The sequence below is a fragment of the Oratosquilla oratoria genome, chromosome 30 (assembly GCF_046742065.1).
Source record: "Oratosquilla oratoria isolate Oo_2021 chromosome 30, ASM4674206v1, whole genome shotgun sequence".
In the NCBI taxonomy this organism is placed as follows: domain Eukaryota; kingdom Metazoa; phylum Arthropoda; class Malacostraca; order Stomatopoda; family Squillidae; genus Oratosquilla; species Oratosquilla oratoria.
This window is the reverse complement of record NC_134806.1, coordinates 38814815-38936435: the sequence shown is the minus strand read 5'-3', so window position 1 is coordinate 38936435 and position 121621 is coordinate 38814815. Positions and strand designations below refer to the sequence as shown.

General features: G+C 41.8%; 2 protein-coding genes across 10 annotated transcripts in view; both read right to left on the bottom strand.

Annotated features, from left to right (window-relative positions):
* Positions 1–22022: 22022 nt before the first annotated feature.
* LOC143041083 (tudor and KH domain-containing protein homolog) lies at positions 22023–82313 on the bottom strand. The gene is made up of 10 exons (XM_076212765.1): positions 82069–82313; positions 69905–70064; positions 66149–66276; positions 60863–60983; positions 50082–50155; positions 46277–46378; positions 40206–40412; positions 38257–38495; positions 33228–33378; positions 22023–22283 (listed from the first exon to the last, which is right to left on the bottom strand). Exons 1-10 carry the CDS (start codon positions 82165–82167, stop codon positions 22197–22199), a joined length of 1368 nt encoding a protein of 455 aa, XP_076068880.1. The 5' UTR covers positions 82168–82313; the 3' UTR covers positions 22023–22196.
* A 38846-nt stretch (positions 82314–121159) lies between these two features.
* The window catches only part of CASK (peripheral plasma membrane protein CASK), a 496380-nt gene continuing 495918 nt past the window's right edge, over positions 121160–121621 (bottom strand). For all 9 annotated transcript variants that reach the window (XM_076212777.1, XM_076212770.1, XM_076212774.1 and 6 more), the window contains one exon: positions 121160–121621. This exon is cut by the window's right edge and continues 1283 nt beyond it. The gene's annotated coding sequence lies outside the window, so the exon portion shown is untranslated.

Genomic DNA, 121621 nt, shown 5'->3' with positions numbered 1-121621 from the left:
AAAAAAAAGTGCTGATCATAATACTGTACTCGGAACCAAGTTCAAACTTAGAAACCTGAGTGTAATCACCTTGGGATAGCCCCCCCCCCCCCAAAAAAAAATAATAATAAAAAATAAAAAACTGCATGAGCTCCATCTTCTTGTAAGAAATGAGAAAGCCATGATAACCATCAACACGGGGTCCTGCCCTCAACCAATTAAAATCGCCTGGCTATAGCTTGGGCAATATCTGCAGAAGGCGCCATAGACACGAATTTTTTTCTTCTCTGAGACTGGCGATGATAACAACAAATCCGAGCCAACATAAGCTTTCAGTCAGATCCTCTTAATTGGTCTCAAAAGACGACAAATAGCTGGTGGGGTATATGACTGGTGTCAAATGGCTATGTCTCCTCGTTATTCTGTGGTCTGTCTTCTCGGCGCATCAAGTGACAAAAGCCTAGACACCAGAAGCAATTCAGTTAAAGACTAATCGTCGAAGGGTCTCCCATCAACTGAAAAGCGGATAGTCTATGAGGCTTCGTGAAAAAGAGAAGGGCCCTCTATTATAGAAATACGTGAATCCGAACCTAATTGAGAACGAGGAAATAAAAGCAATGACTCATATGTAGAATGTGCCTAAAGCCGGGAAGATACCACGACCTGTTGGATACAAATAGAAACACATCCATTCAGAGAGACAGGTTAAGTCACTTGAAGGGAGGTTATTTACTGGTGAATTTAACAGCCAAGAGAAGGATCCTATCCACCGAGACGGATTACAAAATCCTGTCCAACGGTCGTAGTCATCGAAAGATTCCGTCAAGTCCTGGGCAGGCGTGAAGCTTCCAGATCAATGGATCGCTTCCGTCTTTGGTCTTGTTTTCACACCCATAATATTAATTACGTCTTGGTTTATGTTCCGCAGCGTAGTCCAATAGCAAATACAAGAGGAACACTGGAAAAAGAATTTGACACTATCGTGGGACGAATTTCTCCGTTGGCAGAAAAGTGATTTCAGTAGCGTAACGTCCAGTGGTAGTTTGACCGAGCATTGCACAAGCCCCCAACACGACTTCACAGCTATCGATTTGATGATGCATGACCATCTCACACCATCGATGGAAACCGACGAGTCCTTCTATGATTAGGGTATGAAGCCGACCAAACGGACTACTTCCACCCTCCCCACAACCAGCACCACCACAATCCAAAAAAATTCTACGTGTGTCGACCAAAGAGTCGGGTATTGTTCCTAGGGAAATCAGTCTGCGACAGAAAATGGGAAATGAAAGGAAAACGACGGTTGCTGCTACGGAAGGAGACAAATCAGGCAAATTTCTTCACCAGAACAAACTCAAATCTCTGTGCACCAAGACTTGTAATCATGGCACAGCGCATTAAAAGGAATCACTATAAATGACATGGATATATCTTCAGTAAGACAATTATTAAACATCTAATTTAGACTATATATATATGATGATTGATAAAAGAACGCTGCAGGATCTAGAAAATCACATTAAAAATCGACAAGATAAGTTTAAGCACTTAATATTCCTGTGTGTGGATTGCGTGTAAGGTCATAGCCATTACCTATTATCGGTCATACGAGCTCTGAGCTCTCTTCTGGAGGGAAATAGCTGTCGATCACGAGTCCAACACGTGATCCAAAGACCAGGGTGAATCACACACACACACACACACACACACACACACACACACACACACACACACACACACACACACACACACACACACATATATATATATATATATATATATATATTATATACACTATATATATATATGTATATATATATAATATATATATATATATGTATATATATATATATACATATATATATATATATAGAGAGAGAGGGAGAGATAGAGATAAATACGTGTGTATTATATGTATATGTATGTGTATATGTATATATACGCATATATCTATGTATATATATGTATATATATATATATATATATATATGCAAGCAATCACATCACCGTGATACGAAAATGCAAAATAACCACAGGAGAAGGGAAACTTGTAGACGGTGAGTACTTTCGTATATTACATCTTCAGATTAAATGAAAGATATACAGAGTTGTGTTTAAATGTAAGTATCAGGTAGCAACCGTAGGGGGGGAGGGGGGAAAACAATACAATGCGGGGTGGGGGGAGACGATACAATGCGGGGTGTGTGTGTGGGGGGGGGGGTGACCAACACATATGGTTCAATCTGGCGGAAATATCTTGGTCACCATTTGGGTTACCAATTTATCACATTTAAAATGTTCATAGTTTAAGTTTATATTTTTATCAAAAGTGCCTGATATTAAACATGATTCTAGTACATTTCTTTCGTGCAGGTTCTTTCCTTTGGCTAAAATTATTGTCTTAGACCAGCCCTATGCAACCTGCGGCCCCCAAAGGCTTTCATTGCGGCCCTTTCTCATAAAAATAAATAAGCTATAATGCGGCCCTCAGAGAGAAGGTAGCCTTTCATTTGCTAATTAATGGTCAGGAAAATGTCTGTGTTTGATCATTCTTATGATGATCCCAGTTAATCAATATTAAGTAATTATTTATGTTTGTACATTATAATAATAAGGTATGGTACCCTTTTATTTGCTAATTAATGGTCAGGAAAATGTCTGTGTTTGATCATTCTTATGATGATCCCAGTTAACCAATATTAAGTAATTATTTATGTTTGTACATTATAATAATAAGGTATGGTAGCCTTTCATTTGCTCATTTAAAGTAAGGAAAATACATTTGTATCGGACAATTCTTATTTTTGTGATCCCAATTTAAATAAAATCAGTAACAAACTACTTATCTATCTTTATCAGTATAATCTCACATAATATGTCTCCGATCGTAGTAAATAACATGAAATAGTAAGGTTATGTGACACTCCATACCAACAGAGTGACTAGTGGCCCTTTGGGGAAAAAAGGTTGCACACCCCTGTCTTAGACCAATCAATGTGATAGTTGTATAATGCTTTGTGTTAAAATAACACATTATTATCCTGGGTAAATCTCACACTATATTTATGTTGGGAAATCTTTGTTTCCAAGTTTATCCCAGTTTGTCCAATATCAATTTTGTTGAAATCTTGGCATAAAATTTTATAGACCACACCGTTGTTGTTAGGTGGGCTGTTCTTAATTAAACTTTACTTTAATGGTGTGGTCATATTTCAAAGCTACTTTGATATCTACTTTCTTGAGTAAGTTGACAATACTAAGAAAGCTTTCATGAAAAGAAAGAACAAGTGTATTTGTTTATGGTTTCCTTGTTCTTGATTTGCTTTGTAAAAACGTTTCTTTGCAGTATTGTGACATTGATTAGAAATATGAGTGGGATATTTTAACTTTGCCCCAATATTCCGGATAGTTCTAATTTCGTCATCAATAAATTCAGGATCTGAAATCCTGTAAGCTCTCAAGTACATGGAAATAAAAACTGATCTTTTTACATTAATATGGTGATTGGAATAAAAATAAACATAGGGAGGAATGTTGGTAGGTTTTCTATAGACTTTTGTTTTCAGAATACCATCATCTCTAATTATTTCAACATCCAAAAAGCTGTTGTTATTATCTATTTCAAGAGTGGAGTTAATGGAGGGTACCAATGAATTTAGATAAACAAGTAAATCATCAATAGATAAGTTATTAGGCCAGAAGCACAAAACATCGTCTACATATCGGAACCAAATAACTTTTTCATCTTTAATAGTTGGTAATAAATATTTTTCAAAATATTACATATAGATGTGAGCCAAAACCGGTGAAAGAGGATTCCCCATAGCCATCCCGTAGGTCTGTGAGTAATGTTTCCCCCTCAAAGACAAAAGAAGAATTATTTACACACAGACTTATTAATTTAACAACAAATTTACAAGGAATACCAGCAATACTGTTACCTAGAATATTTGGGAGAAAGGTTAAAACATCTTGAATTGGGACATGAGTATAGAGCCCAATAACATAAAAACTAAATTGTAAGGATAATCAATGTTGAGAGATTTAACCTTTTTAGGCAAGTCTTCACTATTTTGAATAGATTAGATAGAAATAGTACCTACAAAGGGAGAAAGCTTCGTCACAAGCCACTTAGAAAGCTTATAGCTCACAGAGCCTACAGAACTGATGATGGTTCTAATGGGATGGTTTGGCTTGTGAGTTTTAATAAGCCCATACAAATAATGAGTTGAACGATCTTGTGTAGAAAAACATTTAAACAAATCTTCTCTACCTTTAAGTAATGTTCTAATTTCTTTATGGAAATCCTTATTTACCGTGTCACTAGGATCTTTAAGTTCACAATAAGTGTTTTTATCTTGTAAGTGATCAATTACTTTATCATAATTATATGTATGTATGTGTATATATATATATATATATATATATATATATATACACACACACACACACACACACACACACACACACACACACACACACACACACACACACACACAGAGTTAGACTGACGGCGAAGATTGGAACTCCGGAAAAACGCAAATGTCGTGGATTTCAGCGACAAGGGAGTACCTGTGTTGTATTAGTATGGAAGGGGAAAGCTTGTGGTGTAGTGGGCGGGTGAAGAAAAAGGAGAAGAGGAGGCATTATTGAGGAAAATGGAAGAAAATGAGGAAGGGGAGGAATGGGCTTTGGACGTCAGAAGGGGTATCAACAAAAGGTGTGTAGATCACACAGACGAGGTCGAACAGGTGAGCAGAGGTATTAAAAGTAGAAATATAGATAATAGCAGCTCAATGGAAAGAGGAGATAATTACTTCTATGGATTTAATGAGGGAGATGACAACCTCCCCCAAATAGTAAGTCTAGCGGAGAGAGAGAGAGAGAGAGAAAAAAAAAAAAACGAGACATGGGAGGTTAGGATTAGTCAGCTAACACTAGTTACACAAAGAGTTGATAAACTGGAAGAACTAAAGATGGAGAACCAAAACCTAACTAAAGAAATAGAAGAATTAAAAAGACAGTTAAGAGAAGTAAAGGATGAGAATGAGGAATTAAAGAGGAATAATAAAGAGAATAAAGAGTCCAGAGCAAAAGAGGTAAAGGGTTGGAAAAAAGTCCATGAGAATAAAAAATTGAATTTAGAGATATAGCGAAACAAAAGATGAAAGAACAAACTAAGGACACAGTTATTAAAGTGATGAGAGAGAAGGAAAATATAGTAAGAGACTTGGCAGATAAAAAAAAAGTATAATTATATTAGGAATGGAAAAGAAGCATAATCCAAATAGGACTACAAGAGTAAAAGAGGGGAAAGAAAAAGTAAACAAGGTATTAGAATAGTTTAAGATGAAGAGGAAATAGGGAAAAAACTGAAGAAATATATAGATTCAGAAAATACAGTATAGACAAGACCAGACCAATTAAGGTTAAATTCAGGTCACAAACGACAGCAGAGAATATCTTAGCAAAAACAGGGAAACTAGCAAAAAGTGATCTATATAAACAGGTATGGATAAAAAGAGAGATGAATAATGAGGAAAGAGAGGACGAGAAAACAAAAAGAATAGAAGATAAGGAAAAAACGAGAACAGAACAGAGTCAGAGAAATCCTATTGGAGAGTAGTGGATATGAAAGTGAGAAAATGGTTCATAGGAGAGAAAACCGGAAGGAAAACAGAAAACACGATGGAGGTAACAGAAAATTAAAAGTGTCTTTCACAAATATAGATGGCTTGAATGAACTGATTATCTGAAGGAAAAAGAACCGGACATAATGGGAATTCTAGAGACAAAATTGAAAGGTCCATTATCACCCAACAGTGTAGGACATGGCGCATATAATTATTGGATTAGAAATAGAGCAGTAAAACAAGGGGGTGGAGTTATGTTTCTTACTAAGGATATAAATGTTAGGAATGTTACATATGGAAACGATAGAGTGGAGATTATTATGATGGAAATAGAGGACAGGGACAAGAAGTACAGTAAGTTTGTGGTAAATTATGTGCTTCCTAAAACGGCTTCGTGGGAAGAGAGAGAACACAAAGATATGTTAGAAGACACAAAAATAACACTAAATAAGATAATGGAAGATGGAGAAAAAATAGTTATAATGGGTGACTTTAAAGTAAAGAAATCTGCTGGGAAAAGATGACAGTGAAGGGTGGAGACGACCTATGGGGAAATATACTACTTTATATGATTATAGGACATAGAATGACACAATGGATACAAGAGAATATTAGGTATAGAAATGAGGAAGAACCATCGAAACTGGACCTAATAATCACATCAGAACCTGAAATAGTGGATAATATTGAATATAAGACACCAATAAGTAAAAGTAACCATATATTGGTTGAACTGGAACTAAATGAGGAAAAATACATGGGAAAGAGCGTACAATATAGAAAGGGAAGATTGATATATGGATAAACAAATTTTGATCAAATAAGAGAATTCTTTAAAAAAAAAAAAAAAACAGATTGGGAAAGAATACACAAGGAGGAAACAACAGTAGAAGAGAAAAGGAAAAAATATATAAGGAAAGAGTGGAAAAGTATGTTCCAAGACAAAAACAAGAAAAAGGATATGTAAAGTGCTGGTACAACAAAAGGTGTAGGGAGTTAAAAGACAAAAGGGATGAAATTTGGATAAAGTGGAAGAAAGACAAAAGACCTGAAAAATGGAAAATATATACTAGTTATAGAAATCAATATGTACAAGTGCGCAGAAAAGAAAAGAGAAAATACGAAAAGGGTGTCATAGAAAAATGTAAAGATCAACCAAATCTATTTTATAGATTTGTAAACGACAAACTGAAAAACAAACAAGAATTAGTGAAACTACCGCAAGGAGGAGTTGAATACACAAAGGAAATAGAAATGGCAGAAATCATGAACAAGCATTTTAAATCGGTGTTTACGAGGGAGAACATACAACTTTGAGATGTCGAGTGGGAGGGGAAAACCCCCCCTATGAAAGAAATAGAAGTAACAAGGAATGAAATAATAAATCGCTTGAGTAATCTCGATGTTAGAAAATCGCATGGTCCAGATGAAATGGCAAACTGGATTTTGAGAGAATGCAGGAATGAACTAACAAAGTACATAGTCTAATAAGCATGAAGAAAAACTTCCAGAAGATTAGAAAAGAGCAAATATAGTGCCAATATATAAAGGGGGAAACAAGGAAGACCCTACTAACTATAGACCGGTCTCTCTTACAAGTACGGTAGCTAAATTTTGTGAAAGAATGATCAAAATTAGATGGGTAAGGCATTTGAAAAAAACAACAACAACAATGTACTAAATCCAAGGCAACTTGGGTTTAGACAAGGAAGATTATGTGTCATGTGTCACAAACTTAATGTGTTTCTATTCAAGGTTAATAGATATAATACAAGAGATGGATGGGCTGATTGTGCATTTCTAGACCTGAAAAAAGCTTTTGACGAGGTGCCACATAAGAAATTGCTAAAGAAATTAGAAACTGCAGGAGGAATGCAGGGCAAACTGCTGAAGTGGATGGAGGACTTCTTGCATGAAAGAAAAATGAGAGTGGTGATAAGAGACATTCTAATTGGGATGAAGTGATTAGTGGAGTTCCACAAGGAACAGTTCTGGCCCCAATAATGTTTGCTATATATATTAATGATATGGATGAAGGAATTGAAAGTTATATGAGCCCCCCCCAAAAAAAAAGTGGCCAGCCCCCCGAACTGAAATGAGCAAATTGAAAATTTAAAACCCTCATTGGAATAATTTTATTAAGTGGAATTTTTAATTGCCAGGGCTAAAGATTTGTCAGCCATCAGTGCTAGCCCTACCATTAACCCCCTCCCCTTCTGAAATGAGGATAATATATGTGTATTATCATATTACTATTAGCCCCCAACAAAATTTCCTCAGCCCCCCCCTTAGCCTCCCCAACTAAAAATTCCTGGCGCTGCCGCTGCAGACGGTGCAATACTGCTGAAAAAAGAGGACACTGTAGAAGATTGTGAGTCACTGCAGAGTGATCTCAATAAAGTATGGGAATGGAGTAGGAAGTGGGAGATGAAATTCAATATTAAGAAGTGTAGTATAATGGAATTTGGAAGAAGAAAAAAAAATACTGGGATCATATAAATTGGGAGAGAAGGAAATACGAGGTCTGTTATAAAAGTACGCAGACTGTTTGAATTGCGCGGCTCCAGTTGGTTCCAGGGGAATCCGCTTGGTGTCGCTAGGTTCGCACAGATCAGCTGATTACGACGCCATTTCCCGATTGCAGATATCTTTATTTGTGTATTAGCTACGCGGTTTTTGGCAAATTGCGATTTTTTCGTTTGGAGGATTTCAGATTGAATGGCAAGAAGGAACAACGACTTGCTGTGGAATTTTGTGTTAAACTTGGAAAATCTGCGACTGAAACTTTTGCTATGCTTAACACGGCTTACGGTGATGTTGCTATGAAGCATGCGGCATGTTTCAAATGGCATGAGCGTTTTAAGGATGGTTGATAGTCCATTGAAGATGATGAGCGTCCTGGACGTCCTTCCACGTCAACTGACGACCCACACGTCGACAAAATCAACACCCTGGTGCAGGCAAATCGACGTCTGACTGTCAGGAAGCTTGCTGAAGTGTGGGATATCAGTTGGATCTTGTTACAAGATTTTGACAAAAAGATTGAAGATGCACCCCGTTGTTGCGAAATTTGTGCCATGCCTGATGACAGACGAACAAAAAGTCCATTGCGTCTAGGTTTGTCAGGAATTGCTTGATCGTTCAGAAGATGAAAACTTCTTGTCCAGGATCATAATAGGTGGTGAATCGTGGGTTTATGGTTTTGACATTGAAACGAAGGTCCAATCGTCCCAGTGCATGAGTGAAACATCCCCCCAGACCCCAAAAAGCTCTCCAAGTTCGATCCAAGGTCAAGGTGATGCTGACAGTTTTTTTTTCGATGCTAAGGGTGCTGTGGGTTCAATAAAGGTGGTAAAGATATGATGGAGTGTTCACTTGTTCACAACTTTTAATTTCACAGGGAAAATAACAATATGTGTCTCACACTCTCTAACTTGTAAGTTACTCGAATGCCCGTTCGTCTCTGACTGCGTGACGCTATTTCACGCTGTTCACGTGCCCAAGGCAGTTGCTAATTTTAATTTTCCACAATTATTCCTTGTACACAGAAATATACACTCTTCCAACTACCCATTTACTTGTATCTTCTACATGTATACAAAGTGCTACAATCTATAGTGTTGTTCACCATGAGTACCTCCCCAAAGGCTCCACAGCGAACCAGACTTACTATACTGAAGTTCTGAAACGTCTGAGGGACGCCATTCATCACAAAAGGCCAGAAATGTGGAGGAGTGGCAACTGTTTTTTCCATCACGACAACGCTCCAGCCCATTCAACCCTCAGAACTCGTGAGTTTTTGGCAACACTCGATCACTGTTCTTCCTCACCTGACCTTGCTCCTTGTGATTTTTTCTTGTTCCCCAAACTCAAAGACCCTTGAAAGAAAGATTTGAGACGATTCCCGAGATTAAGGCAAATGCGACGAAGGAGCTGAAGGACATGACAAAAGAAGCGTACCAGGACTGTTTCAACAAGTGGAAACACCGTTGGGATAAGTGCGTGCATTAGGGAGGAGAGTACAGTATAAGCTCTTTTAACCGGCACGAGTGGGACCAAAGACGTGCCGGAAAGGGGAAATCCCGGTTACGAGAAGGAATATTAAAAAAATACATTTATTGCCTTTATTCAGAGTACTTAAATAAAATTCATTCAATGGCTTCACTTTTGTTGTTTATTTATTTACCAGTATATTCATATTCATTTATCTTTATTTTCATTAAATCACGTATGTCTCTTTGTTTAGAATGTTTGTCTCTCTGCATTAAAAATTCATTTTGAAGACAGTGAAGAGACATCACGTCGTGAGTCCCCATGTAGGTGCACTGCTCCGCAAACTTGATAAATGTTGCCAATCCTTTAGCGGCATCCTTCCACGTTACTCTTGGCTCTGGGTCATCTTCCTCTTCACTATCAGCCTCTGTTTCCTTACCATGCTTCTCCTCAATCATTGCCTGAATTATTTCGTCGTCAGTTAGTGTGGGGGTGATAGCTTCGTCACAGTCGACCTCCATCCACTCCTGAAGAGCCTCATCAGTGACGCTAAGCTTAGCACTACCACGCATATCCTTCAACTCAACCATCACTGCCTTCCTCTGCTGTCGATATGTGTTTGTGTGTTGAGAGAGTTGCTAATAGACAGTCGCACGCTTAACATCAGGCGTCTTATTACAGTGGGTACTGGGCCTGACGGAGCGGCGGGATTTGTGGGAGATGGCGGGAAAGATGCGCGCTACCTCTGGCGGCGGCGGGAGTGGCGCGGGAATTTTTAAATTCTATTTTTTCGAATTTTTACATTTTTATACAAAATTGTTATTTCCTCGTGAATAATATGCCGGTTATAAGACGGAGCCGGATACGAGAATAACGGATAAAAGAGCTTTTACTGTACTTTGAAGGGGACCCAGATCAACTTCTAAATAAAGTACATTTTGTTTTACGCTGTTAGACCGCGTATTTCTTTAAACAGACCTCGTATATATATATATATATATATCTTATGTAAGACAAGATGAGAGGGAGAAAGACTGGTGGATGGGAGTGGAATGGGCGGGAGTAGATGCATGTTTTTGACTTGGCTACCTCTTTATAAGAGAGAAAAAGCTCTTGGTGTATATACATATATACACATACACACACATATATATGTATATATGCACAAATTTCACAAGTCACACGTGAATCACAAATATGCAGAGTCCACTAGGAAGCGGAAAAACACACGGAGTCCGAGCGTGACTTGATAAAGGTATTTAAGATTCTAAAGGGGATTGGCATCAAAAGTGACAAAATTCTTACACTGAATGAGCATCCAACAAGAAATAATGGTCTCAAACTGTCAGGAAATAGATTTAATTTGGAAGTGGGTAGAAACAACTTTGCCAACCGTGTAGTTAATGAATGGAATAAACTTCCTGCAGAGGCAGTGCAATGTAGTTCACTTCGAAGCTTTAAGATTCGTTTAGATAAATACTTAAGCAAGATGCCATTTATTCTATATCATTTGATTATTTGTTTGTTAATTGTCTGTTTATTTATTATTTGCTTGATTTCCATTTATCATTATTTATGTCAGTTTATTATTATTTACTATTTACCTGTTTATCATTTAACTATACCTATGTATTATCTACTTATTATTATATTATTATAATTTTTATTTTATTTTATCTATTTTTTTTATCATTTATGTATATATTTTATTCACATCCAACTTAGTTATGGACAAAAAGGTATCCTGTCAGCATGCTCCACCTTTGTAATCCTTTGTAAGAGATCTGAGGGGAAAAAAAAAAAAAAAAAAAAAAAAAAAAAAAAAGCTTCCCACACAGAGTACCTGGAATAATTTAGATAAACAGTGTGTAAACACTATTCAAGATTTTAAGAAAAAACTTGATGCTGAAAGATACAAAGACAGGTCACCATGAGCATAGCTCCCTTCCTGTATAATACAACTAGGTAAATACACACAAACATACCCAAAGGCCCTTTCTCCCTTATAAATTAGGTGGCCATGTCAAAGCCACCCATCTCTCATCCATACCATATCCACCCAACACCTTTTTGTTGTCCCTTCTATCTTAGCTCCTTATGGGTGAAGGGTGATCCCTGTCCCCATCCACTTCTCAGGTCAATTGCAATGCAGCAAGACACGGCATCTCCTCAGAACATCCCATTATCTTAAGCATATTTACCTTCACCACTTTGTGGCAACCCTCCCCCCTCATCTGCTCAAAAATCTACAGAGTAGACAAGAAATCCCTTCATACCACACAGATTTCATAACCAATTTCCACTTACACCTACCTCTTGCCCTCGCCCTTCTCTACTTGACAGACATTACCTTTATAACCAAGGCCCACTTCACCCCACCCACCCACCCATTCTCAGTCTTCCTTTCATGTTCACTCCACCCACCTCTACTTTCCATGCCCTTCTCGTTAGTGTTTCTTCACTCATATGCATTTTGCATATCTTTTTTTAACAATATTGTAAAATGAGGTGAAAAAAATTCTGGCAATTGTATGCAAAATATATTCTTTATTAATATACAATGTGGAAAACAATAAGCTATTCTTCAAAGGATCAATTTGCTTATTGATAACAGTTATTTAAGGCTACCAATCTAACTTCTGCTTCATATTCACATCATATAACTTGAGAAGTCACAACACATATTTTTTGAGGGATTTGAAAACATTTTTATCCTGACAATATTTTCAATGCTGTTCATTCAGCAAATATAACCACAATACATACTTGTTGGATTTGTCCTAGTCACTGTCAAATGATGAATGTGAATGATGAAACAGACTGGTAAGCATTTTGTTATATTCAAGATTCTCCTTTAGTCTACAGTTTACTATAATTCAAGTGTTATCCAGTTAAATCTATACAATAAGACAGACTGAAATTATTCCTATAAATCAATCTATTGCCTAGGATCTCCTCCAGAGGACCTGTGGCCCAAAGGCTTTAAGTAACAGTTCATAGAGAGGCACATAGTTCTCATATAGAAGAAATATTCTACTACTGTTTTGTTTCAACTTTGGACAGTGTCATGTTCTGTGTCATCTTTATGTTGTGTGCATCTATAGTATGCTATGTCTGTATTCTGTATTGGCAAAGCTTCAGTGCTGGGGGTGACATAATTGGAGAGCTAGTGCAACTATTTTGTGTTTTGGGAGAGTTTCTTTCATTAGGTTTAGGGAACTTATTTTACTAGTTATTTGGTGTACTGCACCTTTTTTGTTTCAAGACCTCTGTGTGTACGGTTTAGAGAACTTATTCTACTAGTCATTTGGTTTACTGCACCTTGTTTGTTTCAAGACCTCTGTGTGTATATATCCTACATGTGATGGATGTGGGGGTTTGAAAGATCTTGCATAAAATTCTTGCCAATAATTCTCTTATGTAATTCCATCATAGGGGTTTTGGTTCAAGTGTATAGGTCAATGGGTGCTGTTTCGGTAAAATATGTTATTAAAAGTATGCTTTTGCACAATTTTTCCTTTATGTTCTTAATTGTGGGAAACCAGATTGTAGGTATATACCTGGGCATGATAAATATAAACTGTTTGTACACTGTGATGATGTATTCCTTCTGCAGTTTGATCTCTTTGCTCATAACTATTCTAAGCAAAGTGTCTGACTCTGTTACATTGGGGTACCCCAAAAAGTCCCCTAAAGTACTGACTGATGTCACTATGCAGTAGCCCAGATCAGGTACTGGTATTTTATCTTATTTCTGGGAAACCTACAATGGATTAAAATCATTAACAGAATCAGCAAATACAGCAAAAAACTCAATAGGCTGTATTCAATATTCAAAGATAGACATGTACCCACTCAATGCCAGATTATTATATTAAATAGTATTTCGAGACCAATTCACCCATATGGATTGGAATCATGGTCACTAACCACAAAAATAAATCTTTAAATCAGTCTGCAGAAATAAATGTACTCAGATTGATAAGTGGATAGGCTATGTTAAAACTGGAAAAGATCTGTGACAGCTGTGATAGAAACCCCCCCCCCACAAAAAAAGAGAGAGAGAGAGAGAGAGAGGTGGTTTGGACACATTAACAGGATGGATGAGCAAGGACCAGCCAATACTTATATGAAGTGTAATCCATATGGTAGGCATCCAATTGGTCAACCAAGGAGATGCATGGATGGTATGAAGGCTGCAATAGAGAGTAGGGGTGTTACAGTTGAGGAGATGGAAGTGTCGTGTCAAGACTAAGTGGAATGGAGGTTTCTTGAGGCCAGCGACTGACAGGCCAAGCCCTATCTGGCATTTGATGAGAAAGGTAAGTCCGGTAATTTCAAATGTTGTCATAAATCATAATCCACAAGTAGTAGTATATATTGACTTAACTTCATATGTTAAATTAACTTTACTTTTTATGGTAACTGAGTTCCAATAGTATAAAATATAGAAAAATTATTTCTACCTATCTATATACAAAGGAGGCAAAGAGGAGAGCAGATGTGAAATGGAGGAAGAGTATGACAGAAAATTTGAAAAGTAATAAAAAGATGTAGAAAGAAATTAAGAGAGGAAGAGGAGGTGAATCAAGTAGTGAAGAAAAGTTAAAAGATGCAGATGGAAAGATGATAATTGAAGAGATGGCTGTAAGAGGATGATGGGCAGAGTATTTTAGGGATTTGCTAGGATAGGGAGGGAAAGGCAGTTGCAGTGGAAAGCGCTAAGAAAATGAGAGTGATGAGGGAAATGGAGGAGAAATAAGGAAAGATGAGGTGAAAGCAGTTATTGAAATGAAGAGAGCAGGAAAGGCACCTGGGTTAGATGGGTGTAATGCGGAGTGTCTAAAAAAAGGGAGGTACAGTGATGGTGGACTGGCTGGTGAGGTTGTTTAATTTTTGTCTAAAAGAGGGTAGTGTGCCAGAAGAGTGGAGTGCCTGTATAGTTCCATTTTACAAGGGAAAAGGGGACAAGTGTGAGTGTAGTAGTTTCATAGGGATTAGTTTGTTGAGTGTAGTTGGGAAGACTTATGGGAGGGTCTTGACTGAGAGGATTAGGAGTGGAACAGAGGGAGTAATTTGGAACAGGGAGTAATCAAGAACAGTGTGAGTTTAGGACAGGTAGAGGTTGCATGGATCAGATTTCTGTGGTAAGGTAGATATGTGAGAAAGCTGTAGGAAAAGGTAAGGATGTTTTTTGGGCATTTATGGATTTGGAAAAGGCAGGGTAGACAGGAAGGAACTGTGACAGGTACTGCAGATATATGGGATAGGAGGAATGCTGTTAAGAGCAATCAAGACTTTTTATGAGAGTAGTAGAGCCTGTGTTAGAATTAGAAATGGAGAGTGAGTGGTTTTAGGTAAAGATGGGACTTCGGCAAGGATATGTCTGTTAAATTTATACATGGATGGGGTGGTACAAGAGGTAAATGCAATGAGATGGTTAAAGAAAATGGAGAAAAGTGGAAGATAAACCAGTCGTTGTTTGCTGATGATGCTGCGCTTGTGGCAGGATCAGAGGAGGGATTAAGAAAGTTAGTTATGGAGTTTGGGAAGGTGTGCAAAAGAAGGAAGTTAAAGATAAATGTGGGTAAAAGTAAGGTGATGAGATGTATAAGGGGAGAGGATGGCAGTAAATTGGAAGTGAGTATTAAGGGAGAGAGACTGGAGGAAGTGGATAGCTTCAGATACTTGGGTGTGAATGTAGTGGGAAAAGGAGTGGAGATAGAATGTAGATTGAGAGAAGAAAGTAAATGCCTTGGGGGATTAAAAAGTGTAATGAAATATAAACATTTGGAAATGAATACTAAGAGGAAGCTGTATGAAGGGGTGATTGTGCCGACAGCACTGTATGGGGTAGAAACATGGAACATAAGAGAGGAAGAGTCTAAATGTATTTGAGATGAAATGTCTGAGAAGAATGGTAGAGGTTACTAGGTTGGATAGAGTGAGAAACAAGGAGGTGGAGAGCAGGGATGGAAAGGGAGTTGGGAGATAGGGTTGATAAAAGATTACTGAGATGGTTTGGACACATGGAAAGAATGAGTGAAAAAAGACTGGTAAAAGAGGTATGGAAGGCAGAGGTGGAGGGTGTGAGCAGGAGGGAGCGACAAAGAATGAGGTGGATGGATAGGGTAAAAGGGGCACTGGGAAAGAGGGGAATGTCTGTTGAAGGGAGAAGACAGAGGATTGGGGTGAATGGAGAATGGTTGTGTATGGCTGATACTGTGATGAGTGGGGGATGGGGAGGGGTGAAGGAATATGTGTGAATGATATTTTGATGCAGCCCAAAGGATTTCTCCCTGTCTTATCTTTTTCTGCATGAGGGGACGAAGGGGGGGTTCGCCGCCAATTAAATAGTCTTGCTGTGGATGTGCTGTGTCTTGCTACATTGCTTCTGAGCCAGGGCAGTGGGAGATGCAGGGATGACCCATCATTCAGGAGGAGCCAAGAAAAGAGGGAGGGGAGTGAATGACAGTAGAGTACAGTATGTGGGGACAAAATGGGTGGGAGTGGATTTATGCCTTTGACTTTGGTTACCTCCCTTGTACGGAAATAGAAATAGAAATAGAAGAGCTGTACAAGGAAGTCATGAATATACAGAACAAGAAAAGGCAGAAATTATGAGCAATCATTTCAAATCCGTATTCACAATTGAGAACTCACCTAACTGTGAGGGAATAAAGACAGAAACCCCCCCAATCAGAGGGAAATAACTGTAACAAAGAAGGAAATCAGCGACCAAATAAAAAACCTTGATGTTAGAAAATCACATGGTCCAGATGGAATTGCAAATTGGATAATGAAAGAATGCGCAGGAGTTAACAGATAAAATATACAATATAATCAAATGCTCGCTCAAAGAAAGAAAGGTACCATAAGACTGGAAAAATGCAAATATTGTACCAATATATAAAGGAGGAAACAAGGAAAATCCTACTAACTACAGACTGGTCTCCCTAACAAGCACAGTAGCAAAGATATGGGAAAAAGTGATCAAAAGTAGATGGGTTAAACACCTGGAAGAAAAAACTATACTGAATCCAAATCAATTTGGATTTAGACAAGGAAGATCATGTACAACGAACCTGATCTGCTTCTATTCAAGACTAATAGATATCATACAAGAGGAGGATGGATGGGCAGACTGTGCCTATCTAGACCTACAAAAAGCATTTGATAAGGTAACACACAAGAAATTAATAAGAAAAATAGAATCAATAGGTGGCATCAGAGGTAAATTATTAGAATGGATGGAGGACTTCCTGACTGGGAGAAAAATGAGGGTAGTAATTAGAGAAAAATTCTCGAAGTGGGAAGAAATGATTGGTGTCCCACAAGGGTCGGTGCTGGCTCCAATTATGTTTGCCATTTATATAAATGACATGGATGAAGAAAGAGACCTTGGAGTAATAATTAGCAAAGACATGATACCGGATAAACATATAAACAAAAGAGTTGGAGAAACCTTCAACCTATTAAGGTCAATGAAAATGGCATTGGACTATTTGGATAAAGAAATTATTAAAAAAACATTAGTTACATTGATTAGACCAAAACTGGAATACGCAGCGACACTATGGTCACCCAGTACTAAAAAGAATATAAGGAAATTAAAAAGAGGCAGCAGACTGGAAGTGAGCATTAAGGGAGAGCGACTGGAGGAAGTGGATAGTTTTAGATACTTGGGTGCAAATGTGGCAGGAAAAGGTGGAGTGAAGGAGGTAGAATGTAGATTGAGATAAGCCAGTAAATGCCTTGGTGGATTAAAAAGTGTAATGAGGAATAGAAATTTGGGAATGGATGCTAAGAGGAGACTGTATGAAGGAGTGATTGTGCCAACAGCACTGTATGGGGCAGAAACATGGAACATAAGAGAGGAAGAGAGAAGTGGTTTGAATGTATTTGAGATGAGGTGTCTGAGAAGTATGATAGGGGTTACTTTGCTGGATAGAGTGAGAAATGAGGAGTTGAGGAGGAGAACAGGGGTGGAAAGGGAGTTGGGAGATAGGGTTGATGAAAGAGTATTGGGATGGGTTGGACACATGGAAAGAATGAATGAAGAAAGATTAGTAAAAGAGGTATGGAAGGCAGAGGTGGAGGGAGTGAACATGAGGGGACGTCCTAGGATGAGATGGATGGATGGGGTGAAGGGGGCTTTGGGGAAGAGGGGAATGTCTGTTGAGGAACGACGGGAGAAGACAGAAGATAGGGGTGAATGGAGAGGGGTTGTATATGGATGATGTTGTGATGCATGAGGTGGAATGGGTAGGGTGATGGGGGGTGAGGTAGTATGTGTGAGCAAAATTTGACACAGCCCGAAGGGATTTCTCGATGTCTTCTTTTCTGCATGGGGAGACGGAGAGGGGGGTCGCCGATTTAATGAAGAGGCCTTGCTGTGGATGTGCTGTGCCTTGTGACACTGCCTCTGACCCAGGGCAGTGGACAGGGTGCAGGGATGACCTGTCATCCAGGAGGTGCTAAGATGAGAGGGAGGGTGGAGGGGAGTGGAGTGTATTTAGGGATGGAATGGGTGGGAATGATTTTATGCCTTTTTCTTTTTGGCTACCTCCCTTGTAAGGGGAAAAAAGCCTTGGTATATGTATGTAAAAAGAATATAGAGAGCAAAGACAAAGTGGGCACCAGCTCTTTCCAAATTAACATACGAACAAAGATTACCCATATTGGAACTACCAACATTGGAGCAGAGAAGAGAAAGAGGTGATCTACTGACTATAGAATCATGAAAGGAGTGGAAATCCTTGATAGGAATGATTTACTAAAAAATGGCAATGGAAAAATGAGAGGTCATGAAAAGAGACTCAAAAAAGATAACTATAGAAGGGAAAAAAAAAAAAAAAATCCTACACAGAGTGCTGGATATCTTGAATAACTCAGATAAAGAAACAGTGTGTGCAAATACTATTCAAGATTTGAAGAAAAAATTTGATGCTGAAAGATACAAAGATGGGTCACCACGAGCATAGCTCCCTTCCCGTATAATATAATACAACTAGGTAAATACACACTCAGATCACTAAACAGCACTACATGACACCACCATGGGAGATGCAGGGATGACCCATCATCCAGGGGGACCCAAGAAAAGAGGGAGGGGGGGGGGGGTGAATGGCAGTAGAGTATGTGGGGACAAAATGGGTGGGAGTGGATTTAGCCTTTGTCTTTGGTTACCTCCTTTGTAAGGGAGAAAAGGCTGTTGGTATATATATATATGTATCATCTATACCACACAAAAACACATACACACTCAGATCACTAAACAGCACTTCATGACACCACCAAATTCAATATTCCGCCTACACCCCAAGACATTAATCCCCCCCCACACACATGACAGTCGAAGTGACAGCGAAGTTTGGAACTCCAGGAAAAATTCAAATTTCGTGGATATCAACAATGAGGGAGTACCTATGTTGTATTAGTAGGGAAGGGGAAAGCTCGTGGTGTAGTGAGAAGGTGAAGAAAAAGGAGAAAGGGAAGGATTACTGAGGAAAATGGAAGGAAATGAGGAAGGGGACGAACGGGCCCCAAAAGTCAGAAGGAATGTCACCAAGAGATGCACAGACGATAGAGGTGAAGTTGAAGACATTAGTAAAAGTGTAAAAATTAGAAATATAGATAAGAGCAGTGCAATGTAAGGTGAAGATAATTATTTCCATGGTCTAGAGGAAAAACTAGAGAACATGAACAAACAGTGGGAGGTTAGGTTCAGTCAACTTACATGGATTACACAAAGAATTGATAAATTGGAAGAACTAAAGAAGGAGAACCAAAACCTAAAGAAATAGAAGAATTAAAAAGACAGTTAAAGGAAGTAAAGGATGAGAGTGAGGAATTAAAGAATATTAATAAAGAGAATAAAAAGTCCAAAGCAAAAGAGATACAGGGTTGGAGAAAAGTCCAAGAGAAAAAAAAAATTGAATTTAGAGATATAGTACACCAACAGATGAAAGAACAAACTAAGGACACAGTTATTAAAGTGATGAGGAAGAAGGAGAATATAGTAAGAGACTTAGCAGATAAAAAGAAATGTATAATTATATTAGGGATGGAAGAGAAGCATAATCCAAATAGGACTACAACAGTAAAAGAGAAGGAAAAAGTAAACAAGATTTAGAAGTAGTTCAAGAGGATGAACAAGAATCTGGGAAAGAAATTGAAGAAATATATAGAATAGGGAAATACAATACAGATAAGTTTAGACCAATTAAGGTTAAATTCAGGTCACAAAAAACTGCTGAGAATATCTTAGCAAAAACAGGGAAACTAGCAAAAAGTGATCTATATAAACAGGTAGGGATAAAGAGAGATGAATAAAGAGGAGAGGAAGAGGAAACAAAAAGACTAGAAGCTAAGGAAAAAAACGAGAACAGAACAGAGTCTGAGAAAGAGAAGTTCCATTGGAGACTAGTGGATATGAAAGTGAGGAAATGGTTCATAGCAGAGAAAAACGTAAGGTAAACAGAAAACAGGATGGAAGTGGTAGAAAATTAAAAATGTCTTTCACAAATATAGATGGCTTAATAACAGGCTTGAACTGAATGATTACCTGAAGGAAAAAGAACTGGACATAATGGTAATTGTAGAGACAAAATTGAAAGGTCCACTACCACCCAACAGTGTAGGACATGGTGCATATAATTATTGGATTAGAAACAGAGAGGTAAAACAAGGAGGTGGAGTTATGTTCCTGACTAAGAAGGATATAAATGTGAGGAGTGTCACATATGGAAAGAATAGAGATGATTATGATGGAAGTGGAGGACAGGGATGGGAAGAGCAGGAAGTTTGTGGTAAATTATGTACCTCCTAAAATGGCTTCATGGGAAGAGAGAGAACACAAAAATATGTTAGAAGACACAAGGATAACACTAAATAAGATAATAGAAGATGGAGAGAGAATAGTTAGATTGGGTGACTTTAATTGTAAAGAAATCTGCTGGGAAGAGATGACAGTGAAAGGTGGAGATGCCCTATGGGGAAATGTACTACTTGATATGATTATAGAACATACAATGATGCAATGGATACAAGAAAATACTAGGTATAGAAACGAGGAAGAATCATTGAGACTGGACCTAATAATCACATCAGAACCTGAAACAGTGGACAAGATTGAATATAAGACACCAATAAGTAACTAAATGAGGAAAAATACATGGAAAAAAACAAACAATATAGAAAGGGAAGAGATATGAAAACAGGTCACTACGAGCATAGCTTTCGTCCCGTAAAATACAACTAGGTATATACACACACACATGAAAGGCATAGAAACTATTGATAGAGAGGATCTAATAAAATGGGATAGTAGAGATTTAAAAGGGTACAGAAAGAAAATCAAGAAAGACAGTTATAGAAGAGACCTGAAAAAGAATAGCTTTCCCCACAGGGTAATAGATATTTGGAACAAGTTAGATGAAAGTGTGGTGTGTGCAAAAACGATACACAAATTTAAAAACAGTCTAGATAAAATGAGATAGGAAGATGGGACACCACGAGCATAGCTCCCCTTAAAAAAAAAAAAAAAAAAAAAAAATTACTCTTGCACTTAGGACACAATCCACTACTGACACTGAAACAGTACCAACACCAAAAAGGCCTGGTTTCAGATTCAAACTGCCTGAGATACCACTACACGAAGGACAAAGGACATCTACTACAATGCCTGACACTAATAATCTCTAGTCAACAATATATATCTTCTCTAAGCAACTTGTACCATGCGGCTGTTCCTGGTAACCTGAAAGCTGCAGGTCTTCTGCAAGAGAGACCAGGGGCAATGGGTTGATTGATTACCATTAGCTCTATTTACAAGGAAAAGTCAGAGGGTGGGGTGGGGATGCAACAGAATGACTGATTTTGGTGAGGGCTGTTGCTCCCTTTCTGTTGCTGTTTCATTGTTATCACTCTTACCACATTTTGAGTGACCTTGCTGGGGTTAACTCCCCAGTTAGCATGACTGACGCACCATTTTTCTGCCTTCTCCCTGTGCAGGGGTGAGCAGATTGAATCCTCGTGAGGATTTATGGTTTCTTGCAGTCTCCTTCATTCTTATGTTCTTATGCCCTGCACTAAAACAGCACCAATATAAAAAATAGTCTGGCAATGGGCATCAATTATCAACTACCAACAATGCAACCACTGCAAAGAAGACACAGCACTCACTCTAGACAGTACCCTAACCTCTCAATCTCTTTACTATGTGACTTATGGGCTGGGCTGGTATCCAAGGGAGTTTGGGTCTTTTGAAATAACTAAGTGGGACAGCAGATTGACTGATTGAAAGAAGCAATAATGTAGATACCTCACATACTGTATAGAGATTTGAAAGTGGGTGGAAAGTGATACCTCTTACCCTAAAAGACATATTTGACTAACATCACAAAGTATATGTTTTCTAACATTAAATGTTAGTGCACAACACATCACATAATTCCAAATTATTTAAAGTACATTAACCAAAATACACAGGCACTTCAGTACATTTCCTACAACACATTGAAGTACAGATAAACATCTAATCAAATACAAATTATCTGTACATACTGCTGCTCTTCTTTCTCAAGACTACCTCCGTGATGAAGTTGTGAGGGTCTGTTCATTGGTCCATTCTGCAACACCTCGTGCTACAAGTTCTTCAGCAATATCAATATCCTGTAAATCCAGTAATAATGATTGATTAGGGAAAACATTCAAGACTACATCCCTAAGATCAAAATAGAGCCTAAAGAAAAAATTATCCCCCCCCCCCCCAAAAAAAAAAAAAAATATATATATATATATATATATGAACACACGCTCCTAGTGTTTTTATTGCATATATATATATGCTAATAAGAACACGGATACGTGTGTTCACTTATACAAAGTAGACCACTTAGAAAAAGAAACTAACGAAGCAGAGCGCTTTCGTATATTAAATCTGTTGCACTTGTTGCACTGAAGATGTAATATACGAAAGCGCTCTGCTTCGTTAGTTTCTTTTTCTAAGTGGTCTACTTTGCATATATATATATATATATATATACTATAACAAAGCCATACATACATGTTCACTCCATCCACCTCTGCCTTCCACACTTCTTTTACTAATCTTTCTTCACTCATTCTTTTATCTCATTTTTTTCTGGATAACAAAGCCAAGTGACCTAAATACAAACACATGTACATATCAAAAGGCATACACCTCCCATACCCATTCACCATCCTTCCCTTCTTAACACCACAGGTGAAAAGCAATAGAGCAAGACACAGCATTTCAAGAGCATAGCCTAAAACCTAGTTAATTCCACCACTTCATTGTATGACAATCCCCCTCCTCATTCACTCTAAATACATTACATTGCATACATTCTTATCCTTAAACTCTATCCTTCAAAAAATAATTCCTCTTACTTCAAATGTCCTCAGCTTTTTACACTTTTTTGTTTGTCTTAATTCACTCATTCTTTCCATGTGTCCAAACCATCATTCCCATCCATAAAGTTGTCTAACCTTTTCTTAAAATAACTGATAGTTTCAGCATTCACTACATCAAGGTTACTAAGTCTATTCCATTTAATGACCACTCTATTGGTAAAGCAGTTCTTGCCTATTTCCTTTGTAATTCTAAATTATTCCAATTTAGATAAATTACCGCAAATCCTGTCCTGCTGTTTTAATATGGTGACCTCATCTGTATCCCCCTTGTTTAAAGCCCTTGATCCACTTGAACATCTCTATTAGGTCACCCTGCACTCTGTCTTTCTAGAGTATAAATTAAGGTGCCTATGAGTGTTCTTGTAAGGTAAATTTCTGAGCTCATGTATCATTTTGTTCATTCTCCTCTGTACTGATTCTAGTGAATTGATATCCATTCTATAGGACAGAGACCAAAACTGTACTGTATAGTAAAGGAAAGGTCTAACACCAGATAGAGTTTGATAACTACCTTTGAACTCTTATTCATAACCATCCTAGTAATGAAACCTAGTGCTCTGTTACCTCTATTTCTGGTGCTAATGCACTGTTTCCTGGACTTAAGGTCTGGACACACTAGAACCCCTAAGTCTCTCTCACACTCAGTTCTTTCATCTGCTCTATCAGCCAACTCCCTGTCCAACACTGCTCTCCTCACCTCCTTTTTTACTCTATCCAAGCTTGTGACCCCTTCCATACTTCTCAAACACTTCATATCAAACACATTTAAACTTCTCATTTCTGCCTCCCTTAAATTCCAAGTCTCCATCCCATACAGTAGTTAATGTGACCGAAAATGTAGTCTTTGTATCTTCATACAGCTATTCTTTTGGCAAGATCAGTGCCAATAATGGATGAAATAAACGAAGGATTTAGAGAAAAGGAAAACTGCAAAGAGATGTTTGGATGTAAGTACCACTGAGTCCCCCACTTGGAGTAAGGAAAAAAAAAAAAAAATGTCTGCATGAGACCCCAAAGACATACCAAAGGTTTGAAAGAAATGTCTTCTCGGGGTTCAATAGAGACAATAGCAATATGTATAGAGGGATAGACATGGATAGAGAACCCATACCATATACCATGGCTTTTTCCCCCTTCCAAGGGAGGTAGCCAAAAAGGGAAAGGCATAAAAACACTCCCACCCATTTCATCCCTAAATACACTCCACACTCCTCCCACCCTCCCTCTCATCTGAGCACCTCCTGGATGACGGGTCATCCCTGCACCCTGCCCACCGCCCTGGGTCAGAAGCAGTGTCGCAAGACACAGTACATCCACAGCAAGGCCGCTTCATTTAATCGGCGACCCCCCCTCTCGTCCCCCTTTGCATATAAGGCGAGGACGGGGGAGAAATCCCTTCGGGCTGCGTCAAAATTTACTCACACATACTAACTACCCCACCCCCCACCCCCCCGCCTATTCCGCCTCATGCAGTCACAACATCATCCATATACAACCATTCACCACTCACCTCTGTCTTCCGTCCACTCCCTTCCTTCCCCAACAGACATTCCCCTCTTCCCTAAACCCCTCTTCACACCATCCATCCACCTCATCCTAGGACGTCCCCTCATGTTCACTCCTTCCACATCTGCCTTCCATACCTCTTTTACTAGTCTTTCTTCACTCATTCTTTCCATATGTCCAAACCATCCTAATACTCTTTCATCAACCCTATCTCCCAAATCCTTTTTCACCCCTGTTCTCCTCCTCACCTCCTGGGATAGAGAACCCAGGTTTAAAAATATTATATAAGAAATAGAGAAATAAACGAGTTGTTTAGATGAAATAATTGAACCGAAAAGTGAATGCAAAAGTTATACATAAAGAGGTAGCCATATAAAGAAAATAATAGGGAAATAGATAAATTGAAAACGGAACTGAATAGGATAAAGGAAGAAAACATAAAATTGAAAAATGAAGATATGAATAGGAATGAGGCATTAAAGAAAGAGATGAATAATCAAATACAGGCAGTGACTGAGAAAGTGGAAGAAAAGATTACAGAAAATGACTTCCAAGAAATAAACAGTGGAAGGTAGAACAGGAAAGTAAAAAATTATCTTTTAAAGAAATAGTGGAACAACAAGTTAAGGAGAATGCAAAGGAAATGGTTAATCCAAGTGATTTAAGAGAAAGGAAATTTAATTAGTGATACAGTGGACAAAAAAAGATGCATTGTGATCTATGGTATTAAAGAAGAGCATAATGTTCCTAGGTATCGGAGAGAAAGAGAGGAAAAGGAAATCACTAAAGAGATTCTGAAGGAGATTCAAGTGGAGGCTCAAACCTTGGATAAAGAAATCAAGGAAACATTATAGAATAGGTAGATACTCAAAAGAAAAGCAATATAGGCCACTAAAAAGTTAGGTCACAAATGATAGCAGAGGAAGTACTCTCCAAAACAGTAAAACTAGCAAAGAAAATCACATGGCCCGGATGGTATTGCAAATTGGGATTCTAAAAGGAATGCAAGAAAGAATTAATGGACAAAATACACATAATAATAAATAGCTCACTCAAAGAAGGAAAGATACCTAATGACTGGAAAAATGATAAGATTGTACCAATATATAAAGGAGGAAACAAGGAAGAACCCACCAAACTATAGGCCAGTATCACTAACAAGCACTATAGCCAAAATTTGTGAGAAAATAATCATATTAAACCCAAGACAATTTGGGTTCAGGCAAGGAAGATCATGCACCACAACTTAATATGCTTCTCCTCAAGGCTAATAGACATAGTGCAAGAAAGAAATGGATGGGCTGATTGTGCATTCCTAGACTTGCAAAAAGCCTTTGACAAAGTACCACAAAGAAAATTACTAAAAAAAAACTGGAACACATTGGAGGAATACAAGGGAACCTACTAAAATGGAATGGAGGACTTCCTAACGGGTAGAAGATGAGAGTAGTGCTCAGAGAAAAATATTCAGACTGGAAAGAGGTGATCAGTGGGAGTACCGCAAGGATCTGTACTGGCACCAATAATGTTTGCTATCTATATGAATGACATGAACGAGGACGTGAATTGTTATATGAGCTTCTTTGCAGACAACGCCAATCTGTTAAGGAAAGTAGAAAACTGATAAGGACTGTGAAGCACTGCAGGAAGACCTGAACAAGGTATGGAACTGGAGTCAGAAATGGGAAGTGGACTTTAGTACTAAGAAGTGTAGCATAATGGAGTTTGGAAAAAGCAAAACAGAATATCAGGAAAATATACAATTGGAACCAAGGAAGTAAAGAAGGTAGGATCTGAAAAAGATTTGGGGGTAATTATCACAAACGACTTGTCCTATGACAAACAGATTAACAAAATTGTCAGGGAGGCATACAACTTGCTAAGATCAATAAAAGTGGCATTTGTATACTTGGACGAAGATATGATAAAAAGAATATTGTTTACATTAATAAGACCTAGACTAGAATATGCGGCGACATTGTTGTCACCCAGTATCAAAAAGAATATAAAGAAAATAGAAAGAACCAGAGAGCAGCAACAAAAATGGCACCTGCACTTGCAAACCTATCATATGAGGAGAGATTGGCTAAACTGGAGTTACCGATGCTGGAGCAAAGAAGAGAGAGAGGTGACCTACTGACCATCTACAGAATCATGAAAGGCACAGAGATACTTGACAGAGAGGACTTACCAAACTGGGACAAGAGGGCATGGAAAGAAAAAAAAAAACATAGCTATAGAAGAGAACTGAAGAAAAACAGTTTTCCACATAGAGTATTGGACACTTGGAACAAACTGGATAATGAAATAGTATGCGCAAAAACCATTCATGAGTTTAAAAGCAAACTAGACACTGCGAGATACAAAGGCGGGACACCACGAGCATAGCTCCCCTTCCTTCAAAATACAACTAGGGTAAATACAAAAATTTAAGGATAAAGAAAGAAATGAGTGAAGAAAAAACAAAACCTTAGAAATGAAGCGAAGGAAAAAAAATAAAAAAACTGAGGCTGAAAAGAATGACTTTTTTTTGGAAAGTGGTGGACCTGAGGCTGAGAAAATGGTATATCACAAAAAAGGAAACAAAGCAGACAGAAAAAGACGAGGAAAAAAATTAAAACTAGCCTATACCAACATAGATGGAATGATCTCAGGACTGAATGAACTAAATGATTACCTGGTATAAAAAAACCCGGACATAATGGGAATAGTAGAAACCAAACTAAAAGGTAATCTACCACCTAACATTGTGGGACAAGGACTATACAACTGCTGGATGAAGAATAGAAAGGAAAAACAAGGAGGGGGAGTACTATTTCTGACCAAGAAAGACTTAAATTTGACAAAGTTAACAGAAGGAAAAAACAATGAAGAATCAATTTTGATAAAAATAGAAAACAACCACATGAAAAGTAGAAAATTTGTAGTAGTGTATGTGCCTCCTAAAACACAGTCCTGGACAGAACACAATCATTCCAAATTGTTGGAAAATACTAAACATGAACTAACTGATATACTGAAAGAAAGAAATACAATAATTATGGGTGACTTTAACTCAAAAGAAATATGTTGGGAAGAAATGACAGTGAGGGGTGGAGAGGATATATGGGGCAGCATACTACTCGATATGACCATTGAATACACAATGACTCAGTGGATAAAGGAAAATACCAGATACAGAAACAATGAGGAACCTTTGAGACTGGATTTAATACTTACGTCAGAACCTGAAATTGTAGACAGAATAGATTACAAAATACCAATAGGAAAGAGTGACCATGTACTAATAGAATTCAAACTAAAAGAGCAAAAAGACCTAAGAAGAAAGGCGAAGCATAGAATAGGAAGACCAATGTACAACAAAATGAATTTTGAGAAACTTAAAAAAATTCTTTCAAAATGCGAACTGGGAATTGCTAAATGAAGAAACAAGGACGGAAGAGAAATGGAATATATTAAAGGAAATTTATAATAAGGGTGTGAGCAAGAAAGAACACATAAAGAACTGGTACAACAAAAAATGTAGCAAAGCTAAGGATAAAAGAGACAACGCATAAAAAAAATGGAAAAAATAGAAAAAAGAAAAAGAAAGAAAAAGAAAAGAAAGAGCAAATGGCAAACATACATCAAACTAAGAAATGATTATGTAAAAATACACAGAGAAGAAAAGAGAAATTATGAATAGGAAATAATAGAAAAATGCAAGGAACAACCGAAACTATTTTACAGATATGTGAACGGTAAACTAAAAAACAAGCAAGAAATTGAAAAGCTGTGCCAAGGAAGTTATGAATATACAGAAGAAAAAGAAATGGGAGAAGTTATGAGCAACCACTTCAAATTGGTATTCACAATTGAGAACACACCAAACTGTGAGGGAATAGAGAGACAGAAATCCCCCCAATGAAGAAAATAACTGTTACAACGAAGGAAATTAGCGACAAAAAAAAAACCTTGATGTCAGAAAATTGCATGGTCCAGATGAAATTGCAAATTGGATACTGAAAGAATGCATAGAAGAATTAATAGATAGAATACACGCTATAATTAAATGCTCGCTCAAACAAGGAAAGGTACCACAAGACTGGAAAAATGCAAACACTATACCAATATATAACAAGCACAGTAGCTAAAATAAGTTAAAAAAGTGATCAAAAGTAGATGGGTTAAACACCTGGAAGAAAAATCTATACTAAACCCAAACCAATTTGGATTTAGACAAGGAAGATCATGTACAAAAAACCTGATCTGCTTCTACTTGAGACTAATAGATATAATAGAAGAGAGGGATGGATGGGTAGACTGTGCCTATCTAGACCTACAAAAGGCATTTGACAAAGTACCACACAAAAAATTAATAAGAAAATTAGAATCAATACGTGGGATCACAGGTAAACTATTAGAATGGATGGAAGACTTCCTGACTGGGAGAAAAATGAGGGTAGTAATTAGAGACAAATATTCAAAATGGGAAGAAATGATAAACAGTATTCCACAAGGGTTGGTGCTGGCTCCAATCATGTTTGCCATATACTGTACATAAATGACGTGGATGAAGGAGTTGAAGGTTATATGAATTTCTTCGCAGATGATGCAAAAATATTGAAGAAAGTAAGAACAGAAGAGGACTGTGATTCATTACAATCAGACCTGGACAAAATTTGGAAATAGACTCAAAAGTGGGAAGTGAACTTCAATATTAAGAAGTGTAGCATAATGGAGTTTGGAAAAAGTAAAAACAGAATTTCAAAAAATGATAAAATTGGAAAAGAAGAAATCAAGAAAGTGCACTCGGAAAGGGACCTTGGAGTAATAATCAGCAAAGACATGACACCGAATAAACATATAAACAAAATAGTCGGAGAAACCTTCAACTTATTAACCACTTCACTCCGGGACTTAAATCTCGCGGGCAGCAGCCAATGCCAGCCGTACGACGTGTCGTAATAATACTCGCATCATAAAATATAGTCACCGCTTATATCGATCATTCTCTCTTTCACCCGTGAATTTTGAAAACCATAGAGAATGTGATTAAGGGCATATTAGGGAGAATGTTAAAACTCAGGGGCGACTACAATAAATATAATCAAGACGCCAATATGGCAGTGTCGCGAATCCACTTGCTCCTCATGACGCCTACGTGTGTGGCACCGTATGGTAGGGGTTAAGGTCAATGAAAGTGGCATTTCATTACTTGGATGAAGAAATGATTAAAAAAATATTAGTTACATTGATTAGATCAAAACTGGAATATGCAGCGACACTATGGACACCCAGTACTAAAAAGAATATAAGGAAACTAGAAAGAATACAGAGAGCAATGACAAAGTTGGCACCAGCTCTTTCTAAATTAACATACGAACAAAGATTATCCAAATTGGAACTACCAACACTGGAGCAGAGGAGAGAAAGAGGTGATCTACTGACTATATTTAGAATCATGAAAGGAATGGAAATCCTTGATAGGAATGATTTACTAAAAATGACAATGGAAAAACAAGAGGTCACGAAAAGAAACTCAAAAAGGATAACTATAGAAGAGATCAGTAGAAGAATAGCTTTCCATACAGAGTGCTGGATATTTGGAATAACTTAGATAAAGAAACAGTGTATGCAAATAGTATTCAAGATTTTGAGAAAACACTTGATGCTGAAAGATACAAAGACGGGTCACTACGAGCATAGCTCCCTTCCCGTTAACACAAATAGGTAAGACTAGGTATATAATTTTTTCTTTGCACCCATTCCTAGATGACTATTTCTCATAACACCTTTCAATCCCCCAAGACATTTACTTGCTTCCCTAATTCTACAGTTTACCTCTATTCCCACTCCTTCATTTCCTGCCACTTAATCCCCAAATACTTAACTGTTCATTTCCTTTAGTCTATCTCCTCTAAGACTTACTTCCAACTTGCTCCCACTCTCTTCTCTTATACATCTCATCACCTTACTTTTACCCACATTTTACCCTCAACTTTCTCATATTGCATACCTTCCCAAGCTCTGTTATGAATTGCCTTAGTCCTCTGACCCCACCACAAGTGCAGTATAAACTGCAAACAACTAGCTCACCTCCACTCCCCTCCATTACATCTACCCATCTCCAATCCCCTGCCCATTCCACCCCATCCATGTACACAATGAACAGCCATGGCACCATAACACAGCCCTGACACAGCCCAATATTTGCTCTCCCCATTCCTAATCTTAACACAAACATTAATACTCCTGTAAAACTCTTAGTCAAGAGTCCTAAACAGCTTTACCCCAATCCAATACATCTGCAATACCTCCCACAGTGCCTTCTTGCCTACCCTGTCATAAGCCTTCTCCAAAACATCTTTACTTTTGCTAAAAACTTGCAAATTTGCCTTAACATAAAAATTTTATTCACACACCCTCTACCTTTCTTAAACCCACACTACTCTTCACCAATTATTCCCTCTGTTCCTCTCCTACATATCATACATATACCAAGGCTTTTTCCCCCTTTCAAGGGGGGTAGCCAAAAAGGAAAAGGCATAAAATCATTCCCACCCATTCCATCCCTGAATACACTCCACACCCCTCCACCCTCCCTCTTATCTTAGCACCTCCTAGATGACGGGTCATCCCTGCACCTTGTCCACTGCCCTGGGTCAGAAGCAGTGTTGCAAGACACAGTACATCCACAGCAAGACCGCTTCATTAAATCGGCGACCCCCCCTCTCCGTCCCCCCATTGCATAAAAGGAGAAGACGGGGAGAAATCCTTTTGGGCTGTGTCAAAATTTGCTCACACATACTACCTCACCCCCCCATCCCCCCGCCCATTCCATCTCATGCATCACAACATCATCCATATACAACCATTCTCCTCTTCCCCAAAGCCCCCTTCACCCCATCCATCCACCTCATCCTCGGACGTCCCCTCATGTTCACTCCCTCCACATCTGCCTTCCATACCTCTTTTACTAGTCTTTCTTCACTCATTCTTTCCATGTGTCCAAACCATCCTAATATTCTTTCATCAACCCTATCTCCCAACTCCCTTTCTACCCCTGTTCTCCTCCTCACCTCCTCATTTCTCACTCTATCCAGGATAGTAACCCCCATCATACTTCTCAAACACCTCATCTCAAACACATTCAAACTCCTTCTCTCTTCCTCTCTTATGTTCCATGTTTCTGCCCCATACAGTGCTGTTGGCACAATCACTCCTTCATACAGTCTCCTCTTAGCATCCATTCCCAAATGTCTATTCCTCATTACACTCTTTAATCCACCAAGGCATTTACTCGCTTCTCTCAATCTACATTCTACCTCCACCTTCACTCAACCTTTTCCTGCCACATTTGCACCCAAGTATCTAACACTATCCACTTCCTCCAGTCGCTCTCCCTTAATACTTACTTCCAGTTTACTGCCACTTTCACCCCTTGTACATTTCATCACCTTACTTTTACCCACATTTATCTTTAGCTTTCTTCTATCACATACCCTCCCAAACTCTGTCACCAACTTCCTCAATCCCTCCTCCGATCCTGCCACAAGCGCAGTGTCGTCCGTAAACAACAGCTGGCTCACCTCCCACTTTTCTCCATTTTCTCTAACCATCTCCAATCCCCGACCCACTACCCTTGCATTTACCTCTCGCACTACCCCATCCATGTATAAGTTGAACAGCCAGGGCGACATAACGCATCCCTGATGAAGTCCCACCTTTACCTCGAACCACTCACTCTCTCCATTTCCAATCCTGACACAAGCTCTACCACTCTCATAAAAACCCTTGACAGCTCCCAAAAGCCCTCCTCTCCTACTCTCTTTAAATCAAAACCCTACCATATACCTTTTCAACTTCACCCAGCAAATTCTATCTATTTAATTATCATGGGCTTCTCTCCCACTTACAAAAGGTGGTGGCCAGTCAAGGCATGCACTCACTCCCACCCATTCCATTCCACATTATGAAAGGAAAAGAATGCCTTGATAGGGAGGACTTATTAAAGTGGGACAGAGGAAAAACAAGAGGACATGCAATGAAACTCAAAAAGGACAACTACAGAAGAGGCCTGAAAAAGAACAGTTTCCCACACAGAGTGATAGTTATATGGAACAAATTGGACAAAAAAATAGTGTGTGCAAACACAATACAAAAATTTAAGAACAAACTTGATCTTGCGAGATACAAAAACGGGTCACTACGAACATAGCTTCCCTTCCCATAAAATACAACTAGGTAAATACATCCATTCCACTCAAAAAATTTCCCTCTAAAACTCCTACATTAACATTTGTCCCATTTTCCTTTGCAATACAGAACAAAACAAGCACTTCCCCAATCCTCCTGCACCCTCCCCTCCCTTAGACACATATTATACAACCTCACTAGCCAATCCACTAAAACTGTATGTCCCCTTTTCAGATACTCCACATGACACCCATCCAACCCAGGTTCCTTACCAGTTTTCTATTTTCAAAGATCCTTATGCCTCATCTTTTCTATATCTCTTCCCTTTTCCTCTCCCATCACAGTCATTTTCTTAGCTTCTCCCAATGCCACAATCAATCAATCCCTAACCTCCTCCACATTCAACAACTACACAATGAAAGAATCAATATAATGAAATTAAGTGACCTCACTCTTTATCAACTACTAAATGACTTCCTTTTTTGGACTACTCACATTTGGACCATTGGTGTCAATAACCTGCACATAGGGAAATGTCCTTCCATCTCTCTGTTCATAGCTGACAACTTTGACCATTACAATCTTCCACAGAGCAACATAGCTCAGCTCTTCAAAGAGATCAACTGCCTCATCACTGGTTGCACTCCTGATAAGCATATAATGAAATAATATATATATTTAATACATTAGAATTGCATGTTCCTGACAACAATGGGAAAGGATTACAACTTTTTCAAAAACATAATCAGAACAATCTTATCTATATACCAAGGGCTTTTCCACCTTTATAAGGGAGGTAGCCAAGTCAAAAGGCATGCACCTGCTCCCATCCACCACCTTTGCCTTCCTCTAATCTTAGCTCCTCATGGATGAAGGGTCATCCCTGTCACCCGCCCAATACCCTGGGTCAGAAGCAATACATCATGACACAGCACATTCACATCAAGGTGGCTTCACTTAATCAGTGACCCTACCCCTCTCCATCCCCTCATGCTGAAAATAGAGAACCATACCATATACCACCATATACCAAAGGCTCCTTCCCCCTTACAAGGGAGGTAGCCAAAAAACAAAGGCATAAAAACCACTCCCACCCATTCCATCCCCAACACACAAAGAGAGAGAAGACAAGGAGAAATCTCTTCAGGTTGTACCAAAATATCCACATGCAACCACTCCCTACTCCCCACTCCCCCACAATCCCTTCCTTACATCAAAGTATCATCTATACACAGTCATTCTCCACTCACCCATACCTCCTGCCTTCTCTCTTCTTTGCTCAAAGCCCCTTTGACCAAGAGGAGAATGTCTGTTAAGCAAGGAAGGGAGACAGGGATGAGAGGAGAATGGCTGTGTATAGATGAAGAATTACACCTTGGAAACTTATTAATGATGGGATAATTAATGGGTACCTTCCAGTGGTGGTCCTGTAGACAGGTGTCTAGAGAGAACTGCCCCCCCACCCCATGCCACTTATCTTCAAAAGCCGTCACCTCAGTAAAGAGATACTGTATTCAGGAGCTGACACAATCTGGCATTGGGTTCAGGATCTCTCTGTCAACTATGACTGTATTTCCTTTATCTTTTCATACATGGAGAGCATTCTGCCTGCTTTTCTCCTCTTCCTACTACTATAAGGCAATGATACAGAAATGCCCACACACTAATACAACACAAAGAACAGTCCAATATTCTTTCCCAAAAATCTACGGAAGGGTCCAAGGACTGCTGCCAGCCAATGTGAGGTTGCAGGTTTCCAGCAAGTGAAACACAAAGTATGTATGTACAGTGAGACCTCTCATTAATGGACATTAATTAGCTTTGTTTGTGGTGTTTTCGCTGTGTTTTGGAGTGGTTTTTGGGTGGCATAGGGATTGCACGCACTACACAACAGCACCAAAAACACTGAAAACACAGCGAAAACACTGCAAACACAGCTAATTAACGTCCGTTAATGAGAGGTCTCACTGTATGTACGAAACTCAAAGTTTCTTCTTTGGAAGAAACTTTGAGTTTGACATACTAGGAGACAGGGATGACCATTCATTCATGAGAAGCTAAGATGAAAAAGAAACAATGGGTGGTGGATGGGAGTGGAATGGGTGGGAGTGGTGTATGCCTTGACTAACTACCTCCTTTATAAGGAGAGAAAAAAAAACCCTTGGTACCTTGATAGAGAAAAATTCAAAGTAACAATTATTACTATCATAAATAATGACTCCTCATTGTGTCAACATTCTGCCTAAACCATTAAAGTTCACCACTCAGTTCTCTCTTGCAAGATGACTATGATCAGTTCCAAGGTATTTGGGGACAGCCCTCAGAATGGCCCACGCGTCATTCAAGAAATTTTATACAGCTATCTGTATTGTTAATGTTGGGCAGTGAAGGAACAGCTGTTGTGTGTCTTCTGAAGGGTGGACGTACATGATTGAAAGAACAACAGCAAATGAATATGCACCTTGCTTATTCACCTATACTAAAATGAAAGCTACCAAAACTGATTACTATCAATACTTACTACCTGATAATAAATTTCCATTAAATAACAACTACTATTTTGAGCTTCACACACTGGAAATCTACAGCATTATAGTAACTGACAATTCATTACTTTCTGACATAGATCTCTATGGTAACATATATTAGACTGTTGTCTGTATTGTATTCATGTAGGACAGTAGGAGAGGTGCAGTCATCTGTTTGTCAGCTTTGCTTCTATGAAAAAGTGGAGGAAATACAGTTAAAGTTGATAGAGATTTTGGGGGGCGGAGAGGGAGACAGACAGAGAGAGAGAGAGAGCGAGGGAGAGAGAAGGAGAAAAAGAGAGGGGGGCAGCAAGGGAGAGAGGGAGAGGGAGGGAGAGATTGAGAGATGGTAAGAGAGAGTGAGAGAGAGAAAGAGACAGAGAGTGACAGAGAGAGACATGGAGGTTGTTACACAAGACTTTCCTTTCCTAAATTGAAGTTGACAGTCAACTAGGTTTCCTTTATTGTCTCAATCCTTCATTCATCTATTACAATTTTTTTCACATATTTTTGCAACTATTTTTTTTTTTAACAATTATGGTAGTAGCAAAAAGGTACTATTTTTTTTTTTAACAATTATGGTAGTAGCAAAAAGGTGTGAACATTTTTATTGAAGGTGAATTTGGGTAAAAGATGATGAAATGTACAAGGGGAGAGGATGACAGAGAGTTGAAAGTGAGAGGATGAAGGAAGTGAATAGTTTTAGGTATTTACCTAGTTGTATTATACGGGAAGGGAGCTATGCTCGTGGTGACCCATCTTTGTATCTCTCAGCATCAATCTTTTTTTTTTAAATCTTGAATAGTGTTTGCACACACTGTTTCTTTGTCTAATTTGATCCAAGTATCTATCACTGTGTGGGAAGCTATTTTTTTTTTCATATCTCTTCTGAGAAAGCTATAGGAAAGGGGAAGGATGTTTTTTGGGCTTTTATGGATCTGGAAAAGGCTTATGATAGGGTAGACAGAAAGGCACTGTGGGAGGTTATGCAGATTTATGGGATAGGAGGAAAGCTTTTGGGAGCTGTCAAGAGTTTTTATGTGAGTAGTAGAGCATGTGTTAGGATTGGAAATGGAGAGAGTGAGTGGTTTGAAGTAAAGGTGGGACTTCGTCAAGGATGCGTTATGTCGCCCTGGCTGTTCAACTTATACATGGATGGGGTGGTGCGAGAGGTGAATGCTAGGGTAGTGAGTCAGGGATTGGAGATGGTTAAAGAAAATGGAGAAAAGTGGGAGGTGAGCCAGCTGTTGTTTGCGGACGACACTGCTGTAATTATCTTTTTTAGTTTCTTTTCGTGTCCTCTTGTTTTTCCATTGAGGTCACATGTGGCAGGAAAGGGAGGTGGAAGTGGAAGTAAATTGTAGACTGAGAGAAGTAAGTAAATGCTTTGGGGGATTAACAAGTGTCATGAGAAATAGGCATTTGGGAATGGATGCAATGAAGAGACTATATGAAGGGGTTATTGTGCTGATGACACTGGATGGGCAGAGACAGGGAATTTATGAGAGGGAGAGAGGAAGAGATTTATTATGTTTAAGATGAAATGTCTGAGAAGTGTAGTAAGGGTTACAAAGTTGGATATAATGAGAAACATGGTGAGGAAGAGAGCTGGGGTGGAAAAGGAGATGGCAGATAGGGCTGATGAAAGAGTACTGGGATGGTTTGGACACATGGAAAGAATGAGTGAAGAAAGATTAGTAAAAGATATGTGGAAGGCAGAGGTGGAGGAAGTGAACTTGAGGGGACTATTGAGGATGAGATGGATGGATGGGATGAAAGGGTCTGTTGAGCAAGGGAGGGATAAAACAGGAGGTAGCGGTGAGTGTAGGATGGCTGTGTATAGATGATAGTGTGATGCAAGGAATAGAGGGGGTGGGGGATAGTTGGGGGGGTTAGGTAGTGTTTATGTGTGAATAATATTTTGACACAGCCTGAAGGGGATGGAGAGGGGAGGTTGCCAATTCAGTGAAGCAACCTCGCTGTGGATGGACTGTGTCTTCCTGCACTGCTTCTGACTCAGGACAGTGGGCAGGATACAAGGATGATCTGTCATCTATGAGAAGCTAAGCTGAGAGGGAGGAAAAGGTGGTGGATGGGAGTGGATGGGTGGAAATGAAATGGGTGGGAGTATTCTTGCCTTTTGATTTAGCTACCTCCCTTTTAACCACTTCACTCCGGGCCAAAATCTCGCGGGCAGCATTAGCTGCCAGACGTACGATGTTGCATCACAATACTCGCATTATAAAAAATAACGTCACCACTGTATCGATCGTTCTCTCTTTCACCCATGAATTTTGATAACCATAGAAAATATGATGAAGCCAGTTTACAGAGTATGGGGGTCATGCAGGTACAACTACAATAAATACATCTACATCCAGAAGAGGCTGGATGACCGCGTTGTGAACAGCTGCCCAGGATGTAACACTTCACCCCATACCATACAACACATAATGGAAGACTGCATTATACACAATCATGCATGCAAACAACACAACATACACTCTATAAAGGATTTGTGGGAAAACCCAGTTTCGGCTATGGCATTCCTTGGGGAGACGGGACTGCTCGGACAGACAGTCTAGGGAATGACAACAACAACAACAACAATAAATATAATCAAGACGCCGATATGGCAGCCTCGCGTACCCACTTGCTCCTCATGATGCCTATGTAGGCGTCACCGTATGGAAGGGGTTAAGGGGGGAAAAGCCCTTGATAGATAGATAGGCCATAATTGTGGTACTTGTTCTGTTATAGTGTATAATAATGTGAATTATGTATTCACTTTATGCAAATTCACACAATGCAGGTGTCCCTTGCATATATGGAGGGACTAGTGTACAATTTTTTTCATGTCCTATTTCTTTGTACAAATACTATCCTTGTATTTGACTAATACTGTTACTACATGCTCAAAATCCATTTCTAACTACAATCATTCTCTTTCAAGTTAATCAAAACACAGTACAATTATGAAAACCAATCATACTCACTCTGGTTTAATATTTGCAAGGAAACATTCAATGGCTTGGAAATTCAGCTTCAAATAGTCTGTCCTCAATTCAAAGACATTTGAAATGGGAATGGTGTCTACATCTCCAAAGTCTACATAATACAGAGTAACTTCACTTTTTCTTGGGTCCTCTTCATTAGGGTTAAAGCTCCTGACCTGTCCTCTGTACCAAGAACCATCATGGGAAAACCTGGCTGCCACAATGTCTCCCACTTGGACCTAAATAAACCATAATAAAGATGAAGGCATTATGAGAAAAAAAAAGAGAGAGAGAGAGAGAGAGAGAGAGAGAGAGAGAAGAGAGAGAGAGAGAGAGAGAGAGAAGAGAGAGAGAGAGAGAGAGGCCACTTTCATACAGCTTGGCAGTCTCTTGTTAATAAGTAAACTTAAAAACAAGAGAATTCATGGGCTTAAGATATTACTTTAATCAGTTACATATGAAGCCATTCAGAACTACAACGATATAATTGTACAACTAAAACTTATGTACACACAAATATAAAAATGAAGGACTGAAAAAGGAGGTCAAAGAGCAATTACAGGTACTGACTGGAAAGGTGGAAGTCAATTAAAGAAACAGACCTCATTGAAATAAAAAAAATCAATGGAAACAAGAACAGAAAAAAAAAAAATATCTTTTAGAGAAATAGTACAAAAGCAGATGGAGGAAAATACAAAAGAAACAGTTATGAAAGTAATTAAAGAAAAGGAAAATTGGGTGAGAGTTACAGTTGACAAATATGGGAATGGAATCAGAGATGAACTTCAACATTAAGAAATGTAGCAAAATGGAGTTTGGAGAAAGCAAAAATAGAATATTGGGTCAATATAAAATTGGAAACAAGGAAGTCAAAAAAGTTTATTGAGGGATAAAAATGTCAATAAATTATTTGGAGAGACTTTTAACTTATTAAGATCAATGAAAGTGGCCTTTGACTACATGGATGAAGAGATGGTACAGAAAATAGTGGATACACTAATCAGACCTAAACTAGAGTATGCTGCAACACTATGGGCACCTAGCACAAAAAAGAACATAAGAAAATTAGAAAGAATCGAAAGAGCAGTGACAAAAATGGCACCTAGGTACTGACGATTCTTTTTCTGGTTTTGGTAAGTACAAAAGAAGAAATTTGAGTCAAATTATAGACACGGAAAGGGAGATGAGTTTTAACACAGACTCATGGGACAGGGAATTCATCAAACTAAAGAAAGAGGTTATGAATTTAAGAAAAGACTTCTCTGAAGTAAACAAAGAGGTGTGTGAGTTAAAGAAAAAGAATGCTGAAATAAACAATAAACTGAGTGAATTAAAAAAAGGACTAATTGTGGTTAAATGTGAAAATGAAAGGATGAAAAACAAAGATACCACCAGTAGTGAAAAAAAAAATAGAAAGAATTTAAAGAGCGACAACAAAGATGGCACCAACACTTTGCAATTTGCCATACGAACAAAGATTGGATAAACTAAATCTACCAACCCTGGAACAAAGAAGAGAAAGAGGTGATTTGTTAACCATCTACAGAATTATGAAAGGGATGGAAATTCTTGATAGGGATGACCTACTAAAATGGGACAGAAGAAATACAAGAAGACACAAGAATAATCTTAAGAATGTCAGTTACAGAAGAGATTTGAAAAAGAATAGCTTCCCACACAGATAGATATCTGGAACAAACTGAATGAGGAAACAGTGAGTGGTAACACTATACATGACTTTAAGAAAAAACTGGATGTGGAAAGATACAATAGCGGGTCACTATGAGCATAAATAAACCAAAGCTGAGAGAGGGTTTCACAATTTCAGAGACCTAATTTAAGGTTAAGCTATAATTACAAATGAAGCACTGTCATTTCAATTATATCAATGACTCCATTAAAGTTTAAGTAAATTTTTATTATGAAATCTATTAAATCAATATCCATACCTTCTCTAACTCATGCATTTCTTGGTTGTCTTCATTTGAGTAGTATTTAGTCATACTGTCGACTAATTTATCGAGTTGTATGGACCTGGGTCCCACAACCTGGATCCAGAAGTGAGTGGCTGAATCCATAGCAGACACATAAGCCTCCAGGAACTGGTTGCTGCTGCTTACCAAGGATTCTTCCTGGCTGCTGATGCTCCAATGGGGCTGCAAAGAAAGTCAAGAAGTTGTTTACAGGTTTACAGTTGATCTGAATCACACTCCAAAAAATATGTAGAGGGTTGGTAACAGCCTTTACTGAGTACTCAGAAGATATAAAGAAAAAGTTAGCATACATACATATACCAAGGATTTTTCCCCCTTACAAGGGAGGTAGCCAAAAAGAAAAAGGCATAAAATCATTCCCACCCATTCCATCCCTAAATACACTTCACTCCCCTCCACCCTCCCTCCCATCTTAGCACCTCCTGGATGACGGGTCATCCCTGCTTGTCCACCGCCCTGGGTCAGAGGCAGTGTTGCAAGGCACAGCACATCCACAGCAAGGCCGCTTCATTAAATCGGCAACCCCCCTCTCCGTCTCCCCATGCATAAAGGAGAAGATGGGAAGAAATCCCTTTGGGCTGTGTCAAGTTTTCAATCACACTCCAAAAAATATGTAGAGGGTTGGTAACAGCCTTTACTGAGTACTCAGAAGATATAAAGAAAAAGTTAGAATATTATGAAATTGATCAATACCTATCCCTGGATCAAGCAGTAAACAAAGCTGTACCTACCATCCAGAAAGCAAGTACATACATACATACGTACATATACCAAGGCTTTTTTCCCCCTTACAAGGGAGGTAGCCAAAACGGGAAAGGCATAAAATCATTTCCACCCATTCCATCCCTGAATACACTCCACACCCCTCCACCCTCCCTCTTATCTGAGCACCTGAGGAAAAAAAAAAAAAAAAAAAAAAAAAAAGAGGCTCCAGAAAAAACCTTTAAACCCAACTATACATGGGATATAGCTTCCTTAAAGAAAAAAGGAATAAGCTGAAAAAGAAACACAACCAACAGAACAAGAACAGGAATGTGTAAACCAATCACATGGAAACATCACAAATGAAAATAATATTAAATAGAATGAAAACTAGGAAAAACTAACCAAAAATAGATGGAAATGCTTATAATGAAAAAATATGGAGAGCTTAACCATCAAAAACTCAAAATTAAATTCACCCACTTTCCCCATCCATGAAGCAGTTGGTGCACCTCAGGCATAGAAATACCATAACCAAAACAGCAATGAGACATCATCAATAATTATTTCTTCAAAACTAGCTTCAAGACCACAATCCCAGAAAATAAGAAAATAAATAAAGATATATGAAAACCCAAACTGACACTAAAGCTACACACTCCTTCACCAGTAAAGATAAAGAAGGAATAATAAAGGAATTAAATAACTTCAAAAGTAAAGGCCCAGACACTATCTCAAACATACATACATATACCAAGGCTTTTTCCCCCTTACAAGGGAGGTAGCCTAAAAGAAAAAGGCATAAAATCATTCCCAATCATTCTATCCCAGAATACTCTCCACTCCCCTCCACCCTCCCTCTTATCTTAGCACCATCTCAAACACTTTGGCCAAACAACTATGAGAGCCTAAAGTGACATTTTCAACTACTCCTGTTTACACAACAACCTCCCAAACTTCTGAAAAGAGCTGACATAATCCCAATCTTGAAAGGAGGAGGAGGAGCAGCATGCTGATAGGAGAAGTTTTGGTCCATAATTAGGTCGGATGCAGAAAAATATATATAATAATGATAAACAAATAAAAATTATAGCAACACAAATAATATTAAACAAAATAAATATATGCATATAAATGTCTTGACTTGTTCTAATACCACCCTCTTCTTGTTCTATTGTTATACCAGATACTGAAAACTAATTTCCTCTTCTGAACCAATCAGGAATGTGTTTAATTGGAACAATACAGATGTCTTGAGTGTATATGACACATTCCAACAGAAATTACCTATATGTATACAAATAATCCCTTCTAAACTTCCATTATCATGCCAGAAGAACAGTGTTAATTCTAAGCCACGCTGAGACATTCACAATGTAAGCAATTCATGCATCACCCTCTTGTACAATACTCTGGCTGCATTGCTGAGACCATACACTCTTCTTTAATGTAAACAGATATCCATTGTAGAATCTCCAGAATTCTTCAGGGAGCAATACAATCTATTCTTTTATATACCAATAGGCTTCTTCCCCTTTACATGTGAGGTAGTCAACCAAGGCATGCACCTACCCCCACCCATCCCACTCCCATCTGTTACTCAATGCACTTTTATTTTAGCTCTTTGTGGATGAAGTAATGCAGAGACTTCTTTAATAGTATGCCCCTGTAAAAATGTAGAATTTCCATCCAATGTATGACAGTCCCAACTCTTAGGTGATGCAATACTGAAAGCCAGTCTAAAAGCTTCTTTTGAACACATTGATGAATCAATGGAAATATCACACAACTCTTCCTCAAAGCCACTTGCCACCAAATGGGCCTTAATAACCTGAAAGCCAGATCTTATTTTAGAGGGATCAGTCTGTTAAATGCAGTTGGTAAAGCATATGGGATGATGTTGAATGAAAGGATTAGGAGGGGGACTAACTAGAGAAGAACAGTGTCAATTTAGGAAAGGTAGAGGACTTGTGGATTAAATGTCTGATTTATGGCAGACATGCAAGCTGTTTTGGGGAAAAGCTGAGGATATCTTTTGGGCATTAATGGATCTAGGAAAGCATTATGATAGATTCAATAAGAAGACATTGTGCAAGGTATTTCAGATGAATGAGATATGGGGGGAAGTTGTTAAGAGCAGTCAAAAGTTTTTACCCAAGTAGTAGAATCAATCCTGTCCACTGCCCTGGGTCAGAAGCAGTGTTGCAAGACACTGCTTCCTGTCATCCAGGAGGTGCCAAGATAAGAGGGAGGGAGGAGGGTGGAGGGGAGTGGAATATATAGGAAATGGAATGGGTGGGAGTGGTTTCTATGCCTTTTTCTTTTTGGCTACCCCCCGTGTAGGGGGAAGAAGCCTTTGGTATATGTATGTATGTAGTTGTTGTTGTTGTCGTTCCCTAGACTGTCTGTCCGAGCAGTACCGTCTCCCCAAGGAATGCCACAGCCGAAACTGGGTTTTCCCACAAATCCTTTATAGAGTGTATGTTGTGTTGTTTGCGTGCATGATTGTGTATAATGCAGTCTTCCATTATGTGTTGTATGGTATGGGGTGAAGTGCTATAGTGCAATATGTATGTATGTAGTAGAATCAATTGATTGTTGCCTTGAGTTTCACTAAAAGGAAAACCCACAGCCGCACAGTGGCTGCCAACAATCCTTGGAATCTCCCACAGTCCTTTCTAGAATGAAACTTTGGACTGTTGTGCATGTTGTATCAGTGTGGTGTTGCTTCTATGTCACCAGCTCAAAGTGGTATGGAGAGGAGAGCAGTTGTCAATTGTCAGCTCTCCATGTGTGAAATAGTGTAAGACATACAGCTGAAATTGACAAAGAAAGATCTTGGGATCAGTCCAAAGATCAGGTGCCAGCCCCTAAATACTCCACCTCTTGATAGAGATGAAGGGATCAAGTAGTAGACATCATGTTAAGGTTGGAAATGGTAAAAGTTAATGGTTTGAGGTGAAGGTGGGGTTCCACCAAGGTTGTGTAATGTTACCATGGTTGTTGAATGTATGCACAGATAGATGGGGTAGTACAAGAGGTAAATGTGAGGGTGATAAGACAGGGGAATGTCTGTTGAGGAAGGACGGGAGAGGACAGAAGATAGGGGTGAATGGAGAATGGTTGTATATGGATGATGTTGTGATGCATGAGGTGGAATGGGCAGGGGGATGGGGGGTGAGGTAGTATACAACAACAACAACATATACCAAGGCTTTTTCCCCCTTACAAGGGAGGTAGCCAAAAAGGGAAAGGCATAAAAACACTCCCACCCATTTCATCCCTACATACACTCCACACCCCTCCACCCTCCCTCTCATCTGAGCACCTCCTGGATGACGGGTCATCCCTGCACCCTGCCCACCGCCCTGGGTCAGAAGCAGTGTCGCAAGACACAGCACATCCACAGCAAGGCCGCTTCATTTAATCGGTGACCCCCCCCTCTCCGTCCCCCCTTGCATATAAGGAGAGGACGGGGAGAAATCCTTTCGGGCTGCGTCAAAATTTACTCACACATACTACCCCACCCCCCACCCCCCTGCCCATTCCTCCTCATGCAATCACAACATCATCCATATACAACCATTCTCCACTCACCTCTGTCTTCCGTCCTCTCCCTTCCTTCCTCAACAGACATTCCCCTCTTCCCCAAAGCCCCCTTCACCCCATCCATCCACCTCATCCTAGGACGTCCCCTCATGTTCACTCCCTCCACATCTGCCTTCCATACCTCTTTTACTAGTCTTTCTTCACTCATTCTTTCCATGTGTCCAAACCATCCTAATATTCTAAAACCATCCTAATATCCCCGTCTGGGGTATTGGCTGCTTGTTATTGTGGCTGCTTGTTATTGTGGCAAAGTAGCATGCAGTCGATACTTTAGGGTCTATATGGGGCGCCCCTACGGACCAGAGCCACACATCATTTTGTCTATGATAGAAGAAATTCTGTTCATAGAGAAATGATGACACTTTTATACTACGACTGTCCCTCCGTTATGCTGTCCCCCAACCCCTTGTTACTGTCCTGTACCATTTCTCTGAGTATTCTCTTTCTGTGATGGGGGAATTCCCTGTGGTGGGGGAAAAGAATACTGCCACCAAGTATCCCACTTGGATCGTAAGAGGCGAAAAAAAAGGGACGGGGAGAGGGACTAGGCATCCTTCTCCCTGTAGCCCCATGGGGCACACATCCTAAAGAGAAAAGTGAAGGCGAGGTTGTATGTGTGAGCAAAATTTGACTTAGCCCGAAGGGATTTCTCCCCGTCTTCTCCTTTTATGCATGGGGGGACGGAGAGTGGGGGTCGCCGATTTAATAAAGTGGCCTTGCTGTGGATGTGCTGTGTTTTGCGACACTGCTTCTGACCCAGGGCAGTGGACAAGGTGCAGGGATGACCCGTCATCCAGGAGGTGCTAAGATTGGAGGTATGTGGAGTGTATTCAGGGATGGAATGGGTGGGAATGATTTTATGCCTTTTCCTTTTTGGCTACCTCCCTTGTAAGGGGGAAAAAGCCTTGGTATATGTATGTATGTATGATAAGACAGGGACTTTAGATAGTAAACAAGAATGGAGGGAGGTGGAATGTGATCTAATTCTTGTTTCCTAACACTGTGCTTGTGGCTGGGTCAGCAGAGGGCTTAAGGTAGCTCATGACAGAGTTTGGGAGGGCATTTGTGAGGAAAATGTTGAAAGTAAATTTCGGTAAAAGTAAGGTGATGAGATGTACTCCACTAACTCCCTCCAGACATTAACCCCAACAGAAAAATTCCTTCCATGAGAAGCAAGAACCATGCTTACATGATTACAGTTAAGTCATTATCCTGCACTAAAATAATGCCAACACAGAATAAGCTTGACCACTGAAACTGCCCCAGATGCAACCATCACACAGGGGACATCGAATACCTCATCTTTCACAGAGCAATCCCAGCCAGACCCAGACAAGACACCATGTCCTCCTTGAGTGACTTATGGGCCAATCTACGGGTTTTCTGGGAACTGTAGGTCTTCTGCACGAGAGATCTGGGACAAAGGCCAGATTGTTTTGTGTGTGCTGTGTCAATAAAATGTTTGCTGTTCTGTATTTTTGTTTTCTATAAGAAGAGGGTGTTAGGAAAAGGGTGATAGATACTGAGATGGAAAGAAAAAGATGAGAAGGATAGGATGACAAAGTATAACTACTATTAACTTGTGCAGGTATATAAAAATACATATCTAACCTCAGAATTGTAGTCAGGTGATCATGACTTAGTTTTCAACCTCTAAACCTAGCTGACAGCAAAAGCATGTAAGTTGTACAGGTATATGAATATACATCTCTAACCTCAGAATTGTAGTCAGGTGTTCCTGATTTTGTTTTCGACCTCTGAACACGACTGACAGCAGAAGCATGTATTTGTTTCCGCATCTCTTCCAATTCTTGAACCTGTTCATCAAATATCAAGATATCAATGCAACCATATATTTACAGAACTACTAAAATTTAACTCAACATGTATATAGTACAATCTACATAGTTTTTCCAACTTAGGCTTCTCTCTAATAACCTAATTAGGGTGACCATCTACCATAATGGTATAAACTTCATGTCTCCAACCATAATTCTAAATAGAACAGTGAAGTAATTTTCTTCACTAATCATTTACATGCTAAAATAACATTAATAGATATACAAATACACATCGTCCATCATAGTGACAACATGTATATATTGGTGCTCTTGAAATGCTTAAAAAAGTCTTAACAGTGATACAATTATAGAATACCTAGGGTGTGATATACGGGAAAGGGAGTGCTCGTGGATACCCTGAATGATTAATTTACAACATAAATAGTGTGTAATTGAAGTGAAATGGAAGAAAACGTTGACAGGCCTGGGGAGCCACAAGATGGCAGTCCATCGCATTACAATGTAAACATGTATCCTGAGCCATTTACTGGCACAAAGGTGGAGCAAAATATAAACATAGGTTTCAGATTGCCAAGAGGCACAAAAAGGTTTCTACTTGATAATGACAATGAAGGTAATTTCTCTGGATTTAGTGGGTATGAAAGAAGGATCTTTAGAAGAGTTATAGACAGAGATAAGGACATAAGAAATATGAATGATTCATGGAGGTTGGAAATTGATGAGCTATGGAAGATGAACAAAGACTTAAACAAGAAAGTGACCTAAAAAAAAAAAGTAATCACTGAAATAAAAGAAGAGGTAAGTGCACTAAAAAAAGAGATGGCCGAGTTAAAAAGGGAAAATGTGAGGTTGAAAAATACATACATATATATACCAAGGCTTTTTCCCCCTTACAAGGGAGGTAGCCAAAAGGGAAAAGGCATAAAATCATTCCCACCCATTCCATCCCTGAATACACTCCACTCCCCTCCACCCTCCCTTTTATCTTAGCATCTCCTGAATGACGGGTCATCCCTGCACCTTGTCCACTGCCCTGGGTCACAAGCAGTGTCGCAAGACAGCACATCCACAGCAAGGCCACTTCATTTAATTGGCGACTCCCCCTCTCCATCCCCCCATGCATAAAAGAAGACGGGGAGAAATCCTTTTGGGCTGCGTCAAATTCTGCTCACACATACTACTTCACCTCCCATCCCCCCACTCATTCCACCTCATGCATCACAACATCATCCATATACAACAATTCTCCATTCACCCCTGTCTTCTGTCCTCTCCTGTCCTTCCTCAACAGACATTCCCCTCTTCCCCAAAGCCCCCTTCACCCCATCCATCCACCTCATCCTAGGATGTCCCCTCATGTTCACTCCCTCCACCTCTGCCTTCCATACCTCTTTTACTAGTCTTTCTTTAGTCATACTTTCCATGTGTCCAAATCATCCTGATACTCTTTCATCAACCCTATCTCCCAATTCCCTTTCCACCCCTGTTCTCCTCCTCACCTCCTCATTTCTCTCTATCTATCCTATCATACTTCTAAGGCATTTCATCTCAAACACATTCAAACTCCTTCTCTCTTCCTCTCTTATGTTCTATTTTTCTGCCCCGTACAGTGCTGTCGGCACAATCACTCCTTTATACAATCTCCTCTTAGCATCCATTCCCAAATATCTATTTCTCATTACACTTTTTAATACACCAAGGCATTTACTCGCTTCTCTCAATCTACATTCTACCTCCATCTCCATTCCACCTTTTCCTGCCACATTTGTACCCAAGTATCTAAATCTATCCACTTCCTCCAGTCGCTCTCCCTTAATGCTCACTTCCAGTCTGCTGCCACTTTCACCCCTTGAACATCTCATCACCTTACTTTTACCCACATTTATCTTCAGCTTCCTTCTATCACACACTCTCCCAAACTCTGTCACCAACTTCCCCAATCCCTCCTCCGATCCTGCCACAAGTGCAGTGTCGTCCGGAAACAACAGCTGGCTCACCTCCCACTTTTCTCCATTTTCTTTAACCATCTCCAATCCCTGACCCACTACCCTTGCATTTACCTCTCACATTACCCCATCCATGTACAAGTTGAACAGCCAGGGCTACATAATGCATCCCTGACGAAGTCCCACCTTTACCTCGAACCACTCACTCTCTCCATTTCTAATCCTGACACAAGCTCTACTACTCTCATAAAAACTCTTGACAGCTCCTAGAAGCTTTCCTCCTATCCCGTATATCCGCAAATCCTCCCACAGAGACTTTCTGTCTACCCTGTCGTAAGCCTTTTCCAGATCCATAAAAGCCCAAAAAACATCCTTCCCCTTTCCTATAGCTTTCTCACATATCTGTCTTGCCACAAAGATCTGATCTACACAACCTCTACCTGTCCTAAATCCACACTGTTCCTCACCAATTACTCCCTCTGTTCCTCTCCTAATCCTCTCAATCAAGATCCTCCAATAAGCCTTCCCAACTACACTTAACAAGCTAATCCCTCTGAAACTACTACATTCACACTTGTCCCCTTTTCCCTTGTAAAGAGGAACTATACAGGCACTCCTCCAGTCCTCCAGCAAACATTAAATAACCTCACCAGCCAGTCCACCATCACTGTACCTCCTTTTTTTAGATATTCTGCATGGCATCCATCCAGACCAGGTGCCTTTCCTGCTTTCATCATCTTAACAACTGCCTTCACTTCATCCTTCCTTATTTCTCCTCCATTTTCCTCACTCATCACAGTCATTTTCTTAGCATTTCCCATTGCAGCTATCTTTCCCTCCCTATCCTCCTTCACATTTAGCAACTCCCTAAAATATTCTGCCAATCTTCCCCTTACTGACTTCTCTTCCGTTATCATCTCTCCATCTGCAGCTTTCCTCAGAGTGGTGGATGTATGGAACAAATTGGACAAAATGATAATGTGTGCAAAAACCATACATGAATTTAAGAACAATTTAGACACTGCGAGATACAGAAATGGGACACCATGAGTGTAGCTCCCCTTCCTGCAGGATAAAACTAGGTAAATACATGTAAGATAATTGGAGGGAAAGTAAAAGACAGGATCCCATGAGCATTGCCATTTTCCCATACAGGGCCTTACATGGGGGGATTGCATATGCCCTGGGGTGGCACATTTAGTGAGGGGGGGGGCAATACTTGTCTGGACATGCCATCCACAAGGCTGACAAAATAATTATAAACAATTCTAGTTTGGACATGCCACCCACAAGGCTGACCCCCCCCCCCAAAAAAAAAAAAAAAAAAAAAAAAAAAAAGGGAGCTCTGAATATTTTACCGCAATATACAATTTTTGCATTAGAATCAACAGAATATGAAATATTTTTCCCTTATCCTTTCTACAATAGGGAGATTAAATAACATTTTAAAATCTATTTAATTATTTCACGAGCTAATAGCAATAATACACAGTAAGGAATGGTGGAGACAGGAAGTGGTGATGGGGGAAGGGGGCGGATATCACTGAGAACTTTGCCCAGGGGTAGCACTTAGGCATGTAGCCTAAGGGCTCTGTTCCCATATACTACAATTGGGTAAAATTACAGAAATACACAATACAAAGAAATACAATAATGATAAGAAAATTCTTACTCAAATGGCATAATAAAACAATGACTTAATAATATATCACACCACCACCCTATGGTTCTTGATAATAATATATAATGTATGGCCAATGTTATACAATTACCTTCTCCTGAATAAGCAGTCTGGCTGATTCAATTTGTTCCTTTGTTCCTTTTATGGTCATTCGTCGAACACCATCTGGTATAGCAAAACAAGTTTCAACTTTCTTCATAACAAACTAAAGAAATATGATTTCATAATATCACCCAAAAGAATGTACATTTCATGTATGTATAAATGTGAAATTTATTGTATATGTGTGTACATTTCATGTATGTATAAATGTGAAATTCATTGTATATGTGTGTACATTTCATGTATGTATAAATGTGAAATTCATTGTATAGGTGTGTGTATGTATTATTCAATAAATTATTGCCTGGAGTTTCATTAAGCGGAAAATTCACAGCCCCACTGTGGTTGGCAAGGATCCTAGAAACCTCATACAGATCTCTTTGGCAAGAAACTTTATACTTGTCTGTGTTGTATCAGTGTGGGACTGTTTCTGTCACCAGTTCAAAGTGAAAGGGAGAGGAGAGCAGTTGCCAGGTGTCAGCTCTCCATGTGTGAAAAAGTGTAAAAAAAAAGAGCTGCAGTTGATAAAGAGAGATCTTGGCCCCAGTCCAGAAAATGGGTGTAATCCCCTTGGAGCTACACTTCCTGATGGGTCAGGAGGTTGACATATTTTGAAAATGGGCAGCTTTGATGTCCATCTTGCAGGACCACCAAACACAGGTACCCATCATTGGTCCCTGTGTATGCATATTCACATATATACATAAAACAAAAAAATAGTTAGTTTCCCCATCTATTTAATTTGTTTTCCATGTTTTCTTTCTGTCTGTTCTTTAATAGCTGTAGTTGTTCTTTTTCTTGTTCTGTTTTGTTTGCTTGTCATTTTACTTTTTATCAGGATGGCTACCTCTTGTGTATAGTTGGGGTGGAATTGTTTCCTGTAGCCTCTGGAAGATGCTTTTTGTTTGCATTCTGGCTGGTCACTCCAATTTCATTCACTGCTCTTTCTAAGGATGGGAACTTGTCAATATTAAAGGTCATTAGGTTTTTATCAATATCCTCAGTGTAATCTTGCCAATTTGCTTTTTTGTAGTTTATGAATATTCTCTTGTACATGCGACTGTCCCTCCATTATACTGTCTCCCAACTCTTAATACTGTCCTGTACCACTTCTCTGGAAAGGGAGTTGGGAGATAGCGTTGATTAAAAAGTATTGGGATGGTCTGGACACATGGAAAGAATGACTGAAGAAAGATTAGTAAAAAAGGTGTGGAAGGCAGACGTGGAAAGGATGAACATGAAGGGGTGACCCAGGATGAGATGACTGGATGGGGTAAAAGGGGCACTGGGAAAGAGGGGAATGTTATTAAGGAAGGATGGAAAAGACAAAAGATAGGGGTGAGTGGAGAATGGTTGAGTAAGGATGATGCTGTGATGCATGGAAGGGAGTAAGGGGGATGGGGGGCTGAGGGAGTATGTGTGAATGATATTTTGATGCTGCACAAAGGAATTTCTCTTTTTCTGCATGAAGGGATGGAGGGGGTCCCCGATTAAATGAAGCGGCTCTGCTGTGGATGTGCTGTGTCTTGCTATACTCCTTCTGACCCAGGACAGTGAGCGAGATGCAGGGATCCAAGAGAAGCCAAGATAAGAGGGAGGGACAGGGGTGAATGGGAGTGGAGTATGTGGGGATGGAATGGATGGGAGTGGATTTTATGCTTTTGTTTTTAGCTACCTCCCTTGTATGGGGGAAAAAGCCATTGGTATATGTATGTACATGGGTTGTACCTCATCTGGGGTATTGGCTGCATGTTATTGTGGGGTTAAAAGCTGCTTAGTAGCATGCAGTTGATACTTTAGGGTCTATATAGGGCACCCATACAGACCAGAGCTACACATCATTTTTCTATACCTGGTATCTTATTATATCCATTGAGTCATTGTATATTCAATGGTCATGTCCAGTAGTATGTTTCCCCATAGGTCCTCTCCACCCTTCACTGTCATCTCCCAACATTTTTCTTTTGAGTTAAGATCACCTATAATTACTAGGTTTCCTCTTTTCAGCATTTCATTTAATGTATGCCTTGTGTCTTCCAACATTTTGAAAGGGTTACTCCCTTCCCAAGGTGTTTTTGGGGGCACATAGATCACCACAAATATTCTACTTTTCATGTCACTATTTTCAATTTTTATCATGATCAATTCCACATTATTTTCTCCTGTGATCTTCATCACATTTAAGCCCTTCTTAGTCAAAAATATGATCCCTCTACCCTGTTTTTCCTCTTTATTTTTTATCCAGTGATTATATAAACCTTGTCCAACACTACTTGGTTGTAGTGGACCTTTTAATTTTGTCTCCACAATTCCCATTATATCTGGGTTTCCTTCCACCAGATAATCATTTAATTCATCTAATCCTGAAATCAGACCATCTATGTTGGTATACGTCAATTTTGATTTTTTCCTTTTCCTCTTTTTTTCTGTTTCCTTCATTTCCTTTCTTCTGATATACCATTTTCTCAGCCTCAAGTCCAGTGCTCTCAAAAAAAATTCTTTCAGTCTCATTTTTTTTATTAGCTTCATTTTTTAGTGTCTTTTCTCTCTTTTTCCTCATCATTCATTTCCTTTCTTATCCATACACTTTTGGAGTTTTGATTTTTTGCCAACTTTGCTGACTTTACTAATACTTTTACCATCCTTTGTGACTGTAGTTTAATTTTCTGAGGTAGATTCTTTTCTTTTGAGTATTGTCCTATCCTATGCACTTCTATTTCCTTTTCTATTTTTTGCCCTTCATCTTGTACTTCTTTCAGAATTTCTTCTATTTCTTTCTCCCCTTTTCTCTTAACCTCTTCACTCCGGGGCACATCACACGTCTGGCAGCATTAGCTGCCTGATGTGCGATGTTGCGTCATAGTAATCGCATTATAAAAAATAAAGTCAGTGCTCAATCGTTTGTTCTCTTTCACCCGTGAATTTTGATAACCATAGAAAATATGATGAAGCCAGTTTAGAGAGAATGGAGGTTACGTAGGTACGACTACAATAAATATAATCAAGATGCCGACATCAGCATCATCGCGTACCCACTTGCTCCTCATGCCGCCTACGTAGGCGTCACCATATGGAAGTGGTTAAGTACCTTGCTACATTGTGTTTTTTCTTTGATACCATATACCACTATACTCTTTTTTTTGTCTATGTCTCTGACCCAATTTTATTTCTCTTTGATTACTTTAATAACTGTTTCCTTTGCATTTTCTTGTATTTATTGTTGGATTTTTTTTTTAAAAGCTAATTTTTTATTCTCCTGATCTAATTTCCATTGGTTTTTAATTTTTTGAAGATCTGTCTCCCTTATACTATTTCTAACTTTCTCAGTCATCACTTTTATTTGTTTACCTCTCTTTTCAAAGCCTCACTTTTGCTAATATCTTCATTTTTCCTTTCATTTTCCTTTTTTACTATGTTTAGTTCTTTTTTTAGGTCACTAAGCTCTCTATTGGTTTCTGAATTTTGTTTTTTCAACTCGCTTATTTCTCTATACATTGCAAGACATTCGTCCCTTTGACCTATAATCTCCTCTAACTCCATAATCTCTCAATTCCATGAGATATTTTTATACCTCACCTCCCTTTCTAAATCTATACTTTTACCCAGTCTTCTACCATCTCTTGCAAAGCTGGAAGAACCAAAATAACTTTCCTCTTCATACCTTTGATTTTGTTGTGGCATCTCAATATCATAACTTTTCTTAGGGATGACACCTAACAGCAATTCAACCCTGCTCATATCTAGTCTTCTTTTGGTTGCTTCACCATATTTCTGTCTGCCTTGACCATCCTCCGTTTTTGTTTCTTTGTCAATCACCAATTTCACTCTATTAACTCATTTCGGGCACCCTTAAGTTTTCCCCTTCCCATACAAATACCAAACTAGGTGTTTGTTTCCTCCAACTTAGCAAAAAAGTGCTATTCTCCAGAGCTCATTCTAGATGTCCATCCCAGTTGGTGGTTCGTGTGTGTGTGTGTGTGTGTGTGTGTGTGTGTGTGTGTATATATATATATATACACACACACACACACATATGTACATATACAGTGGCCGCAAAAAAAGAATTTACACTAAGAATTTTTGGTTAAACACAAAAGCACAAGTTAAATGGGTTTTGTTCACCTTTTATGATTACAATCCTTATACAAAATTGTTTACATTTTAGTATTTTGTCATATTTCTTTTCATCTTGATGACCCTCTCGATCCTCATGGGCATGGAAGCGGCGAGAGTGGCAAAATACTCTGGTCCATCAAAATCCACTGCTTCTTCAGTCTCCATCAGCTCCGGTATGCTGCTGGGTTGTTCCTTCTGCAGGGTGTTCTTTATTTTGTTCCAAGCATTTTCGAATGGATTGAGGTCAGGGGTTACCAGGCCACTCTAGAATGTCAATATGATTGTCCTCGATGAATTTCTTGACCGTTTTTTATTTGTGTGCTGGTGCGCCATCGTGCATGAAAAAGTTGTAGTTGTGTATCTCCCAGAACTTCATCGTGTGGTCACGCAGAACATCGATGTAATTGTACAACTTCATAGTGATGTTCTTGGGTAGGAAGAATAAGCCACCTCTGCCCTTATTCCCGCTGAAGGCGCCCCATAACATCACGCTGTCGGGATGTTTCACAGTTTTGACTGTGTGCTTCAGGTCGTAGCGGGAGGCATCACTCGGGCGTCTGACGATCTTCGAAGTACCCCTGATGAGGCGGAACGTACTCTCGTCACTGAACATGACCTTCTTCCACTCTTCTGATGTCCAGTGTTGATATTTCTTGCAGAACTGCAGCTTTTCTTTTTCATGTTCTCAGTCAGAACAGGTTTCTTGGTGGCTCGATGTGCTGGTAATTTCAAGTCTTTCTGAAGTCGATGCTGTATTGTTCTAACTGTGACCTTCTTGAGCAGCTCCAGATGTTTTTCTTTTAGTTCTAAGGCTGTTATATTAGGGTCTAACATCACTTCTCTCTTCAGAATGTGGTCTGTGCGTGGCAAAGTCTTCCTTGGCCGGCCAGAGCCCTCTTTCCTTTGTGGTGTGGTACCCGGGGGCAGAGCGCCACCTGCTTTCTTGAGGCGGTAAATCGTCATTCTTGTGACCTGCAGCTCAGCTGCCATGCGTATCACAGACATTCCTTGTTCTAATAGAGCCAGGGCCCGACTCTTCTGCGCCAAAGAAAGCAGACTTTTTACTATTGTGCCTGGTAGAAGTGGAGATACAGGGTGGGAAAGCGGCCCTCGAGTAAAAAAAGGGGCGCTCAGGAGCAGCCTGCAGGTGACCCTCTCTCGTCGAGCTTTGGTAGCTCAGTGAGGAGTGATGCGTGGGGGTAGAAGGGAGTAAGGAGAGACCAAGCATCCTACCTAAGCACTAGCTCCGCCACTTCTTGTATGGCGGGAACGAGAATAAAATTGTTACGTCGATTCGCGTGTAACATTTTTATTTGCGCTCAAAATGTAATTTTTTTTTGCGGCCACTGTATATAAATATACATACATATATATATATATATATATATATGTATGTATGTAGACAGGTAGTCATCGACTTAGACTGCAATTGGTTCTGACCGACCTGTCGTAAATCAATTTGGTCGTATGTTGGACACATGTTAATTTCCCATAGGAATAGTAGACTCTTAAAGTCATAATTTACCCACATTTTCTTATATATATATATATATATATATATATATATATATATATATATATATATCATATCTAAGCCATATTTAGTACTCTGAACACGTGTCTCTACAACACAATTCACTAAGCATCATATCATTTCATATTGTTAAGTTAGGCTTAAATCAAACACAGAATATTAAAGTTATTACAATTGAAAACATAAAAAATAATACAGTAATCCTGAAAAATACAATTATGTACAGATGTTGAAAAAAATAGAAAACATTTGTGGAAATACAAAAAGACAATTTAAAACAAAGACACAAACAAAACTTAGTCACTGCTCGGAGAGCTGGTGCTGGGCTGTGTATCATCTGGGTCAGCTGTTGGTGTGGCAGGAGGAGGGGTAACGGTTGGTGTTGTAGGAAGTGGGATAATGGTCGGTAAGGTGGCAGCAGGGGCAACAGTAGGAGTGACTGATGGAGTTGTGTGTTTCATAACCATAGTAAGCTTCATTTGGATTGATTGCTTATTTTTTTTCTCATCATAAATTTGACGATATGGATGTACTAATTCATTTATCATCCTTTCAAACCTTGTAAAGCGTTTGAAGTTGGGGTCATTTCTTCCAACCGTTTAAGGAATTTATTCATTGTAGCAAAGCTTTCTGATAATCCCTTAGTGGTGAATTTCCTTACTGGCAAAGCTTCCTCTTCCTCTGCCTGTCTTCTCTCCTCTTCAGCCACTCGTTCCTCTTCCAATTCAATGAGTTCATTTGTTAGTTCACTGGATTCTTGATCTAATAATTCTTTATGGATATATGTGCATTCTGGCATTTGCTTCCAATACAATCCTGTTTCGTCTACATTAAATATTTGCTGTGGAAGATAGCCATCATCTGTAATAATTTCATTAAGCATTTTCACAAACTTTTTTGTTCCTTCTTCATCTGTACTTGCTGCTTCTCCAGTCACATGAACACTATGAAGTTGAAATCTTTTCTTAAATCTTTTAAACCATCCAGTACTTGCAACAAAATCTTGCATGTATTCATCTCTGGCACATTCATTCAAAGTCTCAAACAGAATTTTTGCCTTCGTCTGTACGGTAAACAGGCTTAACGGCATCCTTTTCTGAATTTGGTCTTCCATCCAAACACTTAATTTCTCCATCACACTATTGTTTCATTTAGTTTGTTCTGTACATCCATGACTCTGTAGAGAAAACTGTTCTTTTTCAGGTCTCTTCTGTAACTGTCTTTCTTGAGTTTCCTTTCATGTCCCCTTGTATTTATCTTATTCCAATTAAGTATGTTTTCTCTATCAAGCATTTCCATACCTCTCATGATTATGTATGGTTTTGCACACACTATTGTTTTGTCTAGTTTGTTCCATAAATCCACCACTCTGTAGGGAAAGCTATTCTTTTTCAGGTCTCTTCTGTAACTGTCTTTTTCGAGTTTCCTTTCATGTCTGCTTGTATTTGTCTTATTCCAATTTAGCAAGTCTTCTCTATCAAGGGTTTCCATACTTCTCATGATTCTCTTCACTTACTAGTATAGCCACCCCTTTCCTCCCTTATCCTCTCTTCACTCCTGACACCCTCCCAAACTCAAATTCACCCCTCCCTTTCTACTTAGGTTCACTCAATGCCAACACATCCATCTTTCTTCTCGCAAATATAATGCCTATCCTTCTACTCTTATCTGTAGCACATCCATGCACATTAAAAGTCCCAAACCTTAGGGTTTTGTTAAAAAACTCCTCCCAGACTCTCCCAGGCTACAGAGAGTAGGATGCCTAGTCCTATCCCTGTTACATTTTTGTCATTTTTTACAACTCAAGTGGGAACACTTGGCAATAGTATTCTTTATCCCCTACCACAAGGTTCAACGAAAAAGGAACTAAATACAGTCAACTCTCGATTAACACGAGTTTAACTAACAGGAAGCTAGCTGGCTGAGCGGGTTAGGGCATCGTTACTTGTGGCGAAGGTCAAGGGGATGGCGGTTTGAATCCTGCCACTGGCGAAGTTGAACCAAAGGCATGGTTCATTAAATTCCACGCTACAAAGCCCTCTGTGAGGGGCACTGGCCTAGCCTTCTGACAGGGGGGAGTTTGTGATGTTAAACCATAAAAAAATTGATTTAACATGAGTTAATTTTTAAGGAAATTTTTTTAAATAACACGACAATTTCGATTTAACATGATTTGAATTTGGTGGTAAGAGCACTGAAAGAGAGGGCCTCCACGCTGTCACTCTCCTGCGCTCTGTTTTGATCTCAGTTTCTACACCAAAATAAAAAAGAAAATGGTGTCACCAACCCACAATTAATGGTAAACTAATTCTTAAATGTATGGACCATGATTATAAGTCATAAAAGCTGTAAAAATTGTGTTACAGAGAAATGAATAATTTAGTTAGAGATTGTAAACTCTCATTTTCTGTTCTACACCAAAACAAAAAAGAAGACGATGTCACCAACCCACTATTAATAATAAACTAATTTTGTTTGTTCTTGTGCACACATAGAATAAATGTGTACTACAAATAAATACAAAGAATGTGTGTTTTTGTTGTTTCTGTAACCTACAAATGTATTAATAATGTGTTTGTTCAAGTTTAGAGTAACAAAATCCCAAATTAGACAAGACTTTCCCAGTTTCCAGGAACCTAACCCCCCCTATTACCATTATTTCCTATGGGAAAAATATGTTTAACTAAAGCGATTTTGATTAACATGATGTCTCCAGGAATGTAACCCTTGTGTTAACTGAGAGTTGACTGTATTCAGAGAAGTGGTACAGGACAGTATTAAGAGAAAGATGCATAAGATTTGGGTCATTCAGATTTGACAGCCAAGAATACCACCAACTGGAAGGTCTCACCCCTAAACCCGTGTCTTTCTCTTCCTCCTTCCTCAATATATATACATATCTGAATAGAATTGCCAATTACGACGATGAGGCTATAAAATTCTTCTACCTTAGGGTTAATCTACATCTGCAGGATTTGAGTCGACTGCTAATTGCCGTCCTAATCTCAATTTTACAAAGAACCAAGTCCACCTAGAGCTAGTGGTGAAGCAGGTATGTATCCTTGATAGACTTTCGTTGTTGTAATACCTGAATAGAATTGCTAATGATGACGATGTCAATCAAATAATTCTAACAGTTGTCCCCGGACTCGAACCCAGGACTTGTATGTTAGCATAATGGGTAGAAGCATAGACTTCCTAACATGGGGAAGTTTTAGTGGAAGAGGACTTGGGAGCCTCGTTGTACTACCGAAAAATGTAAAAGTGAACCAATATGTTTATTATGAACTCTTAAATGACCACCTGGAGGATTCTTTTAATAGCTCAGGTGCTAACATCTTTCAACAAGATCATGCCCCAGCCCACACTGCTCGTAGTGTTACTCAGTGGCTTAAAGACTGTCATATACCTTACATAGCAGACTGGCCAGGCAATAGTCCTGACATAAACCCAATAGAAAACCTGTGGAACCACATTAAACAAGACCTGCAGGGTAAAGATACGAGCTCTGTGCCCAAGCTTGAGGCAGCCATTCGCCAATCCTGGGCTAGTATAACCCCTGCACATCTTGCCAAGTATGCCACTTCCATTGCAAACCACCTTTATGAGATCATTACATGTAAAGGCCACCCAAAGTATTAGAGGTACAAAGTGAGCTTTTGTTTATTGATTTATGACTCACTCATTCTCCTCATCACTCATTCTCGCTAACCATTCATACTCCCTTGTCGAGCACTGTATATATATAATACAGTCGAACCTCGAAAGCCCGAACCCTCGTATGACCGGTCGAAATGAACAAAGGGAGGACTTTTCAAGCAAAGTTCCCTATTTGTCCAGTAGGTGGCAGTGACGGCCGTACACATGTACTCAAATCCGGCCCAGTCAAGCCGCCACCAGGGCTGCCGTTTCGTGGAATTTTGTACCAAAATGTAGTAAAATAGCGGCATGTGGCAACTGCACAAGGACATGAGGAAATTTTTTCTACATATCAGCGGGCTGTTAAAAACATTAAAAAACTCAAACTTTTGTTTAAAAATCATAGAACTAGTTATCAAATAATAAATGGTACATCAAAATATGACTTTTATTGGTAATTGTGTTACAAAATTTTATACCCCAAAAGATGCGTTTTTACGGTGTAGAAAAAAATTATACGCTAAAGTTTCAGCTCTCTTTTAGCACCAGGGCTGCCGTTTCGTAGAATGTTGTACCAAAACGTAGTAAAATAGCGGCATGTGGCAAGTGCACAAGGACATGAGGAAATTTTTTCTACATATCAGCGTGCTTTTAAAAACATTAAAAAACTCAAACTTTTGTTTAAAAATCATAGAACTAGTTATCAAATAATAAATGGTACATCAAAATATGACTTTTATTGGTATTTGTGTTACTTATAAAATATTATACCCCAAAAGATACGTTTTACTGTGTAGAAAAAAATTCTACGCTAAAGTTTCAGCTTTCTTTTAGCAATAATAATATAAAAAAATAATTTTTATATCTTACTGAATATGTTAGGGCATGGGGGCCTTATATACATTCAAGAATAAAAAAAACTAGAACCAACATTTTGTCAAAGTTTGACAAGTATATCTTGCTATGAAAGTCTGCACACGCCCGAGAAAAATGTATGCCCCGGTATGGCAACACTCCCATTCTACACGGCAGTGTAGAAAATGCGGCAACCCTGGCTGCCACCACTGTCCTGCGTGCATACCTTCCAATATTTACAGTATACGTAATAAAACATACAGTACAGTACACTGTATGTACAGTACATTTACATGCCTGTATTACAGTTATTATTACAGAATTATTAGTATTATAGTATTATTATTACAGTATTGTTATTATTACAGTGTTAGAGTATTATTCTTATGTGTTTCTATGCCATATCATACATTACCTATACATATACCGCTACGAAAATCTACGGGTGTTAGGGCGACATTTTCGATGACCGGACTTTTGGCATGACCGGACCGCCCTTCCCCCCCAATTAGTCCGGGATTTCGAGGTTCAACTGTATTCATAATCAAAGAGTTCTACCCAATTCCTGATACCAATAGGGAGTAAATACTGAAAGCTGTTGGTCAAACCTAATACAGTTTGCTCACCTTCTTGTGCAGAAAACCCCATATCATTTTCCTCTCTCTCTATGATAATCTTGCAGGCAGTCTTCCTTTGGATGGAGCGGATGTTGTCTCCATTGTAGCCAATGATACGCCCCACAGTGTGCTGAATGTAAACCAAAATATATCTTAGCCAAATTTTATAATGGGCCATAATGGATGTCACTTATCATGCTTTAATTATAAAGAGGATTAGATGAGGTACAGGGGGATTAACTGGTGAGGAACAGTTTGGCTTTTGGAAAGGTAGAAGGTGCATGGATAAAATTTTTGTGGTGAGGCAGTTGTGAGTGTTTGGCAAAAGTTAAGGATTTTTTTTTTCGGGGGGGGCTTCATGGATTTGGAGAAGGCTTATGACAGGGTAGACGAGAAGGTTCCTTGGGAGGTATTACAGATATTTGGGACTAGGTGACAGCTGTTACGGACAGTCAAGAGTTTTTATGAGAATAGTAGAGCCTATGTTAGGGTTGTGAATGAAGAGAGCAAGTGGTTTGAGGTGAAGGTAGGGATGTGTCAGGGATATGTTATGTTGCCATTGCTGTTCCATGTATACAAGGATTGGGTGGTACAGATATATGCAATGGTGATGGGAAGGGGATTGGAGTTGGTCAGAGATGGTGGAGGGAGTTGGAAAGTGAGAGATGAACCAGTTGTACTTGGAGATGACACTGTGCTTGTGGTAGGGTCAGAGGGAGGTCTAAGGCAGTTATTGACTGAACTTAGGAAGGTATGTAATAAGAGGACGTTGAAAATAAATGTAGGTAATAGTTAGGTGACATGATGCACAAGGGGAGATGGTGAAAGTAAGTTAGAAGTAAGCGAGGAGGGAGGCTGGGGGAAATGGTTTAAGTATTTTGGGTCACATGTGGTAGGAAATGGAGGAGTGGGACCGGAGGTAAATTGTAGAGTGAGAAAGGAAGTAAATGTCTTGGGTGACTGAAAAGTGTCATGAGAAATAGGCATCTAGGAATGGATGCAAAGAGAACGTTATATAAAGGGGTGATTGTGTCTATGACATTATATGGGCTGGAGACTTGGAATCTAAGATAGGCAAAAAGGAAGTTTAACTGTGTTTGAGATGTGCCTGAGAAGGTGAGGGTTACAAGGTTGGACAGATTGAGAAAAGAGGAGGTGAGGAGGAAAGTGTGGATAGAAAGGGAGTTGGCAGATTGGGCAAGGCAGTTGAAAGATTATCGAGATGTTTGGGCACATGGAAAGAATGAATGAAGAAAGATTAGCAAAAAGTGTGTGGAAAGCAGAGGTGGATAGAAGGAATTTTGGGGGATGACCATGAGTAAGTTGGATGGACAGGGTGAAATGGGCTCTAAGCAAGAGGGGAATATCTGTTGAGCAGGGAAGGTAGAAGGCATGGGATAAGTGTGAGTGAACAATGGTTGGGTATAGGTATTTTGATGCAATCCCAAATGGATTCTTCCCGGTCTCCTCTACTTTTTGCAGGAGGGAAGGAAGAGGGAGGGTCACTGTGTGAATAAAGTGGTCCTGTTGTGGATGTATTGTCTCTTGATGCATTGCTTCTGACCCAAGCAGTGGACAGGAGACTGACATGACTAATCCACAAAGAGATGAGGGGGAAATAATAGGTGGTGAATGGGAGTGGAATGATTGGAAGTAGGTGCACCTTGGCTGGCTACCTTTCTAAAAGGGGAAAGAGGTCCTTAATTGTACATACATACATATATATATATATATGTATATATATCTATATATATATATATATATATATATATATATATATATATATATATATATATATATATATATATATGATGATATGGTTTAATGTCACACACTCCCCCCCTATCAGGAGGCTAGGACAGTGCCCCTCACTGAGAACTTTGTATATATACATATACATAACAGTTTAGATAGAGAGAGAGAATTATCCCCAGCAATGAAAGAAATAAACGTAACACAAAAAGAAATTAGTGACCAAATTAAAACCCTTGATGTCAGAAAATCACATGGCCCAGACGGAATTGCAAACTGGATACTGAAAGAATGTATGGAAGAATTAACTGACAAAATATATAATATAATTAAATCCTCACTTAAAGAAGGAAAAGTACCATTGGACTGGAAAAAGGCAAACATTGTACCAATTTATGAGGGAGGTGATAAGGAAGATTCATCTAACTACAGACCGGTCTCACTAACAAGCACAATAGCAAAAATTTGTGAAAGAGTTGTCAAAAACAGATGGGTTAAATACCTGCAAGAAAAATCTATACTGAACCCAAATCAATTTGGATTCAGACAAGGGAGATCATGTACAACAAATCTGATCTGCTTCTACTCAAGATTAGTAGACATAATACAAGAAAGAGATGGATGGGCAGACTGTGCTTTTCTGGACCTGCAAAAGGCATTCGATAAGGTACCTCATAGGAAACTAATAAATAAGAGTCAAAGGGTGGCATCAGAGGAAAATTATTGGAATGGATGAAAGACTTCCTGATTGGGAGGAAAATGAGTTGTAATTAGAGAAAAATTCTCCAACTGGGAAGAAGTAAAAAGTGGTGTCCCGCAAGGATCAGTACTGGCCCCGATCATGTTCACCGTATACATTAATGACATGAATGAAGGCGTGGAGTGCTATATGAATTTTTTTGCAGATGATGCAAAATTACTTAAGAAGGTAAAAACAGAAGAGGACTGCAACTCATTGCAACAAGATCTGGACATGATATGGAATTGGACTCAAAAGTGGAAAGTAAACTCTAATATAAAGAAATGCAGTATAATGGAATTTGGAAAGAGTAAAAACAGAATATCAAAAGATTACAGAATTGGGGAAGAAAAAATAAAAAAAAGCAAACTCTGAAAAAGATCTTGGAGTGATGATTGGAAAGGACATGAAACCAGATAAGCATATAAATAAAATATTCGGAGAAACCTACAACTTATTGAGGTCAATCAAAGGGGCATTTACTTATATGGATGAAGAAATGTTAAAGAAAATACTAACTACACTAATAAGACCAAAAATTGAGTACGCAGCATCACTTTGGACACCCAGTACCAAAAAGAATATTAACCCCTTCCATACGGTGCCGCACACGTAGGCGTCATGGACTTAGATCTCGGTGGCAGCAACCAATGCCAGCCGTACGACGTGTCGTAATAATACTCGCATCATAAAATATAGTCACCGCTTATATCGATCGTTCTCTCTTCACCCGTGAATTTTGATAACCATAGAAAATGCGATTACAAAAGAATTAGAAAGAATGTCATTATGGAGGGGCGACTACAATAAATATAATCAAGACGCCGATATGGCAGCCTCGCGAATACACTCGCTCCCCATGACGCCTACGTGTGCGGCACCGTATGGAAGGGGTTAAGAAACTAGAAAGATTACAAAGAGTGACAACCAAACTAGCACCGACTCTCGCCGAACTAACATATGAGCAAAGACTATCCAAATTGAACCTACCAACATCTGGAACAAAGAAGAGAAAGAGGACATTTGCTGACTATCTACAGAATAATGAAAGGAATGGAAGTTTTAGACAGGAACGACCTGTTAGTGTGGGAGAACGGTAAAACGAGAGGACACGGAAAAAAACTGAAAAAAGATAGTTATAGAAAAAACTTGAAAAGGAACAGTTTCCCACACAGAGCGATAAATACATGGAACAAATTAGACAACAAAACAGTATGTGGAAACACTATACAATATTTTAAGATAAAACTTGATGCGGAGAGATACAAAGACGGGTCACCACGAGCATAGCTCCCCTCCCGTATATTACAACTAGGTAAATATATATACATACATATATATATATATACATATACATATATACATATATATATACATATATACATATACATACAGTATCTGCAAAAAGTAGAGTGTGCTCTCCACTGAAATCAAGACTAATAAGCTCTCTGAACTAATTTTTATATCCCACCGCTGTCAGACATCTTGTCATTATTATTTTACATCTGGCAACTCAGCCAACTCTCTGGCAGCTCAGCCAGCTTGTGTTTTCCTGCCTCAGGGCTCTTTGAGCTCTTGTGGAGAGGGGTTGTGTTATTTTTGCTCCAGCCTCCTACCCCCTATTTTCGTTGTTTCACTTTGTGGCACTCCTGATGGCTCCTACTAACCATAGTGGTGAGGAAAAGGCTCGTATTTTGGCCTGGAAGACTGAAAATGTGTCAACAAAAGAGATTTCGAGACATACAGGGTGAGGTGAGAGCACCATTTGACGTCTGGTTGCTACAGCTCATGGCCTCCCACCTGTCGTACCACCTCAAAAACCTGTCCCTGGAAGGCCTAGAAAGACCTCTAAATCTACTGACAACCTCCTACAAGAGTGATTCACAACATAGCATAGAGTGAGAAATGAGGAGGTGAGGAGGAGAATGGGGTGGTAAGGGAGTTGGAAGATAGGGTGGATGAAAGAGTATTGGGATGGTTTGGACACATGGAAAGAATGAGTGAAGAAAGATTAGTAAAAGAGGTATGGAAGGCAGATGTGGAGGGAGTGAACATGAAGGGGCGACCTTGGATGGGATGGATGGATGGGGTGAAAGGGGCTTTGGGGAAGAGGGGAATGTCTGTTGAGGAAGGACGGGAGAGGACAGAAGACAGGGGTGAATGGAAAATGGTTGTATATGGATGATGTGATGCATGAGATGGAATGGATGGGGGGATGGGGGGTGAGGTAGTACGTATGAGAAAAATTTGACACAGCCCGAAGGGATTTCTCCACGTCTTCTCCTTTTCTGCATGAGGGGACGGAGAAGGGGGGTTGCCGAATTAATGAAGCGGCCCTGCTGTGGATGTGCTGTGTCTTGCGACACTGCCTCTGACCCAAGGCAGTGGACAAGATGCAGGGATGACCCATCATCCAGGAGGTGCCAAGATAAGAGGGAGGGTAGAGGGTGGAAGGGAGTGGAGTGTATTAGGGATGGAATGGGTGGGAATGGTTTTTATGCCTTTGTTTTTTTGGCTACCTCCCTTGTAAGGGGGAAAAAGCCTGTGGTATATGTATATGAATATGTATGTTTGTCATACATCTATACAAGGTGCTATGGCACTGAAGGAGTTAACATTTTTATCAAAACAAGACATCAATAAAAAAATAATAATAGGAACTGCATAGATTTACCAATAATAAAACAATCTACTACTAAAGATTATCATCATTAAATATGCTTGAGCAATGTATGCAGACACAATACAAAAGTAATTAAAAGAAATAACATGCAAACAAAAAATTAATAAAAATATGTAATTACAGCAGGTACATGTATATCCATGGACTCAACAAGGGGCTGTTGCTTGATGGTCTTCACGATGAGATTCTGGGCCAGCATGGCATTTGATTCTGAGCCACAAATCACACATACTCTGGCTCCATCCATTTCTGAAAAAGCATGTTAGTATTCAAATACCAAACAAATATTCCTAAATGATTCTCATTAAATTGGTAAAGCAAAATACATGAATACCTAATTGTAATGTACAGGAAAAGAGCTGAAATCATGAACAAGTTTTCCATTGGTTTTCGCCAAGGATAAGGACTTTGAGTGAGATGGGAAAAGTTAATTAAATGTATCATTGTAAAAGTAGAAGAGTTAGAAGTAAACTTCTTGAGAACTTAGGAATGAGATAGTTCTCAGGACCAGATGGGATCTAGGATTGGATGTTAAAAGAATGCAGAGAACGATTGGTGGACAAAATAAACTGGTTGTATGTTCCTTGAAACAGTGAAGGGTGCCAATGGACTGGAAATCAGCCAATGTTGTAACAATTTTTAAGGAAGTAGGGAGGAATCTCTGAACAATTGACCTGTAATCTGGACCTACACAATATTTACCTACAGGAGGGGCAGCTATGCTCGTGGTGACGTCTTTGTATTTCCCACATCTAGTTTGTTCTTAAATTCTTGTATTGTGTTTGCACATACTATTGTTTCATCCAATTTGCTCCAGAAATCCACTACTCTGTGTGGATAACTTTTTTTTTCGGATTTCTTCTGTAACTTTCCTTTTTACATTTCTTTTCATGTCCCATTGTTTTTCTTCTATCTCAATTTAATAAATCTTCTCTGTCAAGGACTTCCATGCCTTTTATGATTCTGTAAATGGCCAATAGATTGCCTCTTTCTCTTTAATGTTCCATGGTTGGTAGTTCCAGTTTAGACAATCTTTGCTTGTATGTCAAATTTGAAAGTGTTGGGGCCATGTTTGTCATTAATCTCTGAATTCTTTCTATTTTCCTTATATTCTTTTTTGTACTGGGTGCCCATAGTGTTGCAGTGTACTCCAATCTTGGTCTTATCAGTGTGATTAATAATTTTACCCTTACCGCATCCAAATAATTAAAGGACACCTTTATTGATCTTATTAAATTGTAGGTTTCTTCAGCTATTTTGTTTATCTCCTTGTCTGGGGACATGTCTTTGGTGATTATTACTCCTAGGTCCTTTTCAGAATCAACTTTATTTCCTTTGCACTGGTTTTATATTGTCCTGATATTCTTTTTTTTTTACTTTTTCCAAATTACATTATACTACATTTCTTAATGTTTAAAGTTCACTTCCTACTTCCGACTCCATTCCCAGACCTTCTCCAGGTCTCTATACAGATTCACAATCTTTTTCCAAACTTAGTTTCTTTAGTAGTTTTGTGTCATCTGCAAAGACGTTCATCCATGTCATTTACATATATAGCAAACATTATTGGAGCCAGTGCTGAACCCTGTGGGATTCCACTTATCATTTCTTCCCAAGTAGAGTTTTTATCTCTGAGCACCACTCTCATTTTTCTCCCATGCAAGAAATCTTCCATCCATTTCAATAGTTTTCCATATATACCTCCTGTTGCTTGGAATTTTCTTAATTTCTTTTTTTTTGGTGGTACTTTATCAAATGCCTTTTGTAAGTCCAGGAAAGCAGTCTTCCCATCCGTCACTTTCTTGCATTATATCTATTAACCTTGAATAGAAACAAATCATTTTGTGGCACATGATCCTCTCTGTCTAAAACTGAATTGTCTCGGATTTAGTATATTGTTCTCCTCCAGATGTTTAGTCCATCTACTTTTGATGACTTCCTCACAATTTTTAACTATTGTACTTGTAAGGAAGACCAATCTATAGTTTATTGGGTCTTCCTTCTTTCCTCCTTTATATATTGGCATTTTTCTAGTCTTCCGGTACCTTTCCTTCTTTGAGTGAGCAATCTATTATCTTATATATTTCATCCATTAGTTCATCTATACTGTACATTCTTTTGGCTAAAATGTATGTGTGTGTGGGGGGGGGGATGTAAAAGACTGATGAATTCCCTGGGAGAAGACTGTCCGTTATATTGAGGGTATACTGTAATTTCTAATCCTACATACATACATATACCAAGGCTTTTCCCCCTTACAAGGGAGGTAGCCAAAAAGGAAAAGGCATAAAATCATTCCCACCCATTCCATCCCTGAATACACTCCACACCCCTCCACCCTCCCTCTTATCTTAGCACCTCCTAATCATACTAATTTCTAATACTTGACAAACTTTAGGATATAATGGATCTGTCCGGTATTTCCATCGGATACAACAACAGACCCCTGTCCTCATATTGTCTGTTATATTGAAGGTTTATTGTGTATATATATATATATATATATATATATATATATATATATATATATATATATATATATATATATATATATATATATATATATATATATATATAATGTAAATATATATTTATATAACATATATGAATATAATATAATGAATTATATCAATAATAATAATGATAAAAATAATATCAACAGTACCGTATTTTCCGGTCTATAGTGCGCGACTTTTTTCTGTTGGAAGGGCCTAAAAATGGGGGGTGCGCATTATCCGGTGGTGCACATTATCTACGGCCTACGATAAAAATTCTGCGGCTGTGTGTGTAATTTTTTTCACAACAATGTGACGATGTTGGCCGTCACAAAGTCGGGACGGCACACTTCTCCGTGACGTTCCGTGAGAACAAGAACAGCTATGGTGACATGAAAGAATACGCCAGCATGGGCTACCGTATATAAATATTTGGTATAGGTAGGTTTCTATTGAATCTTATTTTTCATGTTTAAATAGGCCTAAACACCATGAAACATGATCAATATTCATGATATTTGCCCATGTTCACAGCATCCTAGTTTGAATTTTTATGTTGGCTTTGTTGCTTCACTTTAGGTATGGTACAAATTCCGTTGAGGCCGTTCATAAACTCGTGTCAAACACCTGACTACAACACCCTCTTTCGGGAGTTATATTAACTAAACGTCACCTCGATGAGAGACTGTCCTATTTCACCACTGTCATTGCAGGTTCAAAGCTAAAATGAAACAGTCTGTAGTTTGTTTCAGTATTAAATAAATAATGGTAAAGACGAATTATTTCCTCAAGATATAAAATGAACATTTTCTGTAAAAATCCCGAAATTTTTCTGTATATTTTACTTTCAATAAACTTTTTTTAGATCATATTTCCTACAAACTATTTAAGCTACAAAGTAATAAGGGACCAACTCACAACATGAGTCATATACCGGTACATGTAGTTCCGACTTTTTCTTAGTTGTGTCCTGATTGATGCCTAAACTGACACATAATTTAGTGACAAATCAACAGATTTCCCAGCGGTGGCTCTAGCCAATGAAAAATACTTCTCCATGTAACCTCGTTCACATGATACCGAGGTAAAACTGCGTTATAGACAAATGCGATCGGGCATGCGCATTATAGGTCGGTGCGTGCTATCTGTGTACTGAGATAACGAAGTGCATGGGTGCGCATTATAACCTGATGCGCATTTTAAGCCGGAAAATATGGTAACAATAATCAAATATATATATAAATAAATATAAAAATATATCAAGAGCTCTCTCTTTTTATCTAATATTTTGTTCTGGTTGTTACCAAAGGATCTAATTCAGCAGAGAAAAAAATCACAAGTAAACATAGTTATGGAGGTAAAAAGAGGAGGAGAGTACTTACCATCATTTGTGAAGTTTATCTTTGTATTGGTCTTCTCTTGAATCAACTTGATGTTTGTGCCCTGACGACCAATGATAAGACCTACACAATCTATAGGAACTTTTACCTCTAAAGTTATCCACTGTGGCATTAGTGTACTGTCCACTTCAGCTTCTTCACTCTGTGATAACAAAGGATCAGTTTCATATTAACCTAGTTTCATATTGAACTGTTTATTGAACTTGATTATTTAAAGCAAACTTGAACATACTGATATGACTTCAATCATTCACACTGCACTCTCAAATCTGTAGAAAATTTTCAATCTTTATAAATATAAATCTTACCTTCAGTAGTATCTCCATTTTGGCAATGAATTAATTCAATAAAAAAGTTGCAAAAATGAAAGCCACTAAAATGGTGATATCAACTGCAAGTATGATTGGTTTTAAGGCAACACCATTCATCTTGTTTCCTTGATGCAAAAATTATCCTCAAAATTAGAGTATTTCTTTCTGAGATTATCTTAATAAGAAATTATCAATAATTGTCTTTTTATATCAAATATATTAATAAATATTTATTTCTAGTGGTAACACTACCATAAAATGGTGTCTGTTACCTCAGCACTGTTGGTAGGTGGAGAGGAAGATGTCTCCCAGTCTTTCATACTGAACCATCAAAATTTCTCTTTTATTTCATTCTTTATAAAAACTTATTTTCTAATGTAAAAAGCTCCATTAGTTATATACAAATATACATATATATATATATATACATACACACACACGAACCACTGTCTGGAAAGGGCATCTAGAACGAGCTCTGGAGTACAGCAGAGAGGACAGAGACTAAAAAGACTTTTTTTTTAAGAGTACTGGACTTGAGACTCAGAAAATAGTATATACAGTACATTTATATATCTGACAAGAAATAATGGTCTCAAACTGTCAGAAAACAGTTTTAATTTGGAAGTGAGTAGAAACAACTTTGCCAACCATGTAGTTAATGAATGGAATAAACTTCCTGCAGAGGCAGTGCAATGTAGTTCAGTTTGAAACTTTAAGATTCGTTTAGATAAACACTTAAGCAAGATGTTGTAATGCCTGCTATTTATTTTATATTGTTTATTTGTTTGTTATTGTCTTTTTATTATTGTTTGCTTGATTATCATTTAAAATTATTTATCAATTTATTATTATTTACTATTTACCTGTTTATTATCTAACTTTACCTATTTAATTCATTATTATTTATATTATTATAATTCTTATTTACTGATCATTATTATCATTTTTTTGCATCCGACCTTGTTATTTACCAAAAAGTCTCCTGTCGACATCCTCTCCTTTGTAATCCTTTGTGTTTTGGGGATTGGTGAAATGGCTCATCATCATCTGGTATATGGGATACCAAGACTAGATGGTGGACAAAGAAGAAAAGAGAAAGCGGCGAAGTGCTAAAAATAAGTACCGTAAGAAGAATGTGAAAGGTAATGAGGAAGAGTACATTGTAAAATTTAGGGAAGTATGGAGTGAAGAGAATGAGAAAGGGGAAATGGGAATTGAGAAAAAATGTGTTTCAACAAGAAAGTATTAAATGTGCAAAGACATTGTTTGTGATGAGGAGGAGCGAGAACAAAAGGAAGGGCAGTGAAGGATGGAATGAAGAGGTGAATGTGGTGGTGGTGGTGGCAGAAAAGAGGTGGCATGCCCATAAGGAATGATTGTTATGAAGAAATGAGAAAGCATATAAGATATACAGTGGAGTGAACTGGAAGGAAGCGAGATGCAAAGTGAAGGAGGTCAATAAAGGTGAAGATATAAAACAGAACAAGTGTTTGTCTACGATTTTTTATAGGAATAAACTTGGAAATAAGAACTGACAATAACTGTGACATGAAGAAACATATGCTGAATACAGTAAAATTATACACTTATCATCTAAGTAATAATGCATTTTGAGGAAAATACCTAGATGAAGACACAGAAATGAGATTGATCCACAATTATACAACCTCTTAATTACTGCAACTCAACATTTTATCAACTACCAAATGATATATCAAGAAAGACTATAAATCACACACAATAAAACTGTTCAACTTAAAAAAATAAAGTCAATATAAAAGATTTACATGCAGTACATGCAATACATAAGGCCTTATCCCCCTAACAATTTGGGGGTGGCTCCCTGAATACTTACTCTTAAATTAATCTCTCCACTGATTGCCAACGAAAAAAGAATAATATATTAAATATGTCTTCTCACTTATAAATCCATAAGAGTAAGGAAACCTTAATCTTTAAATTGAAGACTGAATTCATATGAACCCTTGGCAAATATTAGTTAGATATGCATCAGATAAACTTTGGATGTTTGAACCATAGTCCAATATATTAAGAGGAGATAGGTTTAAGAATTGTGTCCCATGACCAGCGGACTTAAAGGGCTACTTACATATACCAAAGGCTTTTTCCCACTACATGGGGGGGTAGCCAAAAAGAAAAAGGCATAGAAACCACTCCCACCCATTCCATTTCCTATATATTCCACTCCCCTCCACCCTCTTCCCTCCCTCTTATCTTGGCACCTCTTGGATGACGGGTCATCCCTGCATCCTGTCCACTGCCCTGGGTCAGAAGCAGTGTCGCAAGACACAGCACATCCACAGCAAGGCTGCTCCATAAATTCAGCGACCCCCCTCTCCGCCCCCCTCCCCATGCAGAAAAGGAGAAGACGGGGAGAAATCCCTTCAGGCTGCATCAATTTTTTTTCTCATACATACCTCCTCACCCCCCCCATCCCCCACCCACTCCCCCTCATGCATCACAGCATCATCTGTACACAAACCTTCTCCATTCACTCCTATTTTCTGTCCTCTTCCGTCCTTCCTCCACAGACATTCCTCTCTTTTGTAATGCCCCTTTCACCCCATCCATCCATCTCATCCTACGACGCCCCCTCATATTCACTCCTTCCACCTCTGCCTTCCACAATTCTTTTACTAATCTTTCTTCACACATTTTTCCATGTGTCCAAACCATCCTAATACTCTTTCATCAACCCTATCTCCCAGATCCCTTTCCACCCCTGTTCTCCTCCTCACCTCCTCATTTCTCACTCTATCCAGCCTAGTAACCCCTATCATACTTCTCAGACATTTCATCTCAAACACATTCAAACTCCTTCTCTCTTCCTCTTTCATGTTCCTTGTTTCTGCCCCGTACAATGCTGTTGGCACATCACTCCTTCATATAACCTCCTCTTAGCATCCATTCTCAGATGTCTATTTCTCATTACACTTTTCAATCCACCAAGGCATTTACTCGCTTCTCTCAATCTACATTCTACCTCCACCTCCACTCCTCCCTTTCCTGCCACATTCGCACCCAAGTATCTAAAACTATCCACTTCCTCCAGTCTTTCACCCCTAATGCTCACTTCCAGCCTGCTGTCACTCTATCCCCTTGTACATCTCATCACCTTACTTTTGCCCACATTTATCTTCAGCTTCCTTCTTTCACACACCTTCTCAAACTCTGTCACTAACTTCCTCAATTCCTCCTCTGATCCTGCTATATAAAAATCATAAAAAGAATCCTAAAATAGTTTTCTCCACATTTGTTAAATTACGGCCATCATATTGTGTGCTTACTGGTAGTGGTGGGACTCATTCTCTCTGTGTCTGTATATATCATCAAAACCCAAAATTACAGTTAAATAATAAACAGGTAGAAAAAAGGTCTCTCATACAAAGATCTTATGGATTATACTGTCTGCAGTACAGAAAAAGAAGCTTGCATGATGCAAATTTGCAAAACCTTCCCAGGAGGTGTTTTGAACTTTCTTGAGTTGCTTGACAGTGTTAAATCAGCTCCATATGAAACATCTTACAAGCAATGGGTGACCGTTGACCATTGTACAATGACAAGTGGAGCCACTTCATGTATACTTATCATTAAGCAAGAATTTATCCTGCATGGTTTGTCATAATTTTGTTGTACAGCAGCAATCACAGTACTTAAAATAGCTGAAAGAATGAGGCAGTTATAGTAGGTGATTTCTCAGAAAATTATTCTTTCATTGGGACAACTCAATGTACAGTTCACCCTTTTGTCATCTATTACAGATCATCCGACGACCAAGAACTTAACCATTTCAGTGTGTTTCTTATCTCCATCACTAAAACACCACACTATAATGGTTTTACTCATAAAACAGCTTATGGAACTATGTCAAGTTAGATGCCCACAACTGAAGAAGGTGTACTATTTTTCGGATGGATATGCTGGCCAATACAAGAACAGATACAACTTCACAAATCTGTTACCACAAAGAGGATTTTGGTTCGTCTTGTGAATGGCATTTTTTTTTTTGGTACATCTCATGGCAAAAGTGCATGTGATGGGATTGGCGGAACAGTGAAGAGAGCTACTGCTCGTGCCAATTTGCAGAGAACTACAGAGAGGTAAATTCTTCCACCAGAAAACATGTTTCAATTCTGTGAAGGACACCTGAGCAAGACAATAAAAATTTTCTTTGTAACCAAATCTGATTTCAAAAGATGAAGACCAATGGTTGGAACATCAATTCCATGACAGTGTGGGTATTCAGGGAAATCAGAAATATCACAGATTTGTTCCCATAAACAAGGAAGAATTGATGGTGTATCCCATTTCAAGTGGCATTGGAGAGAAGAAACGAATACAGCACTGTATGGGGCAGAAACATGGAACATAAGAGAAGAAGGAGTTTGAATGTATTTGAGATGAAATGCCTGAGAAGTATAATAGGGGTTACTAGGCTAGATAGAGTAAGAAATGAGGAGATGAGGAGGAGAACAGGGATGGAAAGTAAGTTGGGAGATAGGGTTGATGAAAGAGTATGGGGATGGTTTGGACACATGGAAAGAATGAGTGAAGAAAGATGAGTAAAAAAGGTGTGGAAGGCAGAGGTGGAAGGAGTGAACATGAGGGGGCGCCCTAGGATGAGATGGATGGATGGGGTAAAAGGGGTATTGGGAAAGAGGGGAATGTCTGTTGAGGAAGGACGGGAGAGGACAGAAGATAGGGGTGAATGAAAAGGTTGTGTATGGATGATGCTGTGATGCACACGGGGAGTGGGTGGGGGATGGGGGGTGAGGAAGTATTTATGAGAAATAAATTGACGCAGCACGAAGGGATTTCTCCCTGTCTTCTCCTTTTCTGCATATGGGGACAGAGAGGGGGGAGGGGGGTTGCCAAATTTATGAAGTGGCCTTGCTGTGGATATGCTGTGTCTTGTGACACTGCTTCTGACCCAGGGCAGTGGACAAGATGCAGGGATGACCTGTCATCCAGGAGGTGCCAAGATAAGAGGGGGGAAGAAGGTAGAGGGGAGTGGAGTATGTAGGGATGGAATGGGTGGGAGTGGTTTCTATGCCTTTGTCTTTTGGCTACCTCCTGTATATGGGGGAAAAAAGCCTTTGGTATATGTATGTATTAAAATAAAGATAATTAATTAATTAGATTAGTTGATGGACCTATATGGCACTCATGTGTTAATTATATGAAAAATACTCGTACTAACATAATCAAACTTTATTTTTACTGATTCTAATATCCAAAGCTTATGCCTTCATTTTTTTCATCTATAATTTTTTTTTTCAATTTTAATACCCCAGAGGTCAAATCTTGTCCCCAAGTTTTTACTATAGTGGGATTTTTTTTATTTTTCAATCTAGAGTTCTAAACTCTGATATTTGGATTCATTGTCTTTTTCCATTTCTAAATATACAATTATATAACCATGACTCTTATCACCCTAGTTACTGGCTGCTAAATGTTAGTGATCTCTCATATTACCTCAAAATATCTAAAGTCATATCTCCTGGACAGTTGTTCAGATTGACCTTTAAATTCTAGAAATGTGTTTAGGACCCTAAAACTACCTATAAACAAAATTTCAGCAAGATTGGAGAGATGAGGATATTATTATTATTATTATTATTATTTTTTTTTTTTTGTCAGTCTCACAGAGAATGTCCTACATGCTGATTTTGCAGTTTGGCAATGTGCGACCAGGTGTCTGGCTGCTTGGCCCAGATGTCCATTGTGAGGTCAGATGCATTTGGCCCCTATGACCAGTGTGAGGTCAAACATAATGGGGGGTCCCTTGGAAGTTCTCTGAAGACATCAGATGTTCCATCCTGTAATAAATGTGTGCGTATGCATGTGTGCATGCTAGACATCTAAAGGATTGAATATTCCCTTCAATCATCTTGCAACATTCACATCTTTGGATGTGAATAAATAGTTTTCCATATAGATGCATAGATACTTGGAATAGCTTAGGTGATATAGCCCAAGTTCAAACAATACATGAATACAAATCTGCGTATGATAATTGGATATCAAGAATAGAGATTAAGGTGGAACTGTACACGAATTTAAGGCTAGGTATGAAAAAACTAGAGTAGGGGATGTGACCCAATGAACGTTGCTTCTTTCCTGTAACTACACCTAAGTAAATACATGAGAATCACAGGCAGAATTCTTGGTAAATTTTTAGAAGCACACACCTATGCGACATAGCTATAGAAAATTAATTATCAATTAATTATTAATTTTGTAACTTATAATACATCAACATGATTTGCAGTTTTCTTGGTGGAAATCAATAACAAAAAAGTTGCCAATACCAATTTAATAACAAATGAAGTCACGGTAGTTGAATGATACGCCATGTTTGTTTTGATAGATACTGAGGTCAAAGGAATGAAAGGATGATAAATTCATCTATTCTAACCTAACATACCTAACCTAATCTATATTTAGTAATTTGGTACCTCAAATTCTAAAGATCATCCGAGTTATCATCATTGTCACAGATGCTGACGGCCTAATTATTGTACCTCAGGCAATTAACAGACAATGGCAGAACCCCGTATTCTCTCATAAAGTCCAAGGAAGCCCTATTGTCTTTGTAAAAGCGCTTATTAATGTCACCTGAAGTTGGAGAACATCTGGTCCACAATGTGAAAGCCATCGTCTAACTGACAGTGACTGGACTGGACAGACAATATGGCGTCTGGACCATATCCTTGTGGCTTTGTTCATTAGTAGATTTGCTTGTAGCTAGGTTATTTGTTATTTATTTCCACCAAGAAAATCACATATTACATTCGTGTATTATAATTTACAAAATTAATATTTAATTTTCTATTGCTATATTGTGTAGGTGTGCACAACTAAAACAATACTGAAATCTTTCCTTGCCCTACCACATGGCGTGCAGGAAAAAAGAAAAGGTACACTCAAAAAAGTTGTAAAGGACAGTTCCAAAGGAACAGCATAAAGGAGGGATAGTCATAGTACAAAAGTAGCATCATGAGATGCTACTATAGACAAATGTGTGGCTGTAGTCTGTAGGGGTGCCCCAAAATAGTCCTCGAGCACTGGCTACATACTAATATGCAATACTACTGAATGATAACATTTAGTTAAAATCCCATGACAGGTATGCCATTCTATTCTTAATATGATATTGTGATCCTGTTATTGATATATTTTAGTATTTTTGTTTTGATTGGCTTCTCTGATATTCTACATTTTCAATACAAAGCTGCTGATAACAAAAGTAAATATACTATTTTTTTCTTGAAAAATATTGGAATGGTGTGAATATGATGTATATTGCAAGTCATCTATGACTAGCAACACACCCAATCAAGGGGTGTGTTTTGGACATAGAAACTGAAACTATTGAGGTGGAAATAAAATAGTTTTGTTTGTAGTGACTAGATACACTCTTGGATTAATTAGAGGTATAATACTTTAACAATCAAGTTCTTCAAATGGCAGATATTACAAAACAAAATATAGCGAGGAACAGATACCAAATGTGGCAGATGTAGTGAGGCTAGTGAAATTACATACACCACACAGTGTAATGATTACAAACGCTGGATACACTACAAGTGCAGTGACCTGCCTTTTTACCAACTTTCATGTTTTGGGAGATAGGGTTGATGAAAGAGCATTGGGATGGTTTGTACACATGGAAAGAATGACTGAAGAAAGATTAGTAAATTAAGTGTGGAAGGCAGAGGTGAATGGAGTGAACAGGAGGGGGTGACTGAGGATGAGATGGATAGATGGGGAAAAAGGGGAGTTGAGAATAAGGAAGATATCTGTTGAGGAAGGGAGAAGACACAAGACAGGGGTGAACGGAGAATGGTTGCATATGGATGATGCTATGATGCATAGGAGTGGGTTGGGGATGGGGGGGTTAGGAAGTGGTTATGTGTAAATAATATTTTGAAGCAGCCCGAAGGGATTTCTCCCCATCTTCTCTTTTTCTGCACAAGGGGACGGAGGGGTAGGGTTGCCAATTAAATGAAGCAGCCTTGCTGTGAATGTGCCATGTCTTGCTGCATTGGTTCTGACCCAGGGCAATGGGTGAGATGCAGAAATGACCTGTCATCCAGGAGGAACTAAGAAAAGAGAGAGGGAGGGGTGGTGAATGGAAGCGGAGTGGGTGGGGATGAAAGGGGTGTGAGTGGAATAATGCCTTTTGACTTTGGCTACTTTCCTTTTCAGGAGGAAAAAGCTTTTGATATATCTACAGTGAGTCCTCCTTATATGGTAATTCTTTATCCGGTAAATTCACAGTTACGGTATTTGGTAATTACTACCCTCGATTCTATTTACGGTGAGAAAAATTCACAGATACGGTATCTGCTAGATATTTTGAAGAGGAAAGAGCAGGGAGAAGGTACGTCTGTCATATCCTATTATTACATGTTATAATGGGTTTGGTATATGGTAATTTCAATTTGCGGTAAGGTTTTCAGGAACGCATATGTACCGTATAATGAGGATATACTGTATCATGTTTTGCCAAAATGAGCTGCATATACACATGCAAAACCTGTTGTCTCAACAGGTATGCTGACCCTGATTGGTCAACAGAAGCCAGCCCGTGAAACACCAAAACTCAGAGGCAACAACCACTTGCGAACATAGCAAACCACACCAAATACTGCCATGAGACAGAAGCTACCCCAACATAACCTTCAGAGGAAGTGGATACACCTCAAAATACACAGAATAAACAGAACAACACTGGTAGCACACTGCACAAGCTCCAGAGGAGAGGAATGTCTGTTGAGGAAGGATGGGAGAGGACAGAAGATAGGGGTGAATGGAGAAGGGTTGTGTATAGATGATGCTGTGATGCATGAGGGGGAGTGGGTGGGGGATGGGGGGGTGAAGAAGTATGTATGAGAAATTTGACGCAGCCCGAGGGGATTTCTCCCCGTCTTCTCCTTTTCTGCATGAGGGGACGGAGAGGGGGTGTCGCCGAATTAATGAAGCGGCCTTGCTGTGGATGTGCTGTGTCTTGTGACACTGCTTCTGACCCAGGGCAGTGGACAGGATACAGGGATGGCCCATCATCCAAGCGGTGCCAAGATGAGAGGGAGGGAGGAGGGTGAAGGGGAGTGGAATATGTAGGGGATGGAATGGGTGGGAGTGGTTTCTATGCCTTTTTCTTTTTGGCTACCCCCCGTGTAAGGGGGAAAAAGCCTTTGGTATATGTATGTATGTATTGCAGAACACAAGTTCTTCATCAACAATATTGACTGAGGTCGAATCCTAAAGAGACACAACCCAAATGAAATCTTGGAGACCATTTATGCCAAACTACTAGAAACATGCTAGGCTCATATTCCAACTAAAGGACACAAAAGAAACCATAAGCACAGTGCCATCTCAAGTGACAGAAAAACACTCATGAAACAGAGAACTCCACAAACAGCTAAATTAAGTGAATGAAAGTGAAACTGGCAACTGCAGCAAGAATAAGTTATTAAACAGAAAATCAAAGATTCCAATTCAAAGAACAAAAGAAAAGAACAAAGCAATAGTAAACATAAGAAATAACCTAAAATACTTTTTCAGCTATTGCAAAATATTCTCCAAGACAAAGACAAAGATTGGACCACTAAAGACTGAACAGGGTACACATAATGAGGCCTGTGAAATACTACAGCAGCAATACAGCAGTGCTTTTAGCACAACCCAGGCACAATCTGTAATTAAAAATCCAACCCTTTTTTTTTACTCCATCCATGCATGAAGATGCATGACTCACGGACATACACTTCAAGAAAGAGGATATCATGGCAGTGATAAAGGAGTTAAGAGCAAATTCAGCAGCTGGAACTGACAGGGTACTAGCCACTATAACTTCTGAAATGCTGCAGAAAACTAGCTCATCCCCTGCACAAACCATCAAGATGCTCTATGGACACATAGTACCACAACAGCTAAAGAAACCCATGGTAACCCAATTTTCAAGGGTGGAGACACTATCCAGAAATTACAGACCAGTCACCCTTACATAACACATAATAAAAATATCTGAGAAATGTGCCAGAAACAAAATTATTGAATATCTGGAGAACCAAAACCACCTCAGTGCCAACCAACATGGCTTCAGGAAAGGAAGATCCTGCCTCTCTAAACTGCTGGCTCACTTTGAATGGGTGTTTCAAAACCTGGCCAAGGGAAAGAATGTAGATGCTGTGTTCCTTGATTTTCCAAAAGCATTTGAAAAGGTTGACCACGGTAATCTACTCCACAAAGTCAAGTCCTTCTGCATGATATGTAAACTGGGGAAGTGGTTATGAGCCTTCCTAACAGGGCATGTGCAGACACTCATAGTAGACGGCCACAAATCAGAGGAGAGAGATGTCATCAGTGGAGTGCCTCAAGGCTCAGTTCTGGGGCCACTATTTCTAATTCATATGGAAGGTATTGGCACAAGTGTAAGAGGCACCCATCTCTCCTCCTTCACTGACAACACAAGCATCAGACATCCTGTAACAGATGCAGTATATGCCAGGGCCAAGAGTAGCGACATGACTTTCAACAAGGGAAAATTTGAAATGTTAAGGCATAGCTCAGATAAGATCATAACGGACAACTTCACTACACACTAATGGAGGACAAGACATTACCCCACATCCACACTTCAATGGCTGAGTGTGACCCTGAATGGAGACTGCTGCTTCCAACAACATATCTCGGAGACATTGACAAGAGCCAAAAGGATGGCAGGATGGGTCCTCAGAACCTTTGTCACAAGGGAGCCACAACTAATGCTGACCATATGGAAGGCTGTATACCCCTTACTGGACTACTGTAGCGAGTTGTGGTTACCTCTCAAAAGGAGTGACATGCAACTGCTTGTGGCTGTGCAAAGGTCCTATACCAAACAAATAGCAGAACTTATGGACCTTGACTAATGGGACTGCTTTAAGGAGCTGAGGCTATACTCACAGCAAAGATGAGAAGGGTCCTAAAACACAAAGTGCCTGACCTTGCAGCCTTAGGACTCCTACTGCTTACAAACAACAAGAACAGGATATAAGTGCAACTGAAGAAGTGTACCATCCAAAGCCCCAGCAAGAGTCAAGACCCTATTGGTGTCCAATCTGGCACATGATGGGGTTAAAATCTTTAATGTATTGTCCAAAAATTTGAGGAACATCACTGGTTGCCCAGTGGACAAATTAAAATCTAGACAAGTTCCGAGAACCTATGCTAGACAAGCCCCCAGTACCGGGCTACACCGGCAGATATAGGACCTTTAATGCCATACCAGATCAAGTGGAAATCCTACAAAGGGATGCCAAATCTGGCAGCAGCAGTGGACCACCACAACTGTGAGCAAGGACCTTAAAATTTCAACAAGTAAACAAGGGATAGCTTTAAGATTTGGTTAGGCTAAGCTAGCCTAGGCTATGCTAGGTTAGGTTTGGTTGGTTGCTAGTATAATTTTAGATTCCATTGGTACACAAGTTCGTGTAAACGCTTCAAAATCCCAAATTTAACATCACTACTTGGAGTCCCGTAGAAAAATATAGTGTTTTTTCAACTGTTGTTGAATGGACTACAGAAACATTATCGGATTATGTAAAAGCCCCATTAATAAGTCCCATATTAAGAACACACAAGGCATATAAATGCGTTAAGGAAAGTGTACATCTACAAATTGTCTACATTTAACTGTGATACTTGACAATTACTGAGAAGCAGCTAAAACGCGAAATACTTTCAATAGAGTACACTGCGTTCCCTTTTCCTAATTTGCAGGGCAACTTTCCCATAACTTGTGTTGAGATACAATATCCTTACCTTCTTTTTGTACATATAATATATTGCTCCAGTAACTCCAGATACAAATAATGCCCCTCCGAGCGACAATGCCGCTAATCGTAATTTTCCACTTTCCATTCCTCAGATATTTTGCTGTCCGCTTTCGGAGTCTGTCAATGTAATGGAAACATATGATAATGATGGCCGTCGTCAAAGAAAAGGTTTCGCAATAATGATATAAATAATATATCTATATACACTGCCTATCTGGTTGTTACTCCTTAGTCACCTCTTTATTAAGCATTACATCATTTCCATCTTGCAACAACGTACTAATCTCTGCCTCAGTTAAGGAACACATACCGTCGATCACTATCGATGAACTGGCAGTACGACAGTTTACGAAAGAAATTTCAAATTTGAATGGAAATATAACATTCTATGAGTAATTACGAACTATAAGGAATACACATATGATATGAAATTATCATAGTACTCATAGATATAATTTAAATAGGATCTCGATGAAAATTCTCACAACTGTGACAACATCATAACATGCGAGACCAGAAAACGAAAATGACGTGACTATGTTACATTATGGCTATAAAAATAGTATGGTTAAATTATTGGGAGTATTAATGCCTGCGTCGTACTTTTAACATACGTTCTCCAAAACTTCAGCAGATTGTCACTGTGTTCCATCATCACTACCAACCTCTCAGATCATACTGAATGAACATCAGTCAATATATGAAATGGAATTGGAAACTGGTATAACACATTTGTAAATGTTCACTACAGATAGTAGTCGAAATATACAGTTTTCCTGTACTTCCGATATTAATTTAGCTAGGTCAACATGAAAATGGAATTCCTGATATTTGAGCTGAAGTAGTTCTCATGGGATGCAAAAAGTCGCTACGAGTATAATGCAATTTGAATTATCCATCTAGCTGTCCTTGTTCTCGAGATATTGCATTTTGAATGGAATTAAATCGGGCCTATTTTGTCCCCGGAAATCGGGCCGAAACGTGCGGTCTGACGAATCGCCGATCGAACGTAAACAATGACGGTTTTTGCTGACAGGCACAATTTTATATAAAAATTTAGCATATGGTTGCATTATTTGACATATTTTCTTTAAGATGTGTGATTTCCATGTAACTTGATCATAGAATTACGTTTTTATCCTCTGCAAAATTACCCACCACAGCTACGAATACCTTCAAATTACATGAACATCACACATTTTAAAGAAAATAGTTTGAATAATTCAACTATATGCAAGCTATTACACTAATAACACAATAGTAACAAACTTAATAGTGTAGTTTGATCCATACCACCAGTGATCATAGATAGCGGGCAGGACGAATCGTAGCTGTGGTCCGTAATATTACGGAGGATAAAAACGTAACTTCTCTTTGATCAAATTACATGAAAATCACACATTTTAAAGAAAATAGTTCAAATAATTCAACTATAAGTCTATTACGCTAATAACATAATAGTAAGAAACTTAATAGAGTGAAGTTTGATAAGATGGCGGGTTGATGTTGATGTTGTTATCCGATAATCCGACCCGATAAATAAAAAAACTAATTAATACCTCCGATTTCTCAGCTCTACCGTAACATGCTGCCTTTATTTTGGTATTAGAATAATCCGCGATACTAGTAGTTTTTCTTTATTATGGTCAGTTGCCACAATCGTAAATATGTTAGCTCATCTTTTACGTTGAAACATATGCCAATTTTCGATTTACTGCTGAATGCAGGCCGCCATGTTTATCTTATGTTTTTATTGACCGACATGTAACTGATGATGTGAATGTTTGAAATTTACTACGATCGTAGTAAATACACTCACACAACATTTTTATTAATTAACTTTCCCGCGGTATATAAATTTGGCCGTTTGAATGGCGTGCGCATAAAATGACGCGCTATTGTGCTCGTCATCGACGGTGGCGCCTCTGGTGGTGTTTGACCTACCTAGTTATTTCTCCGATAGTGGGTTTATAGTGAATATGAAATGGAAATTACCTAAAATCGCAACCCAATGCTCAAACACTCCTATTCCCACGTACGAGTGTTTGAACAGAGAAGTCCAGAAGGACCAAGGTAATAACTATTCTAAAGATAACCTGTAGTGATATTATAATAACTCTATTATAATATGATAAATGTGCGTAGTCAAAAGTTTGTAGTGGTAGACTTCTGTAGTTGTGTGTATTTTCGCGCGTCCCTATCATAATTATACCTGTTACCTGTAGTCTTCTTCTGGCCTAAATCTCCCTAAGAGAAGGAACTCCATAGGCCACATCGGTGATGTCAACTCAACATTCGTAGTTGTTCTCGATGTTTTTTGTCCGCAAATCATGGGTTTGACTAATTACCCCACCGGACCGCATCGGACCGCACCGGACTCCATCGGACCGCACCGGTCAGTTAACAGTGACTTTTATCTCAGTTAATATTCAATATGCTTGAACTTCATTCAGTCAATTGGTCAATTAACAGCCTGTGACATTGCCCCTTTTACCCCAGAACGTCCTCACTTGAATTTTATTCAGTTAACTGGTCCGGTGGGGTAGGTATGAGCCAAATTTTATACCACTGGTCAAACTGTGAAAATACACATTCCATTTGACCAACGATCAATCTCCACCTCCGGTGGGGTAGGTTTTAGCTTGTGTAAAGGTCCGGTGCGGTCCGATGGAGTCCGGTGCGGCCCGATGGAGTCCGGTGGGGTAATTAGTCATACCGCAAATCATAGCATTCAGCAAAGAGGTGTGTTTTCAATCCCTTTTTGAAAACACTGATATTATCACACTGCTTGACACTGGCTGGTAGTTTGTTAAACAGTCGAGGGGCACAGTTTTTAAAGGCTCTATGTCCGATTTCTTGATTATATTTTGGTTCATTAAGTCGACAGTGTTCAGCAGTGGCGGCGCCAGGGGGGGGGCTTTAGCCCCCCCAAAAAGTGGCCAGCCCCCCCATTAGCCCCCCCAACTGAAATGAGCAAATTGAAAATTTAAAACACCCATTGAAATAATTTTATTAAGTGGAATTTTTAATTGCCAGGGCTAAAGATTTGTCAGCCATCAGTGCTACCCCTACCATCCCCTCCCCTTCTGAAATGAGGATAATGTATGTGTATTATCATATTACTATTAGCCCCCCCAAAAATTTGCTCAGCCCCCCCTTAGCCTCCCCAACTAAAAATTCCTGGCGCCGCCGCTGGTGTTCAGTGTTATGTCGCAGAATAACGAGGAATTGTGCAATAATCTTCTAGGAGCTCATTTAAGTACATTGGTTTACCTTTTTTTTTTTTTTTTTGCTTGGAATGTGAGTACGCATATTTTGTATTCTATTCTAGCTTTTATTGGGAGCCAATGTAGTTCAATTGATGTGGGAGTAATTCTTTCTCTACGAGGAATATCTTTTATTAAACGTGCAGCTCTATTCATTATCATTTGTAGTTTCTTCGGCAGGTAGTTTGGCATGCCTTAATAAACATAATTCCAGTAGTCTAACCTACTGATATCATGATTGTGAATAAGCTTTTTCATCGAATGTATGTCAAGGTATTTTCTAACAAAGGATAAGTTTTTCGAATGGTAGTTTGCAACTTTCACTACGTTATTTACTTACTCACAGAAAGATAAGTTTTTTTTTTATCAATTATAATCCCAAAGTCTTTCACTTTGTTGTTAAGTGGCATGTCAGTGTCAAGAACTTTGAAACTTGTAAGGTCATAACGAACTAGATCACGATGTTTTCCGATTACCATACACTCAGTCTTGTCCTTATTTAAGTATCTCTTTGAGTTCATCCAGCTTTTCACTTCACTCATTATTTCATTCAATTTAATTTCAGCTTCGACGATGTTTGTCAATGTTAGATAAAAATGTGTCATCAGCATAAAGGTTAAAGTCAAGTTCATGATTTCTTAGTTGTGCTAGGCCGATCGTGTAAACAGAGAAAAGTAATTGGACCTTGGCGTACCCCTCCATGTAGCGTTCTTGTTTCCGAAAAGGTACCACCAATTTGCATTCGGTAAGTCCTATCTGCAATATAACTCCAGGAATTCCAAAGCTTCATTAACTATTCCAATATTATGACAATCTTGTATCAATAGATTATGTCCATGTGTCGAAAGCTACACTTAGATCTAACAATATCAAGATGCTATTACAAATTTCCTGGACAGTGGAAGGAGGAGGAGGTGGTTGAGGGAACGTGGGGAAATACGTACCTCAAGGGAGTGAAGAATGGAGGAGGAGGATAATCTCAGTGGGGAACCGAAGGCCAGGAAATTCGCATTACCACACGGGACCACGCTTGCTTCCTCACAGTAAGCGTGTATGTACGTAAATCAAAGAGGGGTGTGGGGACAACTCATAAAGAGAACCGTCATAGGCTAATGAAACCCAGAACTCCTATTGTGAGTTTTAATGAATTGAATAATTAAACACTAAAATTAAGCTACTTGACATTAAATAAGGGTTTTAACAGTTGGGTTCACATACATACATACATCCTATCTATTCCCTGCGCGCGTTCCTAGCTTAAGAAATTGTTATTTAATGTGTACTTATAATTGTCTTGCTTGTGGAGACGTCTTCAATTAGCATGATCTGCTGAGCTTCGATCGGCGCCACTTCGTTTGGTGGGGGCGGGGAGTGGACGGCCTGGGCGCGCTGTGATGGGGGTTGTAAGTCACTTCGTCGGCGTACTTTTCCCGGTCAATCGCACTACACTCAGTTTTTGCTTGAGGGGTTTATACCCAAATAATCGACACTCGATTTATTCAAGAGGATATAAATCCCCAACAGTCACTTGAGGGAGGAAAGGACGCGCTTACTATTCCGAGATCGAGCGGTCTGACCTCCTTTTTCGAACTCGATGCTTAGACTGCCTGTGTCCTGCGACAGGTCAGGTCACGATGTCCGCTAGCCGGCTTCCGACGTTGCCAATAGTACTATGTCTCCGTCCCTAGTTGCGAAGGGTACTACGAATAATGTTCATGCGGGAGGGTGACACAGTTCCAAGTGTTCTTTGAGGTAGACACTGTTCACGAGCGGGTTAAACACAGTCCTAATAATTCTAATTGCCTAGCTTAATCAAATATGTGGCAGCGCGCAGGGGCGGGAAGGGGGTGTGTTTGAGTGCTTTGTGTGAGTGCGAACCGTTGAGCATGGCTCCGAGAACACAAATCAAAAAGGGGGGGGGGGTGTTTCTAGATATTAGAAGTCTCTCCCTTCGTTAAGGCATTGAATTGGTTGTCAAAAATGACATGACAAATAAAGAGGATATCGAGGAGGAGAAAAGACAGGATGTTGCTACTAGAAGTCTTAAGGACTGGAAATTCCCCCGAGTATGGGGAATTAAGGGCTGATACGGAGAGAAAACAGACGAGAAAATGGGAAGGGAGACAACGAGCTGGGTGTCACAATTTAAAAATTGTGACACAGGTTATGAACCAAAAAAGAGGAGGGGGGGGGGGCGGTCTCCCCTATGGCTTGAAGCTGGGAGAAGAAGGCTGGTCTTTCATCAAGAGTGAAAGAACTAGTTTCTGGCTTGCTAGGCGGCCGTTCTTCTTGGTCGTGCTCTTGTTAATGGAGCCGCTGCTGGCTCGTTGAGTGACGTGGCTGAAGCTCTCGTTGTGACGTCGGTCATCGAGGCCGTGCGTGGTTGTAGCGTAGGTGGCGTGGTGAGGTACTCGTGTTCACAGGCGACTTCAATCGGGTCGTTCGCCGCCGGAGAGGTTCCGTCGTCTACGGTGTCCGCTTCGCCTTCCCCCGCGGGGGGAAGGTGCTCCGCGGTCGGTTCGTGACGGTCCGCGTGGGAATGAGGGGGCGTGTCCGCGCTCAGATTGATCTCTCGAGGGATGATTCGTATGACAGACCGCTCGTATTCTCCTTTAAGAGTGCGGACTCCTGCTGAGCTGTTGACATCGTCTTCTCTGGGGACCGTAACAGTGGTTCCAGGATCAAATGGTGTAATGTGAGGACTTCGAGCGTCATTATCAATTTGTTTAGTCCCAACGATGATCGGGACTGCTTCAGGTTCTGGAGGTGAAGTGTCATCTGGTGCTGTGGAAGCGCGGACTGAAGTTCCTTCGATGGGAGCCGAGTGTAATGAAGAGGGGGTGGAGGTGGTTTCCGGAGCGTGGCCTACTGGGGGCGTGGCACAGGAGCCGTCATGTTGAGAGCTGACAGCCGTGGATGAAGTAGAAGCATAGGTGGCATCTTGAGTAATTTCTATGAGGACTGGTACTGGTTCCGGGTCCTGATATAAGGTGGCATCTGGTGCCGTGTAAGTGTGGATTGCAGCTTGCGGGACGGGAGCCGCGTGCATTGAAGAGGGGGTGCAGGCGACTTCCGGGGCGTGGCCTTTTGGGGGCGTGGCACAGGAGCTGTCGAGGCGAGCGCTAGTAGACGTTGTTGAAGTAGTAGAGGTGCTCTGAGGGCTTGGGGCGTCAGTGGCAACTTGTATATTATCAATGAGGACTGGTACTGGTTCCGGGTCCTGAGATAAAGTGGCATCTGGTGCCGTGGAAGTGCTGACTGAAGTTCGTAAGATGGGAGCCGAGTGCGATGAAGAGGGGGTGCAGGTGGCTTCCGGGGTGTGACCTACTGGGGGCGTGGCACAGGAGCTGTCGTGGTGAGAGCTGACAGACGTTGATGTGGTGGGAGCAGAGGTGCTCTGAGAGCTTGGAGTGTCAGTGGCAACTTGTGCATTCTCAATGACGAGGACTGGTGCTGGTTCCGGGTCCTGATGCAAGGGGATATCAGGTACAGCGGAAGTTTGAACCGACGTCGTGATGGGGACTGTGGTCGTCAGAGGGTGCTCAAGCACTGCTTCAGTGGGTGCTGAAGAGGATTCCAAGACGGTTGGAGTTACTAGGATGGGAGCCATGTATATTGAAGAGGGAGCACTGGTGGAAGCAGGGGCGTGGGTTACCTCTGGCGGTGCTCTGAGGGCGTCGTGGGAGCTGGTAGAGGTTGATGGTGTGGGAGTTGAGGTGCCATCTTGTATTGCTCTCGTGCCAAGTGGCGCTGGTTGCAACGGAGGATGGTAGGGGGACTGGTGATGTGGGGGGTAGGCCCCCGGATACTGATAGAAGGGGGGGTAATACGGATGGTATCCTGGAGCTTGTGGGTAACCAGCAGGAGGCTGAGATGAAGCCGCGCTGTAGGGGGGAGTGTGGGCGTGGCTTAACGGAGCCTGGTTCCAGAGGTGAGGAGGAACTGCATTCTGTGTAGGGGACACGATGATGCCATTGCTTGTTATGCTGATGGCTTGAGGGCATAGGGGGGCCTTGTGGCGCTGGCCACATTTCATACAGCCTGCCTGGAAGTCGCAGCGGTTCTTCAGATGCCTGTTCGAGTAGCAGATGGTACACTTGTTTAGTGCTAAAAGTCTGTCGGTGCGGGTGGAGATGTCCGGGTACGTGGTACAGTGTGACGGCCTATGTGGGCCGCCGCAAAACAAACAGTTGGCGCGGTGCTGTGCTTCGTCGGCGACCGCAGATGCCGGTTGTGGGGGCGTGGGTACAGGCCGTCCAGTGCTGTGCCTTGACGTATGACCTTGACTCCTCGGTGGCGTCGGAGCCCACGTCAATGTCTGTCGAGGCTGGCGTGTTGAGGATTGAGTAGGAACGGGTGTGGGGGTAGCTGCGGCAACTGGGCGTACCAACACCGGGGTATGGAGCCGACTGCCCGTGATGGCACCCGAGTAAACTTTGAGTGCTGATTGAAGCTCTGGTGCACTTAGTTCAGAAGTGCCTTTGAACAGGTATATTGATGAAAGAACCTGTCGGGGTAGTTTCGGCACTAGGACATCCTCTACAAATTCATCGGAGAGGGCTTGTCCTACTGCGTTCCTGTACCTTTCGCCCAACTCATCCCAATCGGCGAGGAACCTCGACAAGTCCTCACATTCGTCCGTAGGTGCGGGAATGGCGACGAGGCGTTCCTTCAGACTTCTTCGTACTGCCAAGGGCTTGTCATAGGCATCATGCAGCCGTCGGATGGTGTGTTCATACGCGGTGTTGTTGAACACGGGGTATCCAACAAGACGCTTGGCACGCCCCGTTAGAGAGCGCATGAGAGCGCTGAACTTTTCTCCCTCTGTGTACCTATTGCTTTCGTGAACAATTGTCTTGAAAATGCTCCACCAGCTGGAGAACATTTCCAGATCCCCATCGAAAGAGGGGGTATGATTTCTTCCCTTATGTATGTGACAAGTGGGCTTTGATTAAGCTGGCTGTTTGACGCTTGAACGGCGGTATTTGCGCCGTTCACTCGCGCATCTGCTCGGACTTTTAGGTTTAATAGGACCTTCTTGAGGGGTCTCAGTTCCTGTTCTAGTTTTGTGAGCTGATCATTTGGAGTGTTACGGGCCCAGGCGGGCTCCAATAACCGCCATGTTTGGTGATGGTCTTGACCTTCTTGAAGAATTTCCGTAGCCGCACTGGGACTCAGGCTCTCAACGTTGATAGTCCCGTACGTTTCAGAATATTCCGTGACAGCGTCAAGGAAATTCTGCGTGATGGCAATGAGCTCGGTCAGTGTTGCGTTCGTAATTGCGTCTTCGTTAGGGCTGTAATAAGACATGGTGGCCGCCGTCTGAGTATGCTTGCGGTCACTGAATCATAAGCCGAGAGGGGGGGGGTGTCCGCTCTCTCTCTCAAGAACGATGCAGAGTCGAGCGAAAGAATCGCACGACGAAAATGGAGAATCGAAGGGGGTGACTACAGAAGATTGTGCTGTCATACGAGCTGGTCTGACAAAGGAGGTGGGAGAGAGGATACTCGCGTGAAACCGCGAAAGTTTAAAAATAAGGCCGCTTGAATCCGGGCCGATGCGAGCCGTTAGCGTCAGGTCATCCGTAACGGTAACGGCTAGGCTTAACACAAGGACGTGGTGGCGGATGGCGCCAAAAGGGGGGGTATTTGCGCCGCTTTGGAAGGCTGGGCCGAGCCGAAACTAAATTAAGCCGAAAATGGCTGAACTTAAAATTACGATGTGCGGCTGAGGATGCCGCTGAATGAAGAGGCCGGGCGGAATTACCCGTGAAAAAGGGACCAGTGTAATTTCAGCACAATCTAATTCTACTTAGGGGGCGAAATGTTGCACAAGAGAAAGGTAAAAGTAGGAAGGGTAAATTAATGTGACATAAAATTACTATATCATGGTTGACCTAGTGCGTGCCTTAACGAGCAGGAGTGACTCCTGTACAGTGCATTGAGTTGCTAACCTATGCGCAGGGAAACATGTTGTGATCTACTTCATGAGTTGTCATACTGATTATTGAACTAGTGAAGTCGCATTAATTTACGAGTTCTGTACATAGGTAATGGAATGAATATCCGGTTCGAAGGACCACTAATCGTGTCGTATTACAAATTTCCTGGACAGTGGAAGGAGGAGGAGGTGGTTGAGGGAACGTGGGGAAATACGTACCTCAAGGGAGTGAAGAATGGAGGAGGAGGATAATCTCAGTGGGGAACCGAAGGCCAGGAAATTCGCATTACCACACGGGACCACGCTTGCTTCCTCACAGTAAGCGTGTATGTACGTAAATCAAAGAGGGGTGTGGGGACAACTCATAAAGAGAACCGTCATAGGCTAATGAAACCCAGAACTCCTATTGTGAGTTTTAATGAATTGAATAATTAAACACTAAAATTAAGCTACTTGACATTAAATAAGGGTTTTAACAGTTGGGTTCACATACATACATACATCCTATCTATTCCCTGCGCGCGTTCCTAGCTTAAGAAATTGTTATTTAATGTGTACTTATAATTGTCTTGCTTGTGGAGACGTCTTCAATTAGCATGATCTGCTGAGCTTCGATCGGCGCCACTTCGTTTGGTGGGGGCGGGGAGTGGACGGCCTGGGCGCGCTGTGATGGGGGTTGTAAGTCACTTCGTCGGCGTACTTTTCCCGGTCAATCGCACTACACTCAGTTTTTGCTTGAGGGGTTTATACCCAAATAATCGACACTCGATTTATTCAAGAGGATATAAATCCCCAACAGTCACTTGAGGGAGGAAAGGACGCGCTTACTATTCCGAGATCGAGCGGTCTGACCTCCTTTTTCGAACTCGATGCTTAGACTGCCTGTGTCCTGCGACAGGTCAGGTCACGATGTCCGCTAGCCGGCTTCCGACGTTGCCAATAGTACTATGTCTCCGTCCCTAGTTGCGAAGGGTACTACGAATAATGTTCATGCGGGAGGGTGACACAGTTCCAAGTGTTCTTTGAGGTAGACACTGTTCACGAGCGGGTTAAACACAGTCCTAATAATTCTAATTGCCTAGCTTAATCAAATATGTGGCAGCGCGCAGGGGCGGGAAGGGGGTGTGTTTGAGTGCTTTGTGTGAGTGCGAACCGTTGAGCATGGCTCCGAGAACACAAATCAAAAAGGGGGGGGGGGTGTTTCTAGATATTAGAAGTCTCTCCCTTCGTTAAGGCATTGAATTGGTTGTCAAAAATGACATGACAAATAAAGAGGATATCGAGGAGGAGAAAAGACAGGATGTTGCTACTAGAAGTCTTAAGGACTGGAAATTCCCCCGAGTATGGGGAATTAAGGGCTGATACGGAGAGAAAACAGACGAGAAAATGGGAAGGGAGACAACGAGCTGGGTGTCACAATTTAAAAATTGTGACAGATGCCACATTTACCTTCGTCCATATTTACCAACATATTATTTACCACAGCACATAAGGTTGTTTCGGTTGAGTATAATCTTCTATATGCTGATTGATTGTCAGGAAAAATATTGATGGCCAACAAGTGCTCCATTAACTGTTCAAGGATCACTTTCTCAAACACTTTTGATAAAAATGCCAAGTTAGATACAGGTCTATATGAAGTCAAAGATTATGGATCTTTATTGGCTTTAACTATTGGTTTCACTATGGCACATTTTTCACTATCAGGAAAATCCCTAGTCGCAATACTAGTATTCACCAACTCCGTCACTACCACTGCCAATTCATCAAGATTCCACCAATGAAAAAATTCCTAAACGGAATCGGATCATCATCACAAAACGTTGGCTGTGCTTTATGTATGATAGATTTGATCTTCGGTATGTCTTTTTGCTGAAAACATTCTAATCTAGCTTGATCGTCTAGTACATTGGTAGAAAAACCTCTTATTACATTCTCAATTTTCTCTTAAAAGAAGTTCAGAAACATTTGGGCCAGTACTTCATCAGAACATCCCTCAGGCAGCCTTTTCTGTTTATTGTTGCCAGTTAAACTGCTTAATATATTATAAAGTAATTCAATATCAGATCCGGCTTCAGTGATTTTACCTCTATAATATTCACGTTTTCGTCGAACAATAACTTTTTTCATGCTGTTTTGCTTCTATGTAGGCTAGTCTAGTTTCATTTGTCTGATCCCTACGCCATTTTCTCTCCCTTTTTTTTCTTTTTTGTTTTGCTGCTTTAGTAACCCCATTAAACTATGGTGAGTCGTCTTTAATAATTATTTCCTTTTCAACTATAGGGCATTGAAAGTTATATAATTGTTTTATGGTGCCATTAAAAAGGTTTGTCAAACAAATCGCACAATTTGTATATAAATTTTGACTTTTCATGGACACAACTTTCTAGTTTTTTCTTAGTGAGAATGTCAATTAGAGTAATGATTAAGGCCTCAGGATTTAGATTAGTCAATGGTCTGAACAATATTTTCTTCTTTCGTTTTAAGTCTCTACTCAATGGTAGCTTAAATTGAACAAGCTTATGAACAGGTGACACATAACAAACTTGTGTCAGCCATGTGACACTTGGTCGACCGGGCACATGGCTGAACGGACACATGGCTGACCGGACACATGGCCGACCGAACACGTGGCTGACTGGACACATGGCCGACTGGACAGTTGGTCGAACGGACACTTGGTGACCGGATACTTGGCCGACCGGACACATGGCCGACCGGACATATGGCCGACCGGACACTTGGCCGACCGAACACATGGTGGACCTGTCACATGGCCGACCGGACACGTGCCCGACCCGTCACATGCCCGACCGGACACTTGAACTACCGGACACTTGGCCAACCGGACATTTGGCCGACCGGACACATGATCGACTGGACACATGGTCGACCGGACACATGGTCGACCGGACACATGGCCGACCAGATACTTGGCTGATCGGACTCATGGCCGTTCGGACACTTGGCCGACCGGAGACATGGCCAACCGGCCACTTGGCTGACCGGACAATTGGCCGACCGGAGACATGACTGACCGGACAATTGGCCGACCTGTCACTTGGCCGACCGGACACATGACCGACCGGACACTTGGCTGACCGGACACATGATACGATCTGACACATGCCCGACCGAACTATTGGCCAACCGGACACTTGCCTGATCGGACACCTGGCCGACCGGACACCTGGATGACCGGACACATGGCTGACCGGACACATGGCTGACTGGACACTTGGCCGACCGGACACATGGCCGACCGGACACTTGGCCGAACAGATACATGGCCGAACGGACACTTGGCCGACCGGACACACTGGCCGACAAGACACTTGGCCGAGCTGACACTTGGATGACAGGACACATGAAACGACTTGACACATTGCGGACCGGATACATGGCGGACCGGATACATGACCGACCTGACACTTGGCCGACCGGACATATGGCCAACCGGACATATGGCCAACCGGACACATGACCGACTGAACACATGGCCGACCTGACACATGTCTGACCGGACACTTGGCCGATCGTGGACTTGGTCGACCGGACACATGGCCGACCGAACATGTGGCCGACCGGACACATGGCCGACCGAACATGTGGCCGACCGGACACATGGCCGACCGGACACTTGGCCGACCGGACACATGCCCGACCGGACACATACCCGACCGGTCACATGGTCAACCGGACACATGGTCAACAGGACATTTGGCCGACCGGACACTTGGCCGACCAGACATTTGGCCGACCAGACATTTGGCCGACCAGACATTTGGCCGACCGGACACTTGGCCGACCGGACACATGATCGACTGGACACATGGTCGACTGGACACATGGTCGACCGGACACTTGGTCGACGGACACTTGGCCGACCGGACACATACCCGACCGGTCACATGGTCAACCGGTCACATGGTCAACCGGACACATGGTCAACCGGACACATGGTCAACCGGACATTTGGCCGACCGGACACATGATCGACTGGACACATGGTCGACCGGACACTTGGCCTACGGGCATTTGGCCGACCGGAGACATGGCCAACCGGACACTTGGCTGACCAGACAATTGGCCAACCTGACACTTGGCCGACCGGACACATGACCGACCGGACACATGGCTGACCGGACACATGATACGATCTAACACATGGCGGACCGGACACATGCCCGACCGGACACACGACCGGGTGGACACATGGCCGACCGGACGCTTGGCCAAAGGGACACTTGGACACTTGGCCTACCGGACGCTTGGTCGACCGGAAGCTTGGCGGATCGGACACTTGGTCGACCGGACACATGACCGACCGGACACTTGGCCGACTGGAGACTTGGCTGACCGGACACTTGGTCGGCCGGATACTTGGCCGACCGGGCACTTGGTCGAACGGATACTTGGCCGACCGGACGCTTGAGCGACCGGACACATGTCCGACGGGACACATGTCCGACGGGACACAAGGCCGACCGGACGCTTGACCGACCGGACACAAGGCCGACCAGTCACTTGGCCGAAATGACAGTGTGTCGACCGGACATTAAGCCGAACGGACACTTGGCTGACCGGACACTTGGCGCCAGAGGCCGAAAACTAACTAAATAGATAAATAAACAAACAAATAAATAAATAAAATTTGGTTGGGACCCACGCACATACGCCTAGATCCAGGTTCCTTACATGTACCTCGCAGTGCCCTGTGTCCGAGTTTCGCCCATTTGGGCAAGTTGAGGCTAAATCTGCCGATCTCACGATAGGTGAGGATCCTGGACCCCATGGTGTGTATGTAAGGGTTTGGTGCCAAAGACTATATAGGAAAGATGGGAAAGCTTCTATCTTTTACTAATAAGAAAACGTCATCCATCCAGCGTGAATGCGCGCCATCTATCGACAGAGCCGCAAACTATAAATCGGAAGTGGCGTAGCGCGGCTTTCAAATCATACTTAACTTGTATTATATATAGTGTTTATGGAAATTTTAAAACTGATCCTTTCGCTAAAACAATCAACATCTCGAAAAAGTTTTACTTTCTCTTTATAAAATAATAAGTAGTAATTTTATGACTTTTGCATACAAACAAGACTATTTAATATATGCTTTACACACATGATCATATTTATAAAATCAAAAGTTGGTAAAATACTTCTGCACAATGCATCATTCATTACTAAATATTTGAGATTGAGTAAACAGTTAAAATTTAAATGTTATTTTAGTTATATTCATTTTATTATTTCTGTAATATCATGTTTTTCTTGTTTGTGCTTGTGCTTATGTTTGAACTTTGTATACTTATTCAAGTGTCTGTACACAAATTATACAAACAAGGATAGTAAAAGTTTGGTATACATGAGATTCTTTTATTTGCAACAAAGCAATACTGTCTTGTAAGAACATATACCAAACAAACTAAAAGAAATAACATTATTCAACTTCAAAAATGAACCATACATCAGGCAACCAAAACATGCAATCAGATATTAAATACCAAACAAAACATTGGAAAATCAGTAATCAGAAACAATAATATGAAACAAAAATAAACAAAGAAGCAGACATAATATGCATATTAAGCAAAAATAAAGCAAAAATTGTTAACAGAACAAAGGAAAATCCCAAAAGCAAACAAACAAAAATATATACATATGTAGCAAGACAGGTACTGTATTGTAAAAAACATAGACAAAAATAAAAGGATGAACATGCAAGAAATAAGTCACAAAATCAAACAAACAAGATTTGCAATCATACATAAAATAATTTTGCATAGGATAAAAACGTAACTTCTTTGATCAAATTACATGGAAATCACACATTTTAGAGAAAATAGGTAAAATAATGCAACCATATGCTAGTGTTTTATATGAAATTATGCATTTGAGCAAAAACCGTCCTTGTTTGAGATTTGGTCGGCTATGAGTGAGTCGGACGGCATTCGTAGCTGCGGTTAGTAATTTTGCAGAGGATAAAAACGCAATTTCTCTTTGATCAAATTACATGGAAATCACACATTTTAAAGAAAATAAGTCAAATAATGCAACCATATGCTAGTTTTTTTTATACATAATCGTGCATTTGAGTATAAACCGTCCTTGTTCGGCGTTGGTCGGCTATTAGTGAGTCGGACGGCATTCGTGCCTGTGGTTGGTAATTTAGCAGAGGATAAAAGCCTAAATTTTCTTTGATCAAATTGCATGAAAATTACACATTTTAAAGAAAATAGGTCAAATAATGTAACCATATGCTAATTTTTATATAAAATTATGCATTTGAGCAAAAGCCGTCATTGTTTGGGTTTGGTCGGCGTTGGTAATTTTGCAGACGATAAAAACGTAACTTCTCTTTGATCAAATTACATGAAAATCACACATTTAAAAAGAAAATTGGTCAAATAATGCAACCACATGCTAATTTCTATATAAAATTATACATTTGAGCAAAAGCCGTCATTATTTGGGTTTGGTCGTCGTTGGTTGACGTTTAGTGAGACCATAAAAGAACAAGCATAATACAGAGAAATCATTCAACAAAAACCGTTAAATTTTAAAACTACCAAAGAAGCAGTCACAAACTGCCAAAAAAAAAGTAACATACATGCAATTCATTTTTTTTTTTTTTTTGCTGTGTATTTGGCCATTTATTCAAAATTAAGGTTAAAGGTAAAAGTTTATAACTTTACCACTTAAGCTAAGAACATGACATAACTATATCAAAGTTGCTGTGCCTGCCTGGGACTGCCATAAAGATATGGTATGAATTTGACATGATCAATTCATATTTCTAGATATTTGTAAGGTATTCATCTATTATTTTCATTTCCAAGCTAAGTGACACTGCACTGAGTCTGATATAAAGATAAAGAAGATTTTAACTATGTTCTATTTTATTCCTCCATTTTCTGTTAAAGTTTCCATGTACTGTGTATGTTGAATCTCTTACCTTTCTCTGTCTTTAGGAAAAACTTGAAATATTAGATGGGGAAAGGCATTTTTTTCTTTTTGCACACCACACATGGGTGATAGTTCCGCCCACACTCCATGATTGAATGTCCCGCTTAATTGTAAACAAACAGACGATGCAGTTAAAACTGGTGATTGACGTAAACGCCATCTAGTGAGAGAGCCGCACAGTAAAATGTATGTGGACGATGCGGCTCTCCGTGAGCTTCCCGTCTTGTCTTTGGTTTGGTGCAGCCAAATTTGAAACTGAGGGTGGATATTTGTTTTTCATAGTTCCTCTTGTGGCGCCCGCACCTTTGGCTTGAGTGATGTCCAACTTAAATCTGCAGGAGGGAGGCTTCTAGGCCCTCAACGTGTGGATGAGATGGTGGGCAGATCGGAGCAAGTGGCAAGCATTACCCCCCCCCCCCCCCCCCAAAAAAAAAAAAAAAAAAAAAAATTGATGTCGGACGATTTGGCCCAAACTTGCACTAGAGGGAGATAATCTTGCAGAGCCCGGACCCAAGGGCGTGTGCGTGGGGCACAGCCAAATTTGAGGCTATGGGTGGATGCTTTCATTTCAGCTATCCGCCTGTGGCGCTCGCACTTTTGGCCAGAGTAATGAAAAAGAATGTTCCAGGCGCCCACAGGGAGAGCCAGATTGAGGTTCACCCTAGGCATAACTCAACGGCAACCAGCATAGCGTGCTTTGTGATTTTGATTAGGGCAGGGTGGAAGGAAGCCCCTACCATGTGTCGCTCATGGTTGCCATATACATATGCCTATGATTCTATGATTTACCCTCCCGTGCCCCCACCCACCACTGAACCCAATGAGGGGGGGCCTAGGATTTGGATATACATATTAACTCAATAGTTACAGTGGTCATGGGAGAATACACGCACCCACAAGATTTACACTAAGGGAAAGCAGCCACGGACCATGCGTTGTCGGCCCAGGCGGAAGTCGTTTGAATGCGTACGTGCCAAACTCAAAGATTCAAATGAAGTAGCTCAGCAGATTTGCTTTTATACACGTAAATATATACGCATAACTTTATATATAGTCATATATGCATCTCCATTTATATTTATATTTATGTATATTTAAGCCGTCTGGGGTATTGGCTGAATGTTGTTATGGGAAAGTAGCATGCAGTTGATACTTTAGGGTCTATATGGGGCGCCCCTTCAGGCCAGTACTTCATCAGAATATCCCTCAGGCAGCCTTTTCTGTTTATTGTTGCCAGTTAAACTGCTTAATATATTATAAAGTAATTCAATATCAGATCCGGCTTCAGTGATTTTACCCTCTGTGATATTCACGTTTTCGTCGAACAATAACTTTTTTCATGCTGTTTTGCTTCTATGTAGGCTAGTCTAGTGTCATTTGTCTGATCCATACGCCATTTTCTCTCCCTTTTTGTTGTTGTTGTTGTTGATTTAGTAACCCCATGAAACTATGGTGAGTCGTCTTTAATAGTTATTTCCTTTTCAACTATAGGGCATTGAGAGTCATATAATTGTTTTATGGTACCATTAAAAAGGTTTGTCAAACAAATCGTACAATTTGTATATAACTTTTCATGGACACAACTTTCTAGTCTTTTCTTAGTGAGAATGTCAATTAGAGTAATAATTAAGGCCTCAGGATTTAGATTAGTCAATGGTCTGAACAATATTTTCTTCTTTCGTTTTAAGTCTCTACTCAATGGTAGCTTAAATTGCACAAGCTTATGAACAGGTGACACATAACAAACTTGGCCGACCGGACACTTGGTCGACCGGGCACATGGCTGAACGGATACTTGGCTGACTGGACACATGGCCGACCGAACATGTGGCCGACTGGACACATGGCCGACTGGACATATGACCTGTCGGACAGTTGGTCGAACGGACACTTGGTGACCGGATACTTGGCCGACCGGACACATGGCCGACCGGACACATGGCCGACCGGACACATGACCCACCGGACACATGACCCACCGGACACATGACCCACCGGACACATGGCCCATCGGACACTTGGCCGACAGGACACATGGCCCATCGGACACTTGGCCGACAGGACACTTGGCCGACCGAACACATGGTGGACCTGTCACATGGCCGACCGGACACATGGCCGACCCATCACATGCCCGACCGGACACTTGAACTACTGGACACTTGGCCAACCGGACATTTGTCCGACCGGACACATGATCGACTGAACACATGGTCGACCGGACACATGGCCGACCAGATACTTGGCTGATCGACACATGGACGTTCGGACACTTGGCCGACCGGAGACATGGCCAACCGGCCACTTGGCTGACCGGACAATTGGCCGACCTGACACTTGGCCGACCGGACACATGACCGACCGGACACATGATACGATCTGACACATGCCCGACCGAACTATTGGCCAACCGGACACTTGGCTGACCGGACACATGGCCGACCGGACACATGGCCGACCGGACACCTGGATGACCGGACACATGGCTGACTGGACACTTGACCGACCGGACACATGTCCGAACGGATACATGGCCGAACGGACACTTGGCCGACCGGACACACTGGCCGACCGGACACTTGACGGACCGGACACTTGGCCGACCTGACACTTGGCCGACCTGACACTTGGCTGACCGGATACATGAAACGACTTGACACATTGCGGACCGGATGCATGGCAGACCGGAAACATAGCGGACCGGATACATGACCGACCAGACGCTTGGCCGACCTGACACTTGGCCGACCGGACATATGGCCAACCGGACACATGACCGACTGAACACATGGCCGACCTGACACATGTTTGACCGGACACTTGGCCGATCGTGCACTTGGTCGACCGGACACTTGGTGGACCGGACACATGGCCAACCGAACATGTGGCCGACCGGATACATGACTGACCGGACACATGGCCGACCAGACACTTGGTCGACCGGACATATAGGCCGACCGGACACTTGGTCGACCGGACACTTGGTCGACCGGACACATGATCGACTGAACACATGATCGACCGGACACATGGCCGAACAGATACTTGGCCGATTGGACACATGGCCGTTCGGATACTTGGCCGACCGGAGACATGGCCAACCGGACACTTGGCCGACCTGACACTTGGCCGACCGGACACATGACCGACCGGACACTTGGCTGACCGGACACATGATACGATCTGACACATGCCCGACCGAACTATTGGCCAACCGGACACTTGGCTGACCGGACACATGGCCGACCGCACACCTGGATGACCGGACACATGGCTGATTGGACACTTGGCCGACCGGGCATATGGCTGACCGGACACTTGGCCGAACGGATACATGGCCGAACGGACACTTGGCCGACCGGACACACTGGCCGACCGGACACTTGACGGACCGGACACTTGGCCGACCTGACACTTGGCCGACAAGACACTTGGCTGACTTGACACTTGGATGACAGGACACTTGGCTGACCGGATACATGAAACGACTTGACACATTGCGGACCGGAAACATGGCGGACCGGATACATGACCGACCAGACACTTGGCCGACCTGACACTTGGCCGACCGGACATATGGCCAACCGGACACATGACCGACTGAACACATGGCCGTCCTGACACATGTCTGACCGGACACTTGGCGGACCGGACACATGGCCGACCGAACATGTGGCCGACCGGACACATGGCTGACCGGACACTTGGTCGACCGGACACTTGGTCGACCGGACACATGATCGACTGAACACATGGTTGACCGAACACATGGCCAACCAGATACTTGGCTGATCGGACACATGGCCGTTCGGACACTTGGCCGACCGGAGACATGGCCGACCAGATACTTGGCTGATCGGACACGTGGCCGTTCGGACACTTGGCCGACCGGAGACATGGCCAACTGGCCACTTGGCTGACCGGACAATTGGCCGACCTGACACTTGGCCGACCGGACATATGATCGACCGGACACTTGGCTGACCGGACACATGGCCGACCGGACACCTGGATGACCGGACACATGGCTGACTGGACACTTGGCCGACCGGACACTTGGCCGAACGGATACATGGCCGACCGGACACACTGGCCGACCGGACACACTGGCCGACCGGACACACTGGCCGACCGGACACACTGGCCGACCGGACACTTGACGGACCGGACACTTAGCCGACCTGACACTTGGCCGACCTGACACTTGGATGAGAGGACACTTGGCTGACCGGATACATGAAACGACTTGACACATTGCGGACCGGAAACATGGCGGACCGGAAACATGGCGGACCGGATACATGACCGACCAGACACTTGGCCGACCTGACACTTGGCCGACCGGACATATGGCCAACCGGACACATGACCGACTGAACACATGGCCGACCTGACACATGTCTGACCGGACACTTGGCCGATCGTGCACTTGGTCGACCGGACACTTGGCGGACCGGACACATGGCCGACCGAACATGTGGCCGACCGGACACATGGCTGACCGGACACATGGCCGACCAGACACTTGGTCGACCGGACACATGGCCGACCGGACACTTGGTCGACCGGACACTTGGGCGACCGGACACATACCCGACCGGTCACATGGTCAACAGGACATTTGGCTGACCGGACACTTGGCCGACCAGACATTTGGCCGACCGGACACATGATCGACTGGACACATAGTCGACCTGACACTTGGCCGACCGGACACATGCCCGACCGGACACATACCCGACCGGACACATAGTCGACCGGACACTTGGCCGACGGACACTTGGCCGACCGGACACATACCCGACCGGTCATGGTCAACCGGACACATGGTCAACCGGACATTTGGCCGACCGGACACTTGGCCGACCGGACACATGATCGACTGGACACATAGTCGACCTGACAATTGGCCGACGGACACTTGGCCGACCGGACACATGCCCGACCGGACACATACCCGACCGGTCATGGTCAACCGGATACATGGTCAACCGGACATTTGGCCGACTGGACACTTGGCCGACCGGACACATGATCGACTGGACACATAGTCGACCGGACAATTGGCCGACGGACACTTGGCCGACCGGACACATGCCCGACCGGACACATACCCGACCGGACACATAGTCGACCGGACACTTGGCTGACCAGACAATTGGCCAACCTGACACTTGGCCGACCGGACACATGACCGACCGGACACATGGCTGACCGGGCACATGATACGATCTAACACATGGCGGACCGGACACATGCCCGACCGGACTATTGGCCGACCGGACACACGACCGGGTGGACACATGGCCGACCGGACACTTGGCCGAAGGGACACTTGGTTGACCGAACACATGACCGACCGGAAACATGACTCACCGGAAACTTGGCCTACCGGACACTTGGCCGACCGGACGCTTGGTCGACCGGAAACTTGGCCGACCAGACACTTGGTCGACCGGACACATGACCGACCGGACACTTGGCTGACTGGACACTTGGCCGACTGGAGACTTGGCTGACCGGACCCTTGGCCGACCGGACACTTGGCCGACCGGACACTTGGCCGACTAGACACTTGGTCGGCCGGATACTTGGCCGACCGGGCACTTGGTCGAACGGATACTTGCCCGACCGGACGCTTGAGCGACCGGACACATGGCCGACGGGACACAAGGCCGACCGGACACAAGGCCGACCAGTCACTTGGCCGAAATGACAGTGGGTCGACCGGACATTTGGCCGACACTTGGCCGAAATGACAGTGGGTCGACCGGACATTTGGCCGACACTTGGCCGAAATGACAGTGGGTCGACCGGACATTTGGCCGACACTTGGCCGAAATGACAGTGGGTCGACCGGACATTTGGCCGACACTTGGCCGAAATGACAGTGGGTCGACCGGACATTTGGCCGAACGGACGCTTGGCCGACCGGACGCTTGGCCGACCGGACACTTGGCGCCAGAGGCCGAAAACTAACTAGATAGATAAATAAACAAATAAATAAATAGATAAAATTTGGTTGGGACTCACGCACATACGCCTAGATTCAGGTTCCTTACATCTACCTCGCAGTGCCCTGTGTCCGAGTTTCTCCCATTTGGGCAAGTTTAGGCCAAATCTGCCGATCTCACGATAGGTGAGAGTCCTGGACCCCATGGTGTGTATGTAAGGGTTTGGTGCAGCCAAATTTGAAACTGAGGGTGGATATTTGTTTTTCATAGTTCCGCTTGTGGCGCCCGCACCTTTGGCTTGAGTGATGTCCAACTTAAATCTGCAGGAGGGAGGCTTCTAGGCCCTCAACGTGTGGATGAGATGGTGGGCAGATCGGAGCAAGTGGCAAAAATTACCCCCCCCCCCCGATTTGGCCCAAACTTGCACTAGAGGGAGATAATCTTGCAGAGCCCGGACCCAAGGGCGTGTGCGTGGGGCACAGCCAAATTTGAGGCTATGGGTGGATGCTTTCATTTCAGCTATCCGCCTGTGGCGCTCGCACTTTTGGCCAGAGTAATGAAAAAGAATGTTCCAGGCGCCCACAGGGAGAGACAGATTGAGGTTTACCCTAGGCATAACTCAACGGCAACCAGCATAGCGTGCTTTGTGATTTTGATTAGGGCAGGTTGGAAGGAAGACCCCACCATGTGTCGCTCATGGTTGCCGTATACACATGTCTATGATTCTATGATTTACCCTCCCATGCCCCCACCTACCACTGAGCCCAGTGAGGGGGGACTGTGATTTGGGTATACATATTAACTCAATAGTTACAGTGGTCATGGGAGAGTACACGCACCCACTAGATTTACACTAGGGGAAAGCAGCCGCGGACCATGCGTTGTCGGCCCAGTGAGGGGGATAGGGTGCACAGCGGCGTAGGCAGGAGAATGGTGAGACCAAGGGTGTGTCGGTGAGAGCCCTGGAAAGTTGTGCCTTGTGACGTTTATGCCTGTGGCACGGATACCGTGTGCCTGACTGGTGTGCCACTGCACTGCAGGGCATCCCAGGCCTTGCCGAACCTGTGGGTGTCCTAGCGGGTAAATGGGTGGAGGTGACCAAAATGACCCAAAATCCAAAAAATCTCCAAGGGGGTACCCCATGGAATTTGGGGGGAAATCCGAAGGTGAGCGATTTGCACCAAACTTGCGCCACAAGTAGGGAGTGGGATAGGGTGCACAGCGGCGTAGGCAGGAGAATGGTGAGACCAAGGGTGTGTCGGTGAGAGCCCTGGAAAGTTGTGCCTTGTGACGTTTATGCCTGTGGCACGGATACCGTGTGCCTGACTGGTGTGCCACTGCACTGCAGGGCATCCCAGGCCTTGCCGAACCTGTGGGTGTCCTAGCGGGTAAATGGGTGGAGGTGACCAAAATGACCCAAAATCCAAAAAATCTGCAAGGGGGTACCCCATGGAATTTGGGGGGAAATCCGAAGGTGAGCGATTTGCACCAAACTTGCGCCACAAGTAGGGAGTGGGATAGGGTGCACAGCGGCGTAGGCAGGAGAATGGTGAGACCAAGGGTGTGTCGGTGAGAGCCCTGGAAAGTTGTGCCTTGTGACGTTTATGCCTGTGGCACGGATACCGTGTGCCTGACTGGTGTGCCACTGCACTGAAGGGCATCCCAGGCCGCCCCGAACCTGTGGGTGTCCTAGCGGGTAAATGGGTGGAGGTGACCAAAATGACCCAAAATCGAAAAAATCTCCAAGGGGGTACCCCATGGAATTTGGGGGGAAATCCGAAAGTGAGCGATTTGCACCAAACTTGCGCCACAAGTAGGGAGTGGGATAGGGTGCACAGCAGCGTAGGCAGGAGAATCGTGAGACCAAGGGTGTGTCGGTGAGAGCCCTGGAAATTTGTGCCATGTGACGTTTATGCCTGTGGCACGGATACCGTGTGCCTGACTGGTGTGCCACTGCACTGCAGGGCATCCCAGGCCACCCCGAACCTGTGGGTGTCCTAGCGGGTAAATGGGTGGAGGTGACCAAAATGACCCAAAATCCAAAAAATCCCCATGGAATTTGGGGGGAAATCCGAAGGTGAGCGATTTGCACCAAACTTGCGCCACAAGTAGGGAGTGGGATAGGGTGCACAGCGGCGTAGGCAGGAGAATCGTGAGACCAAGGGTGTGTCGGTGAGAGCCCTGGAAAGTTGTGCCTTCTGACGTTTATGCCTGTGGCACGGATACCGTGTGCCTGACTGGTGTGCCACTGCACTGTGGGTGTCCTAGCGGGTAAATCGGTGGAGGTGACCAAAATGACCCAAAATAAAAAAAAATCTGCAAGGGGGTACCCCATGGAATTTGGGGGGAAATCCGAAGGTCAGCGATTTGCTCCAAACTTGCGCCACAAGTAGAGAGTGGGATAGGGTGCACAGCGGCGTAGGCAGGAGAATGGTGAGACCAAGGGTGTGTCAGTGAGAGCCCTGGAAATTTGTGCCTTGTGACGTTGATGCCTGTGGCACGGATACCGTGTGCCTGACTGGTGTGCCACTGCACTGAAGGGCATCCCAGGCCGCCCCGAACCTGTGGGTGTCCTATCGGGTGAATGGGTGGAGGTGACCAAAATGACCCAAAATCGAAAAAATCTCCAAGGGGGTACCCCATGGAATTTGGGGGGGAAATCCGAAGGTGAGCGATTTGCACCAAACTTGCGCCACAAGTAGGGAGTGGGATAGGGTGCACAGCGGCGTAGGCAGGATAATGGTGAGACCAAGGGTGTGTCGGTGAGAGCCCTGGAAATTTGTGCCTTGTGACGTTTATGCCTGTGGCACGGATACCGTGTGCCTGACTGGTGTGCCACTGCACTGAAGGGCATCCCAGGCCGCCCCGAACCTGTGGGTGTCCTAGCGGGTAAATGGGTGGAGGTGACCAAAATGACCCAAAATCGAAAAAATCTCCAAGGGGGTACCCCATGGAATTTGGGGGGAAATCCGAAGGTGAGCGATTTGCACCAAACTTGCGCCACAAGTAGGGAGTGGGATAGGGTGCACAGCGGCGTAGGCAGGAGAATGGTGAGACCAAGGGTGTGTCGGTGAGAGCCCTGGAAAGTTGTGCCTTGTGACGTTTATGCCTGTGGCACGGATACCGTGTGCCTGACTGGTGTGCCACTGCACTGAAGGGCATCCCAGGCCGCCCCGAACCTGTGGGTGTCCTAGCGGGTAAATGGGTGGAGGTGACCAAAATGACCCAAAATCCAAAAAATCTCCAAGGGGGAAATCCGAAGGTGAGCGATTTGCACCAAACTTGCACCACAAGTAGGGAGTGGGATAGGGTGCACAGCGGCGTAGGCAGAAGAATGGTGAGACTAAGGGTGTGTCGGTGAGAGCCCTGGAAAGTTGTGCCTTGTGACGTTTATGCCTGTGGCACGGATACCGTGTGCCTGACTGGTGTGTCACTGCACTGAAGGGCATCCCAGGCCGCCCCGAACCTGTGGGTGTCCTATCGGGTAAATGGGTGGAGGTGACCAAAATGACCCAAAATCGAAAAAATCTCCAAGGGAATTTGGGGGGAAATCCGAAGGTGAGCGATTTGCACCAAACTTGCGCCACAAGTAGGGAGTGGGATAGGGTGCACAGCAGCGTAGGCAGGAGAATCGTGAGACCAAGTTTGTGTCGGTGAGAGCCCTGGAAAGTTGTGCCTTGTGACGTTTATGCCTGTGGCACGGATACCGTGTGCCTGACTGGTGTGCCACTGCACTGCAGGGCATCCCAGGCCACCCCGAACCTGTGGGTGTCCTAGCGGGTAAATGGGTGGAGGTGACCAAAATGATCCAAAATCGAAAAAATCTCCAAGGGGGTACCCCATGGAATTTGGGGGGAAATCGGAAGGTGAGCGATTTGCACCAAACTTGCGCCACAAGTAGGGAGTGGGATAGGGTGCACAGCGGCGTAGGCAGGAGAATGGTGAGACCAAGGGTGTGTCGGTGAGAGCCCTGGAAATTTGTGCCTTGTGACGTTGATGCCTGTGGCACGGATACCGTGTGCCTGACTGGTGTGCCACTGCACTGAAGGGCATCCCAGGCCGCCCCGAACCTGTGGGTGTCCTATCGGGTGAATGGGTGGAGGTGACCAAAATGACCCAAAATCGAAAAAATCTCCAATGGGGTACCCCATGGAATTTGGGGGGGGGAAATCCGAAGGTGAGCGATTTGCACCAAACTTGCGCCACAAGTAGGGAGTGGGATAGGGTGCACAGCGGCGTAGGCAGGAGAATGGTGAGACCAAGGGTGTGTCGGTGAGAGCCCTGGAAAGTTGTGCCTTGTGACGTTTATGCCTGTGGCACGGATACCGTGTGCCTGACTGGTGTGCCACTGCACTGAAGGGCATCCCAGGCCGCCCCGAACCTGTGGGTGTCCTATCGGGTAAATGGGTGGAGGTGACCAAAATGACCCAAAATCGAAAAAATCTCCAAGGGGGTACCCCATGGAATTTGGGGGGAAATCCGAAGGTGAGCGATTTGCACCAAACTTGCGCCACAAGTAGGGAGTGAGATAGGGTGCACAACGGCGTAGGCAGGAGAATGGTGAGACCAAGGGTGTGTCGGTGAGAGCCCTGGAAATTTGTGCCTTGTGACGTTTATGCCTGTGGCACGGATACCGTGTGCCTGACTGGTGTGCCACTGCACTGCAGGGCATCCCAGGCCTTGCCGAACCTGTGGGTGTCCTAGTGGGTAAATGGGTGGAGGTGACCAAAATGACCCAAAATCCAAAAATCCCCATGGAATTTGGGGGGAAATCCGAAGGTGAGCGATTTGCACCAAACTTGCGCCACAAGTAGGGAGTGGGATAGGGTGCACAGCGGCGTAGGTAGGAGAATCGTGAGACCAAGGGTGTGTCGGTGAGAGCCCTGGAAATTTGTGCCTTGTGACGTTTATGCCTGTGGCACGGATACCGTGTGCCTGACTGGTGTGCCACTGCACTGCAGGGCATCCCAGGCCGCCCCGAACCTGTGGGTGTCCTATCGGGTAAATGGGTGGAGGTGACCAAAATGACCCAAAATCGAAAAAATCTCTAAGGGGGTACCCCATGGAATTTGGGGGGAAATCCGAAGGTGAGCGATTTGCACCAAACTTGCGCCACAAGTAGGGAGTGGGATAGGGTGCACAGCGGCGTAGGCAGGAGAATGGTGAGACCAAGGGTGTGTCGGTGAGAGCCCTGGAAAATTGTGCCTTTTGACGTTTATGCCTGTGGCACGGATACCGTGTGCCTGACTGGTGTGCCACTGCACTGAAGGGCATCCCAGGCCGCCCCGAACCTGTGGGTGTCCTAGCGGGTAAATGGGTGGAGGTGACCAAAATGACCCAAAATCCAAAAAATCCCCATGGAATTTTGGGGGAAATCCGAAGGTGAGCGATTTGCACCAAACTTGCGCCACAAGTAGGGAGTGGGATAGGGTGCACAGCGGCGTAGGCAGGAGAATGGTGAGACCAAGGGTGTGTCGGTGAGAGCCCTGGAAATTTGTGCCTTGTGACGTTTATGCCTGTGGCACGGATACCGTGTGCCTGACTGGTGTGTCACTGCACTGCAGGGCATCCCAGGCCGCCCCGAACCTGTGGGTGTCCTAGCGGGTAAATGGGTGGAGGTGACCAAAATGACCCAAAATCGAAAAAATCTCCAAGGGGGTACCCCATGGAATTTGGGGGGGAAATCCGAAGGTGAGCGATTTGCACCAAACTTGCGCCACAAGTAGGGAGTGGGATAGGGTGCACAGCGGCGTAGGCAGGAGAATGGTGAGACCAAGGGTGTGTCGGTGAGAGCCCTGGAAATTTGTGCCTTGTGACGTTTATACCTGTGGCACGGATACCGTGTGCCTGACTGGTGTGCCACTGCACTGCAGGGCATCCCAGGCCGCCCCGAACCTGTGGGTGTCCTAGCGGGGAAATGGGTGGAGGTGACCAAAATGACCCAAAATCGAAAAAATCTCCAAGGGGGTACCCCATGGAATTTGGGGGGAAATCCGAAGGTGAGCGATTTGCACCAAACTTGCGCCACAAGTAGGGAGTGGGATAGGGTGCACAGCGGCGTAGGCAGGAGAATGGTGAGACCAAGGGTGTGTCGGTGAGAGCCCTGGAAAGTTGTGCCTTGTGACGTTTATGCCTGTGGCACGGATACCGTGTGCCTGACTGGTGTGCCACTGCACTGCAGGGCATCCCAGGCCTTGCCGAACCTGTGGGTGTCCTAGCGGGTAAATGGGTGGAGGTGACCAAAATGACCCAAAATCCAAAAAATCTCCAAGGGGGTACCCCATGGAATTTGGGGGGAAATCCGAAGGTGAGCGATTTGCACCAAACTTGCGCCACAAGTAGGGAGTGGGATAGGGTGCACAGCGGCGTAGGCAGGAGAATGGTGAGACCAAGGGTGTGTCGGTGAGAGCCCTGGAAAGTTGTGCCTTGTGACGTTTATACCTGTGGCACGGATACCGTGTGCCTGACTGGTGTGCTACTGCACTGCAGGGCATCCCAGGCCGCCCCGAACCTGTGGGTGTCCTAGCGGGTAAATGGGTGGAGGTGACCAAAATGACCCAAAATCGAAAAAATCTCCAAGGGGGAAATCCGAAGGTGAGCGATTTGCACCAAACTTGCGCCACAAGTAGGGAGTGGGATAGGGTGCACAGCGGCGTAGGCAGGAGAATGGTGAGACCAAGGGTGTGTCGGTGAGAGCCCTGGAAAGTTGTGCCTTGTGACGTTTATGCCTGTGGCACGGATACCGTGTGCATAACTTTATATATAATCATATATATGCATCTCCATTTATATATATATTCATGTATATTTAACCCGTCTGGGGTATTGGCTGTATGTTGTGGCAAAGTAGCATGCAGTTGATACTTTAGGGTCTATATAGGGCGCCCCTACAGACCAGAGCCACACATCATTTTGTCTCTGATAGAGGAGGACTCTGCTCACAGAGAAATGATGACACTTTTATTATACTGCAACTGTCCCTCCGTTATGCTGTCCCCCAACCCCTTGTTGCTGTCCTGTACCATTTCTCTGAATGTTAATTTCCTTGTTTCGCCTACCCTGTGATGGAGGATATGATGATGCCACCAAGTATTCCCACTTGGAACGTAAGAGGCGAGAAAAACAGGACGGAGATTGGGACTAGGCATCTTTCTCCCTATAGCCCCACAGGGGACATTCCTAAAAAGTAAAGGCATAAGAGGGTCTAGGAGTTTTCCGACCAGTACCCTAAGGTTTGGATCTTTTAATGGGCGTGGATGTGGTACAGATGAGAATAAAAGGGAAGAGATAGGTAGTATGTTTGTGAGAAGAAAGATGGACGTGTTGGCTTTGAGTGAAACTAAGTTGAGAGGGAAGGGCGAGTGTAAGTTTGAGAGTGTAGTTGGGAGGTTTTCAGGAGTGAAGAGAGGGTGAGGGAGAAAAGAGGTGGTCATACTAGTAAGTGAAGAGATAGGTAAACGTGTACTGGAGTGGAAGGAGGTTTAATGTGGATGAAGGTGAAACTGGGAAAGGAGATGTGGGTTTTTGTAAGTGCATATGGGCCTCGTAGTGAGAAGAGTGTAGAGGAAAGGGAGGCTTTTTGGATAGGTTTAAATGAGTGCATAGAGGGATTAGGGTAGGATGTCAATGTAGTTGTATTGGGAGACCTTAATGCTAGGGTAGGAAATGAACCAATAGACGGAGTGGTTGGAAAATGTGGAGTTCCAGGAAAGAATCGTAGTGGAGAGTTGATGGTGGAGATGTGTCTAGAGAGTTGGTGATAGCAAATACAGTGTTTAGGAAGAAAGTCAAGCATAAGTACACATGGGAGAGGGTGGTGGATGGAAGGGTGGTAGATAGAGCGTTAATGGACTATGCAGTGGTAGATAGGAGTATAATAGGAAGAGTTAAGGATGTACATGTTCTAAGGGGAGAGAGTGGGGGAATATCAGATATTTTTTTGGTGGAAGGTAAGTTGAGAGTGGAGGATAGATGGAGAAAGAGGAAAGGGACAAAAGGTAGGGAGGTGCTTTGGGTAAACTGCTGAAATGAGAAGGAAAAGGAGAAGGAGTACAAGAAGAAGCCGAGAGAGGAGTGAGAGGGAGTGAAGGATATAGTAGAACTAGGAGTGGAGGAGGAATGGGGATGGTTCAAGGAGGGAGTCACAAGGTGTGCAAAGATAGTGTGTGGAACAAGAAGGACGGGAGGAAATAGAAGGAAGGGTAGTGATTGGTGGGATGAAACCAAGAAGGTTGTTGAAGAGAAGAAGCGATCTTTTACAGATTGGTTACAAAATAGGACGAGGGAGTCATATGAGAGGTACAAAGAAAAGAAAAGAGAAGTAAAACACAAGGTAAAGGAGGCAAAGAGGAGAGCAGACGTGAAACGGGGAAAGAGTATGATAGTGAATTTTAAAAGTAATAAAAATATGTTTTGGAAAGAAATTAAGAGAGGAAGAGGAGGCGAATCAAGTAGAGAAGAAAAGGTAAAAGGTGCAGATGGAGAGATGATAATGGAAGAGAAGGCAGTAAGGGGAAGATGGGCAGAATATTTTAGGGAGTTGCTAAATGTGAAGGAGGATAGGGAGGGAAAGATAGCTGCAGTGGGAAATGCGAAGAAAATGAGAGTGATGAGTGAGGAGAATGGAGGAGAAATAAGGAAGGATGAAGTGAAGGCAGTTGTTAAGATGATGAGAGCAGGTAAGGCACCCAGTCTGGATGGATGTCATGCAGAATGTCTGAAAAAAGTAGGTACAGTGATGATGGACTGGCTGGTGAGGTTATTTAATATTTGTTGGAGAGAGGGTAGAGTGCCGGAGGACTGGAAGAGTGCCTATACAGTTGCATTTTACAAGGAAAAAGGGGACAAGTGTGAATGTAGTAGTTTCATTCAGAGGGATCAGCTTGTTAAGTGTAGTTGGGAAAGCTTATGGTTGAGAGGATTAGGAGAGGAACAGAGGGAGTAATTGGTGAGGAATAGTGTGGATTTAGGACAGGTAGAGGTTGCGTAGATCAGATTTTTGTGGTAAGACAGATATGTGAGAAAGCTATAGGAAAAGTTAAGGATGTTTTTTTGGCTTTTATGAATCTGGAAAAGGCTTATGACAAGGTAGACAGGGAAGCACTGTGGGAGGTATTGCAGATATACGGGATAGGAGGAAAGCTTCTAGGAGCTGTCAAGAGTTTTTACGAGAGTAGTAGAGCATGTGTCAGGATCAGAGAGGGAGAGAGTTAGTGGTTCGAGGTAAAGGTGGGACTTCATCAGGGATGTGTTATGCCGCCCTGGCTGTTCAACTTATACATGGATGGGGTGGTGCGAGAGGTAAATGCAAGGGTGGTGGGTCAGGGATTGGAGATGATTAAAGAAAATGGAGAAAAATGGGAAGTGAGCCAGCTGTTGTTTGCGGACGACACTGCGCTTGTGGCAGGATCGGAGGAGGGATTGAGGAAGTTAGTGGTAGAGTTTGGGAGAATGTGTGAAAGAAGGAAGTTGAAGGTAAGTGTGGGTAAAAGTAAGGTGATAAGATTTACAAGGGGTGAAAGTGGCAGCAGACTGGAAGTGAACATTAAGGAACAGAGACTGGAGGAAGTGGATAGTTTTAGATTCTTGGGTGCGAATGTGGCAGGAAAGGGAGGGGTGTAGGTGGAGGTAGAATGTAGATTGAGAGAAGCGAGTAAATACCTTGGTGGATTAAAAAGTGTAATGAGAAATATACATTTGGGAATGGATGCTAAGGGGATATTGTATGAAGGAGTGATTGTGCCGACAGCACTGTATGGGGCAGAAACATGGAACACAAGAGAGGAAGAGAGAAGGAGTTTGAATGTGTTTGAGATGAGGTGCCTGAGAAGTATGATGGGGGTTACTAGGCTAGATAGAGTGAGAAATGAGGAGGCGAGGAGGAGAACGGGGGTGGTAAGGGAGTTGGGAGATAGGGTTGATGAAAGAGTATTGGGATGGTTTGGACACATGGAAAGAATGAGTGAAGAAAGATTAGTAAAAGAGGTGTGGAAGACAGATATGGAGGGAGTGAACATGAGGGGGCAACCTAGAATGAAATGGATGGATGGAGGTAAAAGGGGCCTTGGGGAAGAGGGGAATGTCAGTTGAGGAAGGTCGGGAGAGAACAGAAGACAGGGGTGAATGGGGAATGGTTGTATATAGATGATGTTGAGATGCATGAGGTGGAATAGGTGGGGGATGGGGGGTGAGGTAGTATGTGTGAGAAAAACTTGACGCAGCCCGAAGGGATTTCTCCCTGTCTTCTCCTTTTTGGCATGGAGGGACGGAGAGAGGGGGTCGCCGATTTAATGAAGCGGCCTTGCTGTGGATGTGCTGCGTCTTGCGAAACTGCTTCTGATCCAGGGCAGTGGACAAGATGCAGGATAAGAGCGAGGGTAGAGGGTGGAGTGGAGTGGAGTGTGTTAGGGATGGAATGGGTGGAAATGGTTTTTATGCCTTTGTTTTTTGGCTACCTACCTTGTAAGGGGGAAAAGGCCTTTGGTATATGTATGTATATTTAAGTATGTACACTTATATATGTGTATTCACATGACATAGTGACCACCTTTTTACCCACAGCTTGAGGGTCAGTAGAGGTGGGAATTGAAAAGTGCCGCTCCGGGTCTCAACTTTGGGCACTCAGCCTCGGGTCCAGGAAACTTACCTTGAAGATCCAAAGAGATTAAAGCGCCGGTAAACTAGTCCATAGGAACCAACCTCCCGTTTTGTGACATCATCAGTCCCTTGGGATGGTTTGGGTATTTTTTAATGACTTTGTGCGTGAGGGCTCGGAGTATTTCTTGAACAAGATTACTGTTGCAGCTTAAAGAGTGGTATTGTAATGTTGCTAGAGCCTATCTATGGTGCTTACTGTTGCAGCAGGGAGGCTGTTTTTGTAGTATTGAGACTACATTTACTAGGAGTACAACTCCGTTACTAAGAGTACAACTGAAATGTCAAGTGTATTTATGTATAACTGATCTTTACTGAATAGAATAGTCAGAGCACCCGATTACTACCGGTTATGAAACTCTGTAGCTCAGTGGTCCAGAAACTTGTTCTGGAACCCTTCCTCAGTTTCACTCTTTTCCAGAAGTTTTTATTTTTATTTTTATTTTTTTTTTTTTTTAACCACAGGATATTTTTTCCACATCAACTTAGGGATGAAATGAAACTCCAGCCAAAGGTCAAACTGTTGTATTTAATTCATGACATAGGTTGGGTGTCTGTAGAGGAAGGTCTGCAACGAAAGCGTAATGACTGCCAAGGATGGGGGGAAGTTTGCAAATATAGACCTGAAGCAACCGTGCCCGTAACAATGGCACCCAGAAAACAGGGGAGCGGTGATGGTGGTTGTTAGTGGTGGGGGACGGGGATTGATGGTGGTTGTGGTGGTGTGGTTTCGATCGAGTTTCTGGTTATTACGAAGGACCGCCTCGAAAATATCACTTCGGGGTGGGTGGCGGGGGGCGAGGGAACGCGTCTGCTTTGTACCTTCCGCCTAGTGGAGTCTGCACACATTATCGTTAACATTTCGCTGATGACTTTGCCGTAATAACCTCGCTAAACAACCCCCCTCCCCACATACCAACTGACCCAAAATCTCAAACTAACATCATCCCTTTTGTACATCAGTTTCTTCTTCAACAATGAACATCATCACATTACAGTGAATCCACATCACAACAACAAAAAAACAATATATATACATACATACATATATATATATATACATATATATATATGTGTACATATATATATACATATATATACATATATAAATACATATATATACATATATACACATATATATACATATACATATATGTACATATATATACATATACTCGTATACACATATTTACATACATATATATATATATATATGTATATATATATATGTATATATATATATATATATACACATATATATACGTGTGTGTGTGTGTGCGCGCATGCCATTTTCATTCATTTTTCAAATCCACACAAAAGCAACCCACGGAATGCCTTCAGTAGTCTGTGCGAGGTCCCGCCATTCAATAAGAAACCAACAACACCAACACTCAAAACTCTTAATCGTTTTCCCTCTTGTTATCCCCGGCGGCGCTTTCGTTAATTGTAGCCTTCATTCGTTTATGAAAAAAGTTGGCATCCAAAAAAGTCGTTGGATTTGAAGTGCTGCAGTCGAAAATATTCAAAAACTCGTTAATGATTTGTTTTCTTCTTCAGCACCACCTGATTGTGAATACTATGAACACCGAGAACAGTGTCGTCCTAAGACATTGACTAATAAATGACAGAAAAAAAATCTATAAAATTCAACAACACGTATATAATCACAAAAGAGACCACGTCTTCGGCGACGTCTATATTCTTTTCTTAAAGAATCCCCCAAAATAAGTAACCACACCACAACGTAAGGAGATGAGAAGGGAAAGTCGATAAGGTGAGAAATGTGGAAAGGGTGCAAAGGCTGGAAAGGGAAATGGAGATGACAGGGTCAAGAGGATCGAGAAATCGAGTCACAAATCTGCTTCGTAGTCTTGGAGAGGGCGTGGGGGGGTTTAAGGTCGAGGGGGTGGGTGTTGGATAAGGTATATGACAACAACTCATAGCAAGTACTCGTTTCTAGAATTATTATCGGTTCCTACAACACTAAGCCATAAAAATATTAAAAACAAAACTAACATTATTACTTATAGAATAGAAGCATTTCTCTCAGTTGCGAAACTCCATATTTATTTATTTACTTATTATTATTATTATTCTTTTTTTTTTAATTTGTCCCCCTAGTACATCTGGAAAGCTCCATCTGCCCCGCCGGCTTCGAGGGGGCGCTCTTCGGGGGCAGCTCCAACTCGTTCTTCTTCTTCTTCTTCTTCTTTGTTCATTGCGAACTCCTTCTACCTCCTCTCCTCAACAACAAAAACAGAGCAACAACACCGTTCGTTATTTCTCGGAATAAACTGTAAAGGGTTTCTTTCTTTCTTTCTTTTTACTTGGTGGAGCACGGGGCTAATGATATGGAAATGTCTCGAAGTCGCCAGGTCCCCATCAGGGCTTGAGGCGTCTCCTAGACCAAGACAGGAGGTTCTGGGGGGCTGGAATGGCGGAGAACGGAGAGATAAAAAGTAGGAAAAGCTTACTTTCAGGCTTAGCTCAAAGGGAGGTGGTTGGGGGCGGGGGGGGGTGTTGCATCTCGGGTTGGGTGGGTGGGCGACAAATCATGGCGAATTGGAGGGCTCGGGAGACGGGGTTGGGTGGGTGGGGGAGGGGATTATGTCGACGGATCAGGGGGTGGGGAAAAAGCGGCGCAGCTCAAGCCAGGGAGCAGAGGTGCTTGGTAAACAAGATATAGGCAAGAGTAACTCCTATCGCCCTCTTCCTCCTACTACAGAACGTTACCCTCGCAAAGAACTATACATTGGCAGCCTACTCCCTCGTCCTTGGGATATGGCACCATATACCTCCAGGAGACTCTACTTCTGCTACTGGAGGTGGTGGTGGTGCTAGGCTGCTGCGCGGGAAGTTCCCCTCTCCCTTCTCGTAACTCACTAGAGCGATAGGACGTCACCCCGGCCCATGGAGACTCTGCGCGGAACAACAATTCTCAAAGTAGAACGACTACTTTACAAAAAATTAGCCTTAAACTTATGATTGTAGTATTCCAAGAGTACAAGGTCCTTCACTTTATAGCTGTAGTAGTAGTAGTAGTAGTAGTGGTTGTAGTACAGTAGTTCTAGTAGTTGCAGCAGTAGTAATGGTTTGTTTACTGTGCTAACTTGGTTATCGTCAACTCAAAAAAGAATCTTATTATTATTATCATCATTATTATTTTTTTCTTTCCTTTGGCACATCGTTTGGCCATTTGTAAATTTTGCTCAGCACTCGATCCTTTGAAAGACATTGAGGATTGCTTGCAATGTACACACAGACAAGAGCCTGACCACAAGCGGTCGTCTCGAAAACAAGGTATTTCCAAGCTACTCTCTTTCTCTTTCTCTCTCTCTTTCGCTCTCTCATAACAAACATTGCTCTTCTTGTTAATGACCGTGTGTTCTCGATTTCTCATTGTTCGTCTCTCAGGGGGTTATATCACATGGTGTTGGTACCACCTAGATAGCCACGAACGTCTGATCAACGACGCATCGACGCGAACGTCTATTGAACGGCGCACGTTCCTCGTTCAGAGGAACGACACTTTCTATAACGACGGAAGCCAAGGTAAGCAATAAAATTATGAGCAGTAACAAAATAAAGTACAGCCTCCGTTACAAGTAGTTATCAATATTATCATTATTATTATTAGTATTATTATTATTAGTCATTATTATTATTTATTTATTATTATTATCAAAGTGTTGTAAAATGTCACTGGTTCGTCATCTATAAGTGTCATTTACAACATACTAGTTTACCCGTATAGGTTTCTTTGCTCCGGTGAACTATTTCCATCATGACATCATATATATATATATATATATATATATATATATATATATATATATACATATATACTTTATATATATATATATATTCATATATATGTATATTTATATGTATATATATTCATATGTATATATTTATATATATATATATATATATATATACTTATATGTATATATATATTTATATATATATATATGTGTGTATATATGTATATATATATATATGTGTGTATATATATGTATATATGTGTGTATATATATATGTATATATATATATGTATATATATATATATATATATATATGTATGTATGTATAATTATTTTTTTTACCAAAATCACAATCAGAAGATCCGAACGCAATCGTGGAAGAAAAGGAAGTGGGGGCCTGGAGGTGGGGTAAGGGGGCGTCTCAAAGAAAAATAATATTTTTTTTTATATATATTTCGGGGGGGGGGGCAGAAGAAAAATGGATTTTCCAAACACGCAGATCAAAACGCCACGAAAAAAAAGGAGCGAGCGAGCGCTTGTAGCAAAGATCGCCGTTTCAGTTGGATTGTCCTGCTCGCCTCCTCCTCCTCCTCCTCCTCTTCCTCCTCCTCCACCGTATACTTTTTTCTACCTTTCATCTCCGTTCCTTCTCGCACGTAGTAAACAAATCTATCATCTTCTTCCGGTTCCCTGCTACCCAATAAAACAAGACCCAGATCCTCTTAGTATGACGATACCAGATCCTCCTCCTCCTCCTCCTCCTCCTCCTCCTCCTCCTCTCCTCCCTCTTTCTGGTCTTGTACCTGGTTCTCTTTTCAATTTAACAGAAGCTATAGTTCTTCTTTCTAAGTCTCATTCGTTCCCGCTCTCTTCCTCCGCCCGTGGCAGTCGGTAGTGTAATGATCTCACAGTCCCGTCACCACATTGCTCATTCCACGCGGGGCTTCCTTCATTCCACGCTAAATTTTCCTAATTCTACATGAGACGTTCCTCATACCAAACAATACGCCCCTCATTCCACACGGGGCTGCCCTCATTCTATGCGGAACTACCCCTATTTCACTCAGGACATCCCTCATTCCACACAGGACTTCCCTCATTCTACGCAGGGGATCCCTCATTCCACACAAGATTGCCTCATTCCACGAAAGATTGCCTTCAGTCCACACAGGACATCCCTCAATCCACGTAGGACATCCCTCATTCCACGCAGGTCTGCCCTCATTCCACGCAGGACTTCCCTCATTTCTTACGGAAATTTTCCTCATTCCACGCTGGACTGCCTTTGTTCATCATGGGACTTTCTTTCAATAGGCATGAAGCTGCCCACATTCCACACGAGACTGACCTCATTTCATACGGGAGTGTCCTCATTTCACGGGGAACTTCCCTCATTCCACGCGGAGCTTTCCTTCATTCTACCAGGAATTACCCTCATTCTACGCAGGACGTCCCTCATTCCACACTGAACTCCCCTTCATTCTATAGGGAACTACCCTCATTCCTCACAGGACGTCCCTCATTCCACATGAGACTACCTTCATTCCACACTGAACATTAATTTCATTCAATACGGAGCTACCTTCATTCCACGCGGAACTTTCGTTCCACACAGGACTCTCTTCATTCCCCAGAGGCTATTTTGGCTCATTCCTCTCCTACCTCATTTCATTAGTTTCCCTTCCCCTCCCCCCTCCTCCTCCCTCGTTAATCTTGTGTCATTTAACTATAAAGGCGACCTGGCAAATACCAAGCTATTGTCTCATTCGTTTCGTTTTGCTTATGAGCTACTCTACGTACTCGGTTACCATGGTTACTGCAGTTACCATGGTTACTGGTATTCTGTTCCCCACAGTGACGTGTAACGGAACACCACAAAGCGCCGAGCATCGGGGTGGGTGGGGTGGAGGGGGGTGAGGGGGGTTATTTTTTGGGGGGAAGGGGAATGGGAAGCTCTACACGCTGGGACCAATGGCAGCTTTCTTCACGTAAGGGGGGGTGGTTGTCGGTTTGTGTTGGGGGGGGGGTGAAGGTGGGGGCTGAAGAAGGGGGGAGGTTTGAGAAGCCCCCCCTTTTGTGGGATATTCTTTTTCTTCCAATTTTGAAGGGAAATGGGCTAGGTGAGAGGCGTGAAAGTAAGTGAGATATTGAGATGGGTAAAGTGAAGAAAAAAAAATGAGGTTCAATGGCTGGGTTGGAACTATGACAGGGTGGAAAAGGGGGTTGGAGGGGAGGAGGAGGAGGAGGAAGAGAAGTGTTTGGGGGGGGAAGACGACGGGGGAGGATGAGGGGGGAAGGCAGAGGAGTCTGCTGCTGTTGTTCATTTTCAATTCATACAAAAGAGGATTGGGGAGGGGGGGGGACACCCGGTGATATTCAAACCCTTTCTGGGCCTTCCAAAACGCAAAAAACTGGTCTACACACAATTTATAACAAGAAGACGTTAGTGCCATGTACAACTTACAATAAGGTTTTACTTGTTTATATATAAAAAAGGGGGCATCATTATACAGTGTGCAACGTTGATGGTAATTAACAAACCCTGATATCTTTTTTTTTTTTTTTTTTTTTTAGTTTTTTTAATTTTTTTTTTTAGTAGTATGGCTTTTACATTGTATGACCTGGATTGTTAAATGACCTTGTGTTGCTCACAGAGATGATCGACAATGAACCGCTGGGCCCCATCCATCCTTCCTGCCTCTTGCTTAATACAACAACCACCGCCATCTTAGTTGCTATGATTTTTTTTGTGAATTTTTGTGTATTTATTATAGCTAGCATTGAAACCACCAGCTGTTAGCTAAATCAAGCTGACACCAAACCTATTCCACTACTTTTAAACATCTTCTCTCTTGGTATACAAAATAAATGTCAGAGAGTGAGTGAATGAGTGTGAGTAGGTGTACGATGTGTACAAGTAGCCGGCGTTATCTCCGGGTGGGTTTCTGACGATGTAAACACATGTTGTTGCGATGTCGTATTTACTGTGCGAC

Coding starts and splice junctions, on each gene's coding strand:
- LOC143041083 (XM_076212765.1), bottom strand. CDS start 82,167: ATGGAAAGTGGAAAATTACGATTAGCGGCATTGTCGCTCGGAGGGGCA. Junction 66,277..69,904: donor GATAAACTTCACAAATGATG/GTAAGTACTCTC, acceptor ATGCTTTTTCAG/AAATGGATGGAGCCAGAGTA. Junction 60,984..66,148: donor TGGATATACATGTACCTGCT/GTAATTACATAT, acceptor GTTTACATTCAG/CACACTGTGGGGCGTATCAT.